At 44.1% G+C, this 144,179-nt stretch overlaps 2 protein-coding genes across 4 annotated transcripts in view; one reads left to right on the forward strand and one right to left on the reverse strand.

Moving 5' to 3' along the window:
• Positions 1 to 21,153: 21,153 nt before the first annotated feature.
• Positions 21,154 to 99,823, reverse strand: MARCHF4 (membrane associated ring-CH-type finger 4). The gene is made up of 4 exons (XM_042877903.1): positions 99,362 to 99,823; positions 46,759 to 46,914; positions 39,805 to 39,997; positions 21,154 to 21,515 (listed from the first exon to the last, which is right to left on the reverse strand). Exons 1-4 carry the CDS (start codon positions 99,821 to 99,823, stop codon positions 21,154 to 21,156), a joined length of 1,173 nt encoding a protein of 390 aa, XP_042733837.1.
• Positions 99,824 to 118,251: 18,428 nt separating this feature from the next.
• The window catches only part of SMARCAL1 (SWI/SNF related, matrix associated, actin dependent regulator of chromatin, subfamily a like 1), a 37,321-nt gene continuing 11,393 nt past the window's right edge, over positions 118,252 to 144,179 (forward strand). For all 3 annotated transcript variants that reach the window (XM_042877784.1, XM_042877786.1, XM_042877785.1), the window contains exons 1-10: positions 118,252 to 118,337; positions 118,901 to 119,841; positions 120,487 to 120,537; positions 122,215 to 122,475; positions 123,349 to 123,399; positions 125,992 to 126,175; positions 127,265 to 127,415; positions 130,257 to 130,415; positions 132,176 to 132,241; positions 139,684 to 139,824. In XM_042877784.1, the coding sequence (XP_042733718.1) occupies positions 118,971 to 119,841; positions 120,487 to 120,537; positions 122,215 to 122,475; positions 123,349 to 123,399; positions 125,992 to 126,175; positions 127,265 to 127,415; positions 130,257 to 130,415; positions 132,176 to 132,241; positions 139,684 to 139,824 (1,935 nt within the window). In that variant the 5' untranslated portion in view covers positions 118,252 to 118,337; positions 118,901 to 118,970. The remainder of the gene's footprint in view (positions 118,338 to 118,900; positions 119,842 to 120,486; positions 120,538 to 122,214; positions 122,476 to 123,348; positions 123,400 to 125,991; positions 126,176 to 127,264; positions 127,416 to 130,256; positions 130,416 to 132,175; positions 132,242 to 139,683; positions 139,825 to 144,179) is intronic.

Below are 144,179 nucleotides of genomic sequence, written 5' to 3' on the forward strand. Positions count from 1 at the left end.
TGCTGCTCCTTTGTCCCTGTAATGCCTCCTCTAGCAAAGAGGTTAAAGCCTTTTCTTACTACATTGGAATCTCAAATTCAGATCCTTTTTCTGCCTGATTCTTTTTGGCTGTTAATCTTGACTCTTAGTCTTCACTGCTGAAGATGTGCTCTTTTATGTAAGTGGAATATCCACTGGGTAATGTGCTAAGAGCCACATTTCTCAGGTGACTTAAAGTACAGACATGGATCTGCATTTACTGGGGCATTCTCAGCCTCCTTTGCAGACAGCATCCTGTCTGGGCCATCAGCTACTTACAGCTTCTTCTGCTCTGAGGAGTGTCTGCCTGTGCAAACCCACAGTGTGCATTTCAGAAGGCGTATGTGTTGGGAATCATTAAGGTTGAAAAAGACCCCAGAGATCACCAGTCCAACCACTAACTGGTCATCACCATGTCCCAGTGTCTTCAACTAGTGCTAGAACAGTGCCAAGGTAGTGGTGAGCTGAGGCCTTGCAAGAAGCTGGCAGGGGCTTGGAGTGCAGTGTCTGGCTCCATCGCAATCATGGTGGGAGTGCCATGTTAGCTCCTCTTCCAGCTGCTCTTGGGAGCTGAGTGCTGCTTCTCAGGCTAACTGTAGTCATCCAGCTCTGTGCTTTCTGTGTACAGTTTGTACAACAAAGGAGTGGTTGTTTTATAGCTCAAGTAAGATCAAGCATAGATGATCTTGTAATGAAGTGATCTTTGTGCCTGATTGTATTAACATCACAGGGAGACAAATGCACTCAAGTTGCGAAGAGCCCCCTGCAGCCATAATTAGATCAATAAAGAGGTTCATATTGATCTGTAGATCAGCAGGAGGAAGAAAAGGGTGTCATCCAAGTCGGCTCTCAAGACCAAAAGCTTTAGAGAGAAACTGGAATCCTTCCTCCACGGAAGTGGTGCTTGGTAGCAGGCTTTTTCCTACTTGCAAATCCTTTTCAGTGCTGGTTTGTCACTGGGAAGCTGCAGGAAGGGGCAGTTGGAAAGTCTTGTGCCTTTACAGATGCAAACAATGCAAAACCCCAAACTTTCTCTGTACTGCAGGTTTGGAGGAAAGGTAGAGAAAGCGTGGGAGGGTGAAGAGAAGGGTGACAAGACATGCAACAAGGCAGATTCTGAGTGACTCCAAAAATACTCTTGCTGTTCTTGGTAGCAGAATGTATGTCTGTGGGTTCAAAATGTGCCTGTATTGAGACTAGCATTCTCCTGTCATCTGTCACATTCCAGTCTTTAATAGCTCTCCAATCTAATATTATTGAGCCTAATATAAGCCCATTTTTTTCTACCAACTCATCTTCTCATGGGGATGGCATAGCAAATTCTCTTGCAAAATGCACTTCAAAAGCAAGCATGTCTTGCTGCCTCCCTGGTTGAATAAAGGATGCAACCATGACAGACAGTTGACGTTGGCAGAGAAATGTTGATTCCAGGCACACTTGTTTGTATTAACACCTTTAATTTTTGATCCCCTTTGCAGATAGTGTTTGATTTCTACACAGCCTATTTTTAATTGGGAATATTTCTTATGGTGATTTCACTGCACTTTGGTGGGCTGGTGAGCCTTTGGGCTCTTGATTTGAGGTTTGTAATGTGCAGTTAAGTGCTTTGCTTCAGGACGTGTAATTTCAAGAAGCAAAGGCAGCAGAACTGGAGAGAGTAGATTCTGAGCTCAGACGGTTCAGATCAAAATACTGAGGAGATGGATGGATTTTTTGAAGCCTTCGGATCAGTGCTGTGGATGGTTTTATTGGAAATACATTATTAGCCAAAGGAACTAAAGGGCCTGGAGAAGTGAGGACATATAACCCAATTTTTAGTTCTCATGCTAGCAATCTGCAGCTTTACACACTTTCCTTTCCATGCTTGAATATGGAAGAAGGCAGTTGGCAGGTGCTAAGCAGTTTGTTTTGCCTCAGGTATCTTGAGTAAGATAGAGCATTGACATGGACTTATAGTGGCAAATGCAAACTCTTGAAAGGGCAATTTTCCTCCTAGAAATTAATGGAGAAAGGGAAAGCATCTAATTTTTGTTCAGGCTGGGTTCACTGATTAATAGTAAAGCATTGACTCAAATACTAAATGTTCATTCTTTTCAGTGCTTCCTTGTTAAGAGTGCAGCCTGCTGATTGGTTCTGCAGTCCTTTGATCCATTTGGCATTTCTTGGGCAGGTATCCTTCTCTATTCTGTGCTTTAGTGAATTTCAGAAGGGATATGGTGGCTCAGAAGCCACCTCTGAATGAGCTATAGAAATGTGGTATGTTGTCATACCTAGATTGGTTGGACAGATGTGGGAAAGGAATATTTATTTTTGAGAGGAAGGTATTAAAAGTGCACTGTGTGCATGGGTAAGGGGAAAGCCTCTTCAAGTCAGAGTTGACTGAAAAATGCATTATGTAACTTCCTCAAACCTGATAGTGTTTTTGTCTGATTTCTTACCAGCTGAACTGAATGTCCATTTTGAGACATGTTTAAATACTTCTAAAATTCATCTGTGAGTACAGATCTCAGGCCAAGATTTAGGCAGTAGGAGTCGTGATTTTTATTTCATTTTTGCTGCTTTACCTATCAATACAGTTTCATTGACTTGAGCTAAGAGGTGCTTAGTTTGTATCCTCTGCTGGATAAAATCAGTCTATCCAAACATCCAGATACTTGCATTACCCTGTTAAAAAAAAAATAATAAAAATAAAATAAAATACTGCAGTAGCTGGTTAGCCAACTTATAAACTGCACAGTATCAGGGAACAGCTGTTTTTTCCCTCAGAGATAAATCCTTCTTCCTTTCTCTGCTTAGAAATATACAAATGAGAGTGTCTCCTGACATTGAGAACCGAGATTGCAATTAACAAGTGTCTAATGTGCTAGCCTAATTAGTGATTTTCTTTACAATCCATGATAATAATACTGTGGAAGGTCTTCGCTGCCCTATAAAATAGGAGTTAGAAAGCGATATGTGTTTTTGGTTACGCTTCTACTACGTGCCTGTTTGGAAAGAACAGGACAGAAGTGTGGTAGAGAATTGTTAATTCTGTGTGACACTTGTTTTGCAGTGTGTGGGGTTACACCAGGAACTTCTGTAGCACGTGGTCTGTGCAGTGGAGGAAAAAATAACATTGGGGCTTATCTTCAACCAATTCTGTGGTTCTGTGGAGTTGGACCAGGTGACCTTTAAGGGGGTCCCTTCCAACTCAAACAATTATATGATTGTATGATCTTGAATCCCCATGTTCCCTTGCAATGACAAAAAATGGCAGGGAGCTTGGATCAATGGTTTGTCTTACAGTGTCATATAAGATTTTAATGTTTTCTTAAGTCGTTGTTCTAAATTGACTTTTTTTTTTGGAGGGAGGGATCTATGTATTTAATATTAGAAGTGAAATGGGCATAACCTTGAAACTCAGACAAAAATATCCTGCCCTTAAAGAATAGCTTCTCAAGTCCCTTCTTGAAATGTGTTCTTCTGTTAGCAACAGGGGAGGGATTTCTGGATAGTAACATGAGTTAAATATGTGGTCATTGGGAAGGTTAGAAGGCAAAAATATGTGAGAACAGTCACCCCTTTCTACCCCCCATCCTTGATTTGGGTTGGTAGTTTTGTTTGGGTGGGTATTTTTTTGTTTTGTTTTGTTTTTGTTTTTTGAGTGGTCTTCAGTTGAGTCTCAGGTAGAGCCAGAAGAACTGACCCAAATCATAGGTTGAATGGTGGATTCACCCTGCAGTGGGTGCACATGTCCGTACATATCTGTCATCAAATGATCTGCAGAGACATGCCTTCTTATCTGCTTCCTAAAAATGGACTGGCAGAACTTGAGCTCCTCTTGTCCTTTGGGCTCTGAGAGCCCAGTGCTTGTATTACTCTAACCTAAAGGGCTTTTTTGAGGTGCACAGGGCACATCCACGTGCTTCTGTACTGCATGATGTAGTCATACTTTGAGGCAGCTGGAGCTCACCTGAGCAGTAACAGCTCCTCTATTTGAGTCACTCTTGAAAATTTTAATTCCTGAAACATCTGCTCTGTTCTAATTTCTCTTCTATTCTTCTCCTGGGAAATTTAGGTAATGTATGTGGCATCTGTCTCTCACCCTCCTTTGTTTATATGGAGACAAAGAGTCCATTTTATCTGGTGGAAAGTGCCTTCTTATTGCCACCCTTTCATGTCTGTTCCTTTCCTGGACTAGTTCTGTATTCTCCTGCAACTGGAACATTGGTCTGTTGTTTATTTAACTTGCACGTTAGAAGTTCCTTTCCTTAGCAAACCTTTTTTCAGTAATCTGAGAACAAGCTTCTGTCATGTAAAATAGGTGTACTGTAAATAAACCCTTTTTGGTGTCCTCTGCTTAGTTACCCATTTACCCTTTTACACTGAGGGTTTGCGGTTCTTTTTGTTCAATTGCTGAAACAAATAGCCAACAATAACACACAAAGCAGCCATGCCATAATATTCTTATCCCTGTCTCCAACATGATTATATAAACATGTCTGCTGGGCTCAACATCTCTAAGCTCACACTTTCCTGTCCCATTCCAGGATGGGAAATTGCAGCCTCCTTCACATTCAGCTGAGGGTGCTGCTGCAAAGATGATTCTCCTTGTGTCCTCAGGAACGAGGCAGTGTTTAGTAAGAACAACTGTCATGCGTCAATGTGCTCATGCCTGCAAATGACTGGCAGGCAGTGGGATTGTTGTATTATGGTCGTATTAGCTAATCACCGCTGATAATTGTTATTAATCATTGTCTTGGATCCGTGGTATGAAGAAGCTTTAGTTCTTCAGTTGTGACTGAGGTGATATGCGAGTGCTGCTTAACAGTGCATAAGTAGGATAAAAATGGAAGGAGATATAAAATACTTTTTTATTGTCTCCCATCTCTCTGGAAAAGCAACACCTCATAGCACAAGGACTCCAAGCTATATCTTTGAACTCTACTGGCTCTGAAGGTGGTCTGTTGTCCTCTAGCACTGTTTGCTGCAAAAGAAACTGACCTTTCATGGTGTTGCCCAAAAATACCATTGTGTCCCAGCTGGGCTTATATTGCAAGACTGATGTCCAGTGTAGACAAAGAGTGAAAAGCACTATTTCCTCCCCTCTCTGCTTGTTGTGGCCAATTTTCTCTACAATTGGTTGACAACATTTTTTGCTCTTTGATTAGCAGCTGCTTCTGTTCCTTGTGAGCTGCCTTTGCTCCTTGTCTCCATAGCTGTGTCTGGTTCCTCAGGTTCCAGCTCAGTGTTGAGTCTCTCTTAGGCCTTTTCAAATGGTGGTATTAATTTGCCACCCGTTTCTGGGTAATTGCTGTTTCTTTTTGGATTCTTTGGATGATGAAGAGGGAAAGCATTGGAAGAGTTCTGCTCTCCGCTGCATTTCATAAAATTGTGAGTTGGAAAGAGCCCTTAAAGGCCATCTGGTCCAACTCCCTGCAGTGAGCAGGGACACCTACAGTTCAATCAGGGTTCTCAGAGCCCCTCCAGCCTGACCTTGAGTGTCTCCAGGGACAGGGCATTTGCCACTTCTCGGACAATGTGTGCCAGTGCCTCATCACCTTTATCATAAAACACTTCCTTATATCCAATCTGAATCTCCCTCTTACAATTTTAAGTCATTTCCTATTGTCCTATTACAACAGACTCTGTCCCCTTCTTTCTTACAGCTCCCCTTTAGATACTGAAAGGCCTCTCTCAGGTCTCCTCAGAACCTTCTCTAAGCTGAACAGCCCCAGCTCTCAGCCTGTCCTGGAATGGAACACCTTCCCTACTTGGATCATTTTTGTGGCCCTTCTCTAGACACACTCCATCCATTTCTCTCCTGTACTGAGGACTCTCCATCTGGACACAGTATTCCAGATGAGGTTTCACAGCACAGGGCAGAAGTGCAGGGTCACCTCCCTGACCTGCTGGCGATGGTGCTTTTGAATGCAGCCCATGATACATTTGGCTGGCTGGGCCGTGAGGCTGCAATGCTGGCTTATGTCCAGCTTCCCCATCCAATGGTTCCCCCCGATCCAAAGTACTTCTCTGTCAGGTCTCGTGTCAATTGGTCTAAGGAAACAGGCATTCAAGAGCAAAAACTTGAACCCATTCATCATAGCTTGCAGAGTCTGGACAAAGGCCAGAAAGGGCCAATGTCTTCTTACCAACCCCCTGAGAAGTTCATATGTATTAGTGAGACTCCTTTACCAGTGTTGGGAGGAGAGAAAAGCAGTTGAGGAGTTTAAACAGGAAGTTAAAGTTGCTATGCCACAGCTCTCAGTATTACATCAATACATCGGCACATCATGCTAAGGATACTTCAGACTTCATAATCTGCTTTGCTGCCTCTGAGAGCTGTTCAAAGTGCTCCCTTCTGCCAGTTCAGTCAGTGACACTGTTAGATTTATTGAGGACTTTGGCAATTACTTTCAGACCTGAGAAGGCCTCATTGTTGTCCGTCAGACTTTAATTAATCAAAGCAGCAGATGGGTAGTATCATCCTCAAATGCTGGTGTAATTAACTCATTCATTATCGTGTTCTCTTGCTCTGTGGTGATTTATAAAGGACATCTTTAATTTAGCTGCCATAATGCTTTCCCCTTAGCAGGAGTTAAATAATTTTCATCAGTCTTTACCATAATTATCCTGTATCTAGGATACCAATAGGGAATATGCTAATTTTTTGCAGTAAATATGTGGGTCCTTCCTTGGCTTCAGACAGGTGACTGGAGTTTGACCTTAAATAGGGCTGCTGGAAACTGAGTTTGCTTGGTACTCACCCAGCTCATATAGGGCCTCCAGAAATGCCCATTTCATTGAGCCGTCTGCTCTCCTGGCTCTTTGCTTCTATTTCTGTCAGAATAGAAACATGATCAATTATCACATTTTTTCACAGACTAGTTTTGTCTAGGGGAAATAAAAAGAAGATACATTCTTAGTCCCTCAGAACTGTGTGTGCAAATTGCTGCAGGAGGGTTTTGCTTGCAGCTAATCGAGTCTTTGCTGGGAATAACCCTACTTTGGGTGGAGTTTCTTGCATCTTTCTGTGTGTGCTGTGCCAGAATGGTTTGAGACATGTCCTTTGCCATGAATCGTGATAAAAAGTAAAGATTCATAAATATCTTGATATAACCATGAGATAAAGGCGTTTGTTTCCCATCAGGCTAAGTTACGCAGGCTCTGCCCATATCAGGAAAGAGTCCCAGAGATGTTGTGTTGAGTTGTTAACATAGTTTCTGATGTATTTTTGGCCCAAAGAGTACCCAGCATGGTTCAAGAGCAAATGCAGACCGGAAGGAATAGGCAGTTGCTCTGTGGTACCCTTTGGCCTTTGTTGCCCTACAAAATAGGAATTTGGGCTTGCGTGAGGTTGTACCTGTTAGTATTAGCACCAGAAGAAGGTCCTGAGCATGATGGGATAGGTGTTGCTATAGATATTTGCTACACATCATATAATGATGAATTTGAAGAAGAAAAAAACATAGAACTCCAACCTCACTGTCTCTGAAATATATCCCATACTCCTAAACCTCCACATGTTTCTGAGAGGATTTATGATGGCTTCCCAATGACAGCTGCTTCAGGAACTTTTTCCAGGTATTTCCAGGATTTCCTGAAAGAGATGTAAAAGCTTTGGCCTTCTGAGGAAAACTTTTTGTCCTGGATGCCCTTCCTTTCCTGGGAGGAAAGGTCCCAGTCTTATCCCAGCTGTGGCCCCTTTACATAAGGATGGAGCAGCCCCTCAGTGAATGCTGTCCATCCAAGATGTGGAGCTTCTCCCCAGTGCTGATATCATTCTGAATAATGAGAATGTTCATCATTAATGTGGTGTGAGGAAACCAAAGTGAATAATATACATTTCTGCTGCTTGAAGATTCTCCCACTCCCTTGTTTTCAAAACCAATTAGTAGGAACAGAAAAACTGAGAATTTAGACAAAAATCCTCAGCCAAACCAATGCTGCAGCTTTATTAATCAAAAGGTTTTGGAAAAGAACAGCTTGGCTTTTCTTAATTAAGATTCTCTCCCCCTGGCAGATTAATTACCCAGAATTCAGTGCAGAATTGGATCCATGGATGGTATTGATCTAGTCAGGCTGGTGGTTTGTGTTAGCAGGGATCTGACTGTGATCTCCTTCTGTGGGAATGTGGGGAGGGAGGGAGCTGGCTGCTAGTTATTAATAGAATTTGGAACAGTTTTTTCCCCTAGCTGATTAAATCAAAATGCTAGACAGTTGCATAATCTTATGCACCTCAGTAGCAGCAGCAAATTCCACCACAAGCCCAGAGAAAAGTGTGGAAGAAGTGTGGAGATAGATGCCGAAGGCAACAGTAGATTTTTATTTTCTGGAGAGGTAAAGCAATAGGATTTTTATTTTACACATGCTTATAAATACTGTGCTTAGAGAAGTACTGTGAACATTTCAAATGCCCATTGGGCTGTAATTTGAGTTTAAGATGATAAGTTCAATTGTAGGAAAAGGAACAGGACCACTGGTCCCCTTAGATGTGCCCATATGAAGTGTAGGGGTGGTGCCAGCACAGGTGTCAGTGTTTATGAGTTCAGGCCCTATGGCCCACTTGCAGGTGGGGATGGGATGCTAATTGGAGCTAGGGATGCCTGCTCTGTAGAACAGAAAATCTTTGGCTTTTCAGAATGGGAGGCTGAGGCTGAAGGTCGAGTGGTGGGAGAGGAGCCGAGAGCTATCATCTGGGTGTTGGACTGTCCCTCTTTAAGGCCTTTCTCCCTGTTTAGAGGACCCTTGTTACCAGGTCAGTTTCTCTAATTGTTGTTTGTTGTGTTAGGGTGTGGGCAATTCTCTATCACACGTCCACTGCTCTGGAATATACTGTGGGTGTGGATAGCTTTGGCTTATTGAACCCCTGCTCTTTTTCAGCCTTCCAAGTGCTTTTACAACCTCATTCTATCCTCAGATGCTTCTTGCTTGCCTTGACAAGCAGGCATATACCTTAGTTAAACATTTCCAGGGATCTTTTTATTCTAGGGGCTCTCTTGGAAAAAGGCTTCATGGGAGCCCAGTTCATGGGACTGCAGTGGCTGCTCTTACCCTGTTCTGCCTGAGCGCTCAGCCATCCCTCCTCTCTTTTGTTAAGATTTTTTTTCTTCTACTGCAGCCTTCAAACAAGCAAACAAACAATTCCCCAAAGCTCCAAAAGATGCTTTTGACACAAGATGCACTGTAATGATGAGAGCTCTCTGCAGTATCACGAGTCACAGATTGTGACAGCCACAGAACTTTTCAGAGAACGGCTTCTTGCCAGATTTCATTCACAGCATTGCAGAGTTTGCTGTTTGAAAAATGCTGCTTCTCCACTTTTTGTTTAGAAATCCAGGCCTAAATTTCTAGGAGGCAGCAGTAATTTGAGGACCATCACTTTTGCCAAGAGTTTTATTTATTTTTTATTTTTAGGACAAGTTGAACAGCATCTTTTTGGGATTGTGCTTTATAAAGAATCCCTGAAATCAAACATCTTTTTTGCAAGTACAGAACAAAAGTTGAGAGCAGGAGGCTGGCTGCAAGCCATATTTAACGAGCTGCAGGCCATTAGCACAGTTAATTGCAGGGCTACAATGCTATGTGGCTGTAGTCTGCAAATGGAAGGAGAACCTCATGAATCATTTAGCCTTCCTTCTCCCCTTTGAAGGAACCTTTGTTTTGGGGATTGCATGTTGAGTTCAGCATGACTTACTTCGTGTGATTAACAGCTGAACTGATTTCCTAAGATCAATAAAGTCAAGGGAAGGACACCTGGTTTGACTGCTCGTTCGTCCTTTCAGAAGAGGTGGGTTCTTTCTTCCTAACTTTAGGGATGGGTGTCAGTTTAAAATTGAAACACTGGAGGCCAGTCAAGCATCTCAAATCATACTAGACAACTGTGTAGGCAGCTTGGTGCTGAATACAATTGGGATGAATAATTCCTTGGAGGTACCTATTTTTCTCTGAAGATTGCTAAGGCAGCTTAGAATTTGACAAGTGCCCTTTATACATGTACAGTTTGGTGAGATGTAGATGCTCAGGTTAAATATCTCTATAAGTAGGCTGAAATATGTGCATATGACCCAAGTATTGCTCATCTCATGAGGGTGTTTACTGGAGGTTGAGGACAGATGTAACTTCGGTCACTCTAAATGCTGTGGGCTGAAACAACTCCAGATTAGGTTTCTTTCATGGCTATATGGGAAAGTGGGAATCTGGTGAAGTGATTTCACCTCCCTCTGTTTTGCATGTAACCTTGAAAATGAGACACTGTGCTTGGACCTGAGACTGATAAGATTTTGTAGGGTACCTGCTTTAGCAGAGGGGTTTGGACTTAATGTTTTCTTGAGATCCATTCCAACCCCTGAGGTTCAGTGAAGACTTCCATGATACAATGAAGTTCATGACATTCACAAACTAGAGAAGGCTCAGGGAATTGGAAGAGAAGAAGGAAAAGAAGTGAAGAAGAAAGAAGAGAATTTATACATGCCTGTTGTTATTTAGTGCACTGAATAATCAGGGTATTGTTTGTATCAAATATCAGTTTTTCTTGCTCTCAGCCAAATTCAAAATGAGAGGAAGGGGAATACATTAAGTACTGTCTGTAAGACATACAGCTCAGTGACTGTGCCTTGCACAGAAGCATGGGGCTGTTTCTGGGGAGGCTCGTGCTTGGTTGTAGACATATGAAAGTCACCAATCCTGGTAATGAATGCAGTGTTTCAGCTAATCAGTCATGAGGTCTGTAAGACCAGAAGATGTGAGTGCTGAGGACTTGGGAGCACAATGTGTCTCTGAGGGCACGTGCTTGACTCTATGCAACACTGCAGTCTGAGGAGGAATCCTAATGGTTTCATCCAGGTTTGTTTCAGGCCCTTAGGTGATCTCTTTCAAAGTTAATAAACCACTTCCCTGATAGATCTAAATTACAGTGAGAAATGTATCACTGAAGTTGCAGACAATTGCTTGCCAGCCTTTTCAAGGTCTGTTGTCCTCTGGACATCGAGCAGAAGGCTGTTGTATCACTTCTGGTTGGGAGACTTGAAATTCTCAAACTAGATTATTTTCTTTTTAATATTCAAGTAAATATTGTAGAATCATAGAATGGGTTAGAAGGGGACCTCACGTTCACTATGGTTAAAGCCTCTTCCTGCTACCACCTTACCTGAAGTTTTTTTTACTCTCAAGTCTGTGATTTTTAATTATTTTTTCCAATTCTGCTGTGAATTTTGCAGTTTGAGCTCAGATCTCAATGTTTTGGCAACACTCATGCCTGTGTGTGAGAGAATCCAGGCTGCAGAATCACTCAAACCTCCTTGTTTTACAGACAACCTTCTATCTCTTTAGAGCAAATTGGCATTTCAGTATTCCAGTTCTTCTGAGTTGGCAAAGACCAGTGTGTTACAGCTGCTACAATTCAGCATATTCCTGGCTGGCTGGTGTAGGAAATTTTGGTCTGAGCAGATGCAGGCCATGTTACGGTTTGTAGCACTGTAGCTGTGTGCACAGCATAAAACAAACCAGGCTGCAATATGTGAAATACCCTATTTTGGTTCTGGACTTACAGACAGGTTGCCTGGACAGGACTTGGTGAAGCTGTCTGATGCACCACGGTTCCTTCCTCCTTTCCTCAGGGATTCTCTAGGGCCTGCCATGCCCTATTTTCTCCAAGCTATGAATGTTATTGCTCACTAATCAATAGGTGCCACTAACCACACCACACCATACTCTTCCCTTCTCTCAGCCCTGTCCTTGCTCCCATTGTCAAGTTCCCTCTCCTTGTCTTTTCAGTCTTCTATATGTTGCTATTTTCTGATTTGCACAGCTGTTTCTCTCCAATCAGATCCTCATATTTTCCATTTCTTTTTCTCCTTTTGTTCCTTTTTCTCTCTGTCTGTGTTTTATCACAGACTTACTGGAATAGACCTCGGAACAGATAGGGGAAGGATGAGGTATAAAGTCCGTCAGCCTCCACAGGAGGATCGCTGCATGTCCAGTCATGGCTCACTGACCCTTCAGCAGAAGCGTTTTCAATGTTCCTTGTGCCCATGTCTTTTCTGAGCCCTGTGTCTGGCTGAGAAAGCATTGCCCATGCTTTCCTCCTGCTATGGAAATGTGCAGCTAGTGGCAATGGACTTCAGGACGCACTGTGTAGAAGTGATGTTTTAGGCAGTTAGTAGGTACTGCCAAAACAAGGGAAGACATTCAGAACAGGAAAAGTACATCTTGCTGTCATGTATGCAGTAGTCTGTTGAGGAGCTGCAGCTCTAGCCTAGCTCCTTACCAATCCCTTCCTGCTATGATGTTGATGGTTGCTTCGTATCTTGGGTTGGAAGAGACCTTAAAGATCATCCACTTTCAATCTCCTGCAATGGACTGGTTGCCACCCATCAGATTAGGCTGCCTAGGGCCCTATCCAACCTGGCCTTGAATTTCTCCAGGCATGAAGAATCCACAGCTTCTCTGGACAGCCTGTGCAGACCTTCCTTGACCCTTACTTTCTCAGCATATATTTGCTCTAAGCCATCCCTGTGTCTTGAAGCCCTCGCAGCAATTTGTGTATGATAGAGCCATGTACCATGATAGCAGAGGGGGTGCTCCAAAAATAGCAGCGTGTTTTTCAGCGCTGCACGTACTTACCGTGGTTGAACTTCTCCCTGGCACTATGCATGAACCTTCTAGCAATGTTTGGTAAACAACGTTTGCTGTTTAATGATGTAAATGAATGTGGAGTCAAAGTGCAAAGGCACTGTGCTGTGGTGCTAAGCCACAGGTTTTTTTCACATTCTTTATGTGAAGCCTTGACTGCTGATGTGTAGGCAGGAGATGAAAGCTTACTGTATGCACCCTGTGCAGATTGTGACCAGAAAGAAAGACATTTTATTGACCAGGAATGGCAGTAAACAAACGAGGAGGAGGTAAATTTCACAGTGCAATACAGGTTAACAGAGAAGAGAGGAAAAAATTAACAAGAGCCTTTCATTTGCTTTTTTTTTTTTTCTTTTTTTTATTATGGATATTTTCATTAGAAAACAACCTTAAACACCCAGGAATAGTTTTCTAATAAACATAAGCTCATGAAGAGCACTTGGAAGTTTCCATTCTGGGTTCAGGAGAATGACGGGACAGTAACACAGTTGACATGGTCATTCCTCTTAGTCAACCCCTCCCTTGTGGCTGATTTTCTTACATTGCAACTTCTTTCCTCCCGTGCTTCCTGCTCTGAACAAAACCAGCCCCCCCCCCCCCCACCTTCCCCCTCCCCTACCCCACAGATATCTCTGTAGAAAGTCTCCAAGAGTGCATTTCTGCATGGACATACCATCATCTCATCCCTCAATGGGTGCACATTGGTTCCAGGCCCACTTCAGGACCCTTCCAAGATCTTGGAGATCCATGCAGAAGCTGTTCTCTCTCCTGGTCAGACCCTGTGGTAATGAAGGATCAGTCCATAGTCCTTGGGAGTGATTTCAAAGGGGGGCTCATGTGAGGAGATGTGGAATTAGCCTGCTGGGGACCAAGCCTATTGGGGATGTAGGTTAAGGGAAGTGTTGTAGCCATCCCCACTGGTTACTTCTCTTCTTACTCTCAGCCTCACTGGGGCAGAAGTCCTGAAGGGGCTGATGCATAGCTATGGGCTGGTTGTGCTTCTGCTATGAGGAAGATTTTCTCCTCAAGCTGGGCCTGCTTTGCCTACAGAAGGTTTGTTTAAAATGGAGTGCTGATGTGTACGAGCTAAAAACGCTAGGGAAAAGGCAGTTTTGTTTTGCTGCCATATGAACCTGATAAAGATTTTTTTCTCCCCTCTATCTGGGCAAACCTCACCCAGTTTTACCACCTTCTGAAATACAAGTACTTTGCCTTCACTGTGTGTTGGGCTCAGGTACATCATCCACTCTAGTTACCCTGAGGCTAAGATACAAAAGATTCCCAGTGCCATTATCTCATGGCTCTGTAGCAGTGAAGGAAATGCTTGAAAGTGTTTGCTCTTCTGAATTAAGAAGCTAGACTGAATAAGGATTCTGCTGGCCACGCAAGTCCAGAGGGATGTGGAGAAAGGTTTGTGTGCCTCTTAGAAGGAGGAGAAGGGCTGCCCATACTTCCATCTCAGAAAGATGCTGTGCCTCTTTGTAGCAAGGAATCACCCCTTTCTAAGCAAAAACAGAGAGATTAGGGAATAAGGTGTGAAAGAGAAGGGGAACATGGGTAATGAGATCAACTGTTCAGAGAACATAGATTTTTTTTTTATCTGTAGTTGTGTTAGAAGATAGGGTGGACTAGGTAGAGATCTGTCTGTCCTTCTTGGAAAGAGGACTAAACTGAAACTTTGTAACATGCAGTGCAAAAATTTCCAGAGGAATGTGGCTAGCTGGATGCTAAAGGATGGCAGTGTTGAAAGGAAGGTGGTGACAGAGCTAGTCTGCTCATCAATTCTGAACTATGAAAGGATGAGGTGAGTCACTAGTGGGGTACACAGGACAGCTGCAGTTCTTGTGATTACTGATTTCAAAGCTGTTACAAACTGATAGATGCTCCTGCTGCCCCACAGAGACTTGTTAACAGCAGCCTTCTCCTTGTTGGGAAAAGCTTTCTTCTTGACCACTTGCTAGTGGTGGCATTGGTAATTGCACAAATGCTTGAACTTCATCTCACATTGGAGCCTGCTGTCACCAGCTCACGTGGTGCGGATGTGATGTGGTAGCAAACAGGATGTCATCTTGCCTTAGAGAAGTGCAAGAAGCTGGCTAGCTCAAGCAGAGGTAATCTGTAGTTTTCTGTAGAAGGCTGCAATCTAGGAAGGCTCCTTCTTTATGATGAGCAGACCCAATCACCTAGACATTCATTTAGCAAGCAAGGAATTAATTGTAGCTAATTGTGTGTGTTAAAGCCATATCTTTATACATAATACTAAGAAGCTCTTTTCTGTTATTTAATTGTTTAAGTCTTGGTTGTTGTTTTGTTGTTTTTTTTTTGTTTGTTTTTTGTTTTTTTAAACCCAGGATGCTTGGGGGGTGGGGGAAGATAATAATAGAAAGTAAGCAAAGAAGAATTTGGCTTGGAAAATTGTACCTGTCCTTGTTTGGATATCCATCTCTTGTCAGACGTTTTTTGATGGTAGGTCCTTGTGCTTTTGCATCATTGTGCTTGTTTGAGTATGGCTCAGATAAGTTTGAGGAGACTTCAGTCTGTTTCCCATTGCTGGAGCTAAGTGTCTGTTTTCCACATACTTCTGCATTAATTAAATGCTATACAGTAATGAGTATGAACCAGAGAGGCAGGCCAAAGATCTCAAAAGCATTTCACTCTTCTGTCTTCTCTTTGCCTGAAGTCAAATCATATGTAGTACTTTCCACACAGTAACTCCCTAGCTCCTGCCAAGACTTATTCAATGCCATTATGCATTCTTTCAGGTTTGTTTGTTTTCCTCTTTTTTTTTTTTTTTTCTTTCAGGAAAACATTTATAAATATATATATGTATATATGTACATATATTTTAACTTGTGATTCCAAATCTGGAAGAGAAAACATCATTCTTTCATCAAAGGAGAAATTCACCCACTGACCTGGAGGTAATTTGAATAATGAACTAAGTTAGTTTTGATGTTTGTGTCATCAGCACAGAAGTGTCAGATTCAGTTCTCCTTACATCCAAAATGATAGATGTGAGATCAAAGTGCCTTCAGTAACGTCAGCGTGTCAGACTCGTGTTATTGAGGGAAATCTTCCTTGAGCTATCAGCTCTGCTGTCATGAAAGCCAATTGATATCTTCACTATACCCTCATTCACGTGGAAAGGGAGGTGAACGTCAATGCAATGAGTTCCTTCACTTATTTTTTTCTCTTGGGATTTAAATATGTCATTACCTGTCAATGAAATGAATTTGCCTATCTGAATACATGAAGGATGTAGCAAGACTGAAACTGGACAGTGAGGAATTCTGTGCCAGTGTCTGTTCAGGAGATCTGCAGTGTTGGAGGTTACGGGTGGCAAAGAGGATGAGGAATCTGTTAGCACAAGAATGAGGAGGAGGAGGTTAGGATATCCTAAGGCAATTGTACTGCTGACTCACATCAATTACTGCAGCAATTTTGCCTCTAAGTCCTTGACTGACAGCAAGGGAAAGGAGTAGGTCTTCTTGCTTGAAGTCTCACAAGGAGATGTGCAGGAGTCCTGGTAGATAAGCCACAGGTTGGAAGATGATTGCTCCCACACTGATGAGTAGCTGATGTTTAATCAGAGTAAACATTTTTCTTTAGAGGAAAACAAAGAGAAGCAGTTTGAATGACTGGCCACTGGATTTGGGCAGGGGATGGTCTTCCAAACTGGAAGGTTTTCAGAATTGTCCATCATCTACAGGTCTTGGCTCAGATGTTTTACTGCTGCCAGATGCAAGGGCTTTGAGTGCTGTTATGGAATTGGCAGACATGAGCAGTATTCACCTGTCTCCCCAACTAAAAATGCCAGCATCCAGTGACTCAAATCTCTGTAGCTGACTTGCTCTTTCCTTGGGTCACCCATCATGGTAAGGTAGGATGTGAACTTCTTCAGCACCTTGCTTGGGAAACAACATCAGGGAGCACATCTGATTTACTCAGGAAACATCTCATTATTTCTGACATTTGAAATCAGAAACCAAGTGTTAACTGAGCATAAGAGTTTTGATAGTATTATAGTCTTCTGTGGCAACCAATTAACAGCAGGCTCTGAGATTGGCAAGTATACATTGAAGAGGACCAACTGGCTTTGACAGAATCTGACTATTGGTATAGTCTTAATGTTTTCTGATCACCTTGGTCCATGTGTTTGAGCCATTACAGGCACAGATGATAAGAATCTGAATTTGGCAGTGGATGTTTAGCAAGAAAGTGAATGGCACGAACGGAAGAGCTGTGGAAGCAAGAGGCCAGCGTTAATGTAGTAGGCGAGAATAGCAGTGACAACTGACACAGAGCAAAGCACCTTTGAAAACCATAAAATCAGAAAAGCATTACCAGAAAGACCTGTCAAAACTGATTAAAATCGGGGAACTAGCAGAAATCACAAGAATGAGCAGGACCACACACATAGTTTTTGATGATGTGTGAACACAGTCCCCCACCTTGACCACCACCAGACAGCACTGGAGGACCACAAAGCCCAAGAACTGGGGGGTGTCCACAGTGATAGGACCTGGAATTTTTCTCCAGTGGGAGAAACAGCTGCCAAATTCAGCAAACTTTGTTGGTGGAGCTGATGTGGTTGCTCCGTAAGAAAATACAGATAACGTTTCTTTAGGAACCCAGCAGACAACTGGAGAAAAGATGCACGGAAAAAAGAGAAACCTTCTGTAACATAGGTCTGGCTCCAGTACACAATGCGTTTTGCATGTCTCAGGAGTGTAGTATCTCTATTTGCACATTTTAAAATCCTGCATAGTAGCATAAACAGGATGGCACAAGAAGGTTGTGGGAGTCGAGAGAACTGTGCTATGAAAGGAAGAGACCCTCATCAGTATTTCTGCCATCAATACTTTGGGGAGGAAAGAAAAGAGCAAATCCCAAACCCCAAGCCCCACACTAAATATGCCACTAAATATGCACTTGTTCTCTCGGGCTGGCAGCCTCGAAGTTCATAAACTCGGAATTACCTTGTTTTGGAATAAGCTGTTCTGAAAATAATTTCCAATGGCTTCACCGAGTTTGCTTTGCTGGTGGCAGCCCTTTGGCTCCAAGCTGGCATGTGTATGAAGCTCTTTGAACAAGTTTTGACCTTCCTTTTGCCCATCAAGCCGGGTAATGACATGCTTTGTATTGCACAGAACACATACAATTGACAAGTTCATAGTGGTGTTTAAATATTAAACAATCTAGACAGGCTTTTGAGTCTTATGCCACTAGGAAAAGGCTCAGACCATACCCATCTTTGAAATTGGGCTGCGGGATCATTTGCACAGTAAGACAGACAATAAGACTTGTATACATTGCCATGCAACAGAAGAGACCCCGAACCGCCAGCCCTAAGTGGAAAGTTTATTTCTAAGCACAATATATGGAAAAACCAAACCAACAAACCCCACAGATATAGAAAAGGTTGTAGCAAATCCCTGGTCAAGTAGGACTTCATGTCGGTCACTACCCTGCACCTCACAGCTGTTTAAAATGTCATGCAATGGAGGAGAGGGCACTCAGAGGACACCCTCTGCTTCAGATCGAGGCGGATCTCCAAGCAGGAGAGGGCCTGTGGTTCTCCTGCTGAGCACTTCGGACTGTAACCAGCAAACAGGCAGCGCTGCTCACCCCCACCACACACCTCGTGACTCCCTGTGGCACTTCAGCAGGCTTTACCAACGTGGATTCTCACAACACCCCTGTGAGGTAGGTACGTATTGTTATTCCCCCTCTGTGTGGATGGGGGACTGAGCCAAACAGCCCAAGGCTACAGAGTCGGTGGCAGAGCTGGAGTGAGAGTAACGTAGAGTCCTGTGTGCTCGGATCGCTGTCACACCACTCTCGCACGGCAAATTGTGCTTCTGACCTGGTAAGTTTTTAGCCTTTTGCCAAATTAAAGGAATTTGAATTCTCCATTTTAAATGAGGGGAGGACGGGGGGGGGGAAACAACATGTTGTCTGATAGCCGTCTGTTCATTGGCATATGCCTTCCCCTCCCCAAAACCATCACCATTGCCCATCTCTTGGAATGAGCAGCTTCCAAGACGGGCGTGGGGGTGAGGCTGCTGAGTTTGCTTTTTTTAACCAAGTTCATCTCTACTGTGGGTCAGAAGTACTTCTTTCAGAGTCTGTTCACTGCAATACTGTTATTCTGGTGTAGCTGCTTTTAGAGATGATGAGAATCACCTGTTCCTCTCCTTCTTCCCACTAACGTCCTTTCCCTCACCTCAGCCAAAAGCACTCTTTGGTGGATAATAAGATTGCTCAGATATAGGTACAGTGGCCTCAGAAAGCATGCTGTTCATGTCTGTCTTCATCATGTCAGCTTTCTTGGCTGGTGTTTCACCTCCCAGATTCTCTGCTAGAGCAGTACCTGCTCTGTTGCCTTCTGATATTCAAAGGGACACTGTCAAGTAATCTGAATGAAAAACATGACCCTGCCTTAAGACTCTATCCTCCATCTCCAGCATTACAGAATGGCTGGTAGTTCAAACATGGGGGCTAAATTTGACACGTCCCCCAGTGCAGAAACATTGAACCTATAACAGCCTTGCTGCTGTGGGGGCTTGTGGCTTGCATTTGCCACGGCTCCATTAAAAGCTGTGGGAGGTGTTGGTGCAATGACAGCAGGCAGTCGGACACAGCTACTGCACACTGCTTCTCAGCACATCTGCAGAATGGGCATGGTTTGGCTGAAGTCACAGCAATTTTTGGGAGGGCTGAGTTCAGGCTTGATCACTGCAGGCTCATTGTTTTTGGACTCCTGAGCTGCTGCTCCTCAGTGAGCCGATCTCTCTGTTTTTAGGCTTTCTACTCTGATGCTTGCTTTGTGGCAGCTGCATCAGCAAAAGAGCTTAGCCTCAGAGAGCTGGGAGATACACTCCATGGAGCGAGGACAGTGAGCAGGAAATTGGAAACATGGATCTCTTCCTGTTGCAGATGAAAGGTGGAGAAGGACAAGGATGGTAAAAGCAATGAGGTGAATAGAGAAAACACTACATGCCAAATGGAAAATAACAATATCAGTAGGGAAAGAAATTTTATTTCCAAGATTGTAAGAGAATATTACAAACAATGGAGAGTAAAAAAAAGCCCGAACTCTAAAAACTATTTAAAAAGTACTTGACAGTGTCCCTTTAATATCCACAAATGATTCAGCCATTGTGCATTGAAAGAGGACGTTCCTGAAGAGCAACAAGTACCTTCGTGGATATATCCCAGAGAAGGAGACTTATTAGAAGTGTTATGTATTTGATCAGCAACTGCGCTCCCTCTTCAGACTAACTCTCTGTTGAACTACTGAATGGAATAGACTCTGTAACAAACAAACTGGATGTGAAAGGTTCAGCCTACAAGACTGAGACTGTTACATATTGAGCAGCAGGGGTAAAGACACTGAAAAAAAAAAAAAAAAAACCCACATATTTCTCAAATGTATGAGTACGTGAATCAGCAAAGTACCAGAAACCCACAGAAACGGGTCAGCTTTCTGTGACTGGAGTAAAATGAAAGGAAATTAACCTGGGATGCCTGCATGGAAAAATGGTGCATGAGTGGGAAAGATCTGGATGCTGGATTTGGGGTTATGAAGGCATAAATCATACCAGTACTTGTGCTTGAAACACCTGCGGAGCATTTGTACAAAATTCGCCAAAAATGCCTATATGTTGAATAAAGGTCATGGAATGCCCTCCCTCCCCCCCCTCCCAACTCCACCCCCACAAACCCTTTGTCAGGAACATTATGAAAAATCACAATTTTTGTTTTGGTGAAATTTGGGTACGCCTGGGCTTTGTTGCATTTTCTTGGCGAGATGATTCAACGGTCAGTTGTTGTTGTGTTTGGGTTTTTTTTTTTTCCCATAAATTACTACTGAAAAATCCCCAGCCATTTCACTTCAGATATCCTATGGTAAATCGAACAAGGTTCCAGAATGACTCATGAACAAAACGACTCATAGCCCTGGTTAATCACAGTCTGGAAAAAAAAAAAAAAATACTCCAAATATTTCATTCCCTTCCTGGTTTATATAAATCTCACACTTGCGTGCGTGTGTGTGTGTGTGTAGGGTGGGTGTGTACAGAGCATCACCTATTCCAGGTAATAGGATTTGTAAGACATGCTAAACCGTCTGTTCCTCTGCTTCCCCAGAACTCTGCCTACTCAGTTTTTAGTCTGTATTGCACTTGTTTTGTTGGTTTTTTTTTTTTCTTTTTGTGATTTGTGTGGTTGTTTTTGTTTTTGTTTTTTTTTCCCTTTTTTTTTTTTTTTTTAACTGGCTGGAAAACATTAACCTCTTTAGCATGAGTGTGCAGCTCTCTCTCCACCTGCTTTCTCCTCAGCTGGCCAGGTGCCGCCTCTTATATCTTGTGCAGTTACCGAAAAAAAAAGAAAAGAAGGAACAGAAGAAGAAGAAAAGAAAAGAATAAAAGGGAAGAGAAAGAAAAAGGCACACCATGCTCCTCTGCGTTACGAGTTCTGCGTCTCCTCCGCTCTGCGTTAAGGCCTCCTGAATTCCTCGGCTCAGACCGTCGTGACCCTCATGACGAGCTCTCTGTTACTACTAGACTGACTCCTCTGTTCGTGAGGCCTCAGGTGGCTGAGTATATGCAGGATGGTGTAAGCACAGTGGTGGTCAGAGAGGGTGCCTGTGGCATGGCCGGCGGCCCGGGCCCCGCTGTCGGCCGGAGCGGAGTTAGTGGCTGTACCACCAGTGGAGGACGAGTGGGTGGTTTGGGAGGAGGGACGCTGATTTGTCCTGGTCCCTGTTTTTTGTTCCTCCATGTCCTTTGTTTTGTCATAGTTCAGCACTTTCCACTGCTGATTGACCGCCTGCCACCGTTTAAAAATCCGGTAAACTGAGGGCCCTTCGTGTATTATTAGACCTGGAGGGAAGGGGGAAAGAATTAAACATAAAGTAGAGATAAACTTTAGAAGAACCATCATCTTCATCACCCCAGCATCGCGCCCTCCAGCTGGCTGTTCTGCTCAGCTCTCCCTCAGCTTATTCAGTGATATATCATGGGATCACAGAGTTCATGGAAGGGACCCTTACAGGCCATCTGGTCCAACCCCCTGCAGTGAACAGGCACGCCTACAGCCCCACCAGTGCTCAGAGCCCCTCCATCCTGACCTTGAGTGTCTGCAGGGATGGGGCTTCCACCACATCTCTGGGCAACCTGTGCCAGTGCTTCACCTCCCTTATTGCAAAAAAATTTTCTCTCATATTCAGTCTAAATCTCCTCTCTTTCAGTTTGAAACCATTTCCCCTTCTGCTTCTGCTCTGCTGGATCCCTTTCCCCCTGAATTAAAAGGATTACAGCTTCATCTCAGCAATCAATAAACAGGTCTTAAATGCAGCGGAGTGAGTTATGCTCTTACAGCAGAACAGTATCTGTTTACCAGTAAATGCCTGAGGTTTATCTATCACCGAGCTGGTTTTGCATGCTGCATAGGCATGATTCACTGTGTGTTTGGAGGGTAAGTAACTGCAGCTGACGTGCTGGTGACGTCTGCTGCACCAACGTCACTGCAAACTCAGAGCACATCTCCCCACACACACTGCAGCGGAGCAGATATGCGCACAGAGGCCAGGGACAGCAGTCAAAAACAAGAAGGGGCTGGCTATACCTGTGAATGGTTTGTCCTTCTCGGCAAATGTTTGCTCATTGGCAAAGCAGGTACCTTGTCAGACCTCATCGCTTCCAAGGGGAGAAAACAACACACTTGGAAAAAAAGAGCTTACGTAGTTTCTGCTGTGAGTATGCAGGGAATGCATATGTCCTGTTACCCACCTGTATGCACCTGATAGAACTGATATCTGGGGGATGGCAAGTGGGCTTTAGGACACTTGATTTCTCTGCGTTTGAAAGAGAGTGAGCTGCTTACACCCTTCCACTAGGAGTTAGCTCATCTCCCAGAGCTCTGCCATCCTCCCCACAACTAGAGGGCTGGAAGGATGAGATAATGCCAGAAGTGGTTAGGCAGATGACATCATGTGACTATTAAGCATTGATACCATTCAAGTGACCTAGCTTAGACTATACCCTTTGAATGCAATGCAAGCAGCAGTGCCTACAACGGTGTTGTTCTTACCCACTGAGGCTGAACGAAGCTTCCCATGTAGACTGGCTTAGATGATGCACTGTAATACAGTTAATAAGCTTTACTGGAGATTGGGATTTATGCAATGTGAGAGGGTCTCTGTGTCCTTGATTTGCAGCAATCTGTCTGATAGGAAGGTGCCCTTGTGTAACTGTGGCACTTTTTACCAGCAGGTAGGGCACGTACTAGTTGAGTTAGCAGATGCGTAACTTCATTCTTCACAACAGTGATGGCTTCACTATTCTTGGTCACCATCAACATTACCAGAAATGTCTGTATTAAGAGCAGTTCTTTTGCCTACCTGTTCCAGGAGTTCAATTACGAGAGCAAAGAACAAAAGACCTACAAGATGCAAGAAGCAAAACCATATCAAAATGAGGAGGCTGCCTTGTTCACTGAGGGGTGATGATGTTCACAACAGGATACAGTAAGTGGTTTACTGTTATCCCTGATGAATTGAATGTTGGGGCATTACCCTCCATCCAGCTTTCGTGGACTGTTTCTGATGACAGCCAACTACTAAGTAAACCAGTTCCATACAAAAAAGCCCGACATATCAGAATGTCATCCTTCCCTTAGGGCTGACCTCCCTTTGACCCACCAATGGTGTGCAGATATCTAATTTCTCAGGGCACGCATCTGACTTTACAAACTTTAAATTCTAGGTTTACTGCTGTCTGAGTTTCTAGCCCTTCTGATTCTAAACACAACTAGAAGCCCTACTGACTTGATCACAAATTAGCTTCAGGGGGACTCACATTCATCTTAATGTAGTGCTGAGCTTGTTTACTGGCTGTAGAAGTAATTACATGAGTTAATTTAAGTATTCAAATCTAGCTATTTTGGGACATGGAAAATAGATGGGAAGTAAAATGGGCTAAAAATATGGGTGAGATCCTTATTCTGGTTCTCATAAACCACTGAGATTGCACAGGTATAATCCTGTAATGATGCCAGCTTTTCAAAATGAAACAATATGATGTCATAACAAAACAAAACAAAAAAAAGGTGGTTTTTTCCTGTCTAGTTTGGAACATGGTTGAGAATTCTGACATCTTCTGATCAAAGCGTAACCATAAAAAGCAGGACTTAGGGAAAGCCTGCAGATCCATCCAAGGAGACAGCATTGAAGCAGGGCTAAAGTGGATTGGTCCATGACAAGGGACATTAGACACATATTTAAATGAACTGTCTGATGTGTAATGAATGAAATTCCACTCTGATCAATGACAGAGCCAATATTTCTCTGAGACCACTTTAAGCCTTGGATAAAAGAACCAAAATCAAATATTTTCTCCTTGGCTGTAGAACATCCTCCATAGAATCAAATCCATTCTCCAAAGTATTAAACACTGAGCCAGGACTGTAAATCTATTCTTAATTACCTTATCACAAATATTTAATGCGCAGGCTGATTCAAGAGGGCTGTTTATAAAATTCTTGTTTGTTTGCCTTCTAATTATAAATGTTTATGATCTTATGCAATTAGCTGTGTGATGCTGATGGATGGGTTGCTGAGTCAACTGAGCACCTGTTTTCTTAGATAATTTTGGTTTCCAAATATTTATGAAACTACAAAATAACTTGTTTTCCTCTGCATTTGCGGGGCTCTAAATTACTTATTGATTTCCCAGTGTCAAGCTCAGGAAGCTGTAAAATTAAAAAAGAACCAAGCAGAGGGGTGGGCAGGGAGGCGGAAGTAACAGTGATTCATTTGCAACAGAGAATGCCAAGATTAAGCAAGAGTCCATCACTTCATATCATCTTGCAGGATGCTTAACACTTGAAACAAATTTGGTCTGCCTGAGTTAAATTAGGTTTGGAATTCCTACGTTCAGCTGTGTGTACCCCCTTCCAGAAATACTCCTCCCTTGAGATTCATTCTGGTTAAGAGAGCTGAATCTTTGCAATTAAAGGCCAGAGAAAAGTGGAAAATCCTTCACGAAGAACTGTGTTCAACTGCAAGCATCCAGCTGGAAGCAATTATTCCGTAAGCCAAATCCTCTATATGTGAGGAAGATAGCAATTTGGTGCGAACTCCTCTCTTTGTGAACTTCTCTCCCTTCAACTCAGAAATATCTCTATAAGAATTTCAGATGGATTCCAGTAGTGGCCTAATCCTTTTCCACTCCTCCCAAGTTTATCCTTCCCTCTTCTGCTCCACAAAATCTGTTCTCAACATATCCTATGTGAAAGACATCCTCTTCAGAAGTAAAATGTGTGTGAGTTTCACACAAATCTGCATTGCTCCCAGATTGTTGCCAGGTCCATGAAATTCCTTTTTGCAGTGCTGGTGAAATGAGGCTCCTAGAGAATGTAAGTGCTGAAGATGAGTCCTTCTCATTTTGTTTACTCATGCAGAGACCTGACTGGACCAGTATCAGAGCAGATTCCTTGAACTGAAAATGGTTGAATGTCAGGGGAAATAATCAGGGAACTTATCATATATGCTTGTCTTGCTTACATGATTTAACTCTTATGTTTGTTTGTTTCCATGACGGAGGCATAATAAAAAGCCAGACTGAGCTCTGGTCATGCTTAAAACATGCTAAACTCGACAGTACACAAAGGATACTATATTTATCTCTTTTTGCTATATTCACTCTCTTATACATCAGACTTTCTTGCTCCTTCTATTATGACTTTATTACTCTGCATGAGTCCATGCAGAGTCAGACCATGGGCAGCTCTGAGGAGCTGTGTAGTGTCTAGCCAGAAAAATCATTTGAAGTTGGGCAGGCAAGGATTGTGCCAGTGCAGTTGCATACACATGTCCCAAGCAGCTGAGAAAGCAAACTGACAACTGTTGAGTCTGGGAAGGATCTAGCTCTTCCATCTATCCACCAACCTCACTCTCATTCTCTTCCTAGAACAAAGACATTTGTGCAATTTCTTTTCCAGATGATCAAGCTGCAGTCTGCAACAGAGCTAGCACTGCTGAAAGCAGTTCCAGTTCCACGTTCTACTGATTTGCACAGCTATGCCTGAGCTTCTTCACACCTAAGATGCAGGAATTGGAAAGAAGAGCATGACCAAGGGTGATGGCCCAGAGATAAGGCTGATATCACTGTAGGGCTTCTCTGAGCCTTGCAATACCTGCCCTGGGTTTAGTTGGAACAGAGGTGCATTGCCATTGTTGAGCCTGTGAGAGCTCAAGAGAGACCCCAGAATGGCTGTTGGCAGAGCATGGGCAAAAAAAAGATATTAAAGAACACAAATTTGAGCCTCCAGATAGGCAAGAGGGGATCAGCTAAGGTACCAGCATCCTGTGAGATTAACCCAAGAGGCTGCAAGTCTTCAATTTACAGCAACTTTGGAGCAGCAGTTTCCCAGAAATGACAAGCAGTCACCTTGTGCACACTGTCAGCTCTACCACCAAGCGATCTTTTCTCCAGGACCTCCAGCCTCTAATTAACCTTCCCCTCATTCCAACACTTGCCATGCATTTTCTTGAAACAGACAGGTAAATTCTTGGGGCAGAAACTTTTTCTCCCATTTGCCACTAAAGAAACCATGAAAACAAGACCTTTGCTGACAGTGAGTGGTAGTTTGCCCTTGTGCTGTCACTCACATTATCTACAGGAACAAAAATCACAATCTGTCCTAGCCAGTTACTCTGTCCTGCTTCTCATAAAGCCCCTGCCCTGTAATCTGAGCTGTCATCTCTTGTTTCCACCTTCAGCAGCTCTTCCACCCTTCCGTTTCCTTTCCAAGTGCAGTTTCACCTCAGCCATACAGCTGCCATGCTTTTGCCTGTTTCTGATGCTTTCCTTGCTGAGTGTCAGGGGAAGATTATGGCAGCTGTGATCAAAGTTAAATATCTGTATCCCCAGTAGTGATGGCTCAGGCCAAGGCCAAGCAATCCTCCTGGGAGATAGGGCTTTCATTGCTGGACTTTCCCCCTATTGACATAATTGCATACACATACCCTTCTTTCCCTTCCTGTGAATTCTTTCATCTTTTGTGGCAATTTCAAATTCCCCCACTTCAGTTATTTTCTCGCATTAATCTCATCCTATATGCTTCATCCTTACCCTCCTTTTATCTTAATCTAATAGCAGAAAAGTGGCTGTACTCGTTCAGAGAAGAGGTCTGCCTGTCACAGCATCCCACCTCCAGCAGCAGCCATCAGTACAAGAAGCCAGGACAGTATAACATAGCAGGGAGAGGTCTCTTTAGAATCATGGAATCATTTGAGTGGGAAAGGACCCTTAAAGGCCATTGGGTCTCACTCCCTGCAGTGAACAGGGACACCTACATCTCCATCACTTGCTCAGACCCCTCTAGCCTGACCTTGAGTGTCTCCAGGGACGGAGCTTCCACCCCTGGACAACCTGTGCCAGTGCCTCACCAACTTTCTTGTGAAAACTTCTTCCTTATATCCAGCCTAAATCTCCCCTATTTTAGTTTGAAACCATTTTCCCTTGTCCTGTCACAACAGACCATAGATTTCTAGTGTACTACACTGAAATGTACTGACTTCTGCTCTGAGCTCTGCTTTTGCTCAGATAAGCTGACCCTACACACCCCAAATTCTCATAGTCTCTCTGAGATTGCTCCATTCTAAAAGATACTTTAGAAATAACCATGAATCCCTGCTCATGTCGACCTCATATCTCACAGTACACGAGAGATGAGTCACCAAGCTGAGGTTGGAAGGGATCTTAAACATTATCCAGTTCCAACCCCCTGCCATGGGAAAGGTTACCCTCATCAGTGATGCAAGAGAATCCTTGGTGATAAACTTGAGGGGAAAAAAAAAAAAAAGCCAGAGAGACCTTTCCTTGGAAATATGGGCTGGGAAAGGGGCATCTGGTATCTGGCACCTCCTCAAGGTCTCTTCTAGCTGAATCTGACAAGTTCTTTAAACAACACAACATCTTTAAATCCTCCAGAGCCAAGACTCAAGGCTGTAGAATTGCTCAACAGGCACTAGTGAAGTGGATGAACCAGGGAATAGGTAGATTTATAACTGAAAGTAATGCCATGGCATCAGCGCAGATACTACACTTGGACTGACTGGGGAGGGAAGAAGTGACTATCAAGTGGGGAATCAGGAAATTCTCTCCTTCCCCTCTCACCTGTTCACCATCCCAGAATCTCTTCAATTTGACACCCTCTTTCTGCAAGGTCCCAACGAGTGCAATCCCCAGAGCAGAGGTGCAGAGACAGAGCTATAATGCTGCCCTCCTTGCAGTACCGTGATGAAACGTGCTGATATGTGGTCACAGCATCACTGTCTCTGGTACTGTGACTGCCTGGCCCAGCTTTTGTTAAGGGTTTTGTTTTCTCCTTCCCAAGAATAGCACTTTGCACTTCTTTTTATTGAATTCCATCTTGTTGATCTCTCCAGTTTGTCAAGATCATTTCAAAGTCTGATCTGATTCTCCAGAGTGCTTGTGGCCTTTCCAAGTTTGGTGTCATCTGCAGATTTTATAATAGCACTTCCTGTTTCATTATCAAAGCAATGAATAGAAATAATGAAGAGAGCAGAGTCCAAAACATTCCTACTTGAAATGTGTTTCCACTACACCGACAATAACTATGAAAGCAGTTTTTCAGTTGTTTGTACATCTGCCTTTTAGTTACATAATCTAAACCACATTTCACTGTTTTCTTTAGGGGAACCTGAAGGCAAAGCATCAAAAGCATTGCTCAAGCCATGGGATGTCAAACTGACTGCTTCCTCCTCAGCCAGTAGGATAGTGACCCTCCCAAATTAGAGGTGGTTATACTCTCATGCTCCTCAATTGGTCAGTTAATTATTTTTTTCTAGTATCTTTCTATGAATCTGTTAAACTCCTTTGCCCTTCATTTCCTTGATCTGCCGTTCAAACCTTCTGCAATGACAGAGATTATATTCAAAGCCAGGTACTCTGCCTGCATTTCCCCAGCTGCCTGGCACCTCCTGTGTCCTCCCTGAGTTTGTGATGATACAATGCTCATGGGTCAGGGATTGCTCCTGCGGCTTCCTCTGAAGTTCATTAAAATGTGCTGACAAGGACACAGCTAACTTGTCTAAATATTTTCAAGTCTGTTCTTTTCTGATTCTGCCCTGGGCTCCTTTCTCCTCATTAAAATTATTTTAGTTAAGTTTTGAAGACTGAAACAAAGGCAACATTTAATGTTTGGCCTTTTTTTTTTTTTTTTTTTTTTTTCCTCCCCCATCAAGTATTATTTGAGCTCTTACACTTGCTTTAACATAACCTTACGGACCCATTTGTTGTTGCCTTCTCTCTCCCTGTATGGTCATCCTGGGGCTTGGGTCTGGGTCTGACTGGTCCCTTTGCCTGTGTGATTCCTGGAGACCTGTCATTAGTTGCAGGCTCTTCTTTCTGCCTTTTTGTGATTGCAGCTTCTGATTTTGGGTCCTCAAAGAGCTCCTGATGCAGCCTCAGTGCTCTCTTCCCACGCTTCTGAGCCTTCCCCTGCACAGGCACAGTTTGCTGTTGTGCCTTTAGTATCATCCCTTTTGGCAATCGCGAGCTGTTCGCAGCTCTTTTATCCTTCTGATTCTCTTCCCAAGAGTTACTCCCTGCTCTGCTCCCCTGAGGCTGCTGCTGCTGCTGCTTTTCTGGAGTCCATTATCCTCACATCATATATTTCTTGAGTTCAGGAATGCTTTCATCACACACTCCCTTTTCGTACAAACTACTGCTACGTTCAGATTTTCAGGGATTCTTTGCTCTCAGGAAAACTCAAATATGAAGGATAGACTCCTTCCTAACCCTCATCTCTGTTTTCCAAAATATAATTTTTTTTCTACACCATTTTTTCCAGTGCTTAGTGGAAGTCTACCCTGCATACATGAGGGTAATGGATGACCTGGGACCTCCACACCATCCTTAAGACATCTCTAATTGTTGCGAGGCATCAGGGCAGTGAGCAGAATGCTTTTAGTCCACAGGATATCTGGCAAAGGTCTGCCCTGAATGCTGATACAAGAAGGCTGTGCAAGCTGGGAAATGTCCGGCATTGAAAGATACACAGCATACACTGAAAACTTATTCATAAAGATTAGAGCTCGAGTGAATGCTTAGCATATGGAAAAAAATAATTAGCTGATTATAATCAGGCATTTTCTTATCAATCATTCTCCATGCACATTTTTTAATACCTCGAGAGATGATTAAATATGTGCAAGGCTGAGCTGTAATTTGGCCAAGCAGAACTGGGATGGCTGTGTGGCTGGGCCTTGTTCACTGCTGTTGATCACAGAATTGTTTAAGTTGGAAGGGACCTTTAAAGGCCATCTAGTTCAACACTCCTGCAGTGCACAGGGACAACTACAGCTGCATCAGGGCACTCAGAGCATGACCTTTGGATCAGTGAGTGATATGTGCCATCATGGAGCCCATGGGTCTGGGGAAGACAAAACACTTTCTTCTCCCCATCACCCTTAGGTGTATTTTCTGTAATGGGATTGCACTGACAGGCAGCTTTCACACCTGTCTCATGCTTAGCTCTCCTCAGGTCACACGGGCCATGACTCTGGCAAAACTGTAGATGAGCCCCTCTAGTGTATACAGACAAGCTGCTCCCAGCTCTCTTGGTGAGGTACTTCGTGAAGGTGTGGACTATTCCCTTTCAGATCATTAACAGCATAAGCAGGCCCCCAGGCCCTCTGCTGCTGATAAACCAGCAAACTTTGACTTAGTACAGCTTGGCTCTTCTCATGCAAGCTGGGCTTGAAGGACAGCTCTGCCTTAACGCTTCCTCAGCCCCAGGTGGGCCACAATCCCATGCAGTGGTAGCAGGAGCTCTTCTGCTTCCCTCCTCTGCTCCATCTGGCAGAGCAACAGGAGCAGCAGCCCCATCTGAGCTATGTCCCAAGCTCTGCACAGCCATTAACACCCACCTTCGGACTCAGCAGGATTCCTGCTGGCTGGAAGAGGGATCAATGTGCCAGTGTCTCATAAGGTCACTACAGTTGCTATGGCACTGGTAGGAGGTGGATCACTTAATCCACTGGGATGAGTGGAGAGGATGGGTAGAGACTTTCTGTCATAGGGCTGATGGGAGTGGGGTCAGTATGGTATAGGTGCAATGTAGAGCTTTTATGGCAACCAGGCAGAAGCCAGCTTCTCTGAGAGCTGCTGCCTCCATCTGCAGTCAAGTCCTCTGCCCAGCCATGTGTACCTCCACAACACATGGGCATAGCCCTGTTGGGCTGAGCTGGTAAGGCCCCAAATAAGGAAATGGAAGAAAGTGATATCAAGTGTCTGAGGGATAGGAAATTCCATTTAGCACTCCTACATGGTTTGTTTGCCCTGGGAAAACAACATCAGTTGTCTGCAGGATGCCACTTGTGATAGAGGAGCTGGGCTGGCCCTGGGAACCACACAGAGCAGTGCCATCACTCTAGAAATGCCAAAGTATTTTCAGCTCTACATATACAATCTACCAGCCACGACTTTCTCCCACCCTGCCCACTTGCACTCCCTCCCTCAAAACCTGGACAAAAAAAAAAAACAAAACAAGAATTATCAGCAAAAACGAGTAAAATAAACCTCTAAGTAATCCTCGCTCAGGAAACAGTCAAGCCATAAACAAAAGCACTCCTGCAAGCTCAGCTGGCTGTGGACAGCTACAGCAAAATGGATGTTGTGCCCTTAAGGGCCCTTGTACTCCTGTGGTATTTAATTCGTAGCACACGATAAAGCAGAAGATTAAAGGGCAGTCTCTAGCTATACAGGCAGCAAAAAAATGGAGACTGTTCTTGGAAAAGGCAAATAAATAAATAAGGAGTGGAACTCCACAAGCAGAATGCTCTTAGTTCTGAATCATACGCCTCCACTATTCCTCACTTGTGAGTCTACCTGTAACTGTGCAATTATAGGGCTTAAAGGCATTGCCCATATACCCCCTTGCTCTCTTCAAGATTCTCCTCCTTGCTTCATAGTGAGGATTGTATGAATCCTTTTGGCGTGGTTTTTCTCCCCACATTTACAATGGAGAGGACAGTAGCACCCCACACCTTGATAGGACATTGTGCACAAGAGGTACATGGCACCAGTTGTGTGCATGGCAGATGCTATTGGTTCTTTAAAAGGACTGGTGACTCTATGGGTCTCCTTTACATCTTCAGGATGTTCTCTGACAGAAGTCCATGGAGGTGGACATTTCTTCTGTTGCCACAGCAGTCAGCCCTCCTGGTGAGGGTTCTAAACCTCCCTATCCTATAACTAATACCACTTTGACTAAGGTGCTACTTTTGTAATCATGCTATATCCTCAAATATTCCTGGGATATTTCTCTAAAGGCAAAGCTGGGCAACAGCATTGTTTTGTGTAGAGCTTTGAAATCTGGCATCATACCAGCTTGAAGCAAGACTTTAAAAGTCATGCTGTCCCCCAGGATGGAAGTATACGTATATGTTTTCAGACAGATGAGAATGTTTCATTTGGACTTTTTTTTTAATGTATTCCAATTCTGATGCTGAATTTAAAATACTCAGTGTGAGCAGTCATCTCTAAATGCTAAATCAAAATGCTTTGTTCAGTAATGATCAAAATATGACATTTGCTTATTGAAGGTAGAGCTAATGTCTCTCTGTTTTTATTAGGAAATGAAATTCTGTAAGGGAAAATGGGGACAGCTTCACAGAATTTTTCATTTTCTGAGGGCTGCAGGTCCTGTCTGAGCCTAACCCCCTGAGATTGCTTCTGCCACCAAAGCACTCTTCCGCTAACTGTGCAGAACTAAGGAAGGAAATCAGAGCCAAGAGGCCAAGGGCCATGTTTATCATTTCTGATCCATCACTACCCAGGATCAGATCTTGACCTGAGACCACCCATGCTCCTGTTTCAATTCTCGCTCACGGAATTGTTGTGTATGGGTCTGAAGGATGGCTGTCCTTAAGAGAACTGATCAGTCACTGTTATAAGAAGTGATTCCAGGACTGGGTTAATGTGCCTTCATGTTGATCTCTTCTTACCTCTTCCTCTGGCTTCCTCCATCCTAACTATGCACCACAATTTATGCAGCTGGTGTGGAGGTTATGCCAGCTGCTTACAAGGGAATCTCCTGCTATGACAGGCAGGTGAGTGCTTCTGCCTCTGTCTGTGGATAGGAGCTGAACCCAGTGACAAAAGGCTCACCATTTCAACAGAGGATCCAGTGACAGGGAAGCCACGTTCTGATTATAACATATCAGAAAATGCAGTTCACAAGGCAGAAGGATTTCTTCTCCCCCTTCAAAAATGTTAATTATGTTGCCCTCACTAAATGCTAAACACATTGATCCATTGGAGCAGAGAGCACCATATGGTTATTCATGACAAAATACATCTCCAAAGCCCTGTTGCAACAGTGGGAAACTGTATGGAGCTAGATGTGGCGAAGGATTTTGGGGCTGAAAGAATGTATGTAAAAAGCCCAGGTTCTGCTCTGGTGGTGCTGGAAACCAAGGCCCACCTTGTAAAAAGGGAGAGAGAGGGAGAAAAGGGAGAAAAAAACTGCCATTGCTGTGCTGGAATTCAGAATGCAAGTTGAGCTCCTGCAGCAATGCCCACTGGTGAGAGCAGCACACACATTACACACACTGGCTGGCCTACTCTGCTCTTATTGAATAATCAATGCAGCATTAGATAAAAATAGGTCCTATCTTTCAGGAACAGAGGGGTGGCATGGCTTGGCTTTGCTGAGCATCCACTGTTCCTGGATAGTGGCCAAGAAGCTGGTGAGCAGCTCAGCTGTGCAGCCTTGCTGCTTATGCTGCTGGTCCAGGTACAGGGCCCTGAGTGAGTAGTGGCAAGGGATAGTCCCTGCCCATCTGGATTGAGAGCCTCGTAACACATCCTGCAGGGAATGCTCCTGTCTTCACAGCTGATAAATCAATGATTTACCGAGAGACTTTTAGGGCATGCACATTTTGACCAAATGTATGCAAACCAAGATTCACAGTATGAAAAAATGAGCCTGCCTTTTTCCTTATTGCCTTCTTTGTTGACAGGGCATGGGCTCAGGTCACTCCACTTAGCTCCTCATAGCTTATGGAAAACTGCTCCACAGTGAGCAGGGAGGAGTCTAACAGCCTAACATCCCCCTTCAGTCAGATTAACATGCAAAGCTGGACTGTTCATCCTGTCCTCCTCTTGGGACTGTCCTTGTCTCTCCTGTCCTGCTGGCTCCATTTTGAATGTTAGTTGAGAGAGACCTCTTATCTACAGGGGCATTTTAGCTACATCTGCTTCTAAAGAGACCTTTTGGGACTGACTAATCTGGGACCGTGCTCCCAGATTGTCCTGCATCTGTTTGCAGGCAAACTGGTCAAAAAGTACATGAACAGCATGGCAAGCTGTGCATTAAGCTGATGGGAATGGAAGACTTGTGAATACTCATGGGATTCTTGCAGGTGTGTTGATGGTATACATGTTTGCTTTCTGGGTTGGCCTCAGGCTTATCCTCTGACGACATTTCATAGAATCATAGCATCATTTGGGTTGGAAGGGACACTTAAAAGTCACCTAGTCCAACTCCCTGCAATGAGCAGGGACACCTACAGCCTGACTTTCAGTGTCTCCAGGAAGGGGCTTCCACCATATCTTGGGGCAACCTCCTACAGCTCTTCACCACCCTTACTGTAAAAAATATCTTTCTTATATCTAATCTAAATCTCCCGTCTTTTGGTTTGAAACCATTTCCCCATGATCTCTTACTACAGACCCTGCTAAAGAGTCTGTCCCCTTCTTTCTTATAACTCCCCTTCTAGATACTGGAAGGCTGTTCTCAGGTCTCCCTGAAGTCTTCTCTTCTTCAGGCTGAACTTGTCTTCTCTGTTTTTTCTCCACATATAGAGTGTCATCAAGAACATGCCAGCTTGTTGCTTTCCCTGAACTTATTCCCTGCTGCTGTAGCAATTCCTTCTACGTTCTTTGGGAAACTTTGCAGACCTGAATGAAAGCATCTACTTTTGAGAATCAGATCATTTATACAGATGAAGACTAAGACTCTGAAGGCATTTCTCAGTTTCATTTTATTTTGTTGGGACTTAGGCTCCTAAATCCTTTGAATGCTCAGGGCCCAAGTAACCTGTCTAGAAAACACCCCAAGGCTTCCTCAGCCTGGCATTTCCTCTAGGAAGCAAAGCTCATTTAAAACAAAACCACATTAGTCTTGGCAGGAAGCTTGAATTGTGACCATCGCAAGGAAGCTCCATTAATTACTGCTCCCATTGCTCTATGAAGGATCAAATGCTGTGGATCAGTTTTAATTGGCTATTGATTTCTTATGTTATTACCTACGGTTGTGCTGAGATGCCGTCAGACATATTGGATGCTTTTGATTATTCTTGCTGGCAGCTGGGATTAAAAACAGCGGGCACACACTTCCTGATCTGTAATGGATTGCCATGGTGTGCCAACAAAAATCGTTGGCAGGATGAATGGTCCTGCTCTGCCTGTCTCTTGTGCTATTGAGCTGCACTGCAGCTATGTAGTGAAGGCAAATACCCTCAGGGACTGGCTGCCAAGGAAAGCGAGGGAAAAGCTTCAAAGAACACGAGGATTTAGTGCCTACAAAAGTGAGTAACTGTCAGCAGCAAAGCAGGGTGAGTCAGAGTGCAAGGAGTGGTTGAGCATGGACAAAGCATTAACCCCACCAGACAGCAACCCAAGGAAAGGCAGATCAGGTTGCTTCTGCATCGCTGGGGATAAGCCCCTGACATGTCAATCACAGGGATGCCATGTGAGCAAAAACAAGCGGGACTGCGCGCATACACAATGACAGTGCTGCACACAACAGCCTGCTTATGTCCTTCCTGAGCCACATTTCTCCCTTGGAGCAGGCTTGGTGATTTCCTAAGCCTAGGCTGTGACATGCTCTCATTAGCTGGCAGAGTCACTCCTTGTTTAACAGGAGATTGTTTCCTGTCCTCCTGACCCCAAATGACACTTTAATCTACAAACACCGACTTTCTCTAATTGCACCTTGACAGAAAGAGAGACAAACCCCTCCTTCCCCCTCCGAGGACTGTCATTTAATTAACAGGCAGGTATCTCTCAGGATTTACAGCCCAGCTATAAGCTGCCAATCTCTCTAGTCAGTAGCTCAGGCTCACTCCACTTATCTTTACATTTCAATACCTGCATTTCTGCTAATCCCTCTTTAGGCCAGATTTCTGGATTTACCTCACAGAGACCTGTGGAGAGAGCAGTTAATCAAATGAACTGCCCCACCTCCCTTCTCATTCACCTCCTGGCCATGGATCTCAAGGCTCTTATGTTGTGGATGGCTTCATAGCAGAGCAATACTTATGCTGGCACTGTTGCCAGTTTCTGGTTTAATTCAGCTCTCATGTCTGTCCTGTAGTCATGACGAGATGTAGCACACATAAAAGAGAGAGAGAGAGATCAGAGTGAAAGACATTAGGGCTGGCTGGAAGAAGCATTTAGTCTGTTCCTCCTTCACAAACTGGGATCATCTCTCTGCAACCTGTTCTTGACATATGTTTTTCTAACAGGTTCTTTAAAATTTCCAGTATTGGAGACTCCTGCAAATTCCAAGCAATCCTTTTCAGAGCATCCTGCCTTCCTCTTAGATATCTGAGAACAAAGGGGAGAACAATGCTGAAAGACCATCTTGCACATCTTGCCCAGATGGATACAACTTCTGGCACACAGGGCCATGCCTTCTGTCTTTGCTGGTTTTGAGGAGCAGATTCATTTTATTTTGGTTGTATTTTTTGTTTCTATTGGTGGGTGCAGGGGCAGTAAATGATATCTGTCCATTAAGCTGTCTTTGCTGAGCATGCTGGGATCTAGTGGAGTCCAAAGAAAGCTTGTGTATTACTGCATGTGAGTGCCTGAGTCAAACCCTCTGAATTTGAATGCATGGTTCAGTAGTCTCTGGGTTAATGCTTTCCTTTGAAAGCTCAGTTTGGAGCAGATCAGACAGTTTCAGAGCATGTGCATGCAACTCAAGTGAGGATAATAATCCCCAAATGATTGGTGTGAATCCCAATTTCCATGTGCCAATTGTTCTCCTGGACAAAAGTCACTCAATGACTACCCAATGGACTTGAGGAATAGAAGTACAACCAAAGTGGACACAGGCAGGAAGTGCCAAGGGACTCTGCTTCAGCACATCTGCTCACATGGAAATCATAGAATTAGAGTTTGAATTGGGAGGGGCCATCTAGTCCAACTTCCCTGCAATGACCAGGGACACCTACAGCTGGATCAGGTTGCTCAGAGTCTTCCTTGCCTTTCAAACCTCGACTCGTCTGCCAGTGGAAGCAAAACTCGGGATCAAACTGATGGAAGGAGCAATTGGAATACACACAGTTAGTGTAGGACCTACACAATAGCATCTGGAAGGTAAGGCTGTGAGTGTTATGTTAGCTGGAAAAAAAAAAACAACAAATCTAACAGGACTGAGTGCATCTAAATGTCCTGCTCTTTCCCCATCACTGAGCATTTCTTAGTGCCTTATTTTTTTTTGTACCTGTCCACAGGCTGGAAAGCAAAAGGAGAAGAGGGCTGGGCTGTGGAGGAGGAGTTACAAAAATGCACAGACTGCACCCTGGTATTTCTAGAACTGTTGTCACTACAATTATCTATGAGAGGTTTTATGCTGAACTTGCAGAAGTGAAAAAGTCCAGGGAGGAGTAACACCAGGCTTCAGGCAGTCAGGAGCAGAACTCTGAGTCTCTGGAGCCAGTTTTGCCCAGCTGTGATCAAAGACATTGCATGGGGCTGTGAGGCCTGGGAGAAGGACAAAAGATGGGAAGTAGCCGTTCTGCACCAAGGAACTCAACGTGAATCTTTTAGAGAGCTGCCATTGCTGCATCCATCACAGTCAAGGAAAGCTGCAATGAATGAGGAGTCCATAGAGTCATAGAACTGTTTAAGTTGGAAGGTACCCTTAAAGACCATCTGGTCCTACCCCCTGCAGTGAGCAGGGACACCTACAGCTCCATCAGTGCCCAGAGCCCCTCCAGCCTGACCCTGAGTGTCTGCAAGGATGGGGCATCTACCACCTCTCTGGGCAACCTGTGCCAGTGCTTCACTACTCTTATTGTAAAAAAATTCTTCCTTATATCCAATCTAAATCAATTAAGCAACTGGGATTGCAAAGGCCACAACACAAGCACATTTTAACACTGGTGCTGACTGCATGCACATATCAGCTTTTCCAGAGAAATGTATGAAATGTACACAAAAGGCTCTCATGGTACAAAACATCATCTCCCCTGGCTGATCATGGGTGGGCTGCCTGAAAGCGCAGCAGACACAACACGACTGGAGCCAGCCGTGGGTGGGTACTGCTCTGAGGTGCTGGGCAAGAGAAAACATACACATCAAGGCACTGCATTGTAGTGCTTCCCACTTGCTTTTGAGTTTGTGGGAAAAACAGCATGTCTGGCTCACCAGGGCTGCCAGCTGTGCAGGGAAGACTGCAAGGCAAGGGGCTGCTCTCAGCTGCAGCTCTGAAGTATTCCTGGGAATGGGATGGCCCCTTGCTCTCTGACTGGAAAAATCAAAGCTCACAGCTTGGGGCAGTGTGCTTAGTGGTGACATCAGTAGAGAGGCAAAGGGATATTTTTTTACCCCCTAGAGAAGACAGAGAGGAAAAATAAAGGCCAGATCCTTTAAAAAAAAAAAAAAAAAAGAAAGAAAGAAAGAAAAAAAAAGAAGAAGAAGAAGCAAAACCCCTCAAAGATGAATCTTTCCACCCAGCTCCCTTTCAGTTCCTAGCTGGCATAGCTTGTTCTCTGCCATGTGGGAGGATTTAGCATCTATTGACAGATGAGCTAATCAGTTCCCCTCAGCTCTTGAAGCTTTATCAAAGCCAGTTAATCATATTACTGACGTCTGCCCATGCCAAGGCTCTCCACTTCTGTCCTCCGACACCAAGGTGACACGTGTGCATGCCACATGCACAGAGAGATCACTTTTTTCCACTTCCATTTACACCAACAAGAAAATGTCACCAGGGCTGCCTGTCTCTCATTCACTCTCCTTGGCCACTTCTTGTTGCTGTAGATCTGTGGCAGCTCACAGTGGAGCAGATCAGGCTCACGCTCATATCTTGTCAGCACAGGGATGGCAACAGTGGGAAAAACTGGTCTGGGTTTTGGCTGTCCTGTCCTGGAAGGTTCTGATGCCAATCTCAACCCAGACCAGGGCTTGTTGCCAATACCTCTCTCCCGAGGCCTGGTTTGTGTTATTTCCCTATCCCAATTTCACTAACTGCGATACAGACTGTACTGCTCTTCCTGAAGGCTGACCGGGGGCTGTGCTCCTTTCCTCAGGAATGGTTCTACTCACACTAACATTAATGCACCAAGCCAAGAGTGCTGCCTTGTCCTATTTTTTTTTTTTTTTCTTCTGGGAAACTCATTCTGCATTTATACCAGTAATGGAAGAAAACAGGTATGAGGAGCCTTCTGGAATGCTCTTTGCTTCCCAGCAAGGTCACTCGAATTCATGTTATCCAGTGGCCTGTGCTTGGATGGAAATTCATCTTCAATTGGAGATTGTTGGTATTTACTTGACTGTTTTGGTAACTACCACTGTTTCACGGCCTGGCTGGTAAGTGCCTCTGCCCACAGGTATTGTCAGCCATGTCCTCTTATTCAGGCTGCCTGCAGGGACAGAAACCTTGCTCTGAACCCACCACCCTCCCACAGCTCCCTGCACAGCCATGCACGTGGAGAGTGTGGTTCTGCAAGGTGCAAACCAGAGCATGCCATGGTCAAACACAGGGCAGTCCCTGTATCAGTCCCTGTATCAGCTATTCCAGAAAGGCAGGTGTTTCCTCCCCAGTGTTAATCAATGCTTGCCAGCCTCCCCCAGAACTCCCTGTCCTCTTCTTGCTTTGAAGAGAAATTTGTTTCTCTCCGGGCTTGCTGCAAGTCCCTCTGCCAGCCCAGCCAAGGAGATTCTCCAGGGCTACAGAGACTGGCAGAGAGCACTGTAGAAAAGGTGTCAAAAAAAGCAAAGAAGGGGAAGAACAGAGGAGGTTCAATCCAAGAACAGAGCCTCTCCACACCATCTCTTACTCCTCTCTGCAGGTGAGTGGGCAGTCAGCAACCCTGGCCGTGTGCTGTGAGAGGTGTTCACCCACCTATACAGACAATGTCCATGAAGCCATACATTCCATAGCAGATCTGGAAGAGCAGGTCCTGGCGCTGCCATTTGGCTGAAGGACTGAAGGTCGACCAGATGAGCCACGAGATACTGGCGATGAGGAAGAGGGAACCCAGGATGGCCGCTGCTATCTGAACCTTCTCAATGACTGTCAGGGAGATGGCCTGCCACTGCAAGGGATGGCAAGAGGGAGAGGAAGGGAGACAAGGGAAGGGAGGAGAGAAAAAGAGAAGAAAGTAATTACATGATGGACATTGCTATTTTGCTTCATTGCGGTGATTCATGGAAATCCCAAAGATCACCTATGCCTCACATATGTGCACCCTGCACATAGACACTTTTACCTGGTCCACCTTGTGGCTGGACATAAACCTGGCCATCACAAACCAGGACGCTGTCTCAAATGGAGGCCAGGCAGCAGCCTTGGTGATGGCATCCTTTTACCACAAGATTTGTCTCAGACAGCCATGCTTTGCCTTGCAGGTCTCCTGTGAGCAGGCTCCGTGATGCTTGGTGAGATGTGACAGAACCGCAGTACATAAGATCTCATGGAAGCAATACACACCCCACAAAATGTTACCAACGATGAAAGTTGCTGCTGCCAGGACTCCCTGCCTTTAGGTGATGACATGTTCAGGCTGTTTACTAAGGTAAAAGGCAGTGCTTCTTTCTCAGAAGAGGAAAAAAATAGTACTAACTCCCTCAAATCCATTTGCTTTGTCAAATAGCTTTGTATAAGCTACATTATGAATATCCAAAGCCCGAACTCCTCTCTGTCATCCAGAATAAAACCTCCTTACTCAGATTTATGCTACTGAGAGAACTGTCCTGTAAAAACCAAGAGCAGAAATTGCTTTTTCTAACAAGACCTGGGGGGACATGGCCCACAGTGCCTCCTGCAAATCAGAAATCAAATGCGTAAACAGGCTGGGAGAGACGGAAATATATAGGCCACCTTTAGCTGTGAGATACATGCTCTTGAAATCTCAATAGGGCTGGTAGAAGGATAAATAAAGGGGGACTTCAACCTCCTCCAAGTGAAGAGGATTCAGAGGGATTGAACATTTTAGCCTGGATTCGTGCCAAATTCAATGTCCAAGTGAGGTGTCAGCTCTGGAGAGCCCCGAGCACCCTGCCTCTTTGTCAAACACATCCTGGGACACCAGGGGTCATCTGTCAAGCCTCATCACCTTATTTTGTACGGCAAGAAAGCAGTTTGCTCTTTAATGTCCAGACCTGCTAGAGGTCACCAACATTTTTGGGATGCAGGGAGAACTTTGCCCCTTGCTTAAAGGGCAGTAAGGTGACTTGTGCTGCACTATTACCGTTCCAGTTACCAGACTCCTGAACTGCATGCAGTCCCCTGCAAAGTGCTGCTTTGGAAAAGGTTGCATCTGGAAGGTGATCGCATGCCTTGGCTCAGAGGTGAGCTGAAGTGTCTGCCTCTGCTAGCTTCGGTCTTTGGCTTATGTCCTGCAAGGGCAGACAGCCCTCAAGTTGTGTGTCAGGGATGTGCAGCTTCTCTGAGGTGATGGTATCAGCCTGATTCATAGATGACCATGGAGTAGATAGATGACTGCAAAGCTTCTAAGAAGAGACAGAGGCTGTTCCATGCTGAGGCAGTCCTCTACCCTTCCACTAAGCCTGGCAAATGCTGAAGGGATGGGGGTGCAGGGAGCCTTTCCTAGAGCTGCGTGCTATGGTTTTACTGCAGGTTCCTCACATTGACCCGCCGGTGCCAGCAAAATCATTCTGCATCATTTCTCTCTCTCAAGGAGGTAATGGGCTGGCTCCTCACCATCTGTCTGGCACACTGCAAGGCTTGTGGCAGCAACAGGTCCTTCCAAGGTAGCAATTAAAGAGAGAAAAAGGAGGAGATGTTTCCTACAGCTAGCAGCTGCGTGCAACTGCTTTATAGAGACAGGGAGGCATCAGTGTGATTTTAAATACATTATACTTTCAAAGGGGACGTGGCTCAGGGCAGAGAAGCTACACCTGTGTAACAGCTTCAAACCTGCCTTTGGATGAGAGCAGAGATGCTGCAACGCTGACAGGGCTGCTGCCTGGTGCTGGTGGTAACAAAGCAACCCTCACTGTTCAGGGGGTTGCCTTTTGGGGGCAATTATTCACAGGTCAGAGCTGAATGCTGGGGAAAACAACCAGCTCACACAGGAATTTCATTTTTTCCTAATCTCTCTCCATCATCAGTAAGGCCAGCAAACCAGGGATTTAGAGGGTGAAGTGTCACATGTGAACTGTTGAGTGCAGTGAGCTGCTGGCCTGTACTGCAGCATACCTTTAACAACAGAAAGCTGACTCACATTGTCAATCGAGACTGACTTTGGGCAGGTAGAAAGCCCTATAGATGGTGTGCCACTGCTGAACAGGGTGTAACTTGGAGATACCAGGAAGCATTACAGGCTTCTGTGGGATAACAGAAACAGCTTTTGAGTGCTGGGCTCACAAAGGCCACAAAGAGAGCTGAAGCAGCTCTCTGCAATGGCTTTGGCAACCACACTGGAAAAAGGGCTCTTTTTCTGCAGACTGCTTTGAAGATTCATAGAATCACAGAATGCCTTGGGTTGGAAAGGACCTCAAGGATCATCCAGTTCCAACCCCCTGCTGTGGGCTGGTTGCCTCCCACCAGCTCAGACTGCTCAGGGCTCCATCCAACCTGGCCTCTAGCACCTCCAGAGATGGGGCACCACAGCTTCTCTGGGCAGCCTGTGCCTTGCCTCACCACCTTAAACGTCCTAATTCATTCAGGTGTCCTTTGTCACCATTCTCCCCGTCCGACCACTTTGGCACAACACCCAGATGTTCATGTGCAAAACACCATACTCTCTTGGATGAATTTCCCCCAACCTTCCTCAATTTCCCCAAAGTTCTGCGCACCAGATGCCTCAGAAAAGGTTCTTAGGAGCCCAAGTCTGACATCTGCAATGGTCATAGGTAGAGATGAATCTAGGACTGGTGCTTTCCCATCATATCCCATTTGATGTGATCTGTGGTTTGTACCTGGGGCAAGACCATTCCCCTGTTTGCTTCAGTGCTTCTCTCAGAGCCTTGTAACCAAAGCCCCTGCTGCTAATATAACAAAAATTAATAGTCACTAGTCTAGTATTTAGGGTCTGATCCGTATTTCCCTTTCTTTAACACCAGCAGTCTCCAAAGATTCACAAGCATGAGCACGAGCAGATCCAAGGCACGTATTTGCCTGCAGAAGATATCTCTGTCTTAGTGCAGCAGCTTGCTAAGAAGCCTTGCTTGCTAGAAAAGCCTTCCTACACTCCTCTGAGAGCTCTCCCATGCCTGCCTCAGGCAGTTCAGTTTATTTTTATTGCTATATCTGACACGTCCCCTTAGTACGTATCATTAACATCCTGAGTGTGCTACTCAGCAATTTTGTTTCAAACCCAGCATCCCAAACAAGTGGAGGTTTATCCTAGAAGGATGCAGTGGAGCATTCCCATCACTGCTTGGGTCTGGCTCTCTCCTCAGTGCTGTCCTGAGGCCTTGGCTATCCACCTTGATTATCTTTAGGAGAGTACACTTACCAAGCAAATTTGTCCTAAAGCTGTGGTAGCTTCCCTGCTGTACACTTACAGATGCTTTGGTTTATTCAGATGCAAGAAAGAGAGCAGGGAGAAGGAGGGGCCATTCCCAAAGCACTGGAGAGAACCGAGACCACATCCCAACCCCAGCATTCCATAACTGAGGGCCTTTGGATATGAAGAGGCAGGGAAAGGAATGTGATGCAGAGTTGGACTCCTTGAGACTGCAAACAGCAGTAGGTCTGGGAAGGCTAGTTCAAACTGATCTGGTATTTGCTGAAATCAGAGCATCTGAATGAACGTGGCATAGGAGTGGCTACAAAGCTGTATACATGAAACCCACTGCAGAGCCCTGTCATAGCAAGTGCTATCGCATGCTTCCAAAACTGTGTTTTCAGGGTCTCATTAAAATCATAGGCTTTGCACAAACACAGCAGAGCTTTTAGACTCTCTGTGCCCATATCTCCTGCCTCAGGGACCAGCAGAATTACAGCAGGGGACGGATGGACAAAGGCTGTGCACCTCCTGATTGCTCATAGTGGGTGGGAAATTTTTGCTCATTTGCTGCTGCTTGCCAGAACACTTGCCATGTTCTCCAACAACTTTAATCCTCCAGTCTCAGCAGTGTTGCTGCTTTAAGTCTTTTGCTTTAAAATTTCAGCCATCCAGGGCTGAGGGGTTAATTTATAGAAATTCTTTATATCAAAATGCCAGACTGAAGGCTCCTCTCTGCTATGAGACATCATAACAGCCTGGAGGCTTGAAGGAATCTGTGTTAATTATGTATGAACCACGTTCCCCTGACTTCAACTTCTCTGCCCACACCATGCACATCTGGCCCATGCCATACTCCTAGGCTCGCTAGAAAATGTGCAGCATGTGTCCAAATGGGCAGAGAAATAGGCAGATCCTGGGGGGCGTGTGGGTGTTGGGTGTACTGCCTGGCTCTGACCAACTGGAGCGCAGCCATGCTCTGAGCTTCATCTGAACATCCTTCCCTTGACGAGGAGGTGAGTTCTATGTGGTCTTTGCCCATATGATGGTTGGTCTGGAATAAAGGGACGTCCCTGCCTTCCAAAGTCTGTGCTTGAGAAATTCAGAGCTTTCTAAAAAGAATAAAGCTGGGTAGAAATTCCAACAGACCCTGAGAAGAAAAGCCAGGAATTAATGGCTTTGCTAAGAGACATATCACTATGTCCAGGGGCCCCTGCTGACCACATGCAGGGTGAAGACTGAGCAGAAAAGACACACTTCCCACCCAGCCACACTGTGGCATGTTTTTATGGCACATAGTACCAGAGCATCACAGCCTCTCTGCCTTCCTTTTCCAGCACTGGAGAATGGCAAGAAACACCAAGGAGCACAGAGGTGTGCATGGTGATAGGCTACAGGTCTCACATCCCTTAGTCCTCTTGGGAACTCCAGGCTTCATACATGACCCACATCCCTCAGGATTTCACATGCTGTGCTGGTGTAACACCTGCTTCCCAGCCGTGCCTTTGTGCTGACATCAGGCAGGACACTGGGGCACACAGCTGCAGCTCTGCACATGCAGCATTTGTTCCAGATCAAGTGGCTTTTCACTCCAGTTGCTTCTTCCCACCCTCTGCTGATCCATATCTCCCATATTTCTGTGAGAGGCACTGTGAAGTCCCTGCTAGCAGTGAGAAGCCCTCAGAACACAGTCCCCCAGGAACCTTGCTCATGGAGCAGAGATGTCTATCTAGCTCTCTGGCTTGGCTGCCCCTGGCAGTCAGTTTTCATGTTTGTGGCAAAGGTCACTTTCTAACAGGGGAGACAAAAAAAGTGATCCTTCGGGCAGGCATTTGGAATGTGTTTATGGGATGAGAGCTCATTTGTGAATTGCTTCAAGAAATTTTAGCCAAGTGAGGAGTCATAGGAATGTCCTGAGTTGCCCTGAGCCGTATGGGGATGTAGAGTACTTGGAGGTCGTTCGTTAAAGGCTGGCTACACACATATTGCAAATCTGCACCCACAAGCCTTTGACACTGCTCAGCATCGTTCCATCAACCTGAGGCTCATGAAGTATTCGGGCACTTATGGACCAGCTTTCCAGAAATAAACAAATGCTGCTCTGTCCACATATCCCCTGCTGTGTTTCAATCTGGACTGATTTAGTGGAGCCAAGAATCTCAAACACTCTGGGTCTTAGGCTTGGGATGGAACTACTGTTCTCTCCAGGCCGTGGCACAGGGAAAATTGAATTAGAAGCTGCAGGGACTTGCAGAGAGTAGGGATGCTTCTTCCTTTCCCCCAGTAAAATTTCCTCATGATGCCTCACTAATTTTACTACTTCATTTCAACCTGGAGTCCTAAGGGCCGTGCCTCTTTCTCCACTGTTTTTAGTGACCTCAGGCATGAAGAAGGACACACACAGAATCACAGAATCTTAGAATCACAGAATGGCTGAGGTTGGAAGGGATCTTAAAGATCTTCCAGTTCCAACCCCCTGCCATGGGAAAGGTTACCACCCATTGGAAAGGATGACCAGGGTCCCATCCAACCTAGCCTTGAACACAGGCAGCCATTTGGAGGAGAGAACAGGGATTTGCATCCCCCGAGTGCTGTACAATTGGGTACCATCACAGGCAAAGGGTTTGCCTCCTGTTAGAAACAGAGAGATGAACAGAGAGCCAATGCAACCAAGTGCTGGACAGATCAACATTCACACAAGCGTTGTCCTGGTGTCTGAGCACAGCATGCTGCCGCAATGTCTCTCCCTCCACATGATGCTAATTAAGCAGTAGTGCCTGGGTCTAATGTGTTTCCTTATGTCTGAGGCACAAATGGTGCTCAGCAATTAGTCCATCTTCAGGTGTTGCTCCAGCAATAAATCAATAGCTATTAAGGATAAATTATCCCATTTTTAACAGTCAGACAGCTTTCTCCATTCTAAATCTTGATTTTAAATTACTAGCCTGCAGTGGGGTTTAATAAACCGCAGCGCTTTTGAACTCACAAGAGGAAAAAGGAAGATCCTCTGCTGCCTTCCACAGGTACTTACATTCGGATGTGCTCTACCTGTTGTGTGCACACCTGCACACTGAGAATTAAGCCTGGAGAGACCAGAGCACCAGAGCAACCACCTTCAGTGCTGTGCCAGGCTATACTAGGACACAGGGAGCAGTGAAGTGAAAAAGGTATCAAGGTCGGAGAGGAGAGGTAGAAAGAGCAGGGCCTGAGGGATGCCCCAGCACCACCAGTGAGGGCTTGGGGCTCATTGGAGCAGCCCTACAGCCCTTCCTAGGGACCATCGTACAGGGAGGCAAAACCCGTGCCAGTAAAATCTACTTGCTCCCAGAAACAAACAGAGGACTGAGAATAAATAGACTTTGAAATGTCTCTAGTACCTTTACCTGCAGAGGGTTCTTTGTGCTTATGGCAATGACGTGGTACTTGTAGTAACACAGCTCACAGCTCCAGCAGCCTCTCTCGCTAATCCATTTGATCAGACATGGCTGGTGCGTGCATTTCACCGATCCGTCGCATCGACATGGGCTCAGCAACTCCCCCTGGAAAAGAGAGATAGCACCATGAGGCTCCCTCCTCCTGCAGGGCACAGCAAGGAAATCCTGCACAGACCTGGTGCTGGCCAAAGTGCGCCTTCCACCACCCCTTTGCTCTGTGCCCCTTTTCACTTGGTTTGGCTTAGGTAATCGTGTTACTTCCCTGAGGATGCTGGACGTAGCAGAAGACATCCACATCCCATCTGCCTTGGGTCGGGAGGCCAGATCCTGCTCCTCCTAAACCTGGGGGAAAACTGCCTTAGGTTTCAGGGCATCACATCAGAGCTGAAAGCCCGAGGAAGTGAGAGCCATGCTGGGCAAGAGTGATACTTTTTTTTATGAAATCTAATGCAAACACATTAATCATTTCATTTGCTTCAGCTAGGTGACCTAAAAATGTCATCTTCCATGAAATTTCAGCACAACGGTAAATAACTGTTTATGCTACAAAACCAGGCTCAGCCCTACCTGTCAGCCACTTCCATTGCACACTGGAGAGGACACAATGAGAGAGGAGCAAGAAAGGCTTTAGAATCCCCAAACTTTTTAAGGGCAAGCATCAGGACGGTGTCCCACACACCAGGATCTCTGCAGGGCTCCACAGCGTGACTGCGGTTTGGCTTAACAGGCAGCTGGAGGCAGCAGGGATGGATGGGATGGAGCAGAAGCCAACAGTGACAACCTTTGTTAGGTCTCCTTGGTCTCCATAGTAAATGGCTCTATGAAATTCCAGCTGCTCAGAGTCAAGAGATGTCCACAGACATCCTACACAGCAGTGGAGACCTGCTCCTGGTCCAACCTGGTCCTCTAACATCACACTGCTCCAACCCAGACAGCCCTGCTGCCCTTCGCTAGAGCTCAGGGCTGGAACACGGAGATGAAACCCACAGTTTTTGGGCTTTTGCAAATCCAGCAAAACTGTGATTTATCACATTTCCTCCAGCCATGTGAAGTATGATATCCTTGCATGTGGCACACAGCTATTTTTGCATACTGTGAAGCCCAATTCTGTCCACAGCAGGCATTCATAAAACACAGCCACACGCACACTTGCGCACATGTGCTCATGTACCAACAGAAAAAATAAACACTGGGGGCATACTAAAGGCATAAATCCTTTGTATGCAAAGGAGAAGGAGCTTTGTCACTGGCTGTACAGTTTGCTCAGGAACAGTCTCTCAGCTGTGCCCTGAGACATGGAAGTTAAACTCCACGGCCATTTCTGTAGGTTTGTAGAAGACAGCTCTGCACAACTTGCTCTTCAGTGCCCCAGAGAATGGCGTTCCCACCAATGCTCTTTGTCACTGCTCTACAAAGATGCTCTGGATGGAGAAAAAGCTTCAGAAAAAGTGGTGAGGCACTGGAACAGCCTGCCCAGGGAGATGGTGGGAGTGGGCTGAAGGTTGGACTAGATCATAGAATCATAGAATCACAGAATCATAGAATCAGAGACAGATTAGGATTGGAAGGAAGCTCAGAGATCATCTACTTCCAATCTCCTTGCCACGGCAGGGTTGATCTTAGTGGTCTTTTCCAACCTTAATGATTCTATGATTCTGTACTGTCCCCCAGGAACAACCTGCTTTGTTTCCTGTCTAAAATAGGAGCTTGTCTTCAGGAGCAGCAAGGCCAGGCCAGGCTGACCTGGCTTTACTGCAGGAGGAGCATGCTGCTGGAGATGGACTGAAGCTGCTCCCACTCAGTGCCCATTGCAGTACATCAGCGTGATTAAGGATTGCCTATTTTCAGCCTGCTGGGAAGACTTCTGAGAAAGGATGGGAAAAACACTGTTGCCAGTGCATGCTTCTCAAGGTTGGTATATTCAGAGAGAAAATACTGACATCAGGATCAGCATCAGCACTTCTGCATACTGATGTCAGTGTGTTGCCCTGGCCATTTTATTCATCATTTACCAGTGCTGGGAGCCCATCCACATCCACAGGCTGCTTCCAAAGCTGTGATGGCTCACACATCAGCTGAAGGGCATAGGGGTGGGGACAGTTGTGTCATTTGGCCAGGATGAGGTCTCTGGGCTCTCCCAGCCCCAGCTGTCCCAAGCTGCTCCTGGGAGCTGGGAAGAGCCACATGCACACATCCTGCCACCCCAGCTGCCAGAGTATTTTCCTATTTTGGAAACAGCTTACTAACCAGGATGGCTGTTAGTAATGCTTCCTCAGCTGAGCATTTTCCTTGCTCAGGTGTAACAAGAAGGACCAATTGTTGGCATTGCCTGCATGATCAGTGCACTAGAACAGAGCTTATCCCTCCAGATAAGCACAAGTAGCATCCAGTGCTCATAGGAGCAGCTGCACGCATGGATCTGACTGCTACCATTTGTCTGAGTTTGTCTTGTTTGCAAAAGGAAACCAGGAATATTTAATTTTGGGTCTTCAACCGAGTCTTCTAAATACACTTAACTTCACATTGATTTTAAATGCAATGGGAAGTTTTATTATGGCAAATAAATGCCAAATGATTTCTATATTAGGAACATAATTACAGAGGAATTAACTCTGATGGCAAAGAGAAACCCATTGTTAACAGAGCTGGTAAACTCCAATAAATATGTGCTAATGATCTTTCTGTCTTCACACTCACTTACAGGAACCTCCATCCTTTCAAACCTAAATACATGCGTTGCTACCAGCAACTTGAATGCTTTCTGTGCATCCCCTCCTGCGTGTGAGTGCTGTGCCAGCCAGCAACAGACAACAGGGGACACTTAATAGCTACCTCTGTAGAACTGAAGCCACATGTTTCCATCGTGCTTTTTCTCTCAGCCATTATTGCGTGCACTGCATGAAATTCTCCAGCACTCTGGGACACTGATGCTAAGCATGGACCCCACAAAGCTTATGTATCCCAGATGCTGGGACATCACTGGGAACAGTCATAGATGGGTGGCATCTGCCCAGGCCCCAAAAATGGCCCTCAGCCCCACCATTGGGTCCATATGTCACAAATGGTCCCCAGCACCATTACTGGCTCCATAAGCTATGGGAGACTTGCCCTAAAGGCAGACCAGGTGTCTCTTATCATCAGTTTCTTTTTAAAGTAGTTCAAAGGAGCAGAAAACACATTTTCCCAAGATGCAGAGGATTGCAGGTTATTTTTTGTGCAATAGGCTCTGGAGGATGTTAGCACTTCAGTTAAGGCAGAGAATAATTCAAGCCCCATTCAGCTATGAAAGGGGATCAGTGGGAATGCTAAGGGCTGGTTCTGCTTTGGGACAATCCCTGTTGAAGGAAGGAAATGCTGGGTCACCTCCATAGCTGGGAATTGAAGTTAGATGTGAATTTTTGAGTAAGACAGTGTCATTCTCAGGGCAGCCTCATGCACATACCTCCATCCGGTTCCCACCTGCAAGCAGCCTCACCATCCTGCTTCCCCAGCACCAGGAGGCAGGCAAAGGGTCATGGAAATCTGTTGCACAAGAACAACCTCAAACTTTGCCTGAAATAGGGGATAATAAAGGATTTTCAGGAATGACATCTACTTATCTACAGCCCAAGAAGCAGAGAGCTTATAGAGCACATTGGGAATTATTTGCTTCTCCATCTAAAGAAGGATTTCCGCAAGATAAATAACTTTGCCTAGGTGTTCTGGAGCCCACTTCATCCTAATGTCATTGAACTTGTTTTTGATTAGCTGATTTAAGTAATTCTTACTAAATGTTGCTCAGTTGCAAGGAATCAAAAGGCAAGCATCTCAAATATCACCTGCTGTGCCTCATCAGGTGTGATAATAGCACCGATTAAGTGAAGTGCCTTCAATGCAGAGAAATCACAGTGCTGCGCATGTGGAATCAAGATACCTGAATACTTCTGAGCTCTCTTGGGCGTGAGAGCGAGTTCAGCTCCAGACTTGAGCTGAATACAGAGTGGGAGCTGTCTCAGCATCAAGGAGAAGAGGTCTCCTAGTCCATAGCTCCTGGGCTTTCACCCAGTGCATACTGAGGCTTTAAACTTCTGGAGATTTGCTGTGGACCACATCCATTTTGTGAGACGGAATGATCTCGTCTCTTCTGAAAGAGAAATTCACTGTTGTTTCACTCTGCTTCTTCTAATTAAAAAACAAAGTATTTTCGACAATACTTAGATTTACTCTGTATGAGACAGAATAGTGAGCTAAGCTCTGTTCCCATGGATGCTGGGGATAAATCTGATGTGACTCCATGGAGCCAAACAGCTCTTCAGCTCAAATCAAGTGCCCTTAAGTTATGGCTTGTACCAAGTGAAGAGGTTTTCCATTAATTTTTTTATACAATTGCCTTTTTTTTTTTCCTAGTGAAAAAGCCTCAGCTAAATAGAATTTTTCTAAATTTACCATTTATTTTTCTTGGAATAAAAAAGATACCAATTATTGCATATTGTATCTAATCCATTGGGACCTTCACCTTTCTACTTCTTCAATCCTCATCGGATCCATCAGTGCGTATTTTAAAAGTATAAAGTTAATGCTTTCAGCACGCGAGTACCATATAATGCAACTCTTCTCAGAGATGTGCTCATAATTCAGTAAATTGAACTTTCCCTGAGAAGCTGTTCATAAAGATACCCAGCTAATGGCCATTTCAGACAACATTATGCCATCAACCGCTAAGAAGCAGCCATGGAAAATCCACAGAAATGGACGCTGGTTAGATTCTCCAGATGATAGATCCCATTTTCAAAGACAGTGAAACAAACAGCAGTAGACCTTTTGGGTTGTTTTTTTTTTTCTTTTCTTTTTTTTTTCCCAGAAAAAAGCCTCTGGCATGACAGCTGAGAGAATCTCTATTCTGCAATATTTGCCCCTGTTCGACATTAGCAACCTTGAGTGGCTCCCATGCAGGCAGAGGGCAGCATTAGCAGGGAACCAGAGGGTCTGCATGCACTTTAATTGGAGCCCAGTAACAATGCGAAGACAGAAGTCTAGAGCATCTTCCCAGTGTTCCCGGCATCTCTCATCTGGGAACTGGCCTGTGTTGCACCCACAGGTATGCTGGTATAAGGAGCTGCAGTAAGAAATAATGTGAGTGGTTTGGTTAATTTTATCTGCAGTAGCTCGGCAGGACTCATTAAGACATTGGCCCTGATCTGCTTTTCCTTTCTGCCTCCCAGACCTGAGGAGAAGAATATGCAATTACAAAGTTCACTCATGTAGAGCCCTTCAATTACCAGGTAGCTACGTTGTGTTTTTTCCAAACGTTATGAGGTCCATGTGGCAGGACATGACATCTGAAGTAATTCATTTTTTATGTGCCGATTAGAAGAAATTAAAATGGTTCTCAGAACATCCCAATTTGGGTGAGATCAAGCTCCTTATGACTACAGAACGTCTTTGTGGGGAAAGCATTTCATAGAATCATGGAATCATTTGAGTTGGAAGGGACCCTTAAGGACCATCTGGTCCAACTCCCCTGCAATGCTGCAGCTAAGAGCTGAGGCAGAGCTGCCTCATCTGGCAGAAACCAGCCAGGAACACCAAGGGTTTCTCTAACAGGTACCCAACAGTGTGGTTGGTGGTGCGGCAGTGAGGCTGCTGCTCGCAGGATGCACACATATAGTGGTGATGGATGTTCTGGGAGGATCTGAGTGGGCTCACATCTACCCATAGCAGTCACATCTCTCAGCAGGGCCTGGGGAAGGACCTGTAGGACAGCATGTAGCTGTACCAGCGTGAAGCTGGTAGCAAAAACAAACCATGTGAAAGAGCAGGTGGCTTAATCCCCAAATCCCCTTGCCTCTCTTGACAACACTCAAGTTGAGAGAAGCCCAAGAGGACAGAGCAAAGGCACTGCCTGCATGTGCCAGGAGAAGCTGCACAATATTGATTCTGATTTTCTGCTGTCCTGGCCAAAGACCTCCTGTATCTGAAGCTGCATGAATCCATGTGTTTCTGTCTTTGCCTGCATATGCCTCCTGGTGAAAAGTCTTGTGTTTTCCTCTTCCAGCAGAGGAATGCAGGCAGCCTTCCTTTTCCAGGCAGAATACAAAACAGAGAGCAGCAAATTCAGAAATGAGTGTAGAACTCTGTAACACCAGAGAAGAGGACCACAAATGCCATTTTCTGTTTCTTTCTTTTGATCTTCCTATTGCAGAAAAACAGTACTCAGTGCACTGAACTCCACACCGAGATGCACGTATACAAAAACAACACCAAGGCTCTGAGGTTTGGGCACTGTCAACATATAGGTACATAGGGCTGATTTGTTATCTGACTGCAACAACCTTTTGAAGGTACACTGATTGGCAATCTGCATATTAACAAATACATCAACATGGAAGCGGTGTCAGATGTTATGCACAGCTTTGTTCCACTCTCGAGATGGCCTAATTTCAAAAAAATTGAAATAAGAATTATTAGCCTCTCTGTTGTTGGTTGTTATTGTGCACAATCAGATTGCTTCTGCCACTTCCTTCCCAAGATCTGTACTATAAGATACAGAACCTGTTTCAGCCAGATGATGTTTCCCTTACCACACCTAGATTAGATAATTCAATCAGATTGGCCTTGCCACGTCCTCCTTAGCTCAGAAATAGGCTGCTTTCATCCAAATCAACATGTCTGCTCCATAACAACATGCAATTCCCTCTGCAAGTTGTATCTCTGCGCAAGCAATGTCCAAGTGCCTGGTCCTGGCTGGGCTTTTATTTTTCCTTGGCAATGTCCAGCATCTTTCTTCACACCAACCCAGCCACTCTACCCTACTTCTCAGAGCACTGAACTAAGAGCACCATGGCAGTGTGCCATGTAACCTTTCCTGATGATGACCTGCTGTCTTCTGGCAAAACCAGGTACTCCTTCACTATCATTTTCTGGGATGGATAACTGCTGCCAAGCACCTAAACAATTAAAGAAGTCATATCTGTTGCAATAGAGTCCAATTCAAAAAGGAAAACCACTAGTTGCTCTGGTTTTCCTTTCTTCCTCCATTTAACACCCTTACCCAAAAATCTCATCTCAACAATCAGCATGCCCAGACTCTTCCCCCAGGTTTGCTCTCAATCTCCTCCTGTTTGAGATATCCCTTACCCAAGCATAGGACCTTGCACTTGGCATTGCTGAGATACATGCAAGCCCACCTCTTGAGCACGTTGGGTGGGCCCAGATGGGGTCCTGAGATCTTTCACTGCAGCACTCCTGGACTCCTTTTTTACGCTAGAAAGGTTTTAAGAGGTTTTTGCAAGTTCTTCTTGTCGTTCTTTTTTTCCCCAGTTGGTAAAAAGATGAGCTCAAAAATTATCACTATTCATAGAGGTGCATTACCTGGAAGAAATCCCACTAATTGTGAAGATTTGTGTTGAGGGCAGGGTAGTGTGTAATCAGCTACTCATCTGCTCCTTAGTGCCAAACACTGAGATGTTTTGTCTGCAGAAAGCATTCAGGCAAGACTAAAGAAACTCATTACACAGCCATCACCCTCTGTAGTGATGCTCTGAAAATAGGGAAGAGCTGTGGCAGCCGCAAGCGCTCCTCACAGCCTGAGGTGCCCCTGGGTCAGCATGAGCAGAGTGAGCCCCAGCCCTTCCTGCAGCTCCAGCCACACCATGCCATTGGCTTTTGGGCAGTCTCTGACAGTGGCAATGGCCTGGGACACAGTGCATCGCACACCAACATCTGCTGAACGCACCAGACTCCACCCTTATAAAGCTCCAGTTAAATTGAAATGGCAGAGAAGGCTTGGTGGGCCTCAAAAATCCCCAGCTCTGCACATCAGCTTGACCCTGTGCTGCCACTTTGGCCGAGAGCAATATTCTCCCTGTCTCTACCACCTATATCCTGCTTCTGTGGGACCATCAAAGAGGGGGAAAATTGCAGTATCTGCAAACAAGGAGAATTTATTCTCCAAATGAGTGGTCAGGAGCTGGAATGGTCCAGAGAGGTGACCATCCCTGGAGGTGTTCAGGAAATGTTCAGGAAATGTTTAGGTGTTGTACTAACGGACGTGGTTTAGTGAGGAAATTATTGGTGGTAGGTGGACTGGATGATCTTATAGATCTTTTCCAACCTTAATGATTCTGTGATTCTATGATTCATCTTGAGAATTCAAGGGACTTTTGACAGCCTCTGTGCCTTCAGATAGAAGTGCTCCTTCTGCATCCCTGTTTATCTCTGCGGTCACCACAAAGGATCTCCAGCAGCTTTGCCCCCCTGCTGCTAGGAGGAGGGCGAAAAACTCCTGGTATTTTTTTATTTGGAAATACTAGAGATGGAAGTCTGCCTGCTAACAGTGCCAAACAACTACACTGAGGTTAGATCTTGAAATATGCCCTGCTGCGCTGCCACGTGCTTTAGGGCCATCTGGATTACAGAGTGGGCAGCCCAGGTTTCTCCTGGCCTTGTTATATTCACTGATAATAGGAAAAAGAATCTGCAACTATTAAATCTGCTTGTGGTTACAGGAGAAAATCTCCTCCCCCTTAAGTAGTCATATTGGAAGGAAGCCAGGACATGAGCTGAGTGTTTCCCCCAAGGCAATCCAAAAATACGGGCGTGCTCATCACTGCAGGAATGATTTTATTTGCAGAGCCTGCAGGTGACTTGGGCATGTACTGGCAACATCAATGTTTGGGTAAGGAAGAGAAGGGAGAGAAGCAGTCACCTTGGGGCAATGCCATGGAACGGAGTGAGGTGTGAAACTGCAAGACAGGAGCTGTGGTGTGAGGAACAGAGGCAATGGCAGGTGCTGGACACAGCCTGTAACAGTCATCTCTGCACCAACAGCAGCGCTGGCTGGTTTTTTAGCAGGTTTTCCATCCTATAGGTTGCAGTGTGGCACCAGTAAGGGCGAACACAGGTTTTGCCCTTTGCTACTCAGTCACAGAAACAGTCACATGTAGAAAATCTTTCCTGTTCCCATGAACAGGAAGGGTCCTAAAAAAACCTGGAATATGAAGTAGTCCTATCACAGCCTTCCTTCTGAAGTATTAACGTTGATTTAATACTAAAAGTATCCTAGCCAAACTGGAAAGCATATCCAGGAGCCTAACCTCCTAAAAGATGGTGTAGGGGGAATGTATGGCTTCTCAGGCTCAGATCACCTCAACATAACCATTCAGCAACACTACAAACACCCCAGGACAAACGTGCCCAAGCCAATTTGGTGATTAAAGTCACTTGTGGTAGGAAGCTAAGCTAATCTCCAGAGTACTCTTCCTCATTATCAGGTGCACCTGAACATCTCATGTACTCCTTTTAAGAACAGAAAGCAAGAGCACCTTTGGTTTTGGATGGAGTATTTTCTACCTTCTTGTCTTGAGGTCCTGTTGTTCAGCTGCTGGAGATGGGCCCAATCTAGAGCAGGTATGTTATTCAAGGTATTCTTTATAAATGTGAGAGACCACTGTAAGGAAACCTCATGTGTCAGCTAACTGTTGGCGCAGGTCTAGAGGAAGGGCAAGAAGATGATCAAAGAGCTGGAACACTTCTCCTACAAAGAAAGGTTGAGGGAGTTGGGCTTTTTTAGCTTGAAAGAGAGAAGGCTCTGGAGGGGTGTTGTTTTCCAAATCTGGGAAGATTTGGTTGGTTCTCTTGTACTGTTCTGGCACTTGAGTTGCTGTGAGTTGGGTCCCCTCTCTTTGCTAGGCTGGCTGTAAATCAAGTGGGCACACGCTAATTGTTTTGATGGTACCAGCGAAAGGGCTATTCCCATAAAACTGCTTCTTAATATTATGTAAAAAATAAAATTATGGCTAGCAGAAGGCTGTTTTGTTGTTTGGCATGCTTTTCCTTAGGGCAGTGAGTTTCTTCTCCCAGACGGCTTGTTAGATTCTATGTAGGTGTGGTTAGAACTCTTACGACAAGGGATCCTCAGACCTGTCTATCAGACAGACATTGTCTACATGGGAAGATCTTGGGGGATGTTTCTCTGCGATTCCAGTGGTAATTGTAACAAAAACACCCAGGTGTATTAGCAAACTGGGATCTGCTGAGTGATAAAATTAAATGAGTAATAAACTGTTTACCAGTTTGAGGCTTACTTGCTCCCTCACGTGTGTACAAGTTTGGAGCTGGTAGCTTTCAAGGATTGTGGTTGATATTTCTTACCCTGGTTGAGACTTACAAAACTCACAGGGTTCAGCAGAGGGGAGCAGGGGAGCACCTGTACTGTAAGTCCCCCAGAAGGCTACAGAGGAATGGACATCCTTGGTGTATGGACCTGCTGAGAGCTGTAGGGGCAATAAAGAAGAGCAATTATTTAGTGAAGTTAAAGGAGATGCAGGGAAGTGTCCTTCCCTTGCATTGGCTATGTCCCATGTTTTGTGTGTCATGAACCATAATTCTTTTCTATTTGTAAATGCCTCATCTGGGCTGCTGATGTATTATATTAGAGATGCTCCACCTTCTGGGAAGCTCATGACTTGGTTACTTAAACTTGCTTATGATCTTCCTCTTAAACTCATTATAGCTATAGTTATACCCACTTTATTCCACTTACCGACCATCCGGGGTGGCTTGAGTAGCCATTTTTCCTCCCCAGAGTTCCCTTTTGTGTATTTCCAGAGAAATTGCACCTCATGTCAGCTGTTATTTTTCCCTGGTCTCCAAGCACTGTATTTCTTTGTAGCCTGTTTCTAAGTGTTTTGCTCCTTGCCCAGACCTCCTAGCTCCCAGTCAGAGGTGTTAATGCTGCATAAGTGCAGTGGGGGTGTCCCTGTTTTCCATCCTGTTGCAGGATGGCAGTTGTACGTCTCAGCTTATTAGTACCGTAGTTGTTTGAAGTTACCATAAGGTTCAACTACACCACCAAGGTCTTTTTCTACTACGTACAAACTTCCTCAAGGAGCTCAGTTGCCTTTTCTATGTTCTTAATTTTTTTGAGGGAAAAATGTAAGACGTGAGAAGAAACTTTTATTTTTTGCTTCTGATTTGTGCAAAACTTTGTAGCAACAAGTGTAGGAATATTATTTGTACCACTCCATGTACATTGGAGCTTTGAGCCTAGCCTACAACAGATGTTATCCCAGGGGAAGTCTCACATTTATCAAATTGCTAAGGTGTGCACTGGGGACTGAGGTTTTATGAGGTGATACCACACTTCTGGCACTGCTCTGCAATAGACTGGCTCCAGAACAGCCCAAGACTGAACTGGCACTGTGTTTCCTCCTCATGTAGAATCATTAAGGTTGGAAAAGTCTACTAAGATCATCTAGTCCAATCGTCAACCCATCACCACCAATACTGCCACTAACCTTGTTCCTCTGTGCCACGTCTACCCTTTTCTTGAATACTCCAGAGATGGTGACTGCACCACCTTCCTGGGCAGCCTGTGCCAATGCCTCACTGCTCTTTCGGAGAAGATATTTTTCCTAATATCCAACTTGAACTTCCCCCAGTTCAATTTAAGGACATTACCTCTTGTCTTATCACTAGATGTGTTCTTTAGTCCCAGGGCAAGAATCTGAGCTATTCCTAAAGCCTCAAGTGTTTTTACATGACAGAAAGCTCTGGTTACAAAAAGGCCAAAATGAGGACAAGCATGCAGTGGCAGAACAAAGCAAAAGCCCAGATGAGCTAAAGATTTCTTTTTTTTTTTTTTTTTTTTTTTTCTTCACCAAAGCTGAAGCCTTGGGGATGCCACTTGACTGCACCTCCTCGCAAGGTGCAGTGATGCTCCTAGCTGGGAGGTCAGGGATCAGCAGTGGGAGAAGGTCTGCTCCTGCAAGGCAGGATTTCTTTGTTTCCTGCTCGTCAGTTCAAATGTTACATTGTTCAAGCAATTAATTGTAAAATGGAATTAAACAGCTCCTTTCATTTTCTATTGTAATTGTTTTATTGGTGGTAAACCTTTTCTGCTGCACTACAATTCAGTGTGCATGTAACAAATGTACCAATTAACTAACTGCTTCTAAATTGACTTGCTGCAACCAAAGGGAGCTTAACCTGGCTATGACTGAATTTGAATGCTTATCCCCCTTGAGAAGGGGGGGTCAGGGCATGAAGCCAAACAAGGACACAAGGTTTGTAGTTTACTTGGTCCCCTGCACCTCTTCAGCTGCTCTTACACATGAGGCAGAGTGCTGAGTGGGGGCAGAAGCTCAGACCAAGGTTATATTTGGCACCACTGGCACAAGGCAGTGCTGTTCCCACATGAGCTCAGGCTGGCTCTACTGGTGTAATATTATGGCCTCAGGCTCATGAGATGCACAAGCCATCATCTGCGTAATGTTTTCCGCTGTGATCTTCTGAAGGTTGTGGTTATTTTCAGACCTCACCTTGTGAAGTCAGTGGGAGGTTGCAGGACAGATCCCTGAGTGCCTTCTGAACCCCTTTGGTGCATCAATTCCCTGAACACATCAGTAAAGGTGCACAGTCAGTGGTGCTGGAAAACAGCGGCCTGCTGAAATGCTTCCAAGCACTTTTTATTTTTACAGAGGAAGGGCACAATCCCCAAGTTGATGTCTGAATTCTCCTATGATTTAGGTGACTTTGTCCTTTGACTTTCAGTGCTCTCTGCAAGTTCCAGCTCATCAGTGCAGCTGGTGGCCAGCTCAATGACTAGCTAATGGAGACTGGCTGTACCCATTTGGCAGTGAGATGTTTTCTCTAGCTGTGACATGAAACCCTGAGTCATGGGCATGCCTGATTCAGCTGCAGTTGGATGAACTGCCTGGTCAGCTTCACCTACTGGCAAAGAGTGGGACAAAATCCAAGGAGCTGCCACTAAACCAGTGTATACCAGTGCCTGGGGCTGACATCCCAGATGTCCTGAGTCTTCTGGAATGCACTGCAGAAAGAAACAGCTCTTAGCATGTAATTCATATCCCATACTTTTCTTATCCATGCTGCCATAGCTTGTGAGAGTGTGAAGATGCTCTAGGGATGGAGACAGATTAAAGATGCAATAAGAGAAACTGCCCCTCCCAGGTCCAAGATGGTTATGTGTGAAAGAAAAGGTCAGAAAAGATGAAAGAATTCTTGATCCTGCTTGCCATCAAAGTCAACAGCAGAACTCTTAGTGACTGCTGGAAATGGGACCTTGATAAAAGTGTCTCCTGCTGAAACACTGAAGATATTTTAAAACCAAATTAATAAATAATTGGACCATCTGCATCTGTCAGTGAGTGGAGTGACACATGGAGGGTATCTGTAAGTGGAACAGGTTCAGATATGCAGATTTAAACACAGTGGAATGAATTTTTTTCATAACTAATGCAGATTTTAGTCCCCATTGCGAGTGCAGAGAGACCCTGCCTGGGAAATGGGTTGATTTCTCCTAAGAAATGAACAGGCAAACAGTGAAAGATTGTTCCTGCCCTATAGGGTGACCATTGTATTAATAAGACAAACCAGGGTCACTAGCAATACTGAGGAAATGGTTTGCCTAAGGCTGTGCAGCAGATCAGCCTCTCATTTCCTGGAGCCCAGCTGGTCTTGTCTTTTTTACAGAGGACTACATTGCCTCCCATTACCACCAGGCACTTTCTGCCCTGGACTAGATAGACAACTGCATTTTAATCAGTGTCTCTCTTGGGGTTACAACAGTGGCTGGTGTTCATGTTTCACAGCAGCAATTGTCACAAAATCAAGGCCAGGCCAGAAGTTCACTGAGAGGTTGCCTATGGAATACTGAGTTTAATAACTCCTAATCTGTCTTTCAGGTGCTTTATTACTTTTTCCACCTGCAACATCCTGAGGAAATGAGTTGCCTGTGCACTGTATGTGAGTACTTCCCTTTTGCTGCCTTCAGATCTGTTATCTGGTACCTGATCATCCTTAGGGCTGGACTGGAATGAGCACTGAGTAATTGTTTCCAGTCCTTTTATTCTATTCCACATTTCATTTTATTGCCCTATCATCATTCCTGTACCAAACTAATGTGATTTAGTTATTTAGTTTCTTCCTATCTAATAGCACAGCAAAGGAAGGTGGCATATTTTTGGGGAAACTGTTTCATTTGCATAACCTAAAGATAGCAGCAACATCAGCCTTTAAAAAAAAAAAAAATCTGAAACGGAGAGGAACATTAAGAAAGGCAATGGCAGCAAGACAAACACTTAAATTGAGAGACAGTGGGATTTATCGCATATAACATGCAGCGTTCCTGTGCAGGCATTCCATCTGAGGTTGTCTCCCTGTTCTCCTGATGTAGGGGCTAGCCACGACAGATGAGGACAGGGCTCATTTTATTTTATTTATTTATTTTGTGAGATGATTCATGCCCTCCAGCCCACTGTTCTTGAGGGAGGCTGAGTCAGAGGTGGGCACCTGCCTTCTGATGTGATGAGACCCACAGTAAGCAGGAATCTCAGTTGGGAACCATAGCAATAACCATTAGGCAGCCATGCTCAACTAGCTGGTCTTGAGTACAGTACTTCCTAACTGTGCTGTATCCACTACTAATCCATGAAGACAGTGTCCTGGGCCAGCTCTTGTTTTCTGGCTGCTTTTGGAGGTTAATAGGGTGCAGTGTGCTCACCTTCTCTGAGGACCTGGAAATTTCTCTTCTTGGATCTCAGTGGCAGAAATTCTGTCTCAAGAAATCAGCGATGTGATATTTTTAGACTTTTTTTTTCCTGCACAATCAGGCTGAGTAGAATTTAAATTTTTATAAATGCAAAAATATTTTTGATCAGTTGACATCTCGTTTGTACTAATCGTCTTTGAGTATAATTAGCTTTTATAGGGATAACTTTCTTCATTCTTAAATTGTAGTTAAAATTACATTATATGTATATAAAGAGGGAGATGGACTTTCTGTTGCGGTTGATTTAAATATATATTTACCGTGAATAATGCCTTTTATATTTCTGGGAGAACAAAGGAGAAAATCTTCTGTATCTCACTTCACTTCTTTTGGTGCTCTTACATGAGCAAAAGAAAACAGCGGCATTAGCATGAGAAGGATGCTAAGTACATTAAATGCATGCCAAAGGCCCCAAAAAAAAGGTTCTCCCTCATGGTAGCAATGGGAATTATCTGCAGTATTAAATCTCTAGAGAATTAGAGCATCCCTTTGTTGCCAGGAACAGCCAACCCTGAGTTTAGGCACCTGTCAGCATGGGGCCAAAGCATGAGACAGTGCCAAAACTGTCCACCCCCATGAGTAGACAACTGCAGGGGTGCTGGGAGAGGCACAGATCCCACAAGAACTAAAAATATGAGAGAGCGCTTAGAACTGAAAATAGCAGAGGCTGCCATGTGGTTCATACAGACATTAAGGTTGGAAAAGGCCACTAAGATCATCAAGTTCCTACCATTAACAGATCACCACCATGCCCACTAACCACATCCCTCTGCACCACATCTAACCTCTTCTTGAGTATCTCCAGTGGTGGTGAGCCTGCCACTTCCCTGGCTCGCATAATTTCTCTTTCTTCTGTTTAACGTGGTTCTCCATGTTTAAGAAAATGCACAAGATGAGATGAACCAAAGGGCTTTTTTTCCCAGGATGTCCCCAATGCATGCCCATGCTGTACTCCCACTTGTGAAACCCAGGGCAGCCAATTACGCCTGGTGATCCTACAGCCTTAACCTCAAGTGGCAAGATGTTGTTTTTCACAGGCAACTCTCACCCCAAGCTACCTGACATTCCCTGATGAAACTGTGGACTACAGGTTGAAGCAAGGTGTCCATTGCAGCCTCTCTAGGAGATTTGGGATGGGAAATGCAGATGGTAGCTCTGGCTTGAAACATTTGGCAGGTTTGATAATGGTTTAATCCTTGTGCTGTGCGTCCTCTCTGCATCCAGGCATTCAGTGAATGTAAAGCAGAAATAAAAGAATTGCCTCATTAAAATCTAGTCACAGTGCTGAAGATAATAGCCCTGTCTTTGTAAGGCGGATACAAAGTCACACGAACCCCAGCAAGGAGGGGAAATGATAGATGGAGTAAAATTTACCTCCTGTCCTTCGGACACCCTGTGCTCCTATATAGTGCCATTGGTGGCTGCTGTCAGCACGTAGTGTCTCTGGCAGTAATGAATGACTGACGGCACTGCGTGAATCCCTGCTGGAGAGCTGTCACTCAGGGGCTCTCTGGAGGAAACACAGAGGAGGCTGATTGAAGAAATAACCCTGGAGGCAGGTCTCTGGTGGTTCTCATCCTCATCAGCAGAGCCAGACGCTCCTGCTGAGGTTTCATGTCCTGGAGTTTTGCGACCAGGAGTGTGGGTCTATCTCTCCCTGCTCAACCTCCGGGTTGAACTCTTTAACTCCTGCCTGGGGGTTCAGCTCTTCTGGAAGGACCTTTCCATGTGGGCAGTGGCTGACCAGGATTTAGACTGGTAAGCTAAAAGTGAAAACCCTCATTTTTCCCGATTTCAGTACTCTGATGCTGTGAGCAGTCCAGATTTTCAGCAAGGAAGCAAAATCTGAGCACTCTGGGAATAAGTTCCTGGAAAAGTCAGGTAGCTCTTAATTTTCAGATTTCAAGAAAGGGAAGGGACACAATGGAAACTTAGATCTTAGAATAAACTGTTCGAAGAGCCTCTGAAAAGGCTTTCTTCCCCCAAGATTTAGCACTAAAAAGAGTAACTTTTAAACACACTCAACTCTGGAGACCTGCCCTGGGTAATGCTATTAGAAAAAAATGGAAAGTCAGAGCTGATACTAACAGAAGTGATCCAAAGCTGCTGGATTCAAGTCTGAAGCCCTCCCCAGAGGGCTGCCTGCATCAAGTCTGACTGGGGGGGGGGGTTGACTTCAGCCTGCTGTAGGCTCCAGAGCCTAAAACAGCACACACCTACAGAGTCCTCTCTGCCTGGGACTGACTCAATAGGGTGCGGACAGAAACCCCCACTGCATCTGAGACCTTCTGGTGCCTCCTTGCATGTTGCCTTCTTCTGAGAATGCTTTCAAACCACTCCATTTACAGACCTGATTCATCACCAAGGGACAGGGACATGGATGCCCCACCCCTGGAGGTGTTCAAGGCCAAGGTAATATGGCCCTGGGCAGACTGATCTAGTGGGGGGCAACCGTGCCTGTGGCAGGGGGTTGGAACTGAATGATCTTTGAGGTTCCTTCCAACCTAATTAAGCCATTCTATGATTCTATTCTACGAGTCCTGTGCACTCAATATCGAGGTACAGAAGGGTGCACACCCCTTGGGGGAGCAGGTGATCCAAACTGGTCCTTTTTCCTTTGAACTCGCATGTTGTACTACTGGCAGTTTCAGTTTGGCTCTGAGAGATTCAACAAGATCCCATGGGAGGCTAGAAGAAAGTTTGGTTTCTATCCTCATTTCCTCTTTAAGTAAGCATTGTAAACTTCTATTTTTCCTGAGCAACACACAGGTTTTGGTGTTGGCCAAGGAATAGATTTTGTGACAATTTAAGAAAAGAATAAATGTTAACATGTAACAGTTGTCTCCAAAATTGACCGCTGCAGAGGTAGAAGCAAAGCAAATAATTTAAAAACATATTCTCTGTGTGCCATAAACTGGATTCAGCCTGTGATAGCAGGACCAGGATGCAGAATGTGCCAATGAGATCGCTAGTTCTCGCATAAAGCAAAGCTTGTATAATGTTTTAGGGCAAGAGAGAATGGCCTCAAGTTGTACAGGTGGAGGTTCAGTCTGGATATAAAGGAAAACTTATTCTCTGGCACAGGCTGCCCGGGGAGGTGGTGGAGTTGTCATCCCTGGAGGTGTTCAAGAAACGTGTGGATGTGGTGCTGACAGACACAGCAGATGTGATGGGATGGGGCTGGACTAGATGATCTTAGTGTTTTTTTTCAGACTTCATGTTTCTATGCTTTAACTACTGGAGCAGAAACACTGCAGACCTTTAAACAGAAGCTGGTTTTCCATCTTGGCAAGTTTTCACTGGCCGCAATGGCAGCAGAACAACTTGATATGTCACTCACAGCTGCATTCCTTAGACACTAAAGAACTCAAAAAAGTGTCCAGCTACCAGTGCCTTTGACTGCAGCATCTCTTCAGCTGATTAGTGGAAAGGGAACACGCAGTTGGTAGGAAAATATTGTGTAGGATGACTGTAAATACTACGTGAATTATTAAGTTGCTCTTTACTAGCTTCAATATTTTTCTATTCAATTCTCCATAGATAGAGAAAAGGACTGCTCTGATTTTTAAATAATAAACAGATTATTTTTTGTACATATTTAAGGGAAGATTTTTTTTTACATCTTTTTCCTTGAATAGATTTTATTTGTTGCATGTTTTATTAAAGCATCTGTTCAATAATTAAGGAGGGTATATAATTATATGTAAGGCTACTGAAAGATTCGTACTGCAGTATTTATTAACACTGTATTGAAGAATATAACCCCTCTCTTTTGAGATGTCTTGCAGAACTGCTTCATAGCAGTTTACATGAAGAGTGCATAATTATCTCCAATTTCCCCAGTGAGGAAACTGAGTCACAGGTTGATCTTGGGAGAGTAAATAAGGACTTTGGAGTCAAACTCAAGACCCAGTCCAGACACCAAAGACTGAAATTGTCAATCATATTTTGCAGTGTAGAATAGAATGAAATGGAATAGAATAGAGTAGAATAGAATATTGTATTCACCCATCACGTGAAAATTCTGTGAGCAAAGCAATAAGCTCATGGGCAAAAGGAGTGGGGATAACTAGCATTCTTTTTACTCTTGCTGACATTCAGCAGGCAGTCATTGGATACAGCATGTGAAGTGATAGGGCCCAATGCAGTGCAGATGACATGTAAATACAAATGCTCTTAAAAGTTATCCAGGAAAATTTGCTGACTAAGGAAAAGGAGTGTTTCATTTTTAAGCTTAGCCTGACTGCACATGCTGTGATGTAATTTGTTGTTCGTAATGCACAACTCATTTAAGGCCCTGCAAGCTATGAAACACTTAAATCAGTGAGAGGGTGGCTTGAAATTCACATGGAGGGTGACTTTGAATGCTGCTACTGAAACACAACAGAAAAGCCTTCACTCAGTGAAGATACTGAGAGTTTGGAATTGTTCTACTTGGTGCTGGACTTTGGTACTAGACCATATAGACCAGCTTGTCCCTGTTTGCCCCTGGAGACCTGGTTATTCCCAAGCTGATCTTTATGGGGAACCTGATCCTGGCTTCTAGAGATATGAGACTGTTATGGAGTATACCCATGTAGTGCTGAGAGAACCATTTGTGGGAAGCTCCCCTGATTTTTGGAAGACAAAGAAAAGGACAGATCCTGCCTCAGTGTGCTTCCTCCCATGACATGGGAGCAGGTGTAAATTGCTGTGATGCTGGGTAAATCATCTATTTGAATCCAAGCCTGCCACAGCACCCCAAAACCAGCCCCAGCACTGAAAACTAACAGGTAAAATTCAGCTTCTGCCCTTAATGGTTTAAGTTGAAGCTTATAAAAACAGAAGTCAGGTCAAATCTCCCAGGCTTCTTAGTTTACCCATCCTGGCCTTTCCATACTGGCTGTGTTGGGGACAGTGTACCATAGCTCAACATGCACAATTTACCCAGGTAATGATGTAGAGCCTGGATTTCCTCCTGAGAGCCTGTGGCCCTAGGTGGGCAGGAGAACTAGTTCAACTGCATGCTGAATAAGAAAAGTTCATGCCACAGACAACCTCAAGAGAGTTCTCCAAGATGCAAATCCTCCAGAATCCAGCTTGGTGCCCACATCCCTGTGCCAGAAAACTCCAAATGTGCATGCTACAAATGAAATGTAATAGAATCCAATTGCCAACACCTCTTGGTTCCTCACTGTGACATTATCAATTATCCAAAGACCTAAAAGATTAGCTGAAGCCAAATACCTTCCCTCTTTTAGACCCAGAAGATGGAGCTGCCTTGCCCTATGAAGAAGACTGACCCAGGTGGGCAGCTATCTGTAGCGCAAGGCACCACTCCTTAGTCCTGCCAAGGAGCCCTTTCAACTCACCCCACTGATCTTCCCTGTACCTGTAGTGCTCCTCCCATACCATCCACTTTTATTCCACCAAACCTAAGGTTATTATTAAAAAACCTGTAGAACATTTATACCTACTGAGCCAAAGTAGTGATCAAAATACGATTTCCCACCTCCTCTCTGATCTTCTCAGCAAAAATCTCAGAAAAGCCATGGTTACACCTGCTTGGAGACAATGCTATCATGGCCAGCAGCCCTAAGAACTATGATGATGTTCACCTGCCCACAGCAGTTTGGATGCAGTTTCCATTCCCTACCTGGGGCCACTCTGCTTTCCCATACAAGCTGATGTAACAACTCCTCTCCCAAAATGACGCTACTCCCAGGCAGGGCTGCTCATTTGTTCCCCATCCCAAAGAGATGCTGCCACAAGCTGGATAAGGTACTCTGACTTGCAGAGCTGTGCCTGCCTCCTCTGTCAGTTGGGAGCACTTATAATTACAACTCCCATTATAGTAAATCATGTACGCAGCCCTGTAAAACATGACACTTTAATCCTTTTAATTGCTGTGTTTCCATTTCTTGCCAGTTATTTACCCTTCCCTCCCCCACCTCCAAACACCTAATGCCAAAAAAAAGAAATGGTTCAGTCAAAAAAAATGTAGCATTGCACACAAGAACCCACACTGCAGCAGGTTTGGGGCTTCTGATTTGCTGCCCTGAGTCTTCTGGGGAAGACACAAACCACATGGGGCTGTAGGGTCACTAAGCTTTGCCTCTTGACTGACCCTACAGACTGCAAGGAAGGGGTATGTTAGCTTACTAGGAAAATGGGCAACAGCACTCAAGAATGGCCTACAATCTCTTTGTGTGCACTCTGCAGGCGTATGTGGGTTAGTCCCTGTCTCCTGCCCAAACTGCAACTTTCTTCCTAGAAGAAAATCCCTTGCCCTTCCAGCCCTGCTTGAACTGTTGTATGGCAGTCACTTTCTTCTTCCCTACCACCACCAGTACCATCAGCTGCAGGAAAGTCCTGTCGCTGAAGCCCTTTAATTGCAAAATAATAATAATATTGCAAAATAAATAATAATATTGCAAAATAAAATAATACAGCAGATGCAAAAGATCTACAAGTAGCAAAAAGAGAATGGGTTTAAAATACCAATAGTTTTTGCATCTGGCAAATACATGAGGACTCCAAGGGGTTTTACAAATCATGGTGAGGCTCTGATCATGCCTTGAGGTGGGAAGATAAAGAAATCATGTTCAAACAGAAATGGAAGCCATGGGGAGCCAGGAAGCTGATGGGTCCTCTTCACCTGTTTTCTCCTACATATTGGGTTTAGAACAGAGAACAGGCAACTCTAGGCCCTCAGCCCCTCATTTAAATGAGTTGTTTGAGCAGAGCACACAAAAGCACAACATGGAGACCTTCCCTGGAGCCAGACATCAGCACAAGAGCCCCAAGTGCTGGATCTGACTCTTTTCTAATCCCTCACCAAGTGGACTTTCATCATACTCACAATTAGGGGATAATAATTTAAAGAGATAGCTGAATAACCAAATCTGCTAATCCTTTAGTGGAGCCTCTCTTTTAATCTCTCTGAGTCACTAATACATAAAAATGTAGCCAGACACCCACTGCCCTCGTTAAAAGGAAACTCTAGCCTCTTCCTCAGCCTCAGAGGCGTGCCAGGGTACTTGAGGGCACAAAGGCAGCCCTCTAACTGCTCGAGACATGTGGGAACTTTGAAAACTGAGCTTGCTTCAAGACCAGTGTCACAACAGAGGCTGGTTGTCATGGCAACAGGTTATCAGCTATCAAAAACTATCTACAAAATAAAAAAAGACATCACGTGAAAGTGGTGGCAGTGGGGAGGTAGCAGGGATAGGAATGCCAAAGAGTTTTTATCCCTGGGTGAGGGGGAAGGCAGGAGGAGGGCTGCCACTCGCCTCTGGTTCCCATGTGAGCACCAATCGACAGAGCATTAACATGGCTTTTGAGAGCAGAAGAGGGGAGATGAAAGCATGCAAGCTTCTGAAACCCATAGGCTGCTCTCGATCCTCCACACCTTCTGTCCTTCCAGCCAGATAACACCCACCTCTTTGTTACCACTTCTGCTCCCACAGTGGGCCACCCTGCACTGGGACAAAGCTTGGTCTGCCACCAGTGTGGTCCATCTGCACATCTCCTCTAGTCCTTTTGTTAAGGTCCCAGACACTATGCTACCACACCAGGGAGCTCTGTTGTTGGTACCAGCAACACCACAGCCAGCAACTGCCAGGAGAGAGCTGATGTACTTGCTGGGCTAGGAGCAGCCACAAGTGGGAGGCCATTGCTAATTAATTGGATACACCATGTAATAGCATTAATCACAGTCAAAATTTTAGATAGGGATGATGATGATGCTGTGCAATCTCTGGCAGATAACAAATACACCCACATGTCCCAGCGCAGCCACACACAGTTCTCGGGACCCCCATACTCTACATCTGATCCTTCTTGGCTGCATGCAGGCTTCGATAACATCAAGCAATATTTAGGCTTCTCTCCTGGCATCCTGCTGATCTCCCCTCCCCTGCTCCTGGCTTCATCCTGATTTGCCTCCCTCCGCCTCCCCTGTATTCCTTGTTTTGTTCCAATGACGTAATTTGGAGAGCTGCTCTGAGAGGCACTATCTCATCCACACACGCCTCCATCTCCACGGCTGGCGAAGACTTCAGGAGAGGCTGGGAATGAGACCTTGATGTGCCATTGTGTAGGTGGGCAGTAAGTGCTGTGCTGCTCCTCTTGGAGGCCCTCTGCTCTACCAGAAAGGCACGTCAGCCTTAGCCAGAGCGCAGCAAAAGCAAAGGCTTCCTAAAAATGCAACACTCTCATGCCATTCATCTCAATTGCTCTTCCCATGTTTTCCTGAGAAGCTAACTACTGCTCATGGTGTCCCTCAGCCCAGATGCAAGAATTCTGTGGTAGAAGGGCATCTGCACCTGCATAAAGGGTTCTTCCAGAAATACGCTCCTCCTTCCTACACACAGCACCACAACCACACTGCATATGCTGGAAATGTAATGCTTTCTCTCTGGCAGTTGCCACCACAGATATAAGAAGCGTCTTCATTTCAGTAAGGAACTGTTCTTGTGGCAGGCACACTAAATCCTCGACACACCAAAAACTTAGAGATAATGGCCATCCATTCTATGTCTAAAAACAGAAAATTCTGTCTTAATCTTAGGTTAAAAAAAAAGGAAATCTAAATGCATTCCATTAAAAGCAGATGAGAGGATACAGAAAATGCTTTTGCAGGCTAAATAATAATAAAAAAGATTTAAAAAAAATAACCCAAATTGGTAGAAAAGCCTAGTGAGTCATTTAATGCTCTCTGCACAGCTGGCAGGAGCTGGGTAATTTATATCTTGCTGCAGTACAGTCTCAGGGCAGGGTGCTTGGGGAGGGTGGACTCAAATCCATTAGGTGTTCACTGGGAAGAACTGAAGGCTCTTTCCCAGGCCCACTTCATGTTAGGGACAGAGGGGAGTTTGGACGGATGGCTGAGGGACAACACGACCATCACTCGAGGCTACCTCTGAAGAGCCTGCACTAATTAGATGTAATTAGCTACAGCTAATGCAAAACCCAATTCTCTGCTGATCAGCTGGGATTGTCCTCAGATAGCCGTATCTTGACAGACTGGTGTCTGCTTGCTGTACTAGAACAACTCTTAGCTCCTCTCTATGACAGCAGACCAGGTGACTTTGATATGACGAAGAGTATGTGTGAAGCCCAAGAACTTAGCCATATTGAATACTCTGTGTCCAGAGGAAGCCTTACTCTGATTACTATCTATGGTAGCATTTCTTTATTGTAGATTCCAAAGATGAACTGATTTATAGCTCCAGATTTTGATCAGAGATGATGAAATAGTCATAAGTTGGGAGTTATTTTTATTTTTGCTAGTGGATGACTTGAATGACTAAAACAAACCCAGATGGAATTTATCAGCTTACTTAATGTTGGAATCTCAAACTGTCTTCTCTCAAGTAAAACCTCATCTCACCTTTCTCAAGTTGGCCTCAAGCTGTGTCAGGCATGGTTCTGGTTGGATACTAGGAAAAACTACCCTGAAAGAGTGATGAGGGGCTGGCACAGGCTGCCCAGGGAGGTGGTGGTGTCACCATCTCTGGAGGTGTTAAGAACTGTGCAGATGTGGCACTTAGGAATGTGGTTAGTGGGCAGTACTGGCAATACGCTGATGGTTGGACTAGATTATCGTGGAAGTCTTTTCCAACCTTAATGATTCTATGATTTCTCATACCTGTCGCTGCCTTATGTACAATTTTTGGCAAATGTGTGCTGGGTGTGTGAAGAACAATAGGATTACAGTCTGGGATATAATCTGAGTGCTTGATTTACATGAGACATCTCTGAACAGACCTGTATATACGAGACTTTGAATTTGGACCAATGAAATCACGTGACTTCCAATGCAAGTCTCAATCCCAAATAAAGGAATCAGGTCCTGGAACAAGACTGGAAACCCAGGCTGTTGATCCCTGTAGGTTTACTTCATTTCATGTAATTTCTGTTACCCAAAGTAGTCTAAAATTGATACTCTCATTCTCCTGTCCATGGCCAATGCCTCTGAACCTCATATCATCAGCAGATTTTATTAGGGCATTCTTGTAATAGCCCACCGAGTCCCTCTACCCTTCAGTCAGGCTTTTCCTTCCCCTGCTTAACAAAACTCATCACACAAGCAGACATGAATAGGTCAGAGGCCTGGTACTTATTCTGGACATGTCCAGAGGTGGAGAAAGCTGTAGAGATGGTATCTCTCTGTGTTATACATACTTATTTCCTCTTCCTTTTTTATTTTCTAATCTTTATTATTGCACCCTGTGTTTTCTCAACCTTGCCATGTTCTTTGATTTTAAGGCGCAAAAAGGAATGTGAATCCATACAGGTATACATATTAAACACACATGATCTCTCCATGGAAAACACAGTGTTAGAATATTCCCTCAATGCTAACCAATCCTTGGTGGGTTTGGTATCCCCAAGCCTCCTGAGGCTTGAAAATTTCATCCGTGACTTAAAGTAAGAGTGGCTGAACTTCCTGCCCTGTGTGCTCTGTGGAATCCCAGCAGGGCATGGAGGGGACATTTTAACCACCACAGGAGTGCTGACTTCTAAGAACCAACACTCTGATCCACTCTTCCTGCCCAAATAGCTAATTATCTCATTGCTTAGGAAGAAATTTAGCAGGAATTAAGTTACACGGTTGATTGACTGCGGTAAATGCATTTAGTTGGGATTTATAACCAAACAGACAGGCGGCACCTTAAACTCCTTCTTAGCATTCATAAGGATTAATTATTTTTAGTCTGAACATTGTCTGTAACTGAGTGTATCTATGCTCCAGCTCAGCAGGTAACATACCTAATACCTTTCTCACCATGAAGTGTGGAGTTGTTTGCTTCTTGGTCTTTTCCCTCACTACATCTTTCTGTGTCATCATCCCTCTTGAGGACTCTACAGTCCCTGGTAAAGTTTGGCCTGTTGATCATCCCTTTCCTGGGATGAACGGGGCCAGAAAGCCTTTTAGGGAGATCAGACAAAGTGATTTGAGTGCATTAAACCAAATTAGATAGTAACAGATTCACATTTCAAAGACAATATCATATAAAACATGCAAACATAAAGGATTGGACATCTTTCAGGCCCTAGCTCAGAGACCTGAGTGGTAACAGTGACAGCATGTTCTCGGACTGCCAGGATGAGAAACTGCATTTACACCAAGGAACATGTGGTCCCAGAGGCAGAAATCCTTTCCAAAACTTGGCATGCCTGGTCAGGCAGGACACATCCTAGTTTAAAAGCAGTTCTACTGTTGTACGGGACACTGGCCCCAGTGTAACCAAGGTAGGAGCTCATGAAACTAGCGGTGGAAACAAGAGTCTGCTCAAACTTACAGACTTCCAATAATCTTAGGGCTGAGCTTCGGATCAATTCTTATTCCTTCCAGATTGCTTCACTCATCCCTCCTGGGTACTCTTGATCAAATCACAAAAATGCTGAGCAGATTTTTACAATATACCTTCTAATAAGCCCTTTAGGAAAGCAGAGCTGACAGCATCTTACAGTTTTTTCTTCTTCCTTCTTTTTTAAAACTAGCTCCACAGCCTCTGCCAAATGCAAGGATGCCAAGTATGATCAGGCTGTGGATGGCATCATTCATTTGTGTCAATCCTATTCGTGCTAGAGGAGCAGACAGGACATATGGACCTTTCCTTAACAAAGTGTACATATGAAATAAACAGATTTCTGCAAATCACTAAACTTCCAAGTGCAAGATTAACCCAAAGACTGCCAGATGTGAAGAGGACTCACTACAAGTTAGGTAGTATGCTCTTGGACCTGTATTCCTGTAAATACATCCTGAAAGGAGACGCAGTGTAGCGGTCTCCATGGCCATACTTCACAATACCTCATCTCCATGCACAACACTCTGACACTGTCAGGGGTAGGTTTTTCTCCAAGAGGGCAGTGAGGGACTGGTAAAGGCTGCCCAAAGAGGTTGCGGATGCCCCATCCCTGGAGGTGTTCATGGCTAAGCTGGATGGGGCCCTGAGCAGCCTGGTCTGGTGCCTGATCTAGAAGTTGGCAACCCTGTCCAAGGCAGGGAGGTTGGGGTTAGATGATCTTTGAAGTCCCTTCCAACCCAAACCATTCTATGATTCTACAATTCCACAAAATCAGCATCCAAAGCCTATCAAAGACATCCAGCGACGTATCCTCAAGTCCTAAGGTTAGTCTGGCCATCTGGACCACCTGGAGAGTGCCCTGACTCCCTACAATCCTGCTCCAATTTCAGCAGTGGAAAACTGAGCCGCACGGCCGTGTTAGAGAAAGCCTGCCTCTCTGATGAGCAGAGAGAGAAGCTTAATCTGCTTAGCTTAATGAAGAGAAGGTGAAGACATGACGCCACTGCAGTCTGCTAAGTACTACCACTGGGAGAAGGCTTTTAACGGTGGAGGGCTTTTTAATTCACTAGACAAGCAGAATGAGATCCAGTGGATAGAAGCTGAAGACGGGCAGATGCAGTCCAGAAATAAGGCATATTTTTGTTTAAAACGGAGAAAAAAATTAGCCATTAAAAGAACCTACAAAGAGATGCATCAAGTCTCCCAATTCTTAAGTCTTAAACAAAACCTTGTTATGTTAGAAATGACATGTATCAATGGGTCTGAAATTCAGGCACCTGCTACAGTTTCCCTTCACACAGAAAGCACAATAGCTGGTTTATAAAAGACCCACTTAAAAATCCACAAATTTACTTTTGCCTCCTACAGGCTTCCGAATTTCTCTTTAACAGCTCTTGCCTTCCAGCCACGAGTTGTGCATCGCACAACTATACATATTCTCCACAGGAGAACGTTAATCAGGCTCTTAATCACCTGCACACACTCCTCCTCTCCCGCTTTGGTTTTCAAGGGCCCTATGACAGCTGTGACCTCTGCTCCTCACTCGTTCAAGAGCAGAATAACCTGCCTCCTCTTGTAGTCAGTTCCCACACCATTCTCACACTGTTTTCGCCCCAAATCTCTTTGGTACTTATATTCCTGGTTCCCTCTTGGATCCTCTCAGAGCTTGTGAATGTGTCTTGAGCCAGGCAGAATATCTGGCTCCCAGTTTGCAGTGTTTCTCTCTGTTCTCATGCTTGCTGGGGCATGGGAAGGGTTTCCAAATGCTGTACAGGGCCATGATTGGGTCCCAGATGCCTCCCCAGCCCCACTTGGAAGTGGTTGTTCTGGATAAGCTGTCGTATCTCAATGAAAAACTTCTCACAAGCAAAATGGCCTTGCTTGTATCCATCTGGTGACCAAACGGACACCGCAGTGCTGTCGAGAGAATGAAGGAATTTCTCTCATAGTTATGCAATGAGATGTCCCACAGGCATTTTCCATTCTCACTGGCACACTGAGCAGCTGCCAGAGACCTTCCTGTCCAAACCCTTTGAGATGCTTTGGCAGCCCAACCCTGAAGCCCTTCCCCAGAGCATAAAGCATTTGTGCAGTAGTGTGTGCAGAACTACGTGCACCAGTCTGCACAGCCCTAATACAGCAGAGCTAGGAGTAGGGCACCGGTGCTGGGGACCATGTTTGCCTTGGGTGGAGGATCCAGCCATTTTGAAGACATCTAACTAGTAAGAAGAGCACGTTTTCCACACTCCTCAGAAATTTCCTCTCGATGTGCAAGGGATATATTTCACTTCTGTCTGCACGCAACAACTTGTGCCTGGTCTCCCACCCCAGTAGTTCCATCCTGCTTTGAATAGCCCTAACCAGGACACCACTCATGCCCTCACATCATGACCCATCAGACAGGCTCACCCTAGGGATCACGCTATTAACAGCACAATTTGGGTGCCACTGTGATATAAACAAGGCCTGCACAGCCCAAGCTTTGTGGAAGGGCCAAGGCAATACACTGTTTTGCCAAGCCCCTTTGAACCAGCATGCACTCGGCTCGGATCCAGGTGCTGGGCTGTGCACATATTTCCAGTTCAGAAGTGGGGTCTTCTGAGTGGGTTGGTCCACAGCTGTGGTTCATTAACACACCTTAGCATTACCAGCAGCAAAGGAACCAAGAAAAAAAACAGGCATTAATGAATCTGTGAGCATCTACACTCATTTGAAGATAATAGTTAGAATAAAGCCCCAGGACTCAATGGAGAGTCACTTAATGCCAAGGAGATTATGATCTATTGGACAATGAGGCTCATTAAAGGCAAGGGCTGGCAAGCTAGAGAAAGTGAAAAATTGCATTTCCTGAAGCTGAACTTCCTAAAAAGACCCATATCCAAAGGCAGCAGATTCTCCTTTGACAGTCCTAGTAGGCTGAAATGTGAAGTAGCGGATGGGGATGAGTCATGATAATCTTTTTTCCCCTTAGCAGATAAGGAAACTGAGGCACAGTCAGCCAATTAAATGGAGATAATCAGTGCATTTCTGACAGCTAATGTGTAGACACCCAAACTTCTCTTCCAGGCCATAAACATCTGTAGTTAATGACAAAATGTTAATTACTGGCAATCAGCTAATGAGGGTAAAAGCTGAACTAATTTTCTGCTGCCTGAAACACTGCTCTAGATCATGTTTTGCCCATCAGCTGAACTGCCATTTAAAAAGAGGATGAAAAGGAAAAGAAAATAGCATTCTGGCACCTCACTCTGTCTCCCCTGCCAGGCCAGATTAGTGTGGGGGAAGGTCTCTAGTGACAACAAGTCCGTGTTCCTATGTCAGGCAATGGAGCAGCTCTGAGCTCAACACTGGTCTAAGAGTCCTGCTGCAGCTTCACTCTTCACAGAGAGATGGGGGCAATTTGCTACTCCTCCTCTTGCCTATCGAGGGGCTCAGCCCCAGTCAGCTATGGCATGGGGCAAGTCTAAATCCCCTCATCTTGTGTTCTGAAGCTGGAGAGGACAGGCCTGGAGCACTAAGCCAGCACGTAGCATTGCTGTGCATGAGTAACCAGTAGCAATTCTGGAGGAGGCTGTTTGCTAACGTTGGGCAGAATGATTCATGCCTATGTCACAGGCAAAGTGGCGATAGCCCTGCAAAAAAAGGCAGAGCCATGGGGTGCTTTGTCATGATGGTGTACCCTGGAGTGATCAGCCTGGGTGGTCACATCACCAGTGCATGCAATAAAATCTCTCCACAGCACCACTGAGTAGGACAGACTCCAGGCTGCAGACACTGACACCAGCGTGGAACACTTTGTGAAGTCTGGGGGGGTCATAGTGTTATTTGATAAAGACTTCTGCAGAAGGCAGAGTATGGTTAGTACAGCCTATGGCATGCTAAGAACAACTCCAGCTAGCATCGTGCCTGATCCTGGAGGCCAATTAACTCAACTTCCCTTCACAGAGCAGATTCACTGCATAGAGGGAGGACTATGACATTTCTTGCTCCAAATGGTATCCCACCCCCCTGTGCACTTACACCCATGTGCTAGCAGGATGAACATCAGCATGCTCCAAAATGTGGAAGAAATGGTAAATCAGCACTTTTTTGTACTAGATAATGCCATCCTTCATCAGGCTTAGGAGTGAGAAGACAAAGCAAACCAGAGAAAAGCATCAACCTCAGGAGCAGCTGTGTCAGCTCCAAGCATGGGGTGGCATGGTGAGCCCCCCAATTCCAACGCAAAGCCCCAAATCTGTACCACAGCATCCCTGTGCTGCTAGGTGCAAGATCTACACTGGATCTGCAAGAGACTTAGAGGCAGCACACGAGTGGTGAGAAATGCAGGTGTTAATAGTGACATGGAGCTGTTTCCCATTTGCCTTCAATCAAGGCTACCCAAGTACTGTGTGATCTTTAATACATTAAACATCCGAGCACCTCTCAAAGCTTGCTGCTCTCATTTGTACTTCACATATAGTGCAAAATGATGCACAAGCAGGGCAGAGGGAGCAGCTGCAAACTGCAGGATGTGATGTGCCAGGGCTTTGGCTCTCCAACACCCAAATCTGCCCTATAAAGCAACTGCAGAGGCTGAGAAATCCCTTTATTTTTTGAAGGAAAGTGGGAGGCAGAGCAAAGGTGACTGGAGCAGCCCATGCATGAGATGGGGAGCAGGACTAAGGGGAGGCAAAGCTGCCCATCAGGGCTGTCCCACTCTGGCAGCTCTGTGTCCCACCTCAAAGCTGTGCTCCCACTTGGGTTGCCTAGGGGAGTGATGCTCAGGTGTGAACACCGTCTGTATTTTGCAGAGGGGGGTCTAGCCACAGTCAGGCCAGTGTGGGGTGCATGCATAGGCAGAAGCAGTTTTGCCGGTCATCACAGCCCACTTCACCAATGCCATGGAAAAATACGCCTGGACTGCTGCTGCCAACTGTAGTGGGAAAATCTTATGGGTCACTTATTTTGTGATATTCAGGCTGCCTCTTAGAAATGTGCTCCCTCCAGCTCTGCTCAGTGGGAGCAAATGAGCTGCATGATAGGCATGCAGGGGTGGCGGCACCTCCTGCTTCTCCTGTATTAGCACAACATGGCTGGTGTGCCCTACTCTGCAACACCGAGTCGATAACAACTATTCTTATTATCTTTATCAATCAATAATAATATCCTTATTTCCTCTTGTGGGGCTTCCCAGTGCATCCTTTCTTATTTATCCTTTGTCTTATTTATGTTCCCAGCTTGCAATTAGAGCTGGATGAGCGGTGCTGACCTGGCTGCTGCAATCCAGCCGTGCTCTCACAGGCAATTCCCTATCAAGGCAGCTTCAGCCTGCCTGTGAGTAGGGAGCCTCGCAGAGCTGGGTCTGAAGCCATCAGCTCCTCTAAGGCAGTTCTGAAAAGGCTAAGTACCTAAGGTCCCCCCAGGGAGGCTCGCAGACATCTGCTGCAGCTGTAAAAACATATAAAATAAGGCAAGGTTAATAGCAGCTATCTCAGGCGTGTGTGTGTCTCCTTTTTTCTGACTGTCTGGGGGATGCATAACGGTCGATGCCTTTACCTTTGTGAGGTCCCCAGGGAGAAGGGACAGCGCGATGTCCCCAGGTGCCAGTGCATGGGCAGGGATGCATGGGAGGACATGTGGGAGGGCTCTGGTGGACCAGAGATTTAAGCCACGGACTTCCAAGTGCCAGCATCCTGCTTTCCCACCACACTGCATTCTATCTAGCCTGTATCCCCTCCATGCTTTGCATCCATTGCTCCTCTAACAAAACCAGCTGGTCCCACCCTGCATGGCAGCACCCCGTCAAAAAGCAAATTTCCCAAGCCAAGCCATGTTTTCGCAGCAAAATTCAAACCTATGCACGAGAGCTGTGCTAACGCCCATTCTCTCAGCAAGAACAAAATTCATTCTGCCTAATTGCCGACAGCAGCAAGCTGCTGGAACAAAGGTGGAACAATGGTGGCAGCGAAAGGCAGCGCTGCTTCCTGGACTCAGAACCCGTCTTTTTGTGCTACGGCTCTTAAAGCACAATGCGAGGCTGGGCTCACTTCTTCTGCTCGAGGAGCAGAGCCTGCTATGAGCCTTGTACACATGCCTGGCTCTGCGCACTGGGAGGCGGCTCGTCTCTCTTTGTGCTTTAATATTTTTTAAATGAAAGCCCAAAATACATCGCAGGTGAGAATTTACATTGTAGACTCTTTTGTTTCCTGTGCCTGGCAGGCTTTGCAATAGTTAATTTTGCTTCCCAGAGGGCGGGCAGGAGGTGTTACTATTTGCGGTTTGCCGAATAGCACAGCGAGGTGGATGGCTGAGAAATGAAAGCTGTAGCCTGACCGTGCTCCAGGGAAGCATTAACACGCTTTCTTCCTTCTTCCCCGCCAGCACAGTGGCATTTCACACTTCCACCTGGGTCTAGCTTTCTGGAGACCTCACAGCTCTTCACTACTGCCTCTCCTTTCATGGCAGCTTGAGGACAAGCCCAGGATCACGCCCAGGATCAGGTTCCTGGGTGAGCCAAGGAGCTGGTGCCAGCCTCACACCATGGTGGTGGGACCTGATCCCAGCCAGACAGTACAGGAGAATGGGATGAAATTTATAAAGAGGAAATGAATAGCAGTTTAAAGAATAAGGTGGAAATGCAAAGCTGAGGTTGCCGCTCACTGTAGCAGCGTGGGTCTAGATGAGCTCATGAACACACACCACTAAGAGATCACAGAGTCACTGATACACCGAGGAAAGAGCTATAGATAAGGTTTTGTTTTCTTTCATAGAGTCACAGAATCACCAAGGCCAGAAAAGACCTCTAATATCATCCAGCCCAAGCATCCACCCATCCCCACTGTGCCCACTAACCATGTTCTCAGTGCCATGTCCACACATTCTTTGAACACCTCCAGGGACGGTGACTCCACCACCTCCCTGGGCAGCCTATTTTAGTACCTCACCACTCTTTCTCAGATGAATTTTGTCCTAACATCCAACTTCCACTGACACCTTTTGTTTTCCTTGGTACGTCCCTGCGGCTCCTGGCTCAGTTACTGAGCAGGGAGATAACACGCTGGGAGGACACAGTTTCTGAACTGACATTAGTCTGACTTTGTTCACCACAGACATTTTGCCTTCCAGCACCGTATGTCTCATTCCGTGCAGTCTTTACCCAGAGCATCTCATTTGTGTCAGCCCAGCCCAGCCATTTCTACCCCCATCCACCTCTCTGAAGACACCATCAAGGTGTCAGCCTCTATTAGCTGATAAGTATATTTTTTGGCTGCTACAATTTCTGAAGTAGGCAGGCTGAATGCAGACTACTAGCAGAGAAAAGGCACTGCAGGACTTCTTTTGGTATTGTGAGCTGGGGGCTGGTGCTGGCATCCCCTACTCCAGGACTCCCTGAAATCTGTACTCTTGAGGATTTTCCCTCAGGACAGATGCAATGAAACATCTTTATCTACCGTACAGTGCAGTGGAATTGCCAGGTCACAGCTGAACCAATGGTTGAGCACCAGGTGAGAAGGCATGGCTAACCCAGGGAGCTCAGGTGCAAGCAATGCACCTGAGTGACTGGAAGGGGTAAAGCAAGGATCCAATCCTTCTCACTCTCATTTAAGGATTGGCAGCCAAGGAGCAGAAGCTCTCTGGGTAAATGTGGTGCTCTTCTGAGGCTCTCACTGGTTGTTGGAAGAGGTGAGCTAACTTTTCTCTCTTTATTACCTGCAATTGCTCTTTAGTGCCTGTATCCCCTCTGAAGGCACTGTTATTGCCTTCTTTTACTGTGTGTATGGTCTAGCCCAATTTTTTGAGTTCTCCAACCTAGATGTTTCAAGGAGATTAACTCTTCAAAGTCTGCAAATATCTGGATGTAACAGTGTCAGAGGAAGATGTACCCCTCTTAATTCTTTCCAAAAATATTAACTAGACAAATCAGCAAGAAATTAAGCAAAAGGAAAAAAAAAAAAACACCAACATGCTGAACATTAGGGAATATATCTTGACACTGAATTGCCTTAATGATTGGAGGAGGCTGTGCTACTCTTGGCACTGGGAAATAAGTGTGTAATAACAGAAAATGCAATGGAAGCAATACGTCTGTGTGGAAAGGTAAGAGCTTGAAAAGAAAAAGTAGGCCTTGAATACCTGTGATGCTGTTTGAAGAACAGATTCAGCCAGCTCAGATTTTGAAAAATCCCAATAATGCAAATTCCTTAAGTACGAGCCAAGCCTATGAATAGGATAAATCTCTTAGTCACTTTGCCAGTGATATCCTTCTAATCTCATCCTTCCTCAGCAATTCCACTCAGAGAGTGAAACACTTTGCATAAATGGGTTTGCTGTTCAGAGCAATCAATCAGACCTCCCACTCAGACCCCAAAATCAGAGAAGTCCCCTAGATTAAGACTTACTATTCGAAGTCCAAGGCAAACCAGGAAACCAAGGGCTTGAAGGAACTTATGAGAGAAGGGAAAGCAAAGAGGACAGCTTCATGTTAGGAAAAAGTGTGTCCCAAACTGGTCTTGAAATGTACAGTGGGACCTTTAAGTGCTTTACCAACAGAAATAACCCAAAAGCAAGGGATTATCAACAAACTCATGAAAAGGTAACGCTAAGTGAAAGGCCAAGCCAATTTTTTCTAGAAGTAAATGACACTGAACTGACAGTGCATCCCAGAGGTGTTTCCCCAGGAAACGTCTCTGGCTGCTGAGTGGGGCCAGTAGCTTGACATTCAGAGCTGAGATGTGCTGAGCTGCCCCTACCAAAACAGGGATTGGAGATGGCCTGACTAAGGTTAAATAGTGAATTGGGACCTAGAGACATCCCTGAGCTCTGATACCCATGAAGTACAACGGAGCCATTGTCACTCAAAAAAGGAGAAACTCAACCAAAAAGGAGAAACTCAACTGTCAGCTTGGTTTTCCTGTGGACTGCGGGTGACTCCATGGAGGCAAGAAGATGACTTTGGTTGCCAAAAAGAGGTAAACTGCTTATTCATCCAAATTACACCTAAGACTATGATCAATCATTTGACTTCTGCTTTCTGTTCTTTCATGGCACACTGCATACACAAGAACTGTTCTCAGTACTACTTATGTAGCATATACGCCGTTAGAGTATGTAATCCCTTAAAATACAAGAGCTTTCCTTATAATCCATGCACATGTAAATCCCTACAAATATTTTATACATTCTTATCACACCAGCAGAAGATAGTTTTAACGCCTTCAATGAATGCATGAATTTTCAGAAGTGTCTGTTACATGCTTACTATTTTTGTCCCTGAGTACTGTCCCCCTCCTCACCACTTCTTTATGAGATGCAGGTGCTCTCCCTTTCCCGTGGAACAGTTTCCAGCGGCAATGTTGGTAGGATACTGAAAAAAGGAATGAATATACTGACTCCTCAGAAGCCAGAGAAGTTTTGGTGTTAGCAGCATCGACTGCGCTTTCATTGTTTTACTGGCAGAAGGTCCTGCCATGTGCAGTTTCTGCCTCTTACAGAACAGCTTTTCTGGGCTGTAGCTAATTAAAATAGAGCACAACTCACCCAACTTTTGAACTTTTATTTCTGTATGAAATATGTGGGGCTGCAGACTGTCCATCACATCCTGTATGCCCCTCATGCTTAGGCTGTAGTCCTCTATTTGACTGTAAATCATCCATTTTAATTAGATATAAGACAATTATTATTGGTTTTCAGTGAGTCACTTTTCTTTTAGTAATTAGTACCTGTCAGTTCAGCCAGCCCAGAGCTGATGTAACCCAGTGACTTCAAAGATGCGTTTAAAATCTCTCCCACACAGCAGCTCATCATAAACACTATCATTTTTCTTGCCTTGTCCACTGGAGCTGTGCAGTGATCATCTTGAAGATTCCAAGCCTGGTGAGCCGTAAGGATTTTCTGGTCTGAGTGCAGAAGGAGCTGCCCCATAAGAGAATAACTTGGCCAAGAAAAGGCAGTTCACCCCCCTGACCCTATTTCATTGCTATGTGCTTCAAATTATGGCTGTGTCTGTCTCTTTATGAAGATGTCAGACTGTCTCTTACACTTATTTTTGCTCGCTACTTCAACGTGGCCTTACTTGGCACCATCTCCCATCTGTTTACTACTCTTCAATGTCTTACATGCATTTCTAAATCACGGTGTTTATAATAATATGAATTCTCAGCAGTCAAAGAGCACCTAGCTTTGAAGCATTGTACAGATCAGGAACAATCCCTTACAGCTTTCCTAGGAGGAAGTGAAGGTTTCTAGACTTACTTTATGGTGGGATGAAAGAGTTGTTCATATCACCATAGGAGAATCTGAGTCCAGAAAGATTATACCTGGATGTAGTAGCTATATGCACAGTGGGCATTTGTCTTCCTACATAATCAACAGAAGGTCTAGTCATTGATGACAGTGGAGCCCTGAGAGTGAGTCAGCTGAGCAAATGTAGGTGTCTAGCTCTCCAGCTCCACTGAATGTATTGACTGGGGGCTCAATTCAATTACCTACCTTGAGAAGTTTTTCCACTAAGTAATCACTGTGTGGGTATGAATCAAGCTTTTGATTTTCTCTGCCTAGACACCCAGTCCACATGCAAACACCTACAAGGTGACACACTGAGATGTCTGTAATCCAGAGCTGCATCCCACCTCAAGGATGTGCCCAAGATCATGGCTTGTTTACAAAGCTCAGGAAAAGTTAAGACCTTCTATCTTCACTCACTTGAACTGGAAGAGTAACATCTAGTAAAGTTGTACTTATGGAGGATTTACTCTAAATGTGTTCCCCTGCACCTTAGTTAAGATCCTGTTTAGTAACCAGTTACCAAGCTGCCACCTTAATCCTAATGCCTGGTCTTTGCTAACACTGCTCATCTTGGAAATCTGTTTGCTGCTCAGCTTCTCCCATCCTTCGTTGTACTTTTTTTTTTTTTTTTTCCTCCTGCAGAATGGCAGATCTTGATTCCTCAGGAAATGGAGATGCCCTTCTCTAGGCACTCATGAAGGCTATTTAGTTTTCCAAGCTCATACAACTCTGCAGGCACAGATACATCTATGTAAGTGTTTGAAAAAAAGGTTTGACAAGACGGGGAAGGTGGACCAAAAGGAAATAAAGTAGGGATTACTACTGCTAGGGCTGTCCTAGGATTCAAAACTTCTTTTACGAGTAGTAAAAGCAATCCTAACTTCTCATACACCATAATGACTTAGGATGGTTAAGTCAGCTTGCTTTCATGACCTGGTGAACCTGATGGCTGACCAGCCAAATGGATAGATCTTTTCAGTGGATGAACACAGAATATTGTATGGAGACTGAAATAAAGGAAAGTACTGATCTCTGAGTACAAACGTACAGGCAGCAGTGAGGAGCACTCGCCTTCCAAAGAACTGCTTTCTGCAGAGGAATGTCCCTGGACAGGAAGCTCTTGGGTTGTGTGTTGTGTCTCCAATGCTGTGGAGAGATTTCCAGGAAGATGCCTTGCAACAGCCTGAAACTGCTGCTTCTACTCAACTACCCAGATGAGTCACTTTCAACAGGAGAAGATGACCCACAAGTGACCATTTAAGCTCCTTCTCTATCCAATTTGGCTCAGCCACGTGGCATCTGCCTTCCTCTGCACTGCCACAGATCTGCACACAGCAAATCCCTGCCTAATGAGTGCTGGGCTCAGCATGTGCTGTGAAGATGCAAGGAAATCACAAAAGTGCATTGAAATGCAGAAGTGTTGGAGGGTGTGTTAGTAGGAACCTATGTCCCTGGCCTATAGCATCCCTTGGGGCATCCCATGAAAGCCCTGGAGGGTGTATAGTCCAGGATTGGAGCAATGCACTGAAGATGTCTACCTTGAATGCTGCGTGTGCATTTCAGGAGTTGGAAAGAAAAAAAGAAAAAAACAGCACAAGGCAATGTAGACACAGCGATTTAAAAGGAAACAGATTAAAGACAGTCATGTGAGTGCAGCTGGGTCCTAGCAGTTACGCCATATGCATTTATAGGTAGATAGATATCTGGCAAAGATCCCTCCCTCTCCTTCCCTGTGGGATATAAATCTTGTGGAGTGCTATTCATGCTGCCACCCACCCATTACTGAGGGGACCAGCACATTTCTGACCCACAGGGTTTCCAAACTCTAGCAACAGAGTGTTGACAAGGAGGATCCTAGGTTTTATCTGAAATCTGCTGAATTCATTAGAGCAGCCTGAGAAAAGAGACTCAAGGGCTCCAAGCTTGCAACAGTCAGAGTTAAAGCAGGCTGGATGGCAGAGATTTGGATGGTTTTTCCAATCTCCATGTGTTTTTGCTGCTACTCATTTCCTCATCCATATCTGCAGCAAAGATACGGATTAAGTGCCAAAGAAACTCTTAAGTGCCAATGGGGGCATTTACTCTGGGGTAGAGGGTGTGGTCAGTGCTGGTGGCTGCTAAGGGTATGAAAATGCAGAAAAGCTGTCTGTAGAAGTGAGTTTTGAACTCCAGGCTGTTTCATTTCCAGCTGAGCACATTTTCCCTTATTTTCCCGCATACAGAAAGAACATGTTCTCTTGCCTCTAAGTGCCACTCTTTGTCTCTAAAATCCAACAGAACAAATAGTCTAATCAGACTGAAATGCAGAGCATGCTGAAAAACTGGGAACAGTCAGGACGTAGTCGGTGAAGGTAAAAGCCTCCCTTGTTGTAGGAAGTGATAAATCCCATAGAAAGAGTTACACAAATGGAAGGGCAGAACTGGGAGTGATGTGAGGGAGCAAGGATTATGGAAGGTGAACGTCCCTGGGTCTCCTGCAGATGGTGGGATCGCCTGCAGGAACACAGCCTGCTGCTGATCAGAGAAGCAGAGCATAGCTTCCAACCAGTACTCTCTCAAGATCATTCGCCTGCGCTATTCCACTCAGAGGCCTCCTCAAATCCAGTAAAAAGAAAAATAACTGGATCCAACCCAAACATAAAACAGAGCCTTGATATGGTGATAAGCCTCTCACCAGCTTCAGAGGAGATTGCAACATTCACCCTGTATGTTTCTGATCCTCCTGAACACACAGACAGCAGCTCAGTTACACACACACACACTTGTACGTCCTGCATTTGCAAATAATCTCTGACGTGGAGCCTCTCAAACTGCTCTGAGGAAATATATAAGCTTGCAGCCATCACTGCACTGCCCTTGGTGTACCAAGACCGTGACAATTTCTGAAGGGTTCCAGCAGCTTAGTTCCCTTTCCCAGTAACAGAGGCACTTCGGCCACCTCTTATCAAAGTTCCTTCTTTCCTTAAACAGCACAGAATTACTTCTGATATTATCCCCCCCGTACATGCTCATTTAACTTGTCTGCAATTGCCCCTACCACCTGGCTCTCCGCTCCAATTGGGTTTTCTCTACTAACCAACTTCCAGTATGCTGGCTCAGGTTTTCAGGGCTTCCCATTAACATCCTCCATGCTTGTTCTGTCTGAGGTGAAAATGTCTTGGCTGGGTGCAACTGCCCTGTCAGAAGAGGCCAACAAAAACAGCTGATCCTGGACTGTGGTCAGCAGAGAGGACTCCAAAACTTATACTGCGTGGTTCCTTGGTTTCCCTAAATTGAATACCACAATTTCCTAAAAAATGTAGGGTAATTAAACTTGCTAAGCTGGCTTCTTTGCTGCCTAGTAAGAGTGGACTTCTTATGTTCCAATGTTATCACTTGGTCACTTGTTTTTATGCAACTCACAAGAGCTTAAGAGTTCTGCATCCTTTCTTTGTCAAAGGTGGCTGACTTTGGCAAATAAATTTATATGTTATTCAGTGCATCTCATGGACTTCTAAACAGACCTTGCACAGACAAGCACTGTAGCTTCGTAGTATCTTAGGAAAGCAAGCTAGAAAGGGAGAAGATTTTTTCATTGTTAAAATACATTTTGGGACAGTATTTGAAGCCTTCCAGCTTTTCAGCCAAATTAAGTGAAAGCAGAAAGCAAAAATAGCCTGTAGAATGACAGTGAGCTTCCAGCACTTGTAACAGAATGCTTTTGCTTGTTATAAAGAGACTAATGCCTATTTCGGTAGCCTTTAGTCAAGGTACAATAATAACATACTGCATAGTTTTAAAGATTCCTGATTTTTAAAAATCTGCATTTGCAAAGTTGAAAACCTTACTTACAAATCTCCTTTTGCCTTTCCTTCTGTTTAATGTAAACAGAAATAGTTCTTGCTCAATCAAGCTTTTCTACAATCAGTTTTTCTGTAACTTGGATTTAAAATAGTTTCACCTCTTGGAGGCTTAGTGATTATTGGATCAAGAAATGTCTTGGCTACGACAAACAGAAATATCTGAGCCTTTGCTATTATTAGCAATGTTTGTTCTCATTCTTCAACCTGTGGTTGGGCAGCTATTTTCCCTTGATATTTATCTGACTACCATTAGAAAAATCTCAACCACTGTCCAAATCCACCCTGGGGAGCTAAAGCAGACATTTAATCCTATCTTTTGTACACCTCCTGCTGAAATCACTGTAAAGGCTAAGGGGAGATGTTATTGCTGTCTTCAGCCATCTCAAGGATAGGTAGAGCAAAGACAGAGCTAGACTTTTCTCGAAGGTACCTGGTTATAAGAAAACAGACACAATTTGGAACAGCAGAAATTCAGATTGGAAATCCGGAAAAAAAAAAACATTTGCACCAGGAGGGCATTCAAATATTGGACCAGGTGCCCAATACTGGACCAGAGAAGTAAGTAGAATAACCATTCTTTGAGTGATGCAGCTCTCACCTTGACAAGGCCCTGCCCAGCCTCAATCAGTCTACTTTCTACCTCTATCAGTCTTGCTACTTGAGCAAGGTGATAGAGATGACCTCCAGAGGTCCCAGCTTCCTAAAGCATTCTATGGTCATGTGATTTTGCTCGAGCTGAGGTCATCGAATCATAGAATCATCAAGGTTGGAAAAGACCATTCAGTTCATCTAGTCCAACCATCAACCCATCTCCACTGTTCCCCCTAATTGTGTCCCTCAGTGCCCCATCTCCACGGTTCTTCAGCACCTCCAGGGACAGTGACTCTCCCACCTCCCTGGGCAGTCTGTGCCCATGCCTCATCACTCTTTCGAAGAACAAATTTTTCCCAATATGTAATCTGATCTAAACACTCACAATTACCTCCTTCCCCTTATATTTGCATCACATGCCTGAGCACATCTCCAAAGAAATGAAGCAACATCAAGAAAAAGTTGAGAGAGGAATTCTCATGAATAGCTGCAGTATGGGAAGGCCAAGGGATCTCCTGCAGATTTTCCCATCTGCAAAAAGGGCAAGAAATAAACCCATGAGAATTGGCAAAGAGAATGCAGATGGCAGCTGGGTCAGGTCATGGCAGTTTAGTATGCTCAATTTTATGTAGGAGTCCTCCCTGTGGGCTATGGGGGCTGCAGAAATGTTTTTCTTAGAAATGATGTAGCCATCCTATCTATGAAGAAAATTTTCCAAATGTGGGTTAAATGTAGGTGACAACACTTCTGCTCTCATATGTCAGAGGAGGCCATGAACTGCTTTTTTTCTAACTTGCTGAATCTCATGCATGTTTGCCCAGTCTGAAAGTTTCTTGCTTCCAATCTGATAAACCTGTCTTCAACTATAGAACATTTTTCCTTGAGGGAAATCTTTGCCAGGCAGCCTAAGGGTTACAAAAGCTCATTTCTAAGGATACATGAAGTACACGGTCCTTCCTGTGACAGAAAAGATAGAAGTTCATATGCGAAGACAATTTCAGTTCTTTCTTTCCCCAGATTTTTTCCTTGGGCACTGCAACAATTTCCCACTGTCGAAGATTTAAAATCAAGATGGGGTATTTCTTCTCCAGTCCTTGCACAGCTGTTAACCTTCAAGCAGGAATTTCATTGACTGAACTTATTTCACTGCTATTATAAAAAGGTTCAGACTACACTAGCCCAGTAACCTCCCTCAAGCCCTAAATCTTGTCAGAATTCACCTCTCTTGAATGTTAAGGAAATATTGTTTTTTTTTACATCCTAAAATGTGAACTCTCTGGGGCAGGAAAAGCCTCTGCATTACTTCTTGGTGCTGTGCTTGACATACTGACATCCTCTAAAGGTTACCACCATATTAAAATAAAGAATGGTCTAGAGGCCAGGAGCACCTATAACTTTACTTCTTCCTCTTGTGCAAACCCTCTCTTTAATTACTTAACTGCTATTTCTCTGCTGATATAATACTTTATTATTACCTACTTTTCTTGAATGCTCATCTGATCCATCTTAATGTTCTTTTAATATCACCTGGAATGGGATAATAATCAACTTGTACTTTCCCAGTACCTTTAATCCTGACAGGTCCTAGTGCACTTAACAAGAAGAAAAGGAGAGGGAAAGTGCTTCATTTCCCAGACAGGACAAGGTCAAACAAGATACCAGTCAGACTGAGAAGATCTGACACAACTAGAAGTGCTGCGGTGGGCTTAGTTCATGGCACTGTACTTGTGGAAAATGCAAATGACCTCTGAGCTTTAGTCCAGTGCCCACATGAAATACCAGGGTAGATGCTGATGTGATGCGGGTGAAGTGTCAGCAGTCTCCCTGGGTGCCAATGCTGTGTATTGTGTCTTCATCAGCCATCCACAAGGCTTTCTTAACTCTCCCAAAGACTGGGAATTGGAGTAAAAACTGGACAGGATCTACCTGGGTAACGACAGAGAGCACTGATGGGAGGGAAGATGCACATGGAAGTTCTCGGGGCAACCTGTTCTTCAAGCGTTCATCAAAGCAAACGTTCTTCACATTTTCATTTTTATTCAACTGAAGTAAGGTAATGTCTGTGCCAGGAATGTTGGAGAAAAAAAAGAGTATAGAAGTGAAAGCAAGAGACAAGGAGCTAAGCATGTGTTTGTGTGACTTGAAAGAAAGCAACAAGCAATCTGGGCATGACCTCAATACATAGCTGGAAAATGAGAGGAAAGAAGCTCAAGCTAAGGGTAGAGTTAATGGCCTGAGTGAAAGTGTTGGCACAAGAGAAAGGCAGAAAAAAGATGAATATGGAGGAAAATGCTGGATACAAGAAATCTGAGCTACTTTTACTGATGCTGAAACATTCACTAAGTCTAGGAAACACAAGGAGATCTGGGACTGGAGTGAAAGAAATGAAACCTGCAGAACTAGCCTTAAGGGCCATAAAGGAGAAAGTATCCAAGCTGGAAAAAGATGGGAAGGACAAAGAGAAAGGAGGTTTGTGGGACTCCATTAGGAAGGAATGTGGAGGAAATGTGAGCCACCACATCAATGTTAGAGTGATCAGAGAAGCAGGAGAAAAAGGGGAGGCTAGGGCAACGTTTGAGGTAGGACTGGCTGGAGGCCTGGATCTGTCAGAACAGGTCAAATTCAGGCTTGCTGAGGGTATCTTTAGTTGGGAACAGAGTGCAGACGCCTGCAATGAAATGATGGGAATCTCTTCTTCCATCCTGTATGTGGTTATATGTGAGAAGGAACAGTCCTAGCCTAAGCCTCATTGAAGACAGCCTTAAAGCTGCTCTTGCAGCGCTTTTCTCTCAGCTCTCTTAAAGAATCAAGGCAGAAGAACTTAAATCATTAACAGCATGAAAGATTCAATAGAGGGAATACTTACTACATCTGCAGGCTTATCTGAAAGGGGAAGACTGGTTAAAAAAAAAGAAAAAAAAAAAGATGCAACTAAATGGGGCCAAGCACAGCTTCTCCACCAAGGCAGCAATTTCAACTGCACAGATCTAGGATGAAGGAGGACTAACTAGAGAGCAGTTCTGAAGGACACGAAGATTATATGGGACCATGAGTTGAATAAAATTAATAACCTTCTGCTGCTCCAAAAATAAATAAGTAAATGAAAGAAAAGAGAAAGCAAACATCACCCTGAAATGGCTGGCATCTGTTATCTCCTGAAGAGGACTCAAAATCTTTCTGCACTACTCAGCATTAACAAAGACTCAACCGGATAATTGTTTCCACTTTAGACAGTGCTTTTAAAGCAGAATATACACCATCTGGTGAAAATCCAGAGGAGAACACTAAAGGATTATTAGAGTTCTAGAAATTATGTCGTAAGAGCAAAGGTAAATTTGGATTGTTTGGACTACAAAATAGCAAGGAGTGTCACAACATTAGATATCACTTCAACTTGTAAAGTCCTCAGAGGATCAATTTTTGCTATATTTACATTCAGTTGCTGGATAAGGCTTTCAATTACTTACTACTTGGGAAAAAAAAAAAAAAGAAAAAGGCAAAAATAATTTGCTGTCCTCCTAATGGGGAAGGCAAGAAGAAATGGGCTGCAGCAGGAAAGATTCAGGTCAGACATTATATAAAACTTGCTAACAAGAGGGAAGAAGGATCATGAAGTCCTATAACAGGGTGTCTAGGGACAAGTGGAGTCTTCAACCACACTCACCCTCAAGAACTGGTTATATCAGCCTGTGTTAGGTTTTTAGATGGGTGGACTAATTGATCTCTTGAGACCTGTGCACCGCCTACTGCTTGGACACGATAAGTGCATATCAGTGCATGGTTTAAGCAACAAGGTAAATCCATATAGTAGCAGAGGTTATGATGGTAGCCACAGGAAAAGGCTTCACAGAGACTAGTTACAGCATGCCTACGTCAGATGATGGCAGACACCCCCAAATGCTCAATGTGCTACAAACTTATTTAAAGATGTTTCCAAACGACATGTATTTTATGCTGAGGTGACAAACGTAAACACAATGTCAACCAATTGATCCTTGTCAGTCTTTGCTTCCAAAGGGAAGAAGGAAACAACCTGTGAAACATATTTTGTGTTGTAATTCTTCTATTCTTTACCATCCTTGCCTTCATTTGCAACCAGGAAAGCAGGTTAAACTGATGTGACTGTTGCAGGTGATGATTTTCAGAGTACCACCAATGTTTGAGCTACAAACAAAGTGTGCCTGGATAAGATGTTAACATGGACCATAGGAAAACCTATGCAGAGTAGAGTCCCATGGGATAGATAGGACCAAAGTTTGATGTTTTTGTTGACTTTGACAAAGAAGAAAAGGAGTTGAGAGAAAACCACCAAAGAGTTTAAAACTATGACAGAAGAAATGATCTGTGAGAACTTCAGTTTCTGGATCTTGTCATTGGAGACCACCTGCTTAACAACTTTTCACAGGGGGACATGGTGACAGCAGATTTATTACCTACATAAGCTTCCAGGTCTTGCTCTTTTTTTCCTCAATGGAGAGAAGGCAACGCTCATCACTCTTCACTGCCAACAACCTAATCTGTTCTACTGTAACCACTGATGAAGCAGAAAAGGATAAAGGTCAGTTGTTAAAGGACAGGGAAAAGTAAGTAAGTTTTCAACATCAATCAATTCATTGTAGTCAAGTAACCCCAATTAACAAAAGAAAAGGAGAAAGACAGAAAGTTAACAAGCTGTATTATTTGAGCCTGCTTTTCTATGGGAAGAATATAATGTTATTTTGTGTGGTTTTTTTCTTCCCTAGTAGAGTACACATTCTTGTTAAATCTTGCTGTTGAAGCTCTGTTCTCCATGGACTTTATAGGTGTCCAACCTTTTGGCTTGCCTAGGCCACACTGAATAAAGAGGAATTATTTTTGGCCACGTTTAAAATACTTTATGTGGTTAATGCATATAAGTAACAAAAAGAGGGCAACAAAAACATGGATTACACACATATGCCACAGTATGCAGTGCATCTGAGCCAACGCTGTTGTCTTTTCCACAACAGCACATTCACAGTTTTCCTCTTTTTCATCAGCTAGTTTTCATGAAACTTTAAGGAATTTAATTCTTTCCAGATCTCCAATCCCTGCCAAATCTGATTGAAATCAGCCAGTGGATGTAGAGGAGAGCTGATGAGCATACAATCTAACACCTTCATGTGGCTTTACTACTTCAGTAATCTGCTAATAACAGAGACTGGGTGGCCACAGATATGTGCCAACCCTGATTATAGTCTATCTCTTTATTTTACTCTAGACCTAGGTGTGAGGAAAACATAACCCATTTTTCAGTTCAGATTATTTTAATCCACTTCGTATTATTAAATCATCCCTTTACACAGCTGATAGAGAGAGCTAAGGTGTAACTGCATGGAGAGGCTGAAATGCCTCTTCAGCAAGAGACTGTTGGGTTCTCACTCTCTAGCAGGCAAAGGGAGGATTTTAGGTGTGGGGCTAGTAGTCCTGCTGCTGTCTCTGGCATAAAAGTTCAGCTTAAAATCACAAGCCCTACATATTAAAATACCACAATCCTTGTATGGGAATTGCTATGTCACAGCCTGAACCAATGATTGAGCACCTGGTAAAAGGACACAGCCAGCCCTGGGAGTAGGTAAAAGCAATTCACCTGTGCAACTCCCTAAGCCTCATAAGGGCTGGCTGCCAGAAGGGAAGGTGCTCTATCTGGAGATCCTTTCTTTTGGAGTATTTGGTGAGCTCTGATCCTTGGCATGGGTAAACAAATTTTTCTTTAATTGGATTGTGACTGTCACTATTTTTTGGGTAATTTTGTACTGGTTACCTACTATTGCCTTTCCCTACAATCCCCAACCAATGTTCCCCCCCCCCCCCCGGCAGTGGATTTCTGCAGGTATAATCTGAAGGGCTGCTGAACACTTGCAGTTCCTTGGGAAGTGATTCAAGGACATCTTTCACCCAGAAGCCTTGCACCAAGGCCTCACCCAAGGAATGTAGATGAAGTTGAAAGCTTTGCACAGATAATCACCTTTCACAACTTGGAACCACACATGCAGTGGACAAATAGGAAATGCAGCGTCATAAACACTATGAATCATGCAGATTGTGGCACAACTGTAATTCTGACCTTTGGACCATCCTTGAATGGAAAAACACCAATGCAGGAAAAAAAACTCTCATAGTGGAGGCTCTTGCTGTGAATGAATATTTGTTTGAAAGAAACCTGAATGCAGTTCAGTTTTGTACAAACAGAGCCCTTCCAGGAGCAAGTGTTGCCTTTGTGGGAATAACAGTGACTCTACAGATGCAAACAATGGAGCTACATGCTTTTGCATTGCTTGTTCTGTCACTAACTGACATCAGCCACTGTTAATCAGGGCTTGAAATGTATATTTAAGAAACGGTGACAGAAACACAGACAAGTTCCTTCAGAAAGCCTTTCATATGGAGGAAAGTGAAAGAAAAGAAAAACTGCTCCTCGGGCTAGCTGGTGGCACTGAAATAAATGGGTCAGGCATCAGAGTTTCAGCAGGCACAAAAGGTGAGCACCCTGTCTCCTGGAGCAATTAAAAGTCAATGGGATTAGCGGCCTTCACAATTATTTATAGAAACCCCACTGTGTGCACAACATTACTGAAATACAAGGGTCAAGTCCCTGGTACTGGATGCCTACTCTTCTGCTGTTGAAGTTAATGGGAGCTTTGCCAATCAACTCTGTGGCAACAGAGTCTAAATCTAAAATAGATGACATCCTGCGCTCCATTCAGTTGATCGCTCAAAAAAGCCTTTGCTGAAGCCAAAGAAGTTCTGCCTGCACTGCACAGACTTCATCCAGGAACAGGTGAAACAGAAACGCTATGTATAGAAGTGCTGAAAGTCAAAGAAAGGAAAGCAGAGAGGTGGATTGAACGTCACAGGAAGCTTCTTCCCTTCCTTTCTGTTATAAATTGCAGTATACAGACTGAAATCTGATGAGCTGCAACCCAGCATCTCTGAGGCTTCAGATTTAGCAGGACTGGCTGTTTTCCAATGAATAATTCTCCTTCTAAGACCACATAAATGAACCGTGTGGGAACACACCTATGAAAAGTACTGGGATGGGGTGCCTGCATTGCCATTATGTGATTCAACATGTTCGAAAACAATGTGCTAATGTTCTAGCCAGCTTACACAGATCTCACCAAACACCTGCATCTCCTTTCCTGAGCTTCCCTGCCTTTCCACTTGCTTGTAATGATACTTGTGTAGTTGCTCTTTATCACATTTATGCTTCTAACTCAGCCACAAGCTGCCTCTTATCCTCTTTATCTTACTCTAGAAAGGAGATACCCAATTCTGCTTTGTCTTACAACACTGTAAATCAAAAATCAAGCATCCCAGTGATTTCCTGAACTTCTCTGTGTTATGAAGAAACCAGTCTGTAGAGTAGCAATATTTCCTGGCATAGTTTGTGATTTCTCTTCAGGTGCTACGAACCAGCAAGCTAAGGAGCGCTTCTGGGTGTGCCTTTGTTTGTAACAGGAGCAAGTTCGAGATTCTCACCTGTTATTTCCAGTGGCACATGCTAAGGACTATCCATTCAGTGGTACTCAACATGCATTGCTACTACATGGAGCCATCAAGAATGGTCTGTTCATCCAGACTGTGGAACAAGAATGAGCCAGGAATTGCCAGGTGGGGCTGTTCTGATACACAGGAGAGAGTTCTCTATGCGTTTAGGGCCACCTTAGCTCCAGGCAGGTTCTGACTGTGGCAGCAAGTGCCTGCATTACCTTACAGGCGCATGAAATCTAAACATGCATTGGAGATGCATGTCTTACTGGTTGTGTGCAAGGAGCTGTGAGCCCTGGGGCTATAGACCAGCCTTAGGATCTGCTCCTCTTCAGTTTTCCTGATCTCAAGACTGATATCAGACCTGAAGAATGTACTGTACTTTCAAATGCATTATCTTTAATTAATTCTGATGACTGTAGACATGATTTGGTATCCACACGGCTTTACAACCAGTATTAAATGTAGTTAAGTCCTTTGGCTTGCTAATGTCCTGCAGAAGGGAGCTCCACAGCCCTATGACATTTGAAATACATGTCCTGCTATCCGCTATAAGTTGTCTTCCCTTCCAGTTTCCTTAAAGGTCTCCATGTTCACATGTTAATGAGCCGGTCTCCTTAAAATCTGGAAGGGACTTTAGTGGAAGAAAAATCTATTCCCCAAGCTTTTCCGCTGAGTACACAGCTATGTCCAAACTAGCAGCCTGCTGGCAAAAGTCACAGTCTGTTCCCTCTGATCCTCCTTAGCCAACCAGTCCTATCCATGCTATTAAAATCTCCGCCTTTATAGAATTCTTCCTCAGAACAGAGAAACACAGGCAGAAACTGACAGGTAGGAAAAGATGTATGCACACTCTGACAGAATCTTGCAAGCAATCCTTGAGACGCTGATTTCTAAATGATCTCAGTTTCATCTAAGAATGCTTTTCTATTTATTTTCAGCACAGCAAGCACCAGCTCAGAAATCTGAAATGCTACCATACTGCTAACTCCTTGTGACATGAGCAAACACTGTATCTGCGGATGCAGAGGGACTTCTCATCCATGTACTTTCCTGCTACTCACCATGACTTGCTTTCAACTTGGATCCATACCAAGCACAATGAAACATATGTGAAAGCAGAGCTCGCTTTAGTTTCTTTCTCTTGCAGAACGTTGCCAAAGATCCAGGAAAGCAGACAAGATTCTGCAAACATGAAGCATTAACTAAAACAGAAGAAAATACTCCCGAATCTTTCTTTCTCACTTTCTCTCTCAAGCTCTGCCTTTCAATCTGCAGTTTCAGAACTAGCTGACACAATGGTGCAGGATGTAAAACCTTTGAAAATACCAAGTCAGTCTCTGAAAGGCAACGCCATTGCCAAGTGTACAGTCCAGCTCACTGGCTTTCATGACATTAAACCAATCTTCAGTATATTCAGTTGTCTCTTTCAACTGCCAGACCCAAGCTGCACTCTCTCCATGCCCTCGAAGTGGGAGGTGCTGTGCTCACCTGGGCACCAGGTCCCTTCATTCTTGTCTGCATTATTTTTTTTCCCTGAATAACCTGCAAGGATTGGTTCTACAATAGTGAGCTTTACTCCTTCCTACAGTGCTCAGCACATTTATAATGAAAGAATCAGTTTACTCATAAGAGCCACAAACAAACATGAGGAGCTTAAGATAGAAGCAATTCAGTAGCCCACAGTATTGTGCTTAGTGGGCAATCACAAATTTAAAGTGAAAATCCCTACAGATTTTGCTTCGCATTAGATATTAAATAAAACCCACTTGCGAAGCCGGATTAGTAAGAAACCTTTTTGGCTGCTGCATATATATATAAAAAAATCAAAACAGGATTAAACATCTTTTAAAGACTCAGTGTCATTTTATCTGAGTAAATAAGCTTAAAGCGCCTAACAGTCAATTTATAATGAAGGCTTTTGTTCTTGGTACTGTGATGCAGCCTTGCAAATTTGCCCACAGCTGCAGCAGTTTCAGATATTTCTGACAGGTAAATAAAACACAATTTATTTCTGCCATTGTTATTAATCTGCTCAGTAAAGAACTTGCAATTGCATTTTCTTTCCAATTGGATACATTTTCATGATGATCTTGGCAAGGGTGGTAGGGAATAACGTGCATTTATGGCATCTATTGCTGCAAGCGTCTGAAAAAGAGGCTTTGCTCAGCTGTTCAGCTGGAAAACAAATGGAGAATAAATACTAAATCAGTAACAACCACCTCAGTGAGTAAGAATGTAGAATTCAGGCAGCGTATTTAGTGGTTGGCAGCCCTGCCAATGGCAGGGGCTTGGTACTAGATCATCTTTAAGGTCCCCTCCAACCTAAGCCGTTCTATGATTTAGGACCATTGGAGTTTCATGGATGTGAGGGCCAAACAAACCAAACTGCAGGTCTTGACATCAGTGCATTGATTCAGGTCTCAGTCATTCCAAACCGTACTTGTAAAAAGCTGTGTCAGGATATGACCATGCCTTACAACTCCCGACTTGGGCCCACATATTGACTTGTGCTCACCAGTGCTAAGTCTTAGCTGGGCTAAGGCTTTCAAGACATGCTGGTGAAAAAGAAATTATTTGCAGAATAAGGTACTACTGAGGGGTGACAGACAGAATCCAGCTGTAAGTGTCTTATTATATTGGTCAGAAACTGTGAGAAGAGAAAAAGAGAAATTCTATTAAATGCCAGTCACATCTGCTTGGCTTCTCACTCAGGTAGGCTGGCAGATGGTCAGCAAACAGTCCCACTTTTACAATGCAAGCTACACAGTCTTTAAGCATGAAAATTAGCATCCAATTATTTTGCAGCGTTGATGTTTGCCAAGGAAGCAGGTTACTTCTGTTTTAATTCTGCTTAAGCTCTATTTGCTCACACACACACACTGATCATGCGGCGCTACGCCTCCTGTACACAGGCGGAATTGTAAGCCAGAGAAGAGTACTAGAAACGTGGAATAATGCAAATTCCCAGGCAGGGAGCTGCTCAGCTTCCAACTTTTAGAAGAGACAAGGATGAGACAGTCAAGTGAGGAAGACATAAAGCATCTCCAAAAAGCAATGATTACCCCAACCTTCACCTAAAATCCTACAGTGAGAACTGTGTCTTGTGGCTATTAATCAGCTGTACAAGTGTTAGAGAAGGCTACAGTCTACTGAGCACCTAGCTCTGATGGGGAGGACATGAGGGCATTCAGATGAGTCCATGGTAGGCCCTGCTTCTCCCGAAGATAAATGCAAGCCCACTGCCCCCTCTGTGAACCACTACCACTGACACAGTGGTAGGCACGGTCACTGCCCAGCACAGTGCATCATGCCCTGGGACTGGCAGGATGTGTTCCTGAATGTGGCTGCTCTCAGGTGAACAATGGCTTTCCTTGGCAAAGCACACAGGTCCTTAAACAGGGAAGAAGACATGGAGCAAAACCTGCTTTGCTCAGGATTTTAACATATGCCCTGTGTGTCACAATCTTTGCCTGAAATAGCAATGCGTATCAGCTAAGTTGAACTTCAACTCATGCTTGTGCAAGCATCCCTTATTGTCACAGAGCTACCCTGGATATCTGGGTTTGATCACAAAAGCAGAGATCTGCAGCCTTCCCTGCTGCCTGCAGTTGTATCACATTAAGTGCAAATTGTGCTGTGCATGTTATTTCATGGAAGTTCCCAGCTTGAAAACACGTGAATTGCTTGTAATTATTAAAGAGGAAGAATAATGCTCTAAGGGTGGCATCTTATGTTATAGTGGGGTTGCATTTATTCAATTCTCCCATCTGATGGAAGGAAACTTCATTGGCCCAATCTCAGTCTGTACCACAGAGCATTTCAAGGCTGCTGCTTCAGCAGGTACAATTGGAGCCAGCAGTTTTTTTCCCTCCAGCAAGTGCAGTGGGAACATGGAAGCTCTGGTAAAGCTGCAGAGCTCTTGCTGTGGGCACAGCTGATGAGGTGGGGTTGCTTTCTACCACGTGTTCCTACAGACTCGAGTTGTATTCTTAAAAGCCAACAGCACATTAAACGCACCCTTCTGAGATCATCACAACAGATCCCCATCCTTCGCATCCCTTTTGGCATCATAACAACTGAGTACCCTCTCGGGGGTGGAGACCCCCATGCTGAGATGCACTCTGACTGTGAGTCCCCGCTGTGCCACACCTGCGTGGCTGTAAGCATAGGGATGGGCACCTGGAGCCAAGGCTCCTGGGCTGCAAGGGGCACAGCCGCAACATTTCCATGAAGAACCACAGCTGCGGTTAAGCTGAGCAACATCTGGCCCCCACACCTGCCCAGCACCTGGGCTGGGGCCATTCTGGTTAAGGGAGAGCATGCCCATCTCTAGAGCCCACTGGGCTGGGGCCATTCTAAGTTAGGAGTGAGCATCCCCATCTTCTCTTCCCCTGGGGGCCGTTCCGCTTGAGGGAGAGCGTTCCCATCTCCTTTTTGCTCCGGACGAGCCAATATCCAACCCCACCACCCACCTCCGCGTACGGCCTCACCTGCTCAGGACCCTGGAAGCAGATCCTGCAGAGCGGGGTGCGGATGCCGCTATCGACGCTGCTTCCCAGCGAGTAGCGGTCCTCGGCCTTGCCCTTGCCGAAGTCATCCGAGGAGGTGCTGCTGGGCAGGGAGGCGGGCGGCTCCCCGGCGGGGCTGCCCCACTCCTCGGCTCCCGGGCTGCCCGCTCCGCCGCCCGCCGCCGCCGCCCGCCAGCCGGGCCCGCGCCCCCCGAGCGGAGCGGCGCCGCCGGCCCCCGCCTCTGCGCCGCCGGGCATGGGAAGCGGCGGCGGCGGCGAGGGCGGCGGCGGCGCGGGGGGTCTCCGCAGCAGGAAGACCTTCAGGTCATTGAAGAGCATGCGGCAGCGGCACTTGAGGAGGCCTTGGTTTCGCAACATCTGTCTCGGACGGAGGAGCCCGCAGCAGCAGTAACAGAAAATGACCGCGCCGGGTGGTATTAACATGTGCCTTTCCTTGACAGGCGGGGATGAGGTGGGAAAGAAAGGGCAGGAGCCGGGCGCCCCGCGGCCGGGGGGCTCTGCTGAGACCTCAGTGCTGCGGGGGGGCTGCGCTGGCCGGCCGAGAAACGACAAAAGAGGGCGAGAAGGGGGAGATCCCCGGCAGCCCGCTGAAATCTTGCAATAATATAAAAAAAAACCGAAACCCACTCTACTCTCCGGGGGGATTTTATCCCCCTCCCCCTCGGACGGGGCGGATTCCACAAGTTTGTTTGCAAATCAGCGGGAGGAGGGAAGAAATCTCCCACGCCGCGGGGTCCGGGGGCGCGGGCACGGTGCTGTGCGGCGCTCCGGAGGGAGCCCAGCTCGGCTCCGGCGACTCTAAGCCTGTAAAAAAGAAGGGTCCGCGTCTCCAGTGGGTGTGGGGAAGAGGGAGAATATGGTCCTCTCGACAGTATTTGGCATCTCAAGTAATTTTCCTTTTCTTCTTTTCTTTTCTTTTCTTTTTTTTTTTTTCAATTATAAAATAAAACTCAGTCGCACGAGACCTGATGTGTACCCGAACAAAATAGCAGCCGGTCTGGCTATCAAAATGCAAAATGGGTAGCTGCTGTTAATATCAAAATTGCCTCTTTAACAAAAAGACCTTCACATTGTTTATGGGAAAACACCCTACGTCTCCAACACTGTACTCCCAGGTGGCGTCAGAATGTACTGTTGCCTTTAAAAGATTTCACTGTAAATATTAAAAGTCCTGAAAGAAATAATTAGCATTCAATGAGCTTAATCTCAGATGTACTGAGATAAATATATTTATATATATAATATATATCATATATATCATATATATATTATACGTATTTGTATATTCTGACCTTCTCTATTCCAGCAGCTGTCTGGACCACACCAAAAAATAAATTAAAAAAAAAAAATTTAAAAACATCAGAGCAAAACTGGTGAGGGAAGGCGGCTGTATTATTCCCTAGGCAGTTACCAACCTGGACCAAAAAAAAAAAAAAAAAAAAAAAAAAAAAAAAAAAAAAAAGAACCGTCAAAATCAGACCTATTCTTCGCATGTAATTGACCGGAGAAACGTGGATCTTACATGGTCACGTTTCCTTTCCTCCTTTCACAAAACATGAACGTCATCAAACGCATTGGCAGCTTGTACAGACCATTGTAGATGGTGAGGCAGCCAGAGCTCTATCAGCAATTGCAGGGACTTCCTTTTGATGCATTGGATGAGGGTGCTTCTTTCTCTTCACCACCATCCCCACCTTCATTTTCCTCCCCTTCAGTCCTCCTCCTCTGACTGTTGTTCTCTCTCATAGGCACTGACATTCAACCATCGCAAGTCTGTCGCACTCTCGCAGGCAGGAAAAAAAAAATCGGTGTGGGTAATTCTCTTCTTCCTCCTAAAAGGCTCTGATAGAGCACAATGCGCCAGACACACCGAGCAGCATGGCTTATTTTTCGTGCGGCTCCTGCCGCTTTGGCAACATCGAGCTGGTGTGTGCGTGTGTGCCTTTCTCCCTCAGCAGCCTCCTCTCTGCGCTCCCATCCGGCTTGCAGTGATGATGTTGCTGTTGCTATCTCCCTTGGATGCAATGGGGAAGGCAGATTGTTTGCAGTGCAAGCGGGGATTTGCAGGAAGGGAGGGGTGTAACGTGGCTGCGCTCTCCTCCCTCCCCCGGCTTAAAAAAAAAAAAAAAAAAAAAAAAAAAAAAAAAAAAAAGGAAGAAGCAAAAAGGCGGGGTGGGGTGGGGGGGAGAATCAAAGGGAGGAATGGGGCCCTCCCCAGCCTTTGATGCCCCAGGCTGCCGGCTGCCTGCAAGAGCCCACGCCGGGGAAGAAGGGAGGGGGGCGGAGGAAAGGGCTGGGCGGCCGCTGCGGCTTCAGCACCACGAGCCGCGGACAGCTCCACCGAGCGCGGGCGCGGGGAGAGGCGCGGGCACGGCGGCACCGCGCTGCGCGCCCCCGAGGCCGGGCACGCCCGGGACCCCGCAGCGAGCCCTGCGGAAAGGGCGGGCGTGGAGGGAGGCGGGCACGGCGGCGCGGAGGAGCCGGAAGGCAGCGAAGCAGGGCAGAGCTGATGAGCGCCAAACCTCAGCTCTCAGGCATGTTTTCGGGCTGCTTTTCACCTCCCCGCCGCCTGCTGCGGGGAGCTAAGGAACGGGGAAACTTTCAGGGGCAGGTGGTAGCCATCGAGTGTTTGGTGATTCCTGCTTGTCAGGTTGCCGGCAGGAAGCAGAAATGCCGCTAACAAACTTTTTCCCTGGCAGATTAATTAGTTGCGGAGGATTTCATGGTTTAATAGCGATGATAATCAATATTTTTCATTTCACCCCAGCAGCGTTCGTTCACTGATAGATTTGTTTTGTTTCGGTCGCGCATATTTCAGTAGAAATATGGGCTCCTTGTAGCCCAATAAAGGGTAAATATGACTGAACACTATCACTTAATTAGAATTAATTAAGATAGAAATTATTGCTGAGAGTAACCAATAGCAGCCAAACCTCATAGTTTCTTATTCTCGTCAGCCTACTTGAAAATTTTAAGTAGCAGCTGCTGCAGTCCATTAGCTTTCTCCTGCAAATGTCAGCAGAGGTGGCTTTCCCCACCTTGTCCTGTCCTGTGTGCCAGACAGCCCTGTTCAGCTGCCAAATATAAGGGGAAAATGAGCTCTCAGCTGGGGCTTTGTCCTGCTGCTCCAGCCTTTCCAGTTGGCAAAGGTGCTGGTTTGATGTGGACCAAACCCATTAATGGCACAGATGATGTGGAAGCTTCTAGTCTATGAAGTTCTGCTAATGTCAATCCAGTGTCTTAGCTCAAGGATCAGTGAATATCCGCCCATGGGACACACTTTTTGGTGAAACAAAGCAGTGCCTGGGCCTGACATCACGTCAACACCATTGAAATTTCAGGATCCTTAATTTGTTTTCTCTGTAGAGTTTCTTCCAGCTCCCATATGGCAGATGTATAACATCCACCAAAACCCAGATTGGGTTCTCTAGATGGTGGGTGCATGGGGTCTTCATCAGTACTGACTCAGGAGTTAGAGCTGACAGAGAATGTGATGCCACCCAAAAGTTGTGGTAGGTCCTGAACAATGATTTGAAATGGTCTCCCTTAGAATAAGATGTGATGTGTAAACCACTGTGCCATGATCAGCAGAGGAATCTATGTTGCTACCTAATTAAAAAGGGAGCAAAACTGATTATTTGCTACAGAAAAATGAAACCAGCATATGCAATTAATTTCCAGCAAATAAATTACACATCGAGATGCTGCAGTGTTAAAGCATTCATCATCGCAGCTTGCTGTTTCTCAGAAAAACTGGGCAGATTTGCCATTGTGGATCTCTACAACATTTAAGGCTTCTCAGAATTTCACGTGTGTCTGATGAGGTCATTAGAGAAATAATAATGGTAAGAGCATTTTAGGGACTTCCTGAGCATGAGAGAGACTGATTAGAGGCTGTCTAGATGCCCAACCTCCAGCATGGCTTTCCACCCTCCTGCTTTTTATTGCCCTCATCCTATTGTTTTGATGTCACCAACATTTTCAGAATGGTTCTATCAATAACAGAATTGGAGAAAAATATATTGTTGTCATATTTTGCATGTGTAATGCATCCTTCATCCTTCCCTCATGGCCATGCCTGGTTTTTCAGAAAGGATGTGCTCACAATAGAGGAGATCTTTATATTATACTCTGGGTTTTAATGTATGGGCTGTGTGCCCGGAGAGTTGAATGGCTGATAAATGTGACAAAATAAATAAAACAAATAATAAATCGGAGGTGCTCCATATGCTTCCCAGAGGTGAGCTGGTACTAATATTCCTCTTTCAGTAAATGGGACAGCGGCCAATGTTTTCACACTTGGATGCTGCATTCAGGTCCCTTGTTATGGATTGAGGTCTCTTGCTTAAAATGTGCACGCTGGAAAGAGCTGGCCCAAGCCTCATTGGTGAGATCCTAGTGAAAGCAGGGAGTTGTCAGTGAGTCGATGCAGGCTGCCTAACTTTGCTCCATGGGAAGCAATGTAGAGTAAGTAATGGGCAACACCTTCTCCTCTTAGAAAAAAATCTGTCTCTGAGGGTTTTGGCCCTGTGTCTCTTGAGCCCACCAACAGTTGCAAGGATAACACAGGGAGGAAGCATACTGGAGGCATCAGTGCTAATGCAAACTATCTTATCTTCCTCAGGTACCGAAAGAGCGAGAAAAAAACATGGGTGCATGGGCTGAAAATGGGAAGTGATTCCTTTTGGTTGGTTCCTCCTGGGTGCTTACGTATTGGTTACTGACTGGGACATCCTGAGCTCTGCAACGTCTTGGAATGAGAAATGTTTGGGCTCTATAACTTACTGAAGAGGAGTGAGTGAGTGGGGACCAGTGGTGTGAGTGTGCCCCTCTGGTTCAGGGCATTACAGAGCATAGAGAAGCGTGGTCCAGCCCAGCTTTTGCAAACCTCTAGCTCTCTGTGCTACTGACAGATCTTCCCTTCAATGGGACCACTCCCATGCTTTTCTTCCTCCCTTCAAATAAGGCCAGGATTCTGTCATGATGCTCTCTCTATAACCCTTATTTATTCTTAATAGCAGCAATGGCATTAATAATCCATAAAGTATTTTCATTCTGTAAGCTGCACAGTGTAGAGAGCTTAGTAAAGAGGACATGCATCCAACAAAGCACCCATCCAGGCTGGGCCTCAGCACCAGATCTGCTGCTATCCACACCATGGGCTGTTAAGGTTATGTTGAGAGCCTCTGCAGAGACTTGGTGTTCTCAGGAAATGCCCAGGCATCTCAGTACAGCCCTGTGAGCAGGTTTGCAACAGATCCTGTATCAGGATGGTTTCTAATGTCAGACTGCAGATCTCATGGCAGATATCCCAACTGTGGTCTTCTAGAGCAGAATGTGGGCTAATGGTACTTAGCTGCCACCTCAACAAAGAGGAAAGAAATATTTCTGTTAATGTGCTTGTCCTTAATTCTCTGTATAAGCTGTAACTCAGTTCAGTGAGGTGCAGAGGGTAGGTAGGTGGAGCAAGCAGTGATACTTGACCTGTCTATGTGGAAGTATGATATTGAATCATATTAGAAATTTTTTTTTTTTTTTATGTTGTCAAGTCAGAGATTAAAAAAGAAATGTCAGAGACCATAGGAGGTTAAATGCAAGCAGGAAAACTATGTGGATTGAAGCCTAACAGCTTGAACACAGCATACCAGTCATTGTGCATGAGTATGTGAGAGATAAACAACATAAATGTTGATAGGGACTGCCAGGATCAGAGAACCAGAAAGCTGCCAGAGAAACATCCCTTTGTGTTTTCCATCTCTCAGAAAGCAAACAGTTACCTAAACCCATTTTCATGCCCACCTACTCGGTCAATAGCTGCACTGCGCTTCCTGCTCCACTTAGAGCTCCTTAATGGTGCACAGGAGCTCTGATTGCTGTGGTGTGAGCCCCGTCCCTTTGGCACACCATTACTTAAATCCAATTCATCGAAGATTCCTACTGCTCTCTCAGTGATGGGGAGCTGCTCATCAGCTGAGTACCCTCTGATTGCTTGTCACAGCCAGACTTCTTGATTCTTTTTCCTAGATGGAGATATTAAATAAATCTCAAGTGATGTAATTACCATAACTCAGTTGATGAAGCTTGTGGGCAGACGCAGACAGGGACTGGAGGGAGCTCTGTCACATTTTCTTTGTTTTTTCTTTCTTTCTGGGCAGTTGCAAAGTGCTGACAAAAAGGCTGCTGGTGCTGGGAAGCAGGGCTCAGTGGGTGAGGGTTTATGCATCCTCCAAGCATCCAGAAATAATCCATGTATTGATTGGAATGATCTTCTCAAAGGAGATCAGAAATAATTTCTGAAGTGCTGTGCCTTGGTATCTCTGTTGCCTTGGGCTGCAGCAAAAAGCATGGCACTCTGCTCTCAGAGAGTCCCTGTGCTATTGCTTTCTCCCCAAGCAGGGACTGAACTTCCATTTCTTCTCTTCCTGTGAGGATCGTGGTCTGCCTCTGAGCACATAAAAGCATTTTCTTTCTACTTCCACAACACCCTGCTCTCTACTCTATGAAGAGAAGGAACTGTTGTTTTTCTTTCAAAAAATCAGACATGTCTTGCAATAGTAACGCAAGCAGACAAGCACAAGCATAACTGTACATCTCTTTTTTCTTGGATTTTGAAAGAATCCTCCTTTAGGGTTTCAAATTGAAATTTGGAAAGCCAGAGCACTAATCTTTAGGATGAGGCAACACCAAGCATGGGACTTTCCTGTCCTCAAGTCCTAGAGAGAATTTCTTGTCCCCTTGGTTACTCGTCAGAGCTGTGACTTGAAAAGAGCAATTGGAATAGGTGGCAGATTTCAGGATAGATTCAGAAGGCGTTTAGCCAGATGCTGAGCAGCTTTAACTATCTAGGAATGCACTAATTGTGATAAAATCCCCAAACTAAAAGGACCTGGAATGTAGATACTAAAACAAACAAACAAACAAACAAACAGAACAAAGAGAAAGCCTATAATTGCAGGTCCCTTGGGTGTTTCCACTCCTCTCCTGAATCAAGTCAGATTTGTTTCAATTCTCTAATTGTGTTCTCAGATGCATTGGTTATTTTGGTGACATGGAGGACATGGAGGACATGGTCCTCCACGTCTACAACCAGCTCTCACTTGTGTAATATGAGACTGAGAGAAAATAATGGGATTTTAAAAACCTATTTGAGGCTGATTCTGAGAGATACACTGTACTCCCCCAGTCAAGATCAGCTGAGTGTACCTGACATATTATGAGATGTTTGCTTTGCTACCAGGATTCACAGCTGGATATAACGCTGAGAATAACACTGAAATATTCCCCATAGGATCTTCATGAAGCCTTCTGGAGTTTGAGAAGTGTTTGGACAGGGCTCTCAGACATAGGATTAGATTTTTGGATGGGCCTGTGTGGAACTGGACTTGATGATCCCTGTGGGTCCCTACCAACTCAGGATATTCTGTGATTTTACTGTGACACAACACTGTCACAATCAGCTTAAAGACACAGGAGCTGCTTGGCCAGAGATGCCTCACTTGGGGTGCTTCTGCTGATGTCCCAGCTTCCTGCCAGAGAAAAAGGGAACAGTTTTGCAAAGGAATCATGCATGGTGATGTTGTGCTGGGATGTCCTGGATCTTGTGCTGAGTGAGAGCCCTCCTGAGCTGCACCTCTCCCTGAGAACATTGAACAGGCGGAACATTAGATGCTGTTTCCCCAAAGTCTTCCAAATCTGTATCTTAGGATTTAACATCTTAGTCTGCCCAGATAACATCCTCAGCTAGAGCAGCTTGTTTCTGGATCAGCAGGCAAACATATGCACTCTGCATAAATACAAGGCAGGCAGTGAAGTCACTTACAAGTCAGGTAATCTTATTAGTTTCATCAACAGGAGATGAGTTTCTGTGAGGGCAGAAGAAAATATTCAGACATGAGGGCCATTTTAGGTCTCTCCTAAGTGCCCATCGCATACTGAGGGTCTTGAGAAGGGAGGCTACATTGGAGGTCAGAGAAAGACACACAGTGGAGAATCTCAGAGGAGGACACCCTCATTACTCGCTGTGCTGACAAGTACCTGCCACACACAGCAGTTTCACATCGTTTTCCCAGCAGGAGCAGTCAGTAGGTTTCCAGATATGCTTGGAAGTGCCAGGTACTGAGTACAGGGCAAACCTGTCGAGCCTGTCGAGATGCTCTCTCCCCTTCCCTCAATATGCTCCAATACACATGATAAATTCTGGCAGGGAAGCTTGGAACTGTTGCTAATAAGTGTGCGATGGTTTCACTGGCAGGTATCATTCTTCCCAGTGATTTCTCCTCACACCTTTGCACAAAGGACAAGTGCAATGTCTGGTGATAAAAGTACTGAGGACTCCATCAGGAAGAGATAAGATGGGATAAGGGGATCGTGTGGGTTTAAAGGCAGGGCTGTCAGAGATGGAGTGCTGCTGGAGATGAAAGCAGGAAGAAAAGCAAGAGCAGTGTGTGGGGAAAGTTAAAGGATTTACACCAGTGAAAACAGGAGTTGATTTTTTGACCCTTGCACTTCTAAGGAGGGACCCTGACAGTACAACAGCATGGAAACCTCGTTGTGAAAGGAGGTTTAGGGCCTTGCACGTGGACCAGGCAGAGCATTCAAAAGGAGCTGGGGCCCCGTGGGGACATTGCCAGGGCTGCGGGAGCATGTCAGGTGAGAGGCTGTTACCTCCAAGTGATGGCCCAGATTTATCACTTCCTAATGGACTTAGTGTTAATTAAAGGGAGATTTCAAAACCATATGCATATTCTTGCTGAGATAATTAATTGGTTTAGAATAAAGTTTATGTAGTTAAGGAGTTTTATAATTACCCTTCATGGCAGGGGGAGCATTTTAGGGATGGATGCTAGCAGAACACCTCTAGGTAGGTGCTGAGCACTGGGTCTCCCAGTGGGCTGAACCGACCCTGCTGATGGGCTGGAAATCCTCTTTGGTTGTTGGGTTATGCTGTTAACACGTTGGCCTCAAAGGACTGAGGAATTCATAGTCCCTCAAAAGTGGCTTCTGAGCCAGCATCGGCTTGCAGGCAGCATTTCCCTGCTGCTGAAGGGACTTTTCCTTCCTAACCAGCTTTAGCTCTGTCTGTTGATGTCTTTTTATCCTCGTCACTGTGGTAATAGGCTGATTCCAATACCAGCCCTTAACATTAATGTTGTTTCTCTAGGTCTTCCTCTCAAGCAAACACTTGCTCTCATTAATGAGGGGGAAAACACAAGTCATAACCCTATGAAACACATCCCTGCCTATGTCACCGCATAACTTACATCCCTGCCATCCTGACCATGCATAAGGACATGAACAACCATCTGGCCCTGCAAACACTTAAGCTAGGTGAGAAGGCCTACAGCCATTTCTACAGAGAAACTGAGGCACAGAAATGAAAAAGCCCTCATCAGAGTCAGCTGCAAAGTGCTACATAGGGACCTATTTTACGTTATGGGAAGGCTCGCCTATGAGAGCAATTTGCACATCTTTGCGTGATGTGCAAATAAACACACATAATGCATATCTGTTTTTCTTCCTTCTCTTTACGGCTGAATAACCATACAATCTTTGTTACATGGAAGTTTGACTGCTGCTGTTTATTGCCCCCTGGAAATGGGATGTCAACGGCCCAGGGCTCCTTCGCAGCAACTCGCAAAAGCCTCCCGAGTGGAGAATTACGCCCATCAGAGGAAATAAACAGCAGGAATGGTAGAGTGACTAAGCACCAAAGATCCTGCATTTGTGTAGAAACTAGCAATGAGAAGGAGGAAAGGATGCCCTGGAGGATAGAAAGTGCCATAGGAAAAATTGTTTCCAGCATGTTCTAAAAGTGAAGGTTTCCACACAGAAGACAAGGCTAAATTTGAATGTCACCCCATACTTGCACTTGCCTGTGGTCTTGGGCAAGGCTTCCTGCCATGCATGGAGGCCAGGAGTCCCAGCAGCCCACAGGTGACACTGGCATCTCCCCACCTGCCCTGAAGGAGAAGAGAACAGCATTTCAGCGTGTTGTGGCCCCACTGGAGGAAATAGTGGCTATTATTTCCCTTTCTCCCAGCCATTGCCTTGCCTCTGCTCGGGTTCCCTGCTCAGGATTTTCCTCTGGGCACAGAGCTTGTTGGAAAACTGGAAAACCACAGCAGTACCAGCTCAGAGGGCTCCTGAAATACATCCACCTCCCTCTGTTCTGGTTTGGGTGTGTGATATCAGGGAAGCTCACAGAGGGAAATACAGTCTCTCTTGTCTGGGACTCACCATGACTCTGGGTCTCACATGTTGAGACTGCTGCTGAGTTCATCCCTGTTTAGCTCTGATGTCCTTGGACGTGCCATTGTTTAGGTAGACAAAGGTCAAAACTATGAGTGATCTCAGCAGCAGAAACCTCCCACCTGCTGTCTTTTGTCAGGCTGAGCTGCTCCAGCAGTATCACTGGCAATATGCACTCTCACGAAACTGCTGTAGCAATGAAATCTCAAGTCCTTATGTGCATAGAAACAAAAACCAATAACCCCCCCCCCCCCCCTCCTTTTTTTTTTCCCTCTTCCAGAATCACCCTTTTCCTATGTTTTTATTTTTTTATTCATTTTTATTTTAAGAGGTATACATTTTCTGGGTCAGCACTAAGTCCCTTGGTCTTGTGATCTTTACATACCAGTAAACATATGCAGAGATATGAGAGGAGACCAAGTGCAAGCCAGTTCATCCTCCTGACACTTATATTTATTTCCTTTTCCCATCTGCCACTGCTCAACTCCCTGTGTGTGCATGTGTCTGTGAGTGTGTTTGTGAAGGAGAGAAGGGGAAAGGGGATGTGATCCTGGTAGAGCCACAGAAGATCTCTCCACTTTGAATTGAAGCTCTCCCCTCTCTTTTCTACCACTTTACTATCTATTGCTGCTCTGGTCATGTTAGACTGCTTCCAGCACTTCTGCTTTGTGGAAAAGTGAACTGATGTATCAAATGAAAAAAAAAAAAAAAAAAACAAGGAGTTTTTCAGTGCTGATGCAAGATGCCAGGGTGGGAGTCACAAAGCTGATGCCATCTAACAAGCCCAGACTAAACACCAGTGGCAAAGCTGCTGTGCTGCTGAGTGCACTGAAGTCTCCCAAACAAAAAGCAATAGGGTCCACAGCTTGAGCTGAGCTCCGTGGATGAAAGCAGAGGCAGATGCAAGTCATCTGTGGATCAGGCAGATAGGGGGACACTTAACATACACTGACTATTAATATTTCATGGTTCTGACGTCTAGCAATCATACTGAGAGGAGAAACAGAAGTTTGTTCTTCTACGCTTGCATTTAACCATGCCCTTCCTGCTGAATGTGCTAGCTGAGTCTAATCGTGGCATGCAGTGGAGTCCTTTGTGTACCTTGCCTGTGGTAAAACCCTGTTTTTTTTTCATGTAGTCTGTAGCAGTTGTAACAATATCTACAGTTCTTCACATCAAGATGGGTTTGAACCATCAACTACAGGCAAAGCAAAGTCCAGTCACTGTTAAGTCTCTCACCTATTAAATCATTCAGATGATTTTCGTCCAAAGTATTTGGCTTTTCCAGAAAAGCTGTTTTCTCTTCTAGGAACTAACCCCAGGAACTCATGACCCGCCAGATATTTGCAAACTGGCATGCATTCCAGATAGACTTTTTTCATAGCAGTGGCATTAACACATATTGAGCTTATTCCTGGAATGAGCACTGCCTAGGAGTTGTCAATACTTTAATCTGATTTATACAGGCTGTGTTCTCTCTCTCTCCCTTCTCTCAAATGAGCACTAATAAGTTTTCAGTCTGAACAAATCCCAGGTAGTGGGATCAGTACATAGCAATGTATCAGCTTTGTTGCTGAAATCAGGGATGAAACAGGGACAACAGAAAATGTTTCTCCTTCTTGTTCTTTATTCTGTTCACAAATAGTCTAGTTCTTGTCTGAAGTATGACTTCCCTGTAGGAGTACACTCAATTTTTTATATTACTGTGCACCAATTAAGAACTAGTAAAAGTTTGGAAAATCTATGAAAAAAAGATGGCTGCATCCATGGGGATCATTAATACCACATGGTGCCATGACCATAAATAAAACACAACAGTATCTGCTAATGCAGAGGGAACTACCTGTTCAGCTATTAAGAGCTCAAGATTAGGCTCCCTCCAATGATTTTCAAAGCCTGATCTTTAACTTGCCCGTGGACTAGAAAATATTGGTGGGGCATTTTTTTTTTTTTTTTTTTGGGGGGGGGGGGGGGGGGTGGTGAATCTTTGTCCTCCAGGACTTGCTTGTCACTTTACAACCATATGATGTATTAGATGTCACTAGACATGAATGTCATTGCTTTTAGCCTCAAATTCTATCCGCATGATATTGTGCCATGATGCAGTCACAGTCGGCATCTTGATTTGATTCATGCATTGCCTCACAATTTGCTCCAGGAGGACTTAGGATCTAATTCTGCAAATGAAAAAATCAGCTGCACCATCCTTTGCAGGCCTGAGCCCTGCATGTCTGGCAAGTACCATTTTCAAAGCAGTACCATCCACCCCTGACAAAACTGCATGGAAATGATGGCTATTTCCAAACTTTACTTGACCTCAGAGGGAACGCTTCATTTCTTTGTGTTACAATTAATCCAGATGGACAATAGGAGAAGAAGCAAAAGACTTGCTGAAAACCCAGCTGTGCTCCCAAGCTTGGATTTTCTAGGTCAATACATTTCAAAAATTTTTCCACTGATGGAGAGAAGGGAAAACCTCACCCTTCTACATTCAGTTTCAAATTTGTGTCCTGCAAGATCCTTTTAAAAGAAAGTTGATGCCTGTTAAAGGAGGAGATCTGCTCCCAACCCATACTTTTACACTGTGGTTTGATTCAACGCTGCCACACAGCAATAAGCAGAGCTTCACCATCATCCCTCCAGTAAATTTTAGTGAGGATCTAAAATGGCAAAGGTGAATTTTGCAGCATGTACATCTGTTTTTGTAGGAATTACATGAAGAATCATAAACTCATTTCACATGCATCAATGAATGGCTGTCTGGGACCCAGAGCTTCCAGACCTCACTTACTTAACCCAAAGGCAGGCCAAGTTACTATCAGAAGAACTCAATTTGATAATCTCTGAAGGATTCCTGTTCTCAGTAAGAGCAATATAATTTCAGGTTAACAGATTAAAATTATGAAATCATTAAACAGTCCTCTCAGCAAATATATATATGCATGTATTTATATATGAACTAATGTGTGTACTGTTTGTGTATGTGTGCATTCTTGCATGACAAGATCTAACCAGACAACTCTTATACTCCCTTTCTGTTACCAGTGCTATGGAGCAGCCAGTGAATCTGAAAAATGGAAAATGTCAAATGGACCACTGAGAATAAGTGTTGTTACAGCATACAATCAGCAAGTGAAATCTACTGCCTTGAGATATCACTCAGGATCAAACAGTGCATTTTATGATGGACAATTAAGTACTAATCCCATGAATTATCACTTAAAACATGAATCTGCTTGCTGGTAGACAGAAGAAAGGAATCAATAGACAACCATGCTGAATGGGACATGTGGCTCCTGTATTCTTGTATAATGAAATGAAATATCATCATCTTTAATTGCTATAACTCTTGTTAAAACAATGATTTTTTTTTTTTCTTGTATTTTAATAATCCTTTTTACTGGACAGAAATATTCTAAAACATGCTACTTTGTTGAGTCCCAGAAGTTACACCTGAGTTGAGACAAACTTCTGCAGCCTTCAAGCTGTGACCTGAGTGAACCTTCTGAAAATCCTTCAGGAACCTTTCTGAAAGTGAGACTTGTGATCATAATGTTACACAAAACCAATTTCCTAGATCAAATGGGAGTTTGTAATTGAATGTGGACATATCTGACAACACAACAAACATTAAAACTGCTACTTATTGCACAGTGCACCATGTCTATGTTTAGTTATAGTCCCATGGGGGAAAGAACAACTCCTTTTATTCATCTGTAAAGAACCCTGTGTGTGTTTGACAGTGGAGGATTGAAAAAAAAAAAAATTAATTGCCTACCAGTCCCTTGTGTTCTTCATGCCACTTTTTTCTCCCCTATCACTCTACTTTCAGCCTTTTAAAGCTGGAAGTGGCTGTAGATCTTTCTAAATGCCAGAGGACCATTTTGCTAAAACATTATCCTTTTAACATCATGTCAGATTTCTGAATGAGAATGCATTCTTTGGTGGGAACAGGCCTATAACTTATACTGCTTCTCATTTCCTGAAGCACTGGAATTGTGCTGCTCCCTAATGTTATTTTATTAAGATGTGATTTGTCATCATATTGCTGAAAACAAGATAAAATGCCGGCTAATTAAATTCCTTATTTAACTTGATGAGCATCTGCTTTCTGTAGTCACACACTTTTAAGCAGAACCTTTGTAGCTGTTTCTTAGGATCTAGCTATCACGAGTTTTACTGCGATCAAAATGGGGAAATACCTCCATAAATACAGGCACATGCATTCCCATTGCCCACAACCCTTGCTATTTATAATGAGAGTTGCATAGCACCACTCAGGCAGTGACTGCAGCAGCATCTTGTGAGCACGCTGCCCTGACACTCCAAGAGTGGGGCAACTGCTGTCCCAAGTAGCCCAGTGGAAGTCACTGAGACAAGCTAGTAGCAAAATACTACAGCTGACAGCAAGTGTTTTTTAGATCTGGCTGCTACACAAAATGTAGCAAACAAATCACCCTGCGACTTCCCACTGTAGCAGATGAGACTCCCAACATAAAGGAAAACCATCTCTGTTGAGAGAGGAATCTTAATAACAAACGTTAGCATGCACACTTCAAGTTAACTGTGTGCTTAATTGTGCTGCTTGGCAAGGCCAGATTCTGGCTCACTTTCCATGCTCTGCCTTCGTGGAGATTTCTAAGATGAGAACAACCTTCCTGCATACTTGGTTAAGTAAAGATCGAGGCAGAGGATTGCCCTGAGCCTACATTCCTCAGTAAAGCAGTAGTGGCCTAAGACACAGCAGATTAGGACAAACAGCTGTACCAGAATCTAGTGTAAGATTGGAACTCTTAGGAAAGTCTCTGGCATGCCACAATCCTGGGTCTGTGTCTTGGAAGCCCCCTTGAGACCAGACTTTGTGTCTCAGAGAAGTCTGCTACCTCTTTGCCAACACCTCTTGATCTGAAGTGTGCTTTGAGATCTTTAAAGGAGTGATGCTGCTCCTGTGCAAGGGCAAAAGACTGCTAACATTAGATTGATGGTTAATTATTTACCATCATCACCTTTGATGCTCCTGCTTAGAGGATTTCTTAGTATCTCTGTGTATCTTGTGCACCTGGAAGAGAAAAGGCAGAGAACTGTAGTTAGTTTTAACAAACAAGATCTCAAAAGCTGGCTTCATATCAGTACTGCGGCACTAGGATTAGCTATTTATTCTGAGCTCAAAAACCAGGCCAGTAATTTAAGCTCCAGAAAAGAACTGGAAATGCAACTTTTGTTTCTTTAGCCTGGTTTCCTGAGGAAACAAAGCTTATGCAATTAAATTCTTTGTGTGCACATGGTTGTCCCCTTCTCTCTTTGTACCCTTCTGCCAGTTCAGCCATGTTTCATCATGATAAAGCTCTGTTCAGCATCTGGAGAAAAACAAAAAAAACAAATAAATAAAGGGGGAAAGAAAAGAAAAAAAGAAAAAAAAAAAAAAAAAAAAGCAGTTGTATAGAGCAGAGGTCTGGCCTGAGCTCAAGCACACTACAGGACTTCGAAGAGACCACATTGCCTGTGCCTCCTGGAGCGGGATCACACCTCCTGTTGTGTTAAATGCTGGCAATACAGAAGCTTTGGAATCACTGTTTGCATCTTAATGCAGATCTTTCTTCCTTCCCCCTCCCTTCCCCCCCCCCCCTTTTTTTTTTCTTTTAAATCTTTCCTTCAGATGCCAATAAACTGTTCCCCACACTTAGGCTGCATTGTATAAAAGATGAAGAGCCAGCTCAGCCATGCAGCAGCCCTGTGAGTGTGGTGGTGGCCTGGCAGCAAAGAGGAGGCCATGTGCTGTGCAGACCATTGCTCTGTACTGGAGCTGTGGAGGGGAATCCAGCCAAGAAGGACATAAGGCAGAAAAGAGACCCTGCAATCTGTTGGTGGGGTTGTACTATAAACATGAGCAGGAAGGCTTCAGTGTGCCAGGGTAGAACAAGCTGTGTAGATAAAAGAGGCTGCTTCAAAAGAGTGAGGGCAACTAATTTTCCTTGCACCCAGTGGACAAGGAGCAGGGAAAAAGAAGTGGTCTTCACTAAGCTGTCAATCAGAGGAGGGGAACAACCCTTAAATTCTAGAAAATCTCATACAAAAGGCTCTGGAGATCTTCTTTCATCAGTGTTGATGCAACTGGATTTAGCAAACTCCAAATTTGAACTTGTATGCTACAGAGATGCTCAGGGAAAAGACCTTATTCAGAGTCTACTTGTGGTAACAGCTGGGCTGTCCAGTGGGTCAGCCACGGTCTGTGATGTGCAGTGGCAAAGAGAAAGCAGAGGGAATCAATGGCTGTCTAACAACAGAAGCCCACAGAGAATCAGAAATGGGGGATATGAGGTCAACTACCACACGCAAGTCCAGTCCAAAACCCAAGAACAGGACAAACACTCTCTTGAACTCTTAATCTGGGGCTCTGGTGCTCCATTAGAAAGCTCAGATCCCACTGAGCATCCCAAACACATCCCCTCAGCCCTTGGAGGACAGGTACTGTAGAAAGTATTCACATTACACACTAAAAGCATATGGAAATTGTTTTTTCCAACCACAAAAACAAACAAACAAACAAACACCTCCCCCCCCGCCCCCCCCCCCAAAAAAAAAACAAAAAAACTTCTGCATATCCACAGGCTTTTCTCTGCTTCTCCTTCCCTGACATCTTCCCTGAAGAACTGACCTGAATATCCCCAGTCCAGTCACTTGTCAGGTTTTAACTGGGAAGGAGCTGAAATGATCACGAGCGTGGAATTTATTTTAAAGAGAACAACTAAGGTTCTCTCCATATGGTTGAAGACTAGCATGTTTGAGCACTGGAAATGGTGTTGCTGAACTTGTGTGGGCTTCCAAAGGCCTCTGAGAAGGTGGAGCATCCAAGGGCCATGAGTGTGGGCTGAGGTTTGCGTTTCCAATCATCTCCTGGATGGTTGTGATGCACACAGTGACTCTGCATGTAGTTCACCAAGATCCATAGAGACTGCGAGATGTAGTTGTACAGCTCAACCCATGCAGAGAACCATGAGAGTGTGTTGGAAAAGAGGAGAAGTGGACACATTCAACATGAGATATCAACTGGGGTGTGCTGACCCAGCAGCCCTCCCAGGATTTTCTTACTGCATCTCTGCACTCTGACTTGGTTTGTAGAGAGTGAGTCCAAGCCACTGCTGGAAGCATGTTCTGACTGAAAGGACACCTGGAGTGCTACCAGCAAACTGCTCACAAATGGCCTCTTGCTTTGTAGGTCTGTTCTCTGCACGATTGGTCTGTTCTTTGTGCCTTGCTGAAGTTGTGCCATATGGAGCAAATGCTTCAACGTCTGTCTGTGTCTCTGCCTGATCATGGGACCCAAGAGCAATTCTTCCCTCTGCAAAACAATGCTCTCTAATTGTTTTCTGTGAGCCAGGTTCCGTCCTCTGGGGCTTTTTTCCACTTTTCCCAAGTCTTTTTTTTTTTTCCCCTAAGTCTCTCAAGCATAAGGACCCAACAGCAGAGACCTCGAGCTGCTTGGGAGGGAGTTGGCTGGGAATACTTTCAGGATTATGCCCTGCATGTTCTCTCTCTTACTGCTTTGTGGTACCAGGATTTGGTCTAGTTTTGGTCAGTTAGAAGTGTAAAAAGAAAGAAAAAATAAAGATGTCGCATCCATTCCTCCCTCAGTGGGAGTCTGCTGGTTTGCATGGGGATAAAAAGAGTAAACAGAAAGGATGTGAGAAAACATAGGGTGAGCCTCCTTTCCTTGCACACCCTGCTCTGCTGTCTTTTCAGCTTTTTTCTTTCTACTTCCTAAGAGAAGCTGGGACCAAACTCTGGACCCAGACCTCCTCAGTCTCATTTTTGTTGTGTGGTGGGTTTTTTTTTTTGTTTGCTTTTTAAATTGTATGTTTGGGAGAATCTGTGCACGTACATAGTGAGTAAGGGCACTCACATGGCTGTGTGTCAGGTCACATCTTGATCTCACTGCCTGCCTTGTTTTTCTCAGGCTGACGAGCTCCTGACTAATGACAGTTACCGCTGCTTAATCAGGAAGCAATTTAAGGATAACATTTTTTAATTAACTAGCAGAGAGGATGAATAAATAAACTGCAAAACAACCAGCTGGTTGCCGCATCCCCAGCTGAGGGGTGTGTGAGAGAAAATGGCATTTTGAAATGGAGCAGATGGCTCCAGAGCTGCCACTGGACAGGACAGTAACAGCATGAGATACGGATGGGGGAACCCCCCCCGCCCCCCCCCCCCCCCCGCCTGGCAACATAGAAAGAAATCCTGGCTGTCCAGGAAGGACAACTTGATATGCATAATTAAAACCCATGGAAACACTTCTATTCTGAACCTTAATAAAAATGTGAATAATTACATTATTATGAAGGCAGTATCGCTTTTTCAAATGCATTACTAATGTTTTTAACTCTGCACCAAAACGTCTTGGTGCACCAGGGGACAAAACATCAGCCCGTAGCTTGCAACGGAGGTCGCACACCCCGCACGTGATCAGGAGCACAACGCAGCACAGCTGACTCTGCCTCTGACCCCTCCCACCCAGATTCCCTTACCCTTAGCGGCTCAAAGATGGCGCCGCGCGGGGAAGACTCAATTTCCCAGCGTGCCGCGCGCCTCCGGCAGTTTGGCGCCATCGGGCGGCACGGTGGGCGCCGATGGGAGATGTAGTCTGCGCGGCTGCGCGCCCTGAGGCGTCGGTGCTGGCCTCTGCCCGCCGGTGGGTGTGCGGGCGTTCGTGGAGGGCCGGTCAGGGCTAAGCCCATACGTTGCAGCAGGGGTGGGGGAGCTGCGGTCTGTGGTAGGGTGCTGGGCCTTTGTGGGCAGCGGGGAGCCTGGAGAGTGGGAAGTGTTTTGGGTGTGGGGTGGCTCCCGGGCCCTGAAGAGGCCGGGTAGTTCCTTATCCTGCAGGTTTGGGGCAGAGATGGAACATCAGCTGTGGGAGGGGGGTGGGGATGGGAAGAGGGCCTGACTTTGTACAGTTAGTTAAGTCCATCTCTGAGCACTGGAGGAGGTGGGCAGCCTCTCACAGAAGAGGCCGAGGAGGTGTGGTGGGGGCCTGCTGCTCGCTTTCAGTGAGCTCTTCACAAACACAGCAACAAGAGGACCCTTCTCAAGGGAGGAGCTGACACTCCCTTCTGCAGCTGAGTGTGTGTCTGCTATGTGCTGGGAGATGCCTGAGGACTGAAAGGTTGTTAGAAACCAGTCACTGATAGCAATGAGTTGTCAGTGCATTAAGCTTGCCTGGGACAAAGTTGGAACTTCTGCTGCTTTCTTTTTCAGACTGGCCTCCTGTCAAAGAGCAGGTGCCTCTGAGATGAAATACTGATGTACTGACTCAGGTTTGTTTGAAATGGTGAAGATGTCATCTGGCCTTACAGAGGAGCAAAAGAGAAGAATTGAAGAGAACCGCCAAAAAGCTTTGGCTAGGAGAGCAGAGAGGCTAGCAGCCCAGCAAGGTGGGCAACTGGGGATCACTGGGCCTCAGGTAGAAGAACAGAATCCAGACAATCGAGGAAGCTTGAAGCAAGATAACAATCATGTCAGGTTCATTAGCCTGCCCCAACAGAATCCAGACACTCCTGCGGAGCAGAAGAGCTATCTTCAGAAAGATTATAATAATTACACTGCAAGCCAACAGATGGCTGGTTCACAGGGAGAGCAACAAAAGAATTGTTCAGAGGACTCAAAACAAGCAAGTGGCATTAAGCAGTTCCCTACGTCGATCCCAAATTCTCCGAGTTATTCCCATCAACATTACTCAGATGGACAATATGGACAACAAGCTTTAATTAATCCTGGTACATTCCAGCGGCCCAAGTGTTACCCAGCTTTCAAAAACCCTACAGAAACATCTCACCCTAATTTAACTGGTAACAGGAACTCTGATGGTATTAAAGATTTACAAAGTCAGAGCAAATCTGCTATAAAATATGCTTCATCACCAAGCAGCACCACTCTGAGTTCTTCAGAAATGGTGATAAATATAAACAGACCAGAAACAGAAAGACAGGGGGGAAGTGGTGCCTTTCCAAGCAGTGGTAAGATGCAGAAGCTGACCAGCCCTGCTGTTGCAGACTCTATCAAAGCTGCCTCTTGCAAGAAAGCAAATCCTGTCACAAAAGGAAAATGTGTGAAATATGGGGAAGACCGTTTCCAGGTTGAAGTAGGGTATAATGCTGAACTTATTGCTTTGTTTAAGAAGATACCAACCAGAAAATATGGTAAGAATTGATTCGTTGCTGTTTTCTCTGTTCTATGTTTTGATTGCAGTTTCAATATGTGCTGAAACTGGAGTAGCATTATGTTTTTAGCAGGGCATCTAGTGTTGGGATCAAATATATGGTATGGTATTAATGGGGCACTGGAAAAGTCAAGGCTGGAACTGAAAAGATATTCTGAGCATAAAATCTTGAGTTTGGATTTAGCCAAGAAATCAAAAGTTTTATGAGCTGCTCAAGGAAGTTTAGTGTTGGTAGCTGGTCTGTGTTTTGGAAATGAAGGAAGTTATTAATGAATTAGTATGGGAAAATAGGCCACTTCAGAGTCAGTGGGCTGAGTATTAACTGGGTTATTGAGAGTAGTGGAGTTCTCTACTTGCTAATCTTTTCTCTATGCCTTTGTTATATTCTCTTTTTGTTTCCCACAGATGTTGCTCCCTGTGAATGACTGCTGCATTCTCCTTGCCTTAGCATTAATGTGCCCTGTGGCCTTATTTGGTGCCATGTAGCTGTAAGCCTGGGCATGCTGTTTTTCAGATGTCTGTTGAGAAATTTTCATGTGTAGAATGATTCTGTATTGTCTGGCATAAACGTTTTACAGCACCACTTTTTTCTACCTCAAATAACTCACATTCTGCCTAATTTTAGATCCTACTATGAAAAAATGGAATTTCAGCCTAGAAGATTACAGCAGTTTCAGTAAGTAAATGGACTGTTGAATTATAAGAAAGGCTCTTAAGTCTGAAGATCACCACCATAACCTTTCTCTGATTGTGATTTTACTTTGTTGTTGTCTGGAGTAATGAAAAAAGATGGTGATACTCAAACATAATGCCCACCTTTTAGGCTTTTAGCAGGTATTATTTTTTGACATGTTGTAGTATGTTAGAAGTATGATTTTTGATGTAATCTAAATGCCTAGCTTAGGTTTAACCTTCTCTGCAGTTGCTGAATTGCTTAGGAGTCAACAAGCCTGATTATAGTGGAGTCTGTGTTGACAGCTGACTCTATTGGCTCATACTTAATTTCTAGATCTGTTGAAGTATGTTCTTTTTCAATTTTTTTTTTTTTAATTTTTTTTTTTTTTTTTTTTTGCTATTTTTCCTATGAATTTTGGGTATCAGAAAAGGAAAAAGTCTAAATTTTCTAAAGCTCTGAGTGAGGCTGAAAATGAATTTGCCTTTTTTGTTTTTTTACATACCAAGGATGGTTTTATCTTTTTCTCTACTGTCATTTTCTGCAAAGATTGAGAGATGACAGAGAGGCAAGCGAGTCAGGTAAGCTTTTCAGAAGTACGTTGTCTTGAAGCCAGTGATAAATCATTATTGATTTCAGTGGGAACAGAATTAGGCCTGTGTTGAGCACTTTGAAAAACCCACAGTTGAGTACTGGTATTCTAGCTTCCCATGTGGGTTGCCACACACATTCATTATTTAAGTGCTGCTGGTTTGCTTGAAGTGTACTGAGTACAGATGAGAGTGGAGTCTCTGCACCAAGGAACTTGCAAATAAAGAGAATGATTTTTGGAAATTGTGTCATGTCAGGGTTTGTTTTTTTTTTCTCCTTAAACTGTAACTTCAGCTGTAATGATAAAGACAGCCATGTGGATATAGATTGACAAAGAGGCAGAAGGGAAAAACGTAACACACACTAGTGTTGTTAGTCATGGTCTTCAACTGGCAAAAATATGTCTTGTCTCTCCCCATGCCCTAGCATCGTGACGCAGGTGGTTGCTGCAAACTGTAAGAAAGGAGCCCACCTGGCTGTGCAGAAGTACAAGCCTAACTGCAAGCTGTGTTAGAATAAAGGGTGATGGTCTTGTAACAAAGGAGAGGTCTATGGTTTTGTATGAGATTCCTTCCTACAGTATTATGCTTACTGAGTATTTCTCCTTGATGAGATTGCTCAGATGTCCATGTGAATAGAGAGGCACAAATTTTTAGATCTTTCTCCTTTGCTACTTGCAGAAACACCTTCCAATCTTTCCAGGCACATACTGTTGATCACCATGCCTCTCTGCATCATTTTATGTGAAAATGCTAGGGCTGTGTGCAGTTTGCTTCTGAATGTGTTTCTGTAGGTTGGCTGGCCTGGCCTGGCCAGGTGAGCCATGTTTTGGGGTTGTTGACAGCAGGAGCCTAACGCCATAGCAGTTCTGAGTGAGCCCTGACTCCTGTACTCTTGCATGTTCGCCCTGACCCTGCTGTATTCCACTGTTCTCTATTCCTTGTCCCTCAAAGTTAAATTAAGGAATCTTTGTCCCCTTTAAATGACAAGCAAGCCAGACATCTTCACATATTCTTGTGCTTTCCTTTCCCAAAGTAGCTTACCAGCATTCTCCAGTTTTTCCTTAGTATTTCATGTTTTTCTTTCTAGTGGAAGCAGCAAGTCAACTTTCCTCTGTGATTCTGGCACCACTGGAAGGAGAAAATGCAGTAGAGTTGTCATCAGGCCCTCATTTCAGCAGCAGTGGGGTTGATATGGTATCCCTCTTGAACATGTGCAAGAGCTGGAAGAAACCCTCAGCCCACGTCAAAGGGAAGTGTGCGCTGATCTCTCGCTCTCGGTTTGAGGTTGATATTGGGTATTCTGCAGAAGTGGTTGGAGTGTTCAAACAGATGAATTCCAGAAATTATGGTGAGTCTCTATTTTAATGTTACTGGGACTGCTTTTGAAGTGCTGTGAATGATATGGAGGAGAGAGAGTGTGTGAGGGCATCAGTCTTTGAAATAGTGTGAGAGGATGTGCTTTGGTAAAGATTTTGAGAGCTTAGTTCTGGTATAGAGTTGTATCTGTGCCCTGCACAGTGCCAGAGAATCTCTTCAGAGCCTATTAGTCAAGATGGTATTTCAGCACTTGGCATTATATTTACTCTCAAGGTGGGATGCGACAGCAGTTTGCCAGTACAGAGGCCACACTTAAGTTCTTGTTCTTATTGTCAACTGGCTGCAACTGTCTGAGCAGACTGTGTTTACTAGCAGCTTTACTGAAAATTTTTGAGGCAAGTGGAGTTGTAGAGCACTTCTATTGTTGGCACTTAGATTTCAAAGGTACACACTAGTTTTCCCACCAGTTACGTGGGAATGAGGTGCAGTGTGGTAAGGTGGCTTGTGTAGTGTCACAGCAGGTCAGTGACAGCATGGAGAGCAAATGCTGCAGCTCTGGCTTTTTGGGCAGAGCTCTACCTGGCTCACTCTGTCTTACTGATTCTGGATTCTCTGTCTTCCCTGGAGGTTGTAGGCACATGCAAATTGGGTGTAGAATTGCCAGACAAGTCAGGACTTCATGTTACTTTTCAGAGTGTCCATGCTTCTTTCTTCAAACTGTTTGTTTAACATGAAAACAAAGGGAGGAAAATTGGTGGCTGGACAGGGTAGGAATTCTGTTAAATCTGTTTTGAAATGAATATATACGGATATAACCACATTCTTATGTGTAGAGAATTCAGGCTTAAGAAAGTTATAGTAGTGTTTTCTTGTTTTTTTGATTTTTTTTTTTTAACTGCTGCAGATATGAAGACCAGAAAGTGGAATTTCTTACTGGAGGACTATCCCAAACTGAGTGAGTAGCTGTCTTTTTTTTTTTCCCTTTTTTTTTTTTTTTCCTTTCTGTCTAGGGCTGTTTTCTGGGGCGGTAAGTGAATTGTAGCTTCATTTCTTGGACTGAGCCTTCTCATTTTGATGAAATGAGTGGCTAATGAACCATGAAGCAAGTGTCTTCCTGCTTTGTCAGACACTTATACTGTTTACCCAGACTCAAAACTGTATAAATATGTATTACTCACACTGGCCTGTTCTTGTAAGGTTCTATGCTGAATTTGTGTGATTTCTCTGAGGACCTATATTAACTATTATAAAATTGCTACTGCTTATAAGGTACAGCAGCTATACTTGAACTAAGGAACTGCAGGAAAATGGATTACTATCTTCTGTCTTGAAAGCTTTGAACAGGTAGGCATGGTGGCTACCAAGTGTCCTTACAGACAGTCTTACGGACTGTCTTTAGGTGTATTTCTATAATCTGCAGTGCCAGCCTGCCCATGAAGTTTTGCTCCTTTTTCTGCATGCATCAATTCATAAAATTGCACAGTCACCTCTAACTTAGAAGAGAGTGCAGAGCAAAGCTTACCAGGCTGTTCTACTTCCAGTGATAGGGCCTTGTAGCAATGGCAGGCTGTGAAAGAAGCAAGTGTATCTTGGTGGTGACTATTATGAAACTCCAGGATGGTGATGCTCAGAGGCTCTGGATTCAGTGGGAGCTGATGAGCCCACACTGCTTTTTAAAAGGGTCTTTTGTATCTGCTAAGGGCCCATCCTGTAGTAAGAGCAATCTGAGTAAATGCATCATCTCCCAGCCTGTCACTATGCTTGCTGGCAGTTGTACACATGACATTAATTCAGAATCCCACAGATTTAAGGAAAGCAAAATCAAACTGAAAAAAAAAAAAAAGAACCAACACCAAACCACAAAAAATTCTTTAGATGTTCTTGCAAGGAGTAATTAGTGAGGGCATTTGAGGCTTCTTGTAGCACGTGCCTTTCAGAGGAGCAGCATTAGGTTTGTGCCTGTTAATTTAGCTACGTCAGGGGAAGAAAAAAAAAAAAATAAAAAGCTGGTTGCCATTTCCAACAGTGCTATCTGTTAGTTTGGAACTGTTTGTAGAGGTTAATGTCTCTTTTCCTAGTTGCTCAGTCACCTTTATATAAAGGTCATTTCAGTAAAATGTGTCTGTTGGATGAATCATGCTGGTGGCTGATATATCTTAATCATTCTTCCAGCTCATGTAACGAACAACAGTAACAGAATTATCAGTGAGCAAATTGTAGCAATTATGCTAACACATAGCCCAGTCTGTGAGTGTAATAACAAGCTTATGCTGTACTTCGAGTGGAGAGAGTTCTTGCTGTTGAAGTACAAATTGAACTGGAGAGTTTAAAAAGTTTGGCCAAAGCCCAACCACAAATGGAAATCTTTTCATATGTATATTTCTTTGAATTGCTTTTCCCCTTCATATGACAGAGATCCATTCTGCTGCTTACCTCTTGGAGATGGGCATTCTAATTTCAGCTGAGTTCTGGAGGTGCATTTACTGCTGGTGTCATGAGTATTTATTTCAGTGTGCACAGCTCTGGTCATTTTTGCAAACAGCTGTTTCATATCTTTCTGACTTTGTATACAAACCAACTACTCTCCTTGCCATAAAGGATCTGTGCATGAGTGTTTGTGTTCATCTGCAGAGGTGCCTGTTGTTTCTATCAGTGGTCAGAGACTGATTACTAATCATTGTGAGCAGGGACCTTGCAATCATGTTTTAAACTGCTATTTTCTTATAAACTTATTGTTGGATTAAGAAGAGGTTTATTTTTTTGGTTTTGTTTTTTTTTGGGTGGGATAGAGAAGCAGAAAGAGGCCTTAAGTCAAACATCAGTAGTGCTGAGGGATTCAGGTAGCAGCTTGTGGACTACAGAACTTCTGTCTTGGTAAAAGGCAGAGTGCACCAGCTGAGTAAGGAGCTGCTGTTGGTGTCATGCCCCTGAGGGATGGCTTTCTGAGTACAAGAGTAAGTTCTGATTCTGTGAATTATCCAAGTGTGGGAGAATGGGAGATTATCTACATTTCAGAAAGAACCAAACTGGTGTGAATTTAGGTAACAGGAGGAGAAGTGAGTTTTCAAAGCTGAGAATGTATGACCTTTAGGTAATTGTCTCACGTAACTCCTGATCCATGCACTCGGCTGGTGGAGACCTGAGAGATATTTAATGCAGAATCCCAAGATGCTTCTGCCTTCTAGACTTCAAGAGCTCTTTTGTTCCCATCCATACTTTCATTTCTGAGTAAAGTGTGCCCTAAGCTGCCCTCAATGTGAATAATCCAGCTCCAGCTGTATTAGTAGCAATCATCTCTGAATGATGGCATCAGACTTCCAGTTTTTTATAATCAAGTCTAAATATGAGGGGAGGGAATGTGATTCATCATCTGCTGCTGAAATAGATTTCAGAGAAGAGGCCAGGCTGACACGAGTGTGTGATGCAGTACTTTCTTGAGCTGCCTAAAGGTAGGAGATATTGTTGTTGAGGTCAAGGGATGTTACCCTGGTGTCCTTAATGTGTGTATGTTTCCCTTTCTGATAATTAACTGCTCTGTTCTTTGCAGTGAAAGTGTTCCAGAACCTTGTGTCTGTAGAAGTGGAGCCACTTCCTGGGACAGTCATACAAGCCTTTGCTGCTCAAATACAGAATTCTACATCACAGAAGATGGATTTTCCTGATGCTGACCTTTCAGTAGTGGACTCTGAAATTGTGACAAGCCTCATGCCTTTTCAGAGGGAAGGTGTGAAGTAGGTCCTTTTTGCGTGCTGTTGAGATCTAATCCTTGCCTACAGTTCAATAGATCAGCGTACAGCCCTCATTCTCTTTCATGGGGAGAACTTAATGTTTCTCCATAGTCTTGTGTTGTGATATTGTGGACGCTTGGATGTTTTGCCTGGTTTGTTTTGTTTGATTTTTGTGTGCCTGTGTGTTGTGTTTTGAATGACACACTTATTTGTTTCCAGCTAGAATTCTTCATCATTAGTCAGGAGGAAAAATAGCATTGTTCACGTGCTAAATTTCTCATCTCTATCCCATGATTCAACATATGCCTGATTGTCATATGATGCTTTTGTATGGTCATCTTTTCCTAACCCAGTGCATCTCTGTTGTTTGTTTGTATTAAAATAGTAATGCACACAGTAAGTGCCAGGAAATGGAAACCTGACGATGAAAGGCATAAAATGGCTAATTGTATGCAGAGGGAAACTTTCACGTGGCCCTATTTCTGCCATATATAGCATTCAGTTGTTGAATTTGAGATGCAATCCAGGAAAGCCCATAGTTACTGCTACTTAAGTGATCATGCTATAAATAGTATTTTCTTAGCCCAATAGGAATGAACTCTTAAGACAGAACATGAATAATGGTATGGAATGTGCTCTTTAAATAACTCTAAGATCTTGAGTCTGCTCCATGTATTAAATCAGTGTCTCTGAGTAACCATCCAGGGTCACTTGGCTGAACCATTTAAGCTTTGAGAGAAGATTGTTGTGAGCTGCTCAATTGTGTTAAGACTAATGGAGAACATATAGGTTTACTGAAATAAAAAGCTCAGGTCACTTCATGAGATACACCTTGTAGGCTTAATCTGCAAAGACATCTGTAGTTCATCAGATACTGTGCAGCTACTGCAGCTGATACTCACTGTATGGTGTCATCCATGATCTGCAGAAGGATTTAATTTTTTCACTTCTCAGTTCTACAGAACCCTCCTCATCTGATGTAGACAGATGAGTTTTACTCATCCTGGCTACCAGGAAAGAGGCAGGGCTTGAGAAAGGAAAGAAACGGGACCGCTTCTTGACTCTCATATTTCCCCTCTCTATTTTCCCCAGTTTTGCAGTTTTAAGAAATGGCCGTTTACTTCTTGCGGATGACATGGGCTTGGGCAAGACTGTTCAGGCAATCTGCATCGCTGCCTACTACCGAAAGGAATGGCCCTTGCTGGTGGTGACTCCCTCTTCTGTGAGGTTCACGTGGGCAGAGGTACTGTGAGTTTATGATCATGTGGATGGCCAGTAGAGGGCATGTGTGATGGTTATTCTGTGTTAACGATCAGGACAAGTTATTTTATTTTTTTTTTAAACATATGTATTTTAAGGTGAAGGAAGTAAAACTTGTACTTTTTTAAAGAGCAGAGAAATTGCTTGACGTTTGCACTGACTGTATGTTATATGCCTACTTTCTTTTATTGACTGATTTTCTTTTTGTGGTCCAGCTGTTGGAAAGGAGATCTAGAGAAAATATCTCCTCTGAGCCTCTTAACTTTGTTCCTGCAAGTCAGCTAGCTCTTAAGAGGTGTTTTGCTCATTAATGCCAAAGGCAATAGTTGCATTGAAGCAATTGTTGATTGCATTCAATCCCTTTATAGCTGGACTTGCTGGAATAAAAGTTCAGATGCTGAAATTCTCACCTCTTTTCACAAGGTTCTGTTATCATTGTCATTAAATGTTTGTCTTACCATGTCATTCAGTCTGTCAAGGATATGACTCCTTTGAGTCTGTTATTGCTGTTAATCAGAAGCCCAAGAAAGTTTGAATGGCTGGGACATGTAACTGGTTGAAAGAAATCAGTGTCATGACTTGTAAGCTGAGGCTTTTTATTTGCCATAGGCTAGTGAGGTAATCACTGTGGGAGAAAAATGTGAGTCAGATGTTTCAGGTCAGTAATTTTCATGTCTGAGTAGACAAGGTTTCCTTACGTTGCTTTCCCTGGGATGCTACATTGATGGAAAAGTGAGAAATGTATTGGTGGAAATGTGGTTGTTTTGTTTTGTAATGTAACCTGGTTATAAGAACATCTTGGCTTGTGTTTCATATTCAGTAGTGCAACAAAACACTGAATGACAAGAAGAAAAAAGATTTCTGAACAAAGGAGCAATGCTCATTGTGTTTGAGATGTGAAAGCAAAGGACTTGTTTCAAAGGCCTATGGACCTGTGGTTCAGTACCTATCCTGTATCCATGACTCCTGTTTGAGACCTACTAGGAGGAATCTGGGGCCCAAGTTGCTGAAGTCCTGGGTATCTACAGCCAAACTCCTCTATTCTGCTCTAAGAGATTTAAGCAATATCAGAATTTTCTACTTGGGTGCTTCATTTCCTCTATCTACACCCTCCAGATTCCCTGGGAGGCTGTTGTGGGAGGTATTTGTTAGGAGATTTGCTTTGAAATTTTCTGTGTTGCTTTCAGTAAGTGAAGGATGTGAATCTAAGGAAAATGTTTGGCAGAAGGTGTACAAAAAGGTGAAGGTTATGGTCTGTAACTTCAATTCATTCTGTACAGATACATTTAACATAAAGTTCTTGTTTCTGGAGATGAATAGCCAGAAATTGTGTTCATCTCAGAAGTGCAGGGTTTAGTTTTCAGTTTTCCAGGCTCATGCCTTTGAGTGCTTATGTATTTTAAGCGCAATAGCAAGAAGGGATGAGAAGTGCTGCAGGTGTGCATTTGGAGTTCTGTGCTGAAACTTAGATATTCAGACAGATTCTCTTTTCTGTGAAGTAGGCATGTGACCTTTCCAAAAGGGGAAAGCAGTTCAGCTGGTAGCTTTTAGATTCTTTTTACTACTGCTGCCTTTGTCAGTTTTGCCCCATGCCCATCAGCCCCATGTTTTTTGGTTTTGATCCAACCTTGCCCACATAGTGGCCTGCTTTGGTTGTGATGCTTGTAAGTGGTGACTATAGGCAATTGTTAATTTCTCATGTGCTGTCAGCATTTGAATCATCTACCTGCTGCATGTAATTCATGGAATCACTAAGATTGGAAAAGACCAGTAAGATTATCTAGTCCAACCACAGTGCCCACTAAACCATGTTCCTAAGTGCAACATCCACTCTTTTCTCTTGATCCAAGGAAAGTGACTCTACCACTTCCCTGGATAATCAGAAGAATGGGGCTTGGGGGACTGCCACAGGTGAAGGTGCTTGAGTCAGAGATGCCATTTACCATCACCAGTCTTTGAATACATTCCTGTAGAGACCAGGTTGTGATTGCTAGAGCAATGTCAGCTCTCCTCTAGAGGGCAATGTCAGCAGGACTTAGATGTTGTAGAGGGTTTGGTGGTGTTGGGAATAGATTTACAAGGGAAATGGTGGGTGCTCAGTACTTAACAGATGTGTTTGCAGGAGGTTATGTAAAGACATACAGGGTCCAAATCTCCTGTGGTGTGTGGAGCATTTCAAGAGGCTGATTTGAATGACTTCCCACATGTTCATCTGCTGTCATATTGAAGCTAGTGCGGTGTCATTTTCATCTTTTTTGTGACTGGGAGGCGGTGGTATTTTTTTTCATTTTTGGTAGGCTTTTTAAGAAGGAGGAATAGTGGAGGTTTTTGTTGGTATGGATGTGCTGTACTTCATCATTGTGGAGTAAACATTGCTGTAGTGAGAGATGTTTACTGCTCAGAATGCTGTATTTCACAGCCTTTTGAGTGGGAAAATGATGAATTTCCCTGTCAACAGCGTTCATTGGCTCTGGCTACAAATACAGCAGGTAACACTGTCAGGAGGTTACACACATTTCTACTGCAGATCAGATTTCTTTTTCAGTAAGAAGCAAGAATAAATCATTTTTGAGTCTTCCCATCGTGGAAGGTGGATTTGGCCTTACATCCTGAGTGCTGTTTTTGATCTTCCTATTACTAGCAGTGCTGACTTGTGAAGGCTGCTCACCCCTTCTATGCCCTCACCTGGTGCCTAATGGAGAGTGGGATTGTTCCTTGTTCTAAGCATCCATGAGGATGCTCTTTTATAAACTGTGGTGGGTTTGGGGATCTTTGCAGTGGATGTGAGCACAGTCGTGCAATTAATCACTCTCTTCTCTTCCAGGCGTTTCACAGGTGGCTTCCATCGTTAAGACCAGGAAGCACTAATGTTATAGTGACTGGCAAAGACAGCCTAACAGCAAGTTTGATTAACATCATCAGCTTTGACCTCCTCAGCAAAATGGACAAGCAACTCAAGAGCACTTTCCAAGTAGTTATTATTGTAAGTAGCATGCTAGAGTTTTGAAGTTGATTATATACTGCAAATGGGGTATCTTTAGGATTGTACAGCAGAGAAGTGTAAGGCAGGCCATTTTTAGGACTGAAATTGTCTTAGAATTGTGACTGTGATTACAGCTCTGTGAGCAGAAACAGCAGAGTTCTCTGAAACCTTTTTGGTTCTTGTGGCTGTGTTTTCTCTTTTACTGGTTAGGGTGCCTCCCTGGTTTCACTGTGATTGGGTATGTTCCTTACAGGAGACTAAGGTGTTGTATGTGGTATGTCAATACAGTAGCTTTGGAATTATGTCATTTTATGGTAATTGGACTTGATGTTTGGTTTTAATGTTTATCCAACGAGCCAGATAACTTCTCAGCACCAAGTATGTGGGTGAAGCATCAAGAAGTCTTCCTGTGTTTGAGTACCACTGACAGTGTGCATTAAGCTTTCACTGATCACGTGTATCACTACTGTTGTAAATGGTTTTGAAACTTATTTTTTCACCTTTTTGGGAGCTGTGGTAAAAGGTATTTTTCTAGATTTCACTTCTTAAAAATTCAAAACTCCTTATGTTTCAAATCCAGCTTTAAAGACTGTAAAGACTAGAAGTGTCTACATACCTTCTTGCAAGTGTTTCACATTCTCAGCATGGTTTTCAGCGAAACAGATCCACCTGTCCCATGATTATGACACTTGGAACATAATAGCTCTTTTTTTTGTTTTTTTTTCAGTGTCATGTGGGAATATGGGAGTAGATGAGGTCTTTGGAGACCAAACTACTCATGAGGAAATTAATTTTATTTCCCTTGGCCCCCTTCTGTACAAGGCATTCAGAGTGGAAGTAGGGGTTCTTGCTTTGTCTGGGCTGCTGCTTTCTGTAAAGAGAGTTGGGCTCTAGGGCTGCTGCATTGGAATCCCCTGAGCTGCAGATGTTCTGTGTCTTTGTATGTTCAGATTTGGACCCTGTATGTCTTTACAGATTTATGTAGTCCTACTGAAAGCTGAGCTTCTCTGCTTTTACATTCAGCATGCTTTCACTGACTGGGGCTATTCGTGTGGGTTATTTGTTAACTGGGAAGGAGAAGGCTGTACCCGAGAGACTGAGCAGTTGTACTGGGCGTGTACTGAGCATACATGGTTGCTTGCTCATCCACATGTGGAAAGATGAGAATGTACCCTTGGAGGGTGCCAATTATTTTTTGTGTCCAAATCTGCCTTGCTACAGCAGAAGAAGTGAAGGGTGTTTGGGGGTGACATCTCAAGTAGGAGGCTATTTTCCACCTGGTGAGCCCTATCAGCAGAGCAGTTGGATCCTAATTAGATTTTTTTTTTTTGTATTGTTTTCATTAACCTCTTTGTTTAGGGAAATAACAATGTATAGGCCTCCTGTGTTTGCTGCATTTAATGGGGCATCAAGGTGGAAATTTGAGGCAAACGAGCATCGGTGGTAGAATCAATGTTCCTCTTTCTCCACCTATCTCTGTCCACTTCTTTTTACTAGCCTGTAGTCATTTGAGATTCATGGCCTTAAGGTTTGATTTCCGTTCCGTTCAATTACAACTGTGGGTTTGAAGGTAGAAGCCTGGTACTCCCCATGCTGTCTTCTAGTTGAGATTTTGATGCAACTATCCCAGTACTTGGAATATCCTCTGGGATGGCAGGCTTGTAATATTAGATAGCTGAGAGCACTGAGAATTTGTTCTTTAGCCTGCAGTTGGAATGTGGATCAGAGCTATCTTCATTTTCATGCTGGTTTTGTTTCAGGATGAATCTCATTACCTAAAGAACATAAAAACTGCGAGATGCCGAGCTGCCATGGCTCTCCTTAAGGTACGTATGCTGCATGCCAAACCTCCTGCAGCTAAGGCCAGACTCCCCAAGCAGTGTTACTGTCTGAGCCAGCAGCTGAATTCTTCTGTGCTTGTGGAAGTCCAAGTCACTGTTTCTTTAAGAGCAAAATTTATTTCTGACTTAATCACTAATTTCCATACAACAAAAGAACTTCAGTACTGTATAATCAATGAATGTACAGATGTTGTAATCATGAAATATACCAGAGAGTGTGGCTAAGCAGTTGTTATACCAAAAGAGAATAGATAGAAAGCTTACTCGTATCCTGGGCTCACTATGAAACTCCAGAAGAGATCCTTCCCCACTGGTAGTCAGCTCTGAAGTGGGTCTAAGAGAGGTGGAGCCAGAGGTGGAGCAAGGCAAGTGACCCACAGAAGGGAAGAAATATTGAGCTGATGTCAGGAGTAATGTGAGTTCTTAAATCTGCTTGTGGTCCTCTCCTGGGATCAAAGAGCTGAATTGTCTCTAGTAGCCTTTCAGAGATTAAAGGTAGCAGTAGTTTCCAGACACTGCAAAGTCTGTTCATTAGAACAAGGCAAATGCAGTTTTTTCTCAATAGCTATCAGTATTTGTATATAAAGAGAAGGTTTGATCCATGATGGCTTTACAGCAGTCAACTTTTATATGCAAGCTCTTTAATGGCAGGGCAGAGATGGTTGTCCTTAGTAACTTCATCATTCTCCTTAAATTCTCTCTTCTCTTGGCTTTCCAAATCACTTTTAGTGATTTTTAGTGACAGTCCTTGAGTATTTGGAAACTAAGCGGGATGTGTGATTTTATTCATTTTGAAGTAGACCCAAAGGGGTGTACAGCCACGAGTGGCAGAAAATAACAACTTTTACCTCTTGATGCTCAAAAATTGGTCTCCTTTCCTACTTGTAGCTTTGTAAGGATCAGCTTGTCAGAATTATTTGCAGGCTATAAGATGTGAAAGATGGTACCTGTTATATAAAGGTTAATTGCCTGTATGAACTTAGTGCGAATTTATAGTTTTATGCTGTCACATCACTGGTCTTTAAAGCACTGAGATCTTGTGCTTTTCAAACTGAATTTTCAGTCAAGAGTTTCATATTTGCATCATGTGTAAGAAGCATGCAGTAAGACAGGACCAGAACCTTTAGAGAACATTTTCTGCTATATGTTCACTTAAACTGTATTTTCCTGACTGTAATTTTTGCAGTAAGTGTTGTCTGTACTAGCCACTCATTTGCCCTCCTTGCTTTCCAACTTGTATTTTGCTCTAAATCTACTCCCTTTGGCAGCTTTGTCCTCAACTGCCCACTACTGGCATAGCACATTGTGGCAAATTTTTATTTGAAAGACCAACCAAGATATGAGGCGATTTCATCACCTGAACACTGTATGTAAAAATTACATTGTCACCTGTGTAGTAAATAGTAAATGGGGTAAAAATTGGAGTATTTTTTAGTATTTTACTGAATTTAGTATTTTAGATTATTGCATAAGATGAATGGATAGAGTTGCTGTTTATTGTTGCTAGAGATTTGAGTGCTGAAGATAATGTTCTTGCTTTTGCTTCCCTTGCATTTAAAAGGATTAGAGCAGTAATGAGTCTTTTGGAAGAAACCAGAAAAAGCTCTTTCCATAGGCAAGCTCTTGATAGGTGCAGTGCTTGTGGCACGAAAGTCCCTACCTTAAAGTCACAGTGCAAAGCCTTGTCAGTGCTGTAGCCAGAGCCTGTGGAGCCAAGTCGTGCCTAGAGTACTTTTTAGGCAGCTCTTGTGTTTGGCATTAAGCTGCTTTCAACTTCCTTAAATTGCTGTAGTTGTTTATATTTCCTATGAGATTCCCAGTACCTTTAAGCATGACGGCTTAGCCTTGAACTGAGCTTTGGGGACAGAAAAGAAAAGGAGTAAAAAAACCCACAAGAAATGTTACTGTTGGTCCTTACTTGCTACAAAGAACTGAGTCCATAGTGACACCAGACAGATGTAAATTAAAATATTTCTTAGCCTGAAATGTTTCTGTCCATTCTGTTGGTGCCTAATGGATTCTTTTTATCTCGGTAGAATCTGCTTCTGTGACTCCTCTGTTTGAATGATAAGTAAAATACAAAAATTGTTGTGGAGGCTTAGACAGAACTGCACAGTAACCAGATTATACATCAGCACATTCATAATAAAGATGACTTAGCTTGGATGTTAATTTTGAATCTGCCTTGTTAGACAGCCAGCTGAATCTCTAGCATCTGAAATATTTACCTACGATTACAGCATTTAAAGTCTTGTTTTAGTTTTAATATCTGACCCTGATTGTTTTTCAAAAAGGTATTTTTAACTACCCAGTTGCAATTTGTCTTTCCCTCCTCTCTTGTCTGTATTGGATTGGATGTATTGGAGAGCAAGTGTGGTATAGAATTGTCAAGCAGAGCCATGTAATAAACATGCGGCCTAAATCTGTTGGTTGGGGACTTATTAACATTTTAAAAATATTTTAAAAACAAAGCACCAGTGTTTGTTTGTTTGTTTTTTAGTGTGTAGTACTTAGTGTCTTTTATGACATACTTAGTTGCTCACCCTGACAGAGGTAATGTTTTGCTTGAGGACAATGGCAAGTGTGACCAGAAGGACTTCTTAGTGTGCTTTTATATTCTCTAGATGTATGCAGTAATTATGCTTACTACCTTCTGAAGTACCTTAACAAATGCATAGGAACAAAGATAAAGACACAATGTGCCCAGTTTATTTTTATTGGGCAAAACTTTGAGAGAAGAACTTGCCTTTACAATATGATAGAATGAGCTGAAATAGTGACAGTAAAGTGTGTAGGCTGGATTTCTTACCCCCTTCACCTTCCTTGTGGATGTGCTTACTTTTGGGTGTGCAGACTTGTATGTGGGGGAGAATGATTCACCTGCCCACAAGGACTCAGGTGGCCAAGTCTGTACACAGCATGTGACCCTGCACAATTATGGAGGCAAATGGATTGAAAGCCATAGTGCAAAACTGTACTTTGATGCTTCAGCACATGGTAAAAACGCTGCCTTCAAGCTTAGCTAACTGTCATGCTGGTCAGTCTGTGCAAGTAACCGTGTGAGGTATGTCCCCTGCTTCAGTGTGTCTTGTAGCACTTGAGGGCTGGAAGTTCCTGTGTTCAGAGTGGCACTTTTGTCCTGTTTCCATGTATATCAAAGTGACATAGCCTCATACTGTTGGGCTTTGGTTGAGTCACTGTTTTCAGGCTTTATTTGTCCCAGTCCCTTACTGTCCCAGCCTGTTTGTCCTAGGTGGCTGCAGCAGACAGTTATAGGAATTTGTCACCTTGCTGTTCTCTTTAGTTTTCTGCTTGGGACTGAGTTGCTGTCCTGGGTGTATTGTTGATACCCTTTGTTCCCTTTACCTCTGTCCTGCATCTGCCTCCCAAGGTGTTACCTCTTCTTATTTTAGATTTCTGCTTCCAAGGTTAGACTGGCCCAGGAACATGAGTATTGAGGAGGCGTGCTACCAATAGATGTAAAACAACAAAGCCCCAAGGGAAGTGGAGGAAGAAGAAACAATGAAATGGAAGTCTTTCAGTGATCTGTAGAGGGATCTCTTGGGGACTTGGGTGAAAAGGATTCTACATCCTTCAGCTAGCTGAAAAGCTATATTGTCTTTGTTCTGTGATTGCGAAGCAATGGAAACTGAGAAAGGTCCCAGTGGAATATGGATGAGTGTTTCTGGAGGCATGAAGTAAGTTTTCAGTGAAGAACTGAGTTAGAAACTGAGAAATGCATAGTAGTATTTAATCAAATATTCTGGTGGCATAAAATGGGCTTATTTTTGTTGTTTTCTCTATGGGCTCCTTTCCACAACATTTGGGTAATATTACTCATGAAATTTTTCTTACTGAGCTGCTACGCGGGTTAATAACATAATGCACATCCTGATATGTACAAGGTTAAAGTTCTTTGTTTTAGTTACTTATGTCCAAATACATTGGGTAGCTGGAATCTGATACTCTGCGTGCTTCTTTCAATAAAGTGGTGCGTAAAAATAATAAAGGGAATTAGGCCAATGTTGAAGGTAGAAGGTAAGGAGGGAACAGAAAAATCTCTCTGTAGGAAATAAATAGCTGCTATCTTTAGGCATTACAAATCTATATGGATTGGATAAAGAAACCTTTCCTTGTCACCTGCTGTGAGGAAGAATGTTATATTGAAATCAGAGAAGCTGATTCTCCAGGTGGGGAGGTAATTTGGTTCAGTGGGAGCTGTTTGTCACCATGTGGGAGAAGTTCTCTGTCTGGATGTCATTTAATAGTAGAGAAAAGCATTTATATTTTTTGGTATGACCACATCATCTTACAAAATGCAGCACACTGACCCAAGTACAGAAATAGACTCCCCAAAACAGCTGCAACATTTTCCCTTTATCAAATTTCTATTCTACTACATTTACTATCCCCATTACATTATGGCCGCTCTCAGATTTCTAATTTCACAGGATAATGCGTTCTTAGCTAAGCAGTTCAAAACGACAAAGTAAGCAAAAACTGGGGACACAAGTAATTACATAGCCAGAATCAGCCAAACTTTTTTTTTTTTTTTTAAGTGTAAGTCTGTTAGCATATGGCAGAGCTCATGCTGTGAAATTCATTTACAATAGAGGCAGTCATTGTATGTTAATGAGGCTCTTTGTGTGTTGAGCTTTGTGGCATAACACTCCACACCACCCCCTAACGACTCCCCCATCCAGTCAGTTGGGTGCTGAGTTTGAAACTCTGAAGTGCCATCAGGCTTAATAAATTATTCAACTTTCAAAAGTAATTTTTGTAAGTGTTATCGCAGCTGCGGAAATTATTCTTGCTGGTGTCTTGCGTGTGCCGCAGTGCCACAATTGTTTTATGTTACTCAGGTCTACAGACTGGTCAAGCCATCATCAGATTTGCTTGAAGCAATTTCATAGGAAAGTAGCTGTAAGAATTGTCTCAAGGACAGATGAGAGAGAGAGGGAGGGAGGAGGAAGTACTTCTGGTCAAGATTATTCTTCATGCCTGCATGATAACTAGTGGCTGAAGTTATTTGTTCTATGAGGAGATGCATAGAAATTGATGAACGGTTCTGTTTTGTTTTTTTTTGCTGAAGAGTCTATGTTCGTCACTGTGATCGTATTTTCTGTGTTGTTATTCCATATTGTTCTTATATATCTTGGACAAAAAAGGATAAACTCTCACTTTTTGGCATTAGAGAAGGTTTCTTGAGAAATGAGAGTAAGCAGTGATCAGCAGAGACTTCTCTGCAGGATTTGCAGGAGCAAATCCTTATTGGCATGTATTCAAAATGAGTTGCCACTAGTAAAAGATCTGTGAATCAAAGACATTTCTGTCACCCAGAATTTAAGTCTTCAACACTTGAAACCTTGTCTGCCTAGGATTTTTTTTCCCCTTTCCCTTGGGCTCCTTCTATTACGGTTCTTAATACTGAAAGGGATTCTTGGATAATGAGTCAGACCACCTGTGTTCTACACCATTTTCTGAAATTAACTTCTTCAAGTTCTTCACAGCTGTTGCTTAAGTAATATGGGTTGTTTGTTTTCTTTAAGTTGTTTTTTTAGTTCTCCTGATTTTTAAAATGGTTAATTGTAGATGTATCACAACCCTTGGTAAGTGCTTGCAGTGATTAGATTTCTGTTCAAAAATGAGATGCAAACAAAGAAGCAACAGCTGGGGCATGGTTAGAATTCACGTGACCTGTAGCTACTGAATACTACCTTACTACCCCTTTTTGATACTAATTCTGAGATTAGAGAAGGAGCAAGGAGACCAACCAAGTGTTGTAACTACCAGGGAATTAGCATAGCCTTGTCTTGTGCAGCTCCTGAGGAGCACCGTCCATGGAGGAAAAGCCTGGAGAGTGATATAACTTTCAACACAGATGGTTTTATGTTGCATTGAGTATGTTCCTGGTCTGTATACGCATTGCTTGGAAATGTCCCAGCTGTGCTGTTCCCTCCCATTCATCTTGACCTTGATATGCTCTCTGTGCAAGCATGTAGTCGTGCGACCTCCATGTTGTCTTTTTTCCCAGCCCTGGCTGTCACCCTTCCCTCTTGTGAGTAGTGTAGGGATCTCTGTCTTGTGAGAACTTACACCTTTCTGATATGTCAAAAGGTTAGATACCTCTTCTTACTCAGTGTGATAAATGTCCTGCTTTTTTTTTTTTTTTTAAGATATGTGATAATTGTGCGATCCTATTGGTCGTCACATTTCCTTCTGATCTGTTCAACAGAGGGGGAAGGCAAGTTCCACCTTGGTTACAACCTGTATATAAATATCTGATAAAGTCCTGAAATTAATTTCCGTTAGCTGATCTGTGAACTTTTTTTTTCCCCATCATATTTGGTTGGTGAGTTGATGAATCATCTTGAATAGATTTGGATGACTGGTAGATCTCAGTGAAATGATAAAAGAATTTCATTTTCTTTTTCATTTAAATATGAATGAGCTGCTGGTACAGATGTCACTCAAGAATCTTTTTGTTATTTTAATGAACCTGCTTTAAACTATGCAGGAAATTAGAAGGCATTTGTAATTTAACTACTATACGTGAATTTACAGCAGTAGAAATTCATTGCTCTTATCTAATAATAGAATTGGATAACGCTGAATATAAGAGGGTAGAAATGCATTTTGGAGGCTTTTATGTCTACAGTATAATTATTTTTTTCCTCACTTTTTGTGAGCACCTACTTCAGATTACTGTGTGGGTTCTTTTTGTTTGTCTACCCCTCACTCCTGTATCCAATAATAAGCAGGTTTTTTTTTGTTTTGTTTGTTTCTTTTTTTTAAGTGATTTCTTATTGATTACTTCATGCATCCAGCAAGCTGTGCTTAAACACAGAATGACTGCTAGGTGGGCAGCCTTTTTCAGGCAGCATCATCTTTCTCTCCTTCCTAGTTGAGTTAAAAAGAAAATGGCCTAAAAACATGGAAAAAGTCTACTTCTCTAGATCTCTTCTGCTTTTGTGAGCAAGACAGTTTGTTTGTGGCTTGTTGTGGCAGATTTATTACAAGAGAATTTATTTTGGAGGTGAGGTGTACCTGAGAGGAGTGTGTGTCATGCTCCTGTGACATCCTAATGCCAGATGAAATGTTGAGCCAGACATAAGGTATTAACGCGTCTTGCGCGTAAATGCCAATTCAGAAAGAACTGTCATAGAAATTGATGTCCTCTTCCAGCATGCGCATGATGAATAAGAAATTATACAGTTTGTCCTGCCTCCTAGAAGTTTTAAGCACTGTCCTTGGGAGCCTTCTGAAAGTAAGGGCCAAAAGCATCTTTGGAAAGTGAGACATTTCTCTATGTATGATGATAGGACAGCGGCCCTGAGGCTTAATACTGGGGCCAGGGATGACCTCAGTGCACGTGTCATCTGTGTTGTCAGCTGTATGATAAGGGATGTCCCATTTCGCTTTTCTAGGCTGCGAGGAGAGTGATCTTACTTTCAGGAACCCCTGCCATGTCGCGGCCTGCAGAGCTCTACACACAGATTGCAGCTGTCCAGCCGGGTTTCTTTCCACAGTTCCACACCTTTGGGCTCCGCTACTGTGATGCAAAGAAGGTACTTCATAGGGATGGTGGGGAGATGATGAAGTTGGACTCTCCAAACAGCATTTTATTTTATTTGTTTTTTTTGTTTGTTTTGTTTCAATTGGAGTGTTTCTTTCTTGCTGTTTTTCACTTTCTGATATTACTTTTTGAGAAGGTCTTGCTCTGCAGTGGTATTTTGAAAGCTCTCAACCTTAGAAGCTGTAGGTACTGCAAATTGAAAGTAGCCCTGAGATAAAGGGGCAGTGAGGCAAGAGACAAGAGGCTTCTTGTCAAGTTCTGCCCTGGAAGAGCATGGAAATAAAAAGCTAAAAGCCGAAGTGGCCTTAGCTTGTGGGTTAAGAGATTGTTCTGACAAGAACTTGCTAAGAGTTTTAAGTGGATACAGTGTGGTCATTTTAAGTAGCTGCAGGATTGAGCTAATTGATTAAAAAACAACTTATTGTCTGCTTTAGTGACCATTTCAACAGTGTAAGGCTTCTTTTTAACATCTTACACTTAACATACATTTTAACAATGTAATGCCTCCAAGTAAAATGAAGTTTAAAAAAAAAAAAAAAAAAGAAAAAAAGAAAAAAGAATTGCAGTCCATCTATTTATTCTATTCTCTGCCAACTTATGAAATTGATGTTTTCCCCAACATACCCTGAAGAAAAAGTAACTTATCCCTCACTGCTACTCTCAGTGGTTTTAGCAGAGTTACTGAGTACAACTACTGCAAGAATTTGGCTTTGCAGCAAGTTAGTTCTTGCAGCTATGATGGTGGGACTCTGACTTGATCTTGATGTACAAGAAACTCAGCTGGCTTTGTAATCTCTTAGGCTGTGGTGTGTGTTGGAACACACACTGCTATAAGCTGAGCTCTTGCTTCTGCCTGTTAACAGCAAGGTTCTGGAATCTCTTGTGTTGGTTGCATAGACTGAGTTCTTGTTTGGAACAAGACCCTTCTAATCTGGTTTGCTCTCCAGCTTCTCCAGTACAAGGATGTAGCAGTTATAGTGGCTTGGCAGTGTGAGAAAGGACACATACTGCATAAAATTGCTCTCTCTGCTTTAACTCATGTAAGACATTCTTGTGCCTCATCTTGTCTAAGACTGGGCAATAACAATGTCAGCAGAGTGGTTGGGAATGCCAAATAACCATGTATACACTCAAAAATATTTACAGAAGAATGAAAATCATCAGTGCATGCCATAAAAACAGTTTTATGTATTTGTAGGGCACTGATGCTGTGCTTACTGATTTTCTTTATTTTATTTTTTTCTTTTTGGTGTAGCTAATGTATGCTAAGTTTGCATCAGGAAGATGCAGTCCCATCAGAAGCTGACAAGTCCATTTTCCTTAGATCTGAATGTCCACTTCAGCTTTTGTAGCTAGCTTAGTGCTGTTCTACGTTTGTCCAGATGTACAAGATAGATGTGCAGTTCATTGGCTTTGGTACTGATTATACTGATATCATTGATTAAAGTAAGACCATTTAATGTGCAGAATCACAGACACAGACATGAGTTCTAGAAGATAACAGCATTAATGTTAGCAAAGCACTGCTTTCCTGGCAGATGATGGAAACTTCTTATTTCTTCATCCATTGTAGGAGTTGTATGGATGAAGAGCGCAGAGGGAGGGAGAGGGCAGCTATTCTGCTGAGTTACATTATCTTTGCTGAGAGATTCCTGTCTGAACAATGTCCAGCATGCTTTCTAGAGGGAAATGAAGAGATGCAGTTTAATCTTATTGGCTTTCTGCAGTAAAAAGGAAAGTTGGATTGTGAGTCTAAATAAGTCTGGAGTTTCATAAACCCTTTGAGGGTAAAGTTCTGCATGACTTGCTGTTACTTCAATTACAAGGCATATGGACCTCAGGTAAGATGTGTAATTGGATAAAAGAAATAAAATTGTTCTGCACAGTTCAGGTTGCAGCAATGTATTCTGTATAAATGAGTTTTCAGCCCACAGTGAAACTCGATGTGTGGGTCACAGTCTGTATCAGTTGCTCTTCAAAGCCTCTGTAGGGTTTGTAGTACAATTTCATTTCCGTTTGACCCATCTCTACCAGACAGTTGAACATTACTGGTGCTCTCCTGGGATGTTTTGCTACAGTCAGTGTCAATAAATTATAGAGTGAACCTAGGAAGAATTCGCTTATTTAGAGCACAAGTGGGGCTGCTGAAAATGAAGGGATGTGGATAGTAGCCAAGTTAAAAATAGGACTACTGCATATTGAGTTGCCTTAGATCCTCTCAGCTATGAGTAAACTGAAAGGTGCTTTGGTGATTGTAGTGTGTCCCTCACATTTATTTTTGCAGCTCTAACATAAGATTGTGTTGAGTTGCAACCTCTCCAAACAACTGTTGTGGTACTTTTGCAGTCATTATTCAAATAGGTGCTGCTTTTTTGTCCTGAAAGTGGCTGCACTATAAGGGGGGATGGAATGGAATCGCACAGAACCAGAGAGGTTTTGCAAAGCTGTTGGAGATCTGTCAGAATGAAAGGTGCTGTGTAAAAATGTTTTGGTGTTAGTAATAAATCTGATTAAGGAAAAACTGACAAACCTGTGTACCGTTCAATTTTAAACTAAAACCTGACAACTTTCCATTTGAAGAGAATAGATTACTTAACAGAAAATTGCAGGTACCTGGCAGATGTGATTAGAAGAGATATGAAAGTTTGTCATCTTGTAATTCAGCCTCCCAGCATCAATACTCTCAGAAATGTAGCAAGTGAAATGTCACCTGTATATTTACAAAACAGCACAGGTCTGTTTCCCGTAATACGTGCTGCAAATTCATTTTTCCAACTCGGTGATGTTGGCAAATATTAAATAATTTCTATCTGAGCACATGCTCTGAATTTGTGAGAGTTTGGCAGCTTCTGCTAACAGTGTATTAAGTTTACTGACTCATGTAAAATGCTGTAACACTTTAAGAAAATCACAGATGCATTTGTTCTGGAACGCTATGGATCAAAGCCAGATGTGTATCTTGGCAAAATAAATATCCCTCTTTTTTTCCCCTCTCTTTTTCATAGTAATATACAATAAAACTTATTTTAATAATTCCAAGAATAATTATCTATCATGAACTAGGTACAACACAAAACTAGTATGCTTTTTTGTTTGCAGGTTGTTCCAGCAACACAATTGCCATAAATGAAAGACAGTTATCTGAAAATTCCATTCTGCCAGTATATACTTCTTAACATGACAGTAGATATTGTACTGGCTCTGTTTCTACCTTGTTCTTCCAGTCATGATGATGTTAGTCTTCTGAAATGAATTGTACTATGTGAATTTAAAACATATATATCACTTGTCCATGATTCCAAAAGTGAAAGGTGTGCTGTGTAAATAGAATGTGGCAGCCTGTGTAGAGCGTCCAGGCTGTGTAGAAGGTCTTGTTCAGCTGCTCACTCAGTATTGATCCCTGTTCATTCCCTGTCAGAGCACTGAGCAGTGTGACCAAGCTGGATGCAGCACGAGGTCCTTCTTGGCTCTGCACATCTATTCCGCTGAGTCAGAATCCTTAAGCAGTGCAGAAGGAGGGCACAGAGACTTGGGGCTGAGCGTTGTTAGCTGTATTGCAGCATGTCTAAAGCTAATGAACCTAGCTGGACTTGAGCCAGCTTTCCAGGGTCCCAAGGGACTTGCATTGCATCCCTGGTTTCAGGGAAGCAGAGCAGTAATACCCATGGTGGCATTTGGAGGCTTGGCTTAGATCCAAGTGGGTTTATTACCTCTGGCTATATACCACTGGGCTGTTTTAAGAGCCAAAAATCTTTACAGGACTTAGTCTGGTTCTGTATGTATGGTTTGAATTATTTCCAGCTTTAATGAACCTACTACAGATAATCAGAAAGTACCATAATTACATAGGAATACATTAAGTCAAATGAGTTTCAATGGTGGCTACAGGTGCCAGAATCTGTAGTTAGTTAATGGTTCTCATCACTGCAGTATGGCAATAGAATTACAGATTGTCCTGTGATGTCCCAACCTCAAATAAGAATACTTGCTTTAATATGTGAAAGAGGTCTTAATTGCCTGTGACCTGTTTGATTCCTCCCCTTTCTGTCTCATAACCTGTTCTTGTCCCTCTTCCATCAAAGCACCATTTGTTAATACAGTAAGTGATGTGGTTAACCTCATGTCTAATTCTGTTACTTTTGTCTCCTCCGTTCTACAAGAAGATAGAGGGTGCAGTGAGTGCTGCAGAGCTTTTTCCTATTTTATTTCAAATACCGCTTTGCAGCAGATTTCTCTTGGGGAAGGCAAATAAAGGGAATATGGATTTTTTTTCACGTTAAATCTATTTTAGCAGTTAAGGTGATACAATGAGAATAGAGGCAGCAGATTAAAGGGTTGGTGCTGAGG

Source organism: Lagopus leucura, unplaced genomic scaffold, assembly GCF_019238085.1.
Source record: "Lagopus leucura isolate 7727_CA_CO unplaced genomic scaffold, USGS_WTPT01 Super-Scaffold_100019, whole genome shotgun sequence".
Taxonomy (NCBI): Eukaryota; Metazoa; Chordata; class Aves; order Galliformes; family Phasianidae; genus Lagopus; species Lagopus leucura.

Coding starts and splice junctions, on each gene's coding strand:
- MARCHF4 (XM_042877903.1), bottom strand. CDS start 99,823: ATGTTAATACCACCCGGCGCGGTCATTTTCTGTTACTGCTGCTGCGGG. Junction 46,915..99,361: donor GCTTCCAGGGTCCTGAGCAG/GTGAGGCCGTAC, acceptor TCTCTTTTCCAG/GGGGAGTTGCTGAGCCCATG. Junction 21,516..39,804: donor CATGGACATTGTCTGTATAG/GTGGGTGAACAC, acceptor CCTTCCCTCCAG/GTCTAATAATACACGAAGGG.